The sequence below is a fragment of the Cryptomeria japonica genome, chromosome 8 (assembly GCF_030272615.1).
Source record: "Cryptomeria japonica chromosome 8, Sugi_1.0, whole genome shotgun sequence".
NCBI classification, from domain to species: Eukaryota; Viridiplantae; Streptophyta; class Pinopsida; order Cupressales; family Cupressaceae; genus Cryptomeria; species Cryptomeria japonica.
The window spans coordinates 580362968-580507146 of NC_081412.1; the positions used below are offsets into that span (position 1 = coordinate 580362968).

Below are 144179 nucleotides of genomic sequence, written 5' to 3' on the forward strand. Positions count from 1 at the left end.
TGTGAATTTTGGATTTAAATAAATCTTAATTTATTTACATGAGAAAAAGGAAGATAAAGCATTAAATGCTTGAAGACTTTGAGGGAAACCATTAAAGGCTTATGAAGACTCTAGAAAGAAGCCATTAAGTTTGAAGACTTTAAGGGAAACCATTAAAGGCTTGAAAAGACTCTAGAAGGAAGGCATTAAGTTTGAAGACTTTAAGGGAAACCATTAAAGGTTTCAAGTGGGTGAGGATAACTAGGATTTTAAATAAATAATTTTTTTATTTAAAATAGTTGTGCAACTTGCATTTGTAGGAAAATACAAGTGGGTGGAGGATAAAGGATTAATTAAAATAAATTGATTTATTTCAATTTGGTTGCAAGTTGGAGATTTAAATAAATTAGATTTATTTAGTTGGGGTAAACTATTTAATTAAATGTAAATTTAAGTAAAAGTAGAGAGAAGGGGTTTAATTAAATAAAATGATTTATTCAATTAAATGATATAAATGGCTATAAATCGAATAATTTATTTAATTAAATAGAAGAATGTGGTGATTTAATTAAATTAGATTTAACTAAAATAGAGGAATGAGAATAAAATGAACATTAAATATTCATTTAGGAATATGGTCATTTTTATACATCTACATTATATATTTAGGATGCATGTTATATTTAGGTTAAGCTCACTTAGGGCTTCTTTGGGCTAAATTTACTTCCCTAATTATAGATTAGTTTTTTGTTTTTTTTGTTCTGTAAATAAATATCCACCAAGAACTTTTGAATCAAATACATGTACCTATTAATGCATTTTATATTTAGGAGACATGTTATATTTAGGTTAAGCTCACTTAGGGCTTCTTTGTGCTAAATTTATTCCTTGATTATAGACTAAGTTTTCTTTTACTTTTTGTTTTTTATAAATCAATCCTTATTGATTTTTTCATTTAGTTTGTACTCCTTTCCTTTGAGGAACATAGCAAATCTTTCTTGCTACTCTTGTTTATAGAAGGTGTTTTATCCGCTCTTTGATTTTACAAGTGCTTGTGTTAAAAAGTTTAGCATGGCATCCTGACATATCTTAGGTGCCTTTAACTTTTTGCCTTATATATGTATTCATACCTAAACATGACACATCAAGGTGTAGGTATGCTTGTAGGATTATCTAGTGTTGATATTGACACTATGTGTTTTGTATTGTACATTAACTATCCCCACATTATTTGGACTCATCTTTAGGAGATCTATGAAGACCCTTATATCTCTCCATTTCTAGAGGATATTCCAATAGATTGTCTCATTATCGTTGCACACATAGAGTGTATACCCTACGATGATGGTACTTTCAATATACTTGAGTATAACACAAGTCTTTCATGTTCTAATGAATCATAGGCTTGTTTCTTAGTTCACACTACTCACATTAAAACCTAATCTTCTTCGTTTTTTGTTCCTAATTACCTTGTCATCACCATAGTCATGGCTTCCATTTGTTTAGTGCAACAAGATATTCATCATCTTCCAAACATAGCTACTTGGAATTCATATCTTGCAAACATATCATCCTTGTTTATGGAGTCTCAAATTGTAGATTTGGAGGATTATTTTGAGGAAATTCATCTCCTCTTTGTTGATAGCTAGATCATTGATTTTATTCCACCATCTTCATCACTTCTAGATATAGCCACTTGGGATTCATATCTTGAAAACGTATTGTAGACGTATAAATCTGACCATCTAGTTAAATAAATATTTATTATATATTTAATTCATTTAAGTCACATTCCTCTATTAATTAAATCATACTTAATTAATTCACACACATTCCTCTATTTCGTTAAATAAATTATTCAATTTATTTAATTTAATTTCATCAGACCAAATCCAACCCATTAATTAAATAAATCACTTTTATTTAATTAAATTCACATTTAATTAAAAATCCCTTTCCAATTTAAATAAATCAATTTTATTTAAATATCTTCCAAATTGCAATTGTCATCCCCTTTTTGAAATAATTACTTTATTTCAAAATTAAAATCCAAAAATATCTCCCACTTGCATTCTTCTAATTTCATGACTAAACCTCTTCTAGAGCCTTCTAGATTCTTCTAATCACCTTAATTAGCCTAATCGACCCCTTAATCATTTGCACATTCCTTAAGAGAAGTCACTTCTAAAAAATATGAAAAAGTTTTTGAAATGCATTAAAGGCTTTATACCTTCAACAAGTTAACCCTCAAAGTCTTTCAAACCACTAATGGTTAATCCAACTTCAACCCATGGTTAGAGACTTTCTCTCTAATTTAACCCCTATCCAACCCAAGGGTCTCATCAAGCACTCATTTCTTTGACCGTATTTATCCTATTAACCCTTGCACAAGAGTTTACCCATTGGTTAAAAGCTTTATCCACTAATCTAACCCTAACCTTACTTCCTGGGGGTAACCATTAAGTATTCCCAAGCATTTAATGCACCCTTATCCCTCATCTCAAGCTTCCTCATGTTTACACATGTCAACATAGGATTGGGTTGAAAACCCTACATGGATTGAATAACTTTCAATCCTGACCCTTGTTAAGATTTCTCAATCTTAACCATTCATTTGACCATTTCTTCTATAAATAGAGCTCCATTTCATCAATCCAAGCCTTCATGCATCTAATCTATAGTCTTATTGCAAGCATTTTAAGCCTCTCTTTGAGATCATTGTAGTAAGAATCATAGCATATATTTCATATCATGTTTTTTCATATCATGTCTTAGTATATCATGTTAGTTCATATCATGTTAGTTCCATATCATCTTCATATCATTCTTATGCTAGCTTAATCTCACACCAAATCTCTCATTTTGGTAATATATCTAGTTTTTCATATCCATAGCATATCACTAAGATCTTAATTGCATCCATTTAGATCTTAGATCATACAATATCTCTTGTTCTTTGAGTAGTCATCCCAAGATCAAGTGCTCTTCCAAGCTGAGAGCCACTTTGAATCTAAAGGGATCCTTGGAGATAGAGAACAATGAGACAGTTTTTAGCTGATTAACATGACTTTTTTATTAATCTCTAATGCAATGTCCCATTGGTGTGTTTGTGTTGTTTGTGTCTCTTTTATAGGTACCACAATTTGAGCATACACATATCATCCTTGTTTGTGGAGTCTCATATTGCAGATTTGGAGGATTATTTTGAGGATATTGATATCCTCTTTGTTGATAGACTCATCAATGCTATAAGTCCATCTTCATCATCTTCATCATGTTTGGATCTTGTTTTACATCATCTTTCATAAATTTTAGGATCAACACATTATCTCATTCTGACATGAGGACATTTGGGAAATTTTTAAGAGGCACACATCATTTGGATTTGGATTCCCAATTATTCCAATTTATGGGTGTAATGGGTGGAAATAGGATTCACAAGTTTATGCATGCAAAGTAGGAATTAAGCCTATATTCAATAGTTTACTTTTGTAAATAGAATGAACTCAATTGGCTCAACCTCTAATTTGATGGGAAAGGGGATGAGCAGAAGGTTAAATTTGTACTCCTTGGGTTGAGTTGAAAATGATCTATGGAAAAGATGTGAATTGAATGCAACTAGGGTTGATAATATAAAATTGATAAATATTGGCATATATAGACAATTTCAAAATGGATATGAACACATGAAGCATAGATCTAGAAATGGGAAGCAAAGAAGAACCTATGGCTAAAATCTAGGACAGTGATGCTAGGCATCCTTGTCCAAAATTGTCAGATTTAGACAAATGAAATACTTTTTAGAATTAGGATGTCACTCTAAGTATCTCCTTGAAAAATTTGTCAAAAAAGTGTTGAACACTATTCATTGATTGTCAGTGTCCAGGGTTATTTGGTTCTTCAAAATTAGGTCCTATGTGCCTCTATTTTCTCTTCTTAGATCTATAATTATTATCTTTAGATCTTGTCACTTGCAAACACAAGAGGGAAAAATGTTATTATGTTGATAGGGGTTTGCCTAGGTGAAACCCCAGGTCTAGAATTAACCCTATGATGAATTTAAATGAAATTGAAAGCATGCCTTGAAAGGGCAAGGGCTAGATCTAAAATTGAAATATTGAATTGGAAATGTTATACCTTTATGAATCTTTCTTTGAATTCTTCATAAACAGTTGATGTTGTCTATAGGAATTCATGGATGTCTTCATACAACTTGATCATGAATGTCATCTTGAATGCTTGCAATATGAATACTTGACTTCTCCTTTATTACTCTAATGATGCTTGATTACTTCCTCACTTGAATTTTCTTGATAGGAATTGAATTTGAAATTGAAAGATGTTTCAAATGAGGGGGTGAGACTTTCTTTCATAAGTCACCCCATGAAACATGTTTGAAATTATGAACAAGGTTGACACAAAATATATTCCCACCCAAAATTTTTTTATTGTCAAAGGGTTTGAACTTGGGTCATTTTGTCCTAGATAAGGGCACTAGGCATCCTTGTCCAGGAGGACAAGGGCAATAGGCACCCTTGTCCAGTCCATCTAGGTTGAAAAAGGTCTAAAGAGAAAAGTAGAAAATTAGGATTGAAAATATGATGTTGGTGTAAGTTGTAATGCCACCAATAAACCCAAGGAAAATTTACAAGTTTCCTAAAAGAGTGGAATACTTTTTTTTTGTTTACTAATGTGGTCTGCATTTGATTGGTTAATGCATTGATTCAGAGAATTGGTTCAATAGTTTTGACTTAAGTTAATAACTTACTTAGAAATTGGCATACTATGCTCTTGACACAAGTGGATTAGTGTTTACAAGTTACCATTGTCTCCCCAGGGCATTGGTTCCACTACTAATCTTAATATCAAATATGTTACGATTATCACTTTATAATTTCCACTATGAAGTAATGACCTATCAAGCACCTCTATGCAACTAGATGATTGACCTCACCATGTCCATAGCCATCAAGCACATATGCAACTATTCAATGCAATAACTTCATATGAAACATTCTATCACTACTTCCCTCTAACCCTTTTAGTGCATACAACTAACTATGATACTTAAAACACCACTACTCCACATGAGACACACTATGCAACTAGAGCACCCTTCCATTAGCCATTGCATTATTAAAATCATCTGTACAACTACATGCATAATGCACTCTATATGCTGAAAACTTCCTTAAAGTACAATGCTTCCTAACCCATCTCCCACATGAAAATGAATATGGCATATATGTGAGAATTGTACTTATGAACAATTTCCTCCATCTCAAATATTAATGTCAAAACTAGACTTTTGTGCATCCAATCGTGATCTAAAACATAACACATGCACCCTAGAACTTTATGCCATACATTAGCATGATAAAATATGAGCTAATATAAATAAAATACAACCTCTATGCTGCTTCCTGCTCATTAATACAACACTAACGAGTTATCCTACCACACTAATTAATTATTACATGCATGTAATCATACTAATGCAACTACATAATCAAGGACAACCACTAAACATTATTAATTTTATTGCAGTAGCTATATTACCATGTGCATTCTCATTTAAAACACTAAATATGCCAAGCTAATTCATTTAATTTCATATTTCAGCCTTAGGTTGATTTGGTTTCCATGGAACTATGGACTTCATTATCATGGGTACACTCTTATGGTCCAATTTTGGTGATTTCAGCAAGGTCTTAGTTTTATGCCATTAATCAAGTAATAGTGTCACATAAGGTATGCATGTTCTTAGTTGAATTGTATACATGTAATGCATCCATTTGTTTAGCTTTAGTTTCATTCATGCATCAAGTGTATCATAATGTAATCAGTTAAGCATTTCCATTCATTGCCATAGTCACATTTTGTGTCATTTAATTTAACATAGTAGCTTACATATGAATGAGGTGCTGAAATTCAACTAAACATAGTCATAGAATAATGAAATATTAAACAACAATTCAACTACCCATAAATGAACATATTGGATTCAACAAGTTACATGTACTATATCAATGACTTCTATGCTTCAAATACTAATTATCATTACAAGTGTCTTTAACTATTTATTTCAACATACATGATATAGGATTACAACACTTCAGTGGGAAGTCCAAACTAATACATAAACTCATGATTACAATAACGTTGCTGTTACAATAAGTACAAATGTGAGAACTTCTCACTTTTACAATATTCCTAGTCTACCTCATCATGACAGGGTCTCAACCATGAGATGATATGATACAAAAGTCATCTCCAAAGGTTCAAGTCTGCACAAGAAGAAAGCCCCAAGACCACACATGAAGAAAAACACCAACAAGAGGGAAAAACCCCAATGACAAAAAGCTCCAACCACTCGACCAAATGTGGAACCTACAAGGAACCACCCCCTGAGCTAGGAGATGTCACTAGGTCCCAAACCACACATGAAGTCAAGTTGATGCTTGACCCAAGGACTAACTCCAACACATCACATAGTCAACATGCTTCCAAACAACACAAAGAACATTAAACTCTAGAGGTCGGTAACATAAAGAAAATCATGAAAATAGCACAAGGGACTCACATGCTCAAGGGAGTGTCATTGCATGCCGGAAATAAATATGGGCACAAGCCTATGGGCATGCGAAGCCATCTCGGCCTTGGGAGAGAGACTAAGGGAGATTGACTTACCGTCTCCACGGTCTTCTTGTGCTCAGCCTAAAACATCCTCCCTAGGTCTGAGTCATGAGGCACTGATAAGTTATTATCTTTTTAGATTATCTAACTACCCATACCCATTCATTTTCTAGTTATCACTTAATTATAAAACAAAAAAACTCCCTTATGCCCATGAGGTCTGGATTTCATGCATCCTTACAAGGAACTTCATGATAGCCCATCTCTCATGACCACTGGTAACATAAAGGAGCCTAATCCCTTGACATGGACCCATAACAAAAATGCAAGATGCTCTACAAAGATAAAGCAAACTGACATAAATGGCATGCCATACATAACCACTCACAATCACATATTTAAGCAATTTGACATTACAAGTATGCAACGAGCCTCTTGACCAAAGAGTGCAAATCCAAGTATAAGACTACTACAACAAAACTACACAATGCAGTGGTGTCTCCACACTTGTTGTCCAAGAAGTAGTAGTGAGCAAAAACAACCTCATGGCATGAACCATCATGAGGGCATGCAAGAAAAAAAATCCACACAACCATAAAAGAACCAATTAAAAAGCAATTGAATCAAATTATGACAACAATTTAAATGACCTCTGGAATTAAAATAACCAACTCTTGACATGTGACTAACTCTGAAATAAATAACGATATGGGGCAGCGAGTACATCGCTGAAACTCACGGGCTGGACTCTATTTGACTCAATACAAGTATTCTAATATCCAGCTGAGACAAAAAAATAAAAATAAATAAATAAATAAATTTAAACAATCATTTCAAGCTGAAAACTCATCTACATGCATGATAAAATATGTTGAATACAACATAAATCAAAAGAAAACCAAATGCTATACCTTGCAAGCAAAGTTCGTACAATTCTTTGGTGTGGTTTCGCTACCCAACCATCTAATATGGGGCAACAAAGCTCATTATTGATTCCAGAAAGGTTTATCTCTCTCTCGTGCTAACTATGGTAAACTAAAACTAATTACACTATGTTACAAGTCGAAAGAGGACTTGGTTAAAATCCGGGTGAGTTTTTCCTAATTTTCACTGGAAAGACAATAGTTTCGCTATAAGGTGGGATCATCATAAAATGCTAGTTCACAAGTTGCTGGGTTTTATTTTTACAAAACTATGTTTATACGAATGAACACAAACTTGTTGCAGATTAAAAATCGTCAATTATATATATATATATATATATCTGCCTGTAGCAGATTGAAGTGCCATAAATTGTGCTCAACACTACCCCCATAACGTGGGTTATTATAATAACAACAATTTTTTTTATATATTTCTTTATTAAAAAAAAACAGAATAAATAACATTCAAACTTAATCAAATTTCCCACGTAGACAATAAAATGATAAAGCAATCCAACATCCTGACAAGGGTGCACACAATACATTTTCCATGTAAATTAAAAGGGGAGTAAACATATTTGTTTACTATACTAATTAGATTCAGATTCAAAGAAGGAAATACAATCCACAGTTGCATCCCACAACCAACAAGAAGTTGGGATTTTTACAACAATAGATAAAAAGAAAACCCTCAATTTTTAGATTCTTCTCTTAAACCAAAAACCCCATTATCCAAAGCAAAATCAAACAACAAATTTCCTTTTACCCAAACAATGAAATGATAACACATAAATGAAATTGAACAAGGGAAATAGAAGAGACCTACCTTAATCCTGTGTGATGGAGGAAAGATTTGAAACAATCTTTTTTTTCCTCACCTCCAGCACAAACACAACCAATCTTCTCCAACTCAAATCTTCCAACCAATTCCAATCCATAAAACCCAAAAATCTTCTATGGCAAGCAAGAAAATTCAAGGGAAAATGCAGAGAATTTTTCACCACGTTGAGGAAGGAGGAATCCTCCCACAATGCATTTACGGGAACACTATTAGTTTTCCCAAAATAAGATGCCCTAACTTTATTAATGAAATATTCCTCTTCTCTTATTTTATAAGTATTCTCATTACTTAATTTTTAAACGTATATCAGCTTATTTTTTCATTATTTCAAATTGGAGACGTAATATAACATGCAACCATTAAATAATAATATAAAAGCGAATATAGGAGTAGATATAAAAATAAATTTAAGAACAAATATAAAAGAGGGAATTATCCACTATTCACCCTTATTACTTTATTATTTAAAATATATTAATCATCGCCAAAATCAAGTACGTACTTGGGCGAAATAATTCAAATAGTTATTAGTTACCACAATAAAAAATCGCTAAATCGCAAAAATTCAAAATAACATTAAATTAAACTCAAAGCACAAATAACAAGGTAATCAAGGATTATACAAATATCGAATATTAGTAACTAAAAATACCCGTTATTAAATAAATCAAGGTAGACATTATTAAATAACTTAAAATAACATTATTAAATAATTTAAAGCGACATTATTAAGGAAATCCGAGTAAACATAATTGAACGCACGACTCACTATACAACATACTCATATCGAGACAACATGAAAAAATGGCGAAAATCGCTAAGGCCGAGGACAATGCTAGCCACTAACCAGACCTAGTTTGTGAGTAGGGGCTAATGAGATCTCTGACCACATATTTCCATTGGGAAGAGGCACGCTCACACCTGTCAAGCCAGGGGAGCTTGCACCTGGTTGCCCAGGAGTAATAAATGCCTTAGTACTTGCAAACTTGCAACCACAAATGATACATGTGCATATATATACATATACATATATCCATACATAGCAGACAAGTGGAAGGATTTCACAACAACACATCCTACTCGCAATGAGTGATGTGACATTTATTTCCCCCACGCAAATAGTCAAACAATATCCATATAGAAGACACACACACAACTCATGAAGCATCACATGATAAGTAAATCAAATTGGGGTTAGTAAATCTATTTCATAATAAAGCATAATCCATAAATTCTATCAAGTACATGATAACAAGATACTGTCGCTAACCATCTATGCATCGATCATATCATAATCCACATAGCAAATCAAAATCACATAAAATCATAACTACTCATGAGAAAATTCTAGAAAATCAAATATCACGAAATCATGTAATGTCTATCATCCACCATCATCATCTGAGCAATGTGAGAACCCATAATCAATCTAAACATCATACATGTCTAATCATACCCATCATACAAAAATAGAAATTCCGATCAAGTCTGTCAAAAATGGAACAATGGTCTTCTCAATGGGAAACTCTACACCATCATCCATGCAACCAATAGATAACGTGAGTCCCCATAATGTCTAACGTCCTAATAGAAATCCTGAATATCCTTCAAGAGCCTTGACAAATCTATCACGGGTACTACACCAACCAGGTCAGAGAGGGGCATTACATAAGTAGAATCAGACAAGATTAGAGCATAGAAGGTAGAAACACCAAAGTGAGTATGAAATTATATAAGGATATAATTTATGATGCTACATTTAGCCCCCACTTTAGTGGAAATATGAACCTACACATACTTTCAGTAAAGTACAAAATAGCATTGCAAAAAATTCATCAAGATATTAAAGAGGCAAGACACCCCAAGCCCCCAAGGACTTTAAGATATTATCAATCTAATATCAAGATAAAAGAAGCAACACATGAAGAGAATAGAGAAGAAATGATATGAATTCCTAGCCTAGAAAGGCTATGCTCACTATGAGTCACACTGGGAAAGAAAAAAAATTGAACTGTAAAATCAGTGCATGAAGATTACAAAGCAAAGCCTTAGTTTGTAAAGCATTTTGAAATAAAGAAAAACTACAAAATGGGTGGTTACAACATGCACCAAAAATGTCATGGTGTCTAATTAAGGTGCATAAACCAAATCTCACGGTGTATCCACAAAGTGTGGATTGTATGACCCCACATTAAAGTGCTTGCATATTCCTTATCGGGAGCAATTGTTTTAAGATAGCATGCATGAATACAAAAGACAAGGACATCACAATAGTTAAATACACCCAATCAATGGCAAACCAAAGATGATGGCTCACAAAAACACAAAAATATCACATAAGGGATCCACTAACTGGGGTATGTATACACATTAGATAGATCACATATATCAAGTTATAAATCTACAATTAATTGGCCTCATCCCCCAAAGGTAGTGGAACTATGAGCACAATAAAAGAAGAGCACATAAGATGAAAACCAAAAGTCTTTTGGGGTCAACATGGAAGAGACCAAAAAGAGAGATCTCAATGCTTTGCATTGTCCCCAATTAGATAACACAAAAGAATGTTTACAACAATAGCACATTTACGACATAATATGTGTATGACATATATAGGAATTGAGATACAAATAGAAGAATGTCACAAAAAATTTGGTCCCTTCATTACCTTGTTCCAACAACACAACAATAGTCATCCAAAGAGAACCTAACATAACACAAATACATATCAAGAATCACATCATGGGGGAATACATCACATGTAACAAAATACACAAATGAGTTCAATGTACAAGTGAAGCTAATATAGAAAATCACCCCCATCCCCTCTTGTTTAACATCATTTAGTGATGGTATACAAGATGCAAGAGGAGACACCAAAAGCATGGTAGATGAAGCTACTACAAGTTCCAAATTTAGGGACCATACTCTAATGATGAATCACTTTGTTTGTCAGTAGGAGCTAGGATTGATGCTTTTGAAAATATTAAAGATAAATAATGATTAATCTCATACATATCATCTAATTAATTAGTATCCACATTGTTAACATCAACATAATCATTGAAAATCATAATGAGATCTTTATTGCACAAAGGAGATGAAGAAAACCAATTTTTTGACATAGACAATTTTAATTTTTGACATGGTTGATTAAGATAAAGTTCCTCCCTAGCATCATGCAAATATTGAGAAAATGGGACCAAGTCACCACTTGAAAGATTAGGGGAGGAAATGGTTTGGGAAGCAAGTTCACAAGCCTTGGCACAACATCTTCATCAACGGTCTCTCACACTATGTGTAGTTCCCCTCCCTAATTCATCATTCCCTTTTGTGCATCGTTAGACTTTTTTGGCATAGCTTAGACTATTTTGTGATGTTTAGATTAGATGCTTATGGATTTGTCTTATGATTTATATTATTATGATGATGGATTTCTCTCTGATGATTTATTTGTACTTATGTTATACATGTGTTTCACATTTGCTTAAGTTGATTTGATGGCATTATATCACGTACTAACCCTATCTTATGATGAGGATGATTATGATATTGCTTGATGTTTGTGAGTGTCTTCTACTATGTTTTTGATAAGGAACGATGTCATATTACTCATTCATGAGGAGGATGTGATGTTGCGATTTCCTTTCACTTGTCTGCCATTTTATGAAATATTATTGTATATCTTGTTGTATATGTATTGGTGGTGACAGGTTTGTAGGTACCAGACATCGACTCCACCTGGCTTCACAGGTCTGAGCGTGTCTTATCCCAATGTCAAGTTGATTGGAGATGACATAAAAACCCACCCTATACTCTAGGTTTAATTTGATTCCCTTGTCAGTTTAGAGTCTTGGTGCGAGTTGTCGTGTAGCTTCTTGTGATTCCTTGGGTTATTTTTGTGATGCAGAGTTGTGTTTATTCTTTGGATTAATTATTATTAATTAATTGATTAACATAGTTTAATAGTGTTGAATTAATTAATGGATTAATATAGTTTATAATAATAATAAATTAAATAAATAGTTGATATAAATATTTAAATATTATTGTGTAATTATTATTATTTTAATTTGGTAATATATTTAGAATAATGATTTAATATTATTATAGTTGATCAATGATTAATTGATTAATTAATTAATTATGATATATTTGATTATTGAGGTTATTTAATTATATTCTCTTGATTATTTAATTTATGGGCTTTATTTAATTAATTGTGCCCATGTGTTTTTATATTGGATAATTATATTGTTTTAATAATTTATCCTCTTGGCTATTTAATTTTATAATTTATCCAACCTGTAGCGTCATAAAATTGTGACCCTTGCAATTTTCAACCACATTAGGGTCTTCACATTGGTGACTAAATCCCCAAGCCCGATCGGAGACCCGAGACATGCTCACACTGCCCGAAGACTGCATTTCCTTGCACCCTGCATTGCCTGTTCTTGCCCCTATCCTTGCCCTATTTTGAGCCCCCTCTAAACAATCCTTGCATCGGGCTTTCAAATTGTTGGGTGGGAAAAGTTTCCCTATGTTGGCCTATGACAAAAAATTAGTCAATTAACCCTAATTAGCAAGTATATAAGGATCATTTCCTCTCCTATTTGCAAAAAGTGAAAGTGAGGTGAATAAACAAGAAGCCTCCATTATTGTCATCAAGCATTCGAGAGTTCAAGAATTCAAGCATCCATTCAAGCATTGAGCATCTCATGTCTCCTTTCACTGCTAGGTGTTGCATTCCAGTCAAGGATTCAATCATTGAAGAGGAGATCTCTATCAACATTTAAGACACTCTACTTCACATATCCTTTCAAGCAAATTCATCTTCAATTTCATCCCCTTTTTGAGGTGGATTTTACTTTAGACATTTCCTTTCATTTACTTGCAAGTAATTTTCATCATTTGGTTAATTCTAAAACTGGGGTTTGACCTGAAGGCAAACCCCCAATCCCAACAACATTTCCTCTCTTTTATGTGTGCAGGTTGTAGGTGCACAACTGTATTTGCAGATTCAGACTCCATTTTCAGAGGCGGAAAAACCCTTTTCATTTCATGGATTTTTCGAATGACCGTGTGCACTTTCAACACGGTCCCGACAAATTTTGCCCAAATTTGCAGGGGAGCTTCGTCTCAACATTTTATCGTCATTTCCAGGTGCACAGCTTCATCCCATATTTCTATCTCAAGTTATAACCATTTCTTTGTCATATTTACACTTGATCTTAAATTGCATAATTCAACTTATCCATTCTAAAGGAGGGTTACTTTCACTTTCTAAATCTATTATCAAATCATTTAGTATTCAATCTCTTCCTACTGAGATTGGATCTAGTGAATTCTCCCCCCTCCTTTAAATGTAATGGGCGTGAAAGGTTGAAGAGAATCTTGTGTGAAACTTTCACTCCTTCTCTTGAGGAGAGAAAAGCTTTCCTCTTGATTTTGTCATCTCACCCTTCTCACACACCATTACACAAACTACCCTATTTTACCATTGGTTGGTATTTTGGTAAGTTAGATAAATATTATTTTGCATTATTTTTGCACAGATTTTTGGGAAGGTTGGTATATTGTATAGTTTTTGGGAATTTTTGATTGGCTAGATTTTCCCTATGGTTTGAGTTTGATTTTTATTTATTTGGTTTTTTGAGTTTGTTATCGGGTTAACTATTTGGTATAATTTTGGATTGGATTTTGATTGTTTTGAAGACTAATTTGAAGATTGGATTGAGGATTTGATTCTTGGTTGTGATTGTTGTGCTCTTGACCAAATTTTCTTTTGATTTGGAAAGCGAATTTCAGGTTGGAGCTTATGATATTCTTCTTTGCAATTTCAATTTTGAAAGCTTGTATGCTCCATGTTTGAATGAAATATTGTTTTGGGGATTTAGAATGGTTTTTAGAGATTGAAATTGTAACTGGAAATTATTTGGGAAGAAAGGGATTTTTTTGTTTGGAAGGAGAATTTTTAGATCTTTGTATTTGGCTTGAAACATTGATTTCCTGGAGTGCATTTTCTGTCTTCTCACTATGAATGGATATCATGTGATTATATGCATTGAATTTTCTATAATACTCCTTGTGTGATGTTCTCTTTGATTCTCCTTTGTCTTAGTGTTGATTCTAGGTGATTTTGGGCTCACTGTAGCTTGTCAGGAGCCATTTTTGGGTTGCAGTGATGTGCATTTTGCAAGGACATACATTGGGAAAGGTTTTGTGATTGTATTTGAACTTATTTTAGTTTGTTTGTGGTCTCCTTGAGGTTGTTGAGTCATCAGTGTTTCCCTCCTTCGATGTTTGTACTCTATGTGCTATTCTGAGCACTATGGGAGAATGATCTTTCTGCAATTTTCTTTCCTTGAGTCTATAACTTTGTATTTTTGTTATCCCTCTCTGATTTTTGAAGTTTCTAGACCTACTAGGTTCACTTTGAGGGCCGTTTTTGACCCCTTTGTAGATCTAGGCAAGTGCCCTATCCGAATGAGCTCTTTTTGCAGGATTTTTGGCTTCTTGACAAAAAATGCTATAAGAAATACTAGAAATGCAATCCTATGGACCAGGCGTGCTATTATATGTTCCAAGGGCACCATTATATAATCCAAGGGCACTGGGATGCATACCAAGGGCGTTGAAGTCCTAAAACTGAGTTTGTGAGCTTAAACACCTAGAATGCTACCAAATGAACCCAAAACACTACCAAATGAACCCAAAACACCACCATACTTACCAAAAACACCATGGTACATACCAAGGGAACCATTCTACATTCTAGGGGCACTGAGCTATGTTCTGGGAGCTCTAGATTGCTCTGAAGGTCCTAAAAAGCCAGTTTTCGGCCATGTGAGAGTCTTGTCAAGGTTTGTGCTTTATCCCAAGGCATGGGTGATTTTTTTGAGATTATTTGAGTTGTCTTTGATTTATTTTTATCTTTCATTAGGTCTTTTGTTCTTTGGTGAGAGGATTTGAGCCCCACCATTGAGGTGTTTCTTGTGCATTGAGTTGCTCCAACAAGAGGGAGAATTCCTTGCTATTGAGGGTTGATTTTATGACCCCAGTGGGATGTGCTATGCCTTGCTATTAAGGATTTGGATTCATCTTTGAGTTGTGTTCATGATTAGCTCTTTGATTGCTATGCATTGGTGAAGGCTATTGTCATGTATGAGGCCTTGTGTATCCTATTTCGTGTAGCATGTTCTTTATGGTGTTTTGAGTATTTCTATATCTCTTATGAGCCTTCTTATTATGGTTATGATGTTATTTTGACATATGTTTCACCCTAAGGTCTAGGTGCATGCTAGGGGAGTGGACTTCCAAGTGAGTGATTAGGATTGTAAGGGGGTAGACAGTCGGGTTACTCGAGATCTAGATCGCCAGATATCTTATTAGGAGTTTGACTATGTAATCAAGTGATAACATAATATAATAACTCTTGGGTTGGATAAAATAGTTCATCTAATAAGATAAGAAATGATTGGTGGCCCCTCTTCCTTGCCCAGTGGTAGTGATCCAGGATAGGATTGGGAAGGCCTTGGCAACCCAGGTAAGATAATCTCCCTTACCCCATTAAGGTTGAGATGGCTATGCATGTGCATCTAGTATGGCCAGGACACATTCCCAGGTTCCCATTTGTCACATGTGATGACACTCTTTCCCTACATGTAGGTCCTAGTGCCTTGAGCCTTGTTTTGATTGTGTCGCCCCTGGAGGTTTCTTGGTTGGAAGTTCCTTGTTTGAAGGTTTCATGTTTGGATGTCTTGAGAAAGGGTTATGTGTTTTGCATTCTTGCTTTTGTATATGTTGGTCTTTCCTTTGAATGTTATGTGTCATCCTAGATCTAGAGTATGAGTGGGATCTTGTGTCATCTCCTAGCATGGGGGTCGTTCATTATGGTTTCACATGGTTGGGTGTTTTGATGCCTTCTTCCAGTGGGATGTTCTTCATTGGATGCACTTGTGTGGATGTGGATATCTTGTCTTCTCAACTATGGATGTATACTTTAGCAGATTGATGTAAATGATACTTATGGCATATGTATGTAATTGGATTTATGATGTAATTGTAATGTAAAGAGAACTATGTTTCTTATTGGAAAAGGATATTGTATTCATGTAAAAAAGTAGTTAGCATTATAGGGGAATAATGATGTAATACGTGACATTGGTTCATTAATAGAAATGGATTTATAGATATGCATATAGTCTCTTATGATGTTGTGAATGTGATAGATTATCTTGAGAATGGTTAATGATGATGATAGAAATGAATATGAGATAGGGATTAGGAATATTCGGTATTGGTGTTTAAAATGAACTAAAAGGGGATGGTTAATGTATACTTAGTAGATGATTATAATCATGTTATAGCTTAGTGAATGATCATGAATGCATGGAAAGAACAAATCATGTTAGAGATAGCATGCAAGTGTGTTATCATGCATATATTGTGATATTGCTTATGGTTAGTTTAGGTAATGGCATTGAGATACCCTAGGGAATGCTTAAATGTAATGTGTTTATTTTCGCTTGCGATATGTGTTTAATGATTATGATAATATGGTTAAATGTTATTTTGTTAATGATTGATTGTTTCATATGATTATTTAATTGTAATGATGGTATTAGTGGATGATTTTATTTTTTTAATCTCATTCTGCATGTAGTTAGTGTATTTCTCTAGGGTATTTTGGCGCACATTACACTATGATTTCTCTTGGTTCAACTCAAAACTTGGGAAGGTTGGGGATCAATCAACATAGGCTTCTTCTATTCCTTTATAGAAGGAAGAACTAAAGAAACCTCACTAGGTTGAAAGATATAGGATGTTGGGTGCTTTGGTAACCAGACACAATAACCCAACCAAAATAACCCTAGACACAATAAACTGGTCACAATAACCCAATGACAAAATATCCTAGCGACATAATAACCCAAGACAAAAAAACCCATGGACAAAATATCCCCGAAAGAATATAGAGGAATTCTATCTTATAAATCTATCATAAATATTTATCCAAAACTAATATTATTAATCTATACATACAAATATATACCAAAAATGATCTTCACTTTTCCATAATGGGAAAGAAAATGTTACTTTCCACTTTGTAATTCCCTATCTCCCAATGTTATAGTGTTGATGAAGTCTTTGCATTTGAGATTAACAAACTTGCTGCATTAGCTTTCATGCCTAAGATAGATGTAATTGATGCATTTGAATCACTTATACAATCTCCTTACTATACATAACATGAGGAGAATTTGTGAGCCATAATTGATTATTTTGAAGACACTTGGATTGGTAGACTAACCAGAAGAGGCAATATATGAACACCCAAGTTTCCAATCACAATGTGGAATTGCTATTAGAATATTGAAGATGGTCTTCCCAAAATCAATAATAATATTGAGGGATGGCATAAAGGATTTATTGAATTGCTTCAATCATCACATAACTCAATATAGAAATTCATTGAAGCAATGAAAAAAGAACAGGGTCTTCAAGAGAATAAAATAGAGAAATATATGGTTGGATGCACTAGGCAGCTAAGAAAGAAAAAATACTGTGAACTCAAAGAAAGACTAAAAAGATTTGTTGATGGTGTAATGTCCGCCAAAATACCCTAGAGAAATAAAGCTAACTAACATGCTAATAGATATATTGAAAAAAAAAAATTCATCATCTACTACAACACAGATATATATATTTACTCATATGCATCTAACATCCATTAACATGGTATACACATATCCATCATAAACACAAAAGAGTAAAAGCATAATCATATGTAATCTCATAGCGCAAGCGGAAATATACACAACTCAATATCTAGCTATCTTCCCTAGGGTATCTCAACATCATTACTTACAACATCACCATAAATAATATCATCATGATCACCACTATAACCCAATGTAATTTAACACAATTACCATCTACTTTTTCCCATGCATAAACACATGATCTTTTCCTAATCCACCTATCATGAATACAAATCACTAATGCTACAAATACCATTAGCCCTTTTAAGGTTCATTTTAAAACACCAATCCAAATGTTCCTAACCCCAAATTACTTAATCATCATCTAACATAATTACTCTTTTCCCATATGATCTATCACATCACTAACTCATCTCTTTTAACACAACAAACATCCATATGATACCAAGTTCATATCAATAGAACCAATCACATTATTTCCATAAACTAATAAATATCCAAGATACAACATGATACATCTATATGTCCTAATACAAGAGTCCTATCCATATTTTAATACTTCAAGTACTGTTACATATACTCATCTATTTTACATCAAGGAGCATAACTGTCAACTATAGATACAATGATCTCATGAAATCTAAAAATAAATATGCCATAAGAATCATGTACATCCATCTGCTACAATAACCATCCATAATATGAAGAGATGAGAATCCACATCCACGCATGCAAGCATCCTATGAAGAACATCCCAATGGAAGAAGGCATCAAATCACCCGGCCATGTGGAACCCAAAGGAACCACCCCCTGTGCTAGGAGATGACACAAGGTCTCACACACACTTTAGACCTAGGATGACACCTAACAATCAAAGAGACTACAACAACTCAAGAATCCATAATAAGGAAATAACACATAATCAATAAGCCCAATCACGTCACAAGGCTAATCATAGACATAAAACTCTCAAAGGCATACCAACAATCATGGCATAAGGAACAAGGACACATGTAGGAGTGGAGTGTCATCACATTCTATCCTCACACAAAGGGGAAAATCCACACCTTGATAGACATGTTGCTAAATGCTATCCTCACAAAGAAGGGGAATATCAACCCTGATAGACATGTGGAACCGTCTCAAGCTATGAGAGATCAAGGGAGTTCGGTTTTCCATCAAAATGGACTTCCCAAGATTATCCTAAAACATCCTCCCTAGGACTAAGTCTTGGGGTTCACATCAAACCAAATTATTATCTTATTTGGATGAATCCTAATTACCCAACCCATCTAATTAATTATTAATATTATCACTTATTTAAACAAGGAAAACTTCCAATGTGCCCTCGTGGTCTAGACTCTAAGCATCCTTATTAGGAACCTCTTAGTGGCCTAACTCTCATGATCCCCAATCATCACATGAAAGCCTACTCCCCCTAACCATGTTTCAAGGCCTTAGGGTAGCATAAATAGTAACAAGGAGGCTCAAAACAACATCATAAAAGAATCTGCATCTCCATACAATGAAAGAGTTCATTGATTGGGAAAGAATGATTAGTGATTGTAGCATCGTAAATTGTCACAAGGCCAATTTAGACCTCATATTTATGTGGCCCCTACTTTACCATGTCTTATCCTCATCACCTATCTAGGTCCGTTTTGTACCTATTATCCATCTCTAAGGCACAACACCCCCCAAATGGGACACAAAAAAGGCACAACAACACACGAAAATTGCACACTAGCCCATCACAGAACATAGAAATTCCTTGCCGACAAAAAGAACACACAAGGCTCAGGGGTTGAGGGGAAGTAGACCAGACCAAGAACATGCCACCACAACCATAGAACTCTTCCTGCACACGTAGCGAGAGATAAACCTATGAGACAAGCACCAATACAAAGCAAGGAAGGGGATCCAAAAGAAAAACCAACTCACAGACAATCCATGACAAGCACCCAACAAAGACTCCATAAGGAGATGACCTAGAGAAAGGATCAAAACCAACAATGAAATGGTACCCATATCACAAAGGGCAACAAACCAACAGAATCACTTAAGCAGCGAACAATAAAAAGAAAACACAAAGCTCTGTGGGCCAACCCCAAAACAAAAGGCAGAGACCGAGGAAGAAAGAGGCCCAGCCTAGGCAAAGGCAAAGAAACAGAGGCAACTTAAACTAGCTAGAAACACACAAAGAAGCCCTTGTTGAAGAAAAACTTGCATCGACAACAGGAAAGGATAACACAACACCCACAAGTGGGAAGAAAAAGGAAGAGTTCAACTAGAAATGGAGCTTCTAGCAGATTCAACCTCCAAAACCCCCAAAAGAAGGGCCAAGAATAGTCATAGACCCAACCCTGACCACCCACCAGACCCAAGCCCATTTGGTTCATCTTCTCCATCATCACCCTCCTCAGTAGCACTCATAGAAACCCTACCACAACACCCACCTCCACTCATTATCTCTAACCTAGGTTACTCCCATTGTCCCCAATCTACATTCCTATTGATACAAATTAAGGATGGGGATTTTGTTACAAACAACCCATCCCATCGAAGCAAAAAAATCAATGCATACAACCTATCTTACTACAAAATGCAAGCTATTTAGATTACTTTTAAAGAAATAGATTCAAATTTTTAACACGTCTGTGACTTAACAAAAAATGCAAGAAAAAAATATCTCATTTAAACATAAATTTTATTTCAATTCATTTTACCAATACAAATCAAATTTATTATTCAAATGAGCAACACACCGCTTGTGCAATATCTCTCAATCCTTTACCACTTGCATCTTCGACTTTGAATTCTTTTTTTGCAATGCCTTCCTCAACCTTCAACTCTAGCTCCTCTTGTAGTTGCTTTACCCAATCTATTCTTGGTGTTGCATTTTACTATGCTTGGCTACAAATAAAATATACCAATTAGCCGCAAAATAAGGGTTTTGAATCCGATTACATGCATAAATAAATTAAATTAAATCAAATTTGTGTACCTCTCATTCAAATTGATGCCTACAACTCCTCTTATAACCTCTTATTATTAACTTGGCACCCCAAATTATCTTAGCTACACATGGGAAATGTATTTTATGCCTAATAATAAATTATATTATCTCAATCTTGAGACATTGGATTACTTTAATTTTTAATATTTTATCTTTTTAGCATTAAAATTGTACTTTAAAATTCATAGGTTCACAAAAGTAGGGGGAAAATGCATAGGAAAGAGAACCCTAAGGAATGAAACTTCTGTGACGATGCATTACGAAAACGAAAGAAAAGGCCACAAAATTACTCTTTGTAAAGAGTAAAAATCATTTTGTCAATGAATTAAACAATTATTTTCCTAGCTGTGTAGAGATCGTGCACCTTCCATCCTAGCAGCAAAGGGGAGATAAAAAAAAGTAGGTGTGAGGAAATTTAGGAATACCATGTGGATAAAAAAGTTCCACAAAGTTAGGGAGGAAAAATGTGTGTTATATTAAATAATTCAAACCTATTTGGGAGCATGATGAAAAAGTTTATTTAAGATCTATGATCAATGGAAACACCAAAATTCTAATTGCACATGTGAGTCCCTTCCAACTTAGTAGACTTCTTACAAGCTACTTCTTTTTATTAATCTATTATTTAGGAATTGCCTTTCATATTTACATTTCATAATCATTAAGGATAAATGAATATATTTGTTATTTATGATATTTTACAATTGCCATTTAGAAGGTTTATATCATTGATTTTTTTGGTTGTTTGTGCTGCTAATATTTTTTAGTATTATCCACTATCGTTTTAATATTTATTTTGTATTTATTTTCATGTAATATCACATGATTAAATATGTCAAAAGAATTTAGTGTTCATACAATGAATAATGATAATGGTTGACTACTCATGTATATTCCCCTTCATTTTAAAATGGTAACAAATCTAATATTATCCATATTTATATTAAGTTTCTATATTATTGATATCTATATGTACTTTGTCAACAAAAAATTTGAAGGGGGAGAAATATGAGTTATATTTGAAATTGACCCCGAAGGCCACATCCTTGCAAAGGTGGGTTAATAAGAAACATTTCACAATATACAAACATTGTATGCAACTTTGTATGTTTGCATCTGCATGCCTTCTAAATCTTCATTGTGCATAGATTGAAGCAACATCTATTAGAGAAGAATTAAGATGTTGCCCATGCTTCCCTTCCAAAGCAGAGTGATTCATTCATGGGGGTTAATTCTTAGAGTGTAGAGATGCAATTTTATATTATCTCCCTAGGTAGAAAGATGATCCATGAAAATGCCATGCACATTGTACATGCAATGTAAAGGTTAGTTTAATTTTTTCCACTCATGATCAATTTCATAGTTAATGTCAATTCAAAGTTTGAATTAGATAGTTATGCTTACAATTAAAGAACTCTTATTAATGCTAATAGAATGGAAATAAGAATAAATAATCATAGCTAGCTATAAGAGCAAAATAGATGGAAGATAATGTTACAAATCCTACATAATTTACATCTTAAAAATGGATGAGTTAATTGAAAACTGCCAAAATATGTGTCTTGGCTTACAACAAAGTTTTTAAATATTTTAAAGTGATTATATATTAATTACTATTCTTTGTAAGTGATCCAAATAACTAACTAATACATGAATATCATTAGTTTCATAAGAAAAAATGGTTTCAAATACAATAACATTTCCATATGGCATCAAGGCCCTTTCTGGCCATTTTCATTGTAGAGGTTACAAATTGGGGATGTATTCTAATCCTAGTTATGGAAAGCAGGAATCTATCTTTTTAAATTGGGCAAGCTAGAATAGATTAAATTTTGTAGGAGAGGCAACAACATAATAAAGATTGGTTGATGGAAAATTCATTCTTAAAGTTTCTCCTCTATTTATTTTTAAAATTGCATTCTTATTTCTCTTAGTTTTCAAGCTATTTATGATGAGATTTCATTCATACAAATAATCTATCTTATTTTGTGTCTACCATTTAATAAGGCCAAAGAGTTGCTAGGCTTTAAATTCAATATAGAGAAGGATGGAGTGTGAGAATTTGTATTTGGGCCTCTAGAAATTACCCTAACACACCCACAAATGAAAGATAGGAAGATGTGGTTTGAAACTATTGCACAATGTGGTGATCTACAAGAAAACTTACTGTTATAAGTTGAACGAATTAAAAATCACTTGCACATTTTAGAATATTTGATTAAGCTATTCAAATACAAAAGAGGATGAAACTTTTAGATAAGAAAAGAAACAAATAGACACCCCAAAATAGCTCATCTTTTCCCATCAATCTCTAAGCATTCAAAAGCCTAATTTTCTGGTTGTAGAAATATATTTTCTTATACATGTAGATAAACTAACACAAAAGATTGATGACATAATTACCAAAAGAAACACTACTTTTATTGTATTTGTAGGGAGATTTGGCAGTGAGTTTCCATCATAGCAACAAATTCTATTGCTGCAGTCATAAATGAATTTTTTATTTCTAAAAAATACATTAATAGCCAATGGAGAAAAAATATTTTATCTAATTCCATCAATCTGATTTTGAAGCAGATTTTATCCTTTGAAAAGATAGTCTCTGGTATAGTTGGAGACAAAATGTTTTTCTTTTATTTATTCTAATATAGGACATGAAATTGTAAATGAATATTCCAATTATGTTTAGTTTTTTTATGCCATATCAAATTGTCAATGCATTATGGCATATGTATATAACTATCTTTACATGCAAGGTCTAGTCCTTATTATTCTTAGCTTTAGTTTTTCTAAATTTATTTATTTTCTAATTTTAATCTCAATTCTATCACCTAACAATTAAGATCAAGGTGTTGATACTTCCCTTCAATTTTTCTACCATACCTAATTTTAAAACAACAAACTATAATTAGTTCATAACAACATCATTATTATTAGTATGCATCAATAGTCTTAAACAATTTGAATTATTGCTAGTCATTTTTTTCAAAAGCAATGAGGCATGATTAGACAATAGTACATCTTTATAATAATAGTGGATAATTTGAATTATTACTAATCAGTTTTTACAAAATTGAAGCTACAAAATTAAAGAGTTAATATAATTGTCAAATACACAAATTGAAATTTGCAAACATATAGGTTTTTTTTCACGATGACAACTTGAATAATTAATCAAATTTCTCTATAAGAAACACCAAATGAAATCATACCATATAGTTACAAAATATCAATTTCATCCATATTACTTCTCTAAACTTAATGCAACACATTTAGATCAAATATCCATATGTAAAAGGCGCGAACTATATTAACATTACAAAATCTAGTATTCAAGAAAAAATCATTTTCATAATATACTTGTAACATTTAAATTATTGTATACAGTATCGGTTCTATACTAATTTTTGCAAGCCTTATTCGAAACAATAGCTTTCTTGAGAAATGTAGATTTTAAAAGCTTTGAAATTGTTTAATTGTGTAGCATTTACGATTCCCACGAAAGGATGCAGTTGTTTTACACTGCCTGAATATCTCTCTTTGTCTTTGCTTTCTTCTCTGATCTTGTTCAGAGCCATTTACATAACACTGCAACATGTTAGCATGGTAATTCTCATTTGCATGTGTAAGATTCTCCAACCTTGTAAAACTCCACTGCTCTATAAGATTCTCCACTAATTCTAAGTTCAACCTTGTAAAACTCTCCAACATTCCAAAGAAGTCTGGCATCAATCTCAACCTTGAATAACCCTCCAGCATTCCAAATAAGTCTGGCAACAATCTCAACATTCCAAATGAGTCTGGTCAGATTCCAAATTTTATATTAACATACATTAAGAATAAAATAAATATTATACACTATTTTATCAACTCTTATTAATTATGAATGTAAATTATTTATTTAATATCATTTAACCTATATTATTACCTAAAATTAATATAAGTATTTTGAAATAAAAATTATAAGTATAAAAAAATATATATTACAATATGAAATATTAAATAATATTTTAAAATATATTTTTATTAATATATCTTATGTATATAAACATAATTTTATTTTATGAGATATACAAGGAACCATAACATATGGCAATAATGGTGCAATCATAGTTTTTTGAAAATGGTTTCTCCCGCTCTGCTCAACGGCTCCTCCCTTGCGGTTCTTGCTCTTCCCAACGGCTCCTCCCTTGCGGTTGCTGCTCTACGCTCCTCTACAGAGTTGTGCCTCGGTCTACTGTTGGTTGGGTCAGTGGAGGTTCTCACAATGATGGTGAGTTTCCCCCACTCGTGGTTGCTACTTTCAGTGTTGGTGTTGTGGCTTATCTGTCTGCTACATTGGGTGATTTTGCTACTGCAGAAGGTGCTCCTACGGTTTTGGGTACTAATGTCGGGGGTTTGGGTGTCAAGATCCTTGTTGGTGATTTTGTTCCTCCCAAACCTGGTGTCTCTGATCCAGTTCTGGATTTGGATACCTTTGCGGCTGTTGCTGATGCTATCGACGACCTTCCTGCAGGTGATAATGCTATGCCCAGACCCTTTGCTGGGAAGCGTAGCTTTGCTCGTGTGGCTAAATTTGTTTCCTAGCCTTCTAGGGGGGTTTGTCCTCTTCCTTGTGCCAAGACCTCTCCTGTTGTGGTATGTGGCCGTGAGGTTATCAATAATTTTGACTTCTATCAACGCAGCACTCTAGTCTGCAAATTTAGTGGGTTTTGGCCTTCCCTCCTGAACCTTCATCGCTGGGTGAGTGATTCTTGGAAGCCCCATATTTCTTATGGCATTGAGCTTTTCCCTTGTGCTAAGGGGTTTTTTGTTGCTTCCTTTGCCTCTACTCATGATCAAGATTTTATTTTGGGTAAGCTATGGTCTTGGGAGGATCACTCTCTCTCCCTTAAGCCCTGGACTCCTTCCTTCAACCCCCTTACGAAATCTCTCTCTGTTCGTCCGGTTTGGGTCCGCCTCCCCAATCTCCCCCTCCATTTCTGGGAACCTTCTTGTTTTGAGGCCATCGGTAACTCCATTGGTAGCTTCTTGAAGGTTGATGATGCAACGTTCTCCATGGATCATTCTACATTTGCTCGCCTATTAATTGATGTTGACATATCGTTGGCCCTCCCTAGGGATGTGGTTCTTATGGTTGGGGATAAGCCTTGGACTCAACTGCTGGATTATGAGAGCCTCCCGTTTCATTGTCGAAGGAGTTTCTCAATGGGTCACCTTGCTTCTGACTGTTCTCTCTCTCGCCGCAAAGTTGCTGCTACTTGGTGGAAGGATGCTATGGAAGACCACTTGACGATTAATGCTTCAGATTCTGTTTCGGTTGATTCATCTTAAGATGAGGTGCCCCTTACTGTTGATGAAGCCCTAGTTGATGTTACTGTTGTTGTGGTCCCTTCCGCCCCCTTGGTTCCTTCTCCTGTTGCTCCTGCTTCTCACCTTCACTTTGCTCCTGGCGATTCTTCTCTTGCTGCTGCAACAGCTGTCTGGCAATGACTCTGTAGGGTCTTCCCCGCTTGTTTCTTCTTCAAAAGTTCCTAATGATAGTGTTGCCTGGATGGTTGTTTTTCATAGGCGGAAAGGAAAATCTAACCACCTTTCCCAAGCCCTCCTTTGCCAAGATTCGGGGTTTTCTCCCCCCTCTTGATTTGGGTTGGGTTGTTGATGGTTTGACAAGTTGGTTTGGCATGTCTGACTTTCTCCTTTTGGGGTTTGCACCCCTGCTTGGTCTTTTAATTTTGATAGCCTTTGGCTTTGTAAAGGGTCAGTGTCGTTCTTAACGCTGCTTTTTTAATAAAAATAATAATTTTATTTTTTCTTGTATTTTAATATTAAATTTTCAAGTAATAATAGCTTTTTTACTTTTATAAATTATAAGCATTCGTGATCATAACTTTATCATATGAAGATATCTTTTATTGTTGAATTTCATAAATAGAATGGATAGAAAACAAATATATTATACGATTTATGTAGTGTTCCATAGTAATATTTTTATTTTATTTTTTATAAGATTATTATAATTACAATTAAAATTAAATTGATAAATTTTTTAAATTTTTAAATAATAAAAATAATTTCATATTATATATTTGTTTAAATTAAATTCATCTATTTATTATAATTTTGAAAGAAAATTATTAAGTTATTATTTTTAATTTAAAAGAAAATATTATAATAACAAATAAATAAAATCTTAGTCTTTTAATTTTTTATGATACTCTAGACTTATATAATTATTATAATAATTAAACAATATAAAGAAATTAAAAATTACTTTAAAATAAATAATATCATTATTTTGATCAAAAAATATATTTAATCTAATAATATAGTTTAAATATGATATTCTTTTAAAAAATTTCAACACCTGCAAAAAAGGAGGCACCACTAGAGCAAGGAGATTGGGCATAGCGAGCGGAGATTAAAAAAAGACCAACAAACAGGTCAATTTTGTGATAGCATTGTATCTTCCGTGGCAAATAAGGATGTGAAGGTCATTCAATACACAACTATTATTGGAAGAGTGATCGAGGATAGTCAAAGAAGAATGAAGATCAAAAAGCGGATTAGCGAAAATTAGAAGCATGCCACTATTTCAAACTTCCTCCTAAACGTTTTTTATTTTAATGAATAGGCATGCACTATATTAAAAATATAAAATAGGATACATATTCACAAAAAAAAGGTGGGTGGTAGAGAAGCACACCCCGAAAGTCCACACGGGCCTAGCCCAAAAACAAACTCAAAAAAGTCTAATGGGCCTAGCCCAAAATAACAACATCAGATAACAAAACTCAAAGAAAAGGCCCTTAGGCCACCAGAGCAAAGCCCATAGAGGGCGGAGGATCACGGTCATTTAAAGGACCCCACCTAGAACCAAGGGTGGGGGTGACGTCAGGAGGAGTCCAACCACTGTGCTCTTTATCAGGATCTTTCTCTTTGTCTTCTTCTTCATTTCTGTAGGGAGAAATGGCCAAGGCCAGTTGTGGGAGAGTCTTGTCAGAGGGCCATCCAGAGTCAGCAAAAGGGTTGGCACTCAGCCACCCAAAAGAACTGGCAGGCCACCCAGAAGCACCACCACTAGGAGTCGCTGCTCCTCTCGAAGGCCACCCTTCGTCAGCCCGAGGAGGAGGGAAGTGAGAATGCCTACGAGGATGAGAACTCTGCAGAGAACCCTGCGAACCCCACCTAGAGGCATTAGAGTGGATGCGTCGCTGGCCCCGAGATGGCGACCGGGCGTGGGAGGAAGTGGGCGATGGCAGAACACGAGCCACAGTGTAAGAAGCATTGGCCCAGTGGTCGAGGAGCTTCTGCAGGTGAGCAAATTCTAGTGCAACTTTGTTAGCTTGCACTTGTATCTACATAAGCACATTAGAGCATATAGTAGCTTTAGAATATAATGAAACATATTTATCCATCTATATATGAGAAAAAGTGCACGAATTTCTATCTTTCCAAATATGAAAAAGAATCTCCACCCTAAAAATGTGTCAAAGCTGGGAAAATTTGGAGGACAAACCAGGAGAGTCCCCCAAAAGAACCATATGCCATGAAAAGGGTTCGGTCCGAAAAGGTCGAAATAAATCATGAATCTACTACCAAAATTGTTGGGCTCTGAAATAGAACCAAAAGAGATTTTTCAAAGACTCAGGTTGCCCACAGAATGGGCAGCGAGGGTCAACAACCCCAAGATGAAGAAGTCGCGACCCCACAAGTAAGCCTTGGAACAAAATACACCAAGCAAAGTTGGCAAGCTTCAGCTCTATTCTGGCAGATCAAATGACTGAAAAACGTTTCTTCCAGACATGGAGAGGGGAAAACAAATGCCATATGAGGTTCAAAGAATCCACTATCAGAATTTGAGGTGAAAGCCAAGAATAACCCAGCTGAGGCTTATAACCCCAATTAGGGGTATCTGAGTACCACTTCCAATCCTTCCACCAGGGTCTGGTACCACGAATGCCAACCTTGTGAAGCATATAAGAGGGGATGACACTCACCAAGGTCTCAACAGTCGCTTGGTCTTGATTAGAAAGCCCAAACAAAGGGCAAAAAGTCTCCCAAGAGAAGACCCACATAGTGGGTATGTGGAAGAAATGTTGCACAGTCTGGATGCCTTTTTTGTGAAACCGGAGAGCCTTAATCCCAGGAATTCCAACCAAAGGTCTGCCATTTAAGGAAAACAGAGGAGACCACCAAACATTATGGAGATTAAGGGAAATCCCATCCCGAAAGCCATCTCCAACCCACTGAAGCTAGGGTTTAACTGCCTCCCAATCTCTCCAGATTCTCTTAGCAACGAAGGTTCCCATAATTTGAACAGGCTCCCTCATAACCAGAAGGGTTGCAGGCCAATACCTTTCCACGCAAGTCTATGAAACGGAAACCCAAACTGAATGCAATGGCTAGCGAGGAATTTTTAAGCTCCAGAACCAGAAAGAGATCTATCTAATCACCCATTTGACACACAAGGCTATGTCCTATCTCCAGGTAGAAAGCAAACCAAGGCTGCCTGAATTGCGAGAAAGGCAACAGAATTCCCAAGCGACCCTATGGAAACCTCTATGAGTATCTGATGAGGACCAAAGGAAGTCGTGAAGGAGTTTTTCCAACTTCTGATAAGAAGCTTTAGAAGGAGCTCGGTCTTCACGATGGCGGCACAACGTTGAACCTGAATGGAGACCCCGAAACCTATTTACGACACCAAAAACTGCATTTTTCTGCACCCTGGCCTGATCCCTCCTTGCACCCTGCTGTCCCGGGAGGTGGGACCATGGCGCCCAGTGCCCTGGTCCTTCAGGACTAGGGCGCCCAGCGCCCTGGTCCCCTAGGACCATGGCGCCCAGCGCCCTGGTCCCTGGCCCTATTTTGGGCCCGGTCTCCTTTTGGGCATCGGGTCTTTAAGTTTGCAAATTGGGAAATAATGTTTCCTGGTCAGCCCAAGGTCGGAAAAATCAGTCTATCAGCCCTAATTGACAAGTATATAAACTACATTTCCCCTCTCAAAAAAAGAGGAGGATATATGTGTGCAAAGACGCAGAAGCGATATTCAAACATCCAAACCTTCAAGCATTCAAGCATTCCTTCAAGCAATTGAGCATTCAAAGTCTCCATTCAAGGCTAGGTGTTGCATTCAAGACAAGGATTCAACCATTGAAGAGGAGATCACATACAACATACAACATACTACATACATTACACCTTCGCATGTAAGAATACAAACATTCTTACAACAAGGTTGCAGGTACGCGGTTGTAATTGAAGATCTGGAATCCTTCTGCAGAGACGAACAGATCCCCCTTCGTTTCGCGGATTTTTCGGAGGACCGTGTGCACGCCGGGCGCCATCGTCCCGTAAACTTTCGCTCAAATTTGCAGAACAGCACCGTCTCGACATTTTACTGCTAATTCCAGGTCCGCAGCTTCATCCTGTATCCCTATCTCTGTTTATAAGCGAATCTTTCCTACTTTACATACATTCTTAGTCCAATCATCCTATCTACATTTCTTTACAAAAGAGGGTATCCTTGATGTCTTAACCCTTGAAACTCATTTAGAATCCAATCCTGCATTGTGTGGGATTGGATCTTGTGGGTTTCAACCCCTCTTTTGAATGTAAGGTTCCTCCTAAGTGAAAACCATTAACCCTAGTGACCTCCCTTCTCTCTCCTCGGAGTTGGGGAGGGGAGAACGACTAGGGTTCGATTTTTTCGCTTTACATTTTGGTGAACCCGACGTGAACATCCTCATTCTGATTATTTATGGTTAGATCTGAAAAATTTGCTTCCTTAATTACATTTCCATGTTTGATCTTTTGCAAATTTTAGAGGTTGATTGCATAAAAAACCCTAAAATTTTCTTTTTAGTAATTGAGTTTGTGAAATGTTTAATTGTTAATGCTTGTTTCAGATTTATCCTTCTATTGCAGATTGTCAATTCATATTTGTGCTTTAATTCTGAAAATTAAGTGGTTAAGTGTCAGAGCCCTAATTTTTAAAACCCTCTTGATTCAACCTTTGACTGATAATTTCACTGATCAAAACACCTCCAAATCGGCTGTAACTTTGGATTCTGCAACAAAATCACAATATCTTTCATCTCTGAAAATTTGGAAAAAAGTTGCGAGGACCGTGTGCACCCCGAGCACCATTGTCCCCGACATTTTTTTCCGAAATTTCGGGAGCTAGATCTTACTGTATTTTTCTGCTAAAATCTAGAATTTTGGCTGATTTTATCAATTTTAACACTTTCAAAATTAAAGTCAAACTTGGTCTAGTGATTGCTTGGATTGAGGCTTCTAATCATTCAAAAATCATTGAAATTAAAATTCATATCAAAATTGTGTTTCTTACAGTCCTAAATCTGAAAAGTGTGTTGGCATTCATTCGAAATTTCAGTGTTTTATTCAAATTTTTGCAGTTTGTGACTTTTGAAATTAAGTGTTTAATTGCAACAACTTTGATTTCCACTTTCAAATTCGAATTTTGCATGAAATTGAGTCAACTTTTAAATTTCAAAGCTTGCATTGCTTTCAGTATTCCCTCTAAAATCATAAAATTCAAATTTTCAGTTTCCCTCTCTTATTCAAAATTCAAATTTTGCATTTTTCAACAATCTTGGTAGGGTTCAATTTTGAGATTGCAACTTTAATTTGGCCTATCTACAGATCGTAAAATCACTCAATTTTTTCAGATTAGCTTTAAAATCATCATAACTTTCATCCCTGAAAATTTCGAAAAAAGTTGCGAGGACCGTGTGCACTCCGTTCGCCACGGTCCCTGACATTTTTTCCGAAATTTCGGGAGATTGTCCTGATTGTATTTAACAGCTTAAATCTAGGAGATTGGCTGATTTTATTGAAGTTTGCTACCTCTAAAAATTCAAAATCTTCTCTCTCTCTTTAGTGCATGAGTTTTACAACAATAAGCCCTACTTACACTATTCCCATTAGATGAAGCCTTAGAATTAAGTCTTCCCAAGGTTTAATTACTGAGGAGATGGAACCTAATTTGAATGGCCTTTTTAACGAGGACATGGGTAATTCCTCTAATCCTCTTAATGATGAAGAAGCTCTCCATGAGGTTTCTGTAGAACAACTTTCGAAATTGGATAACCAATTTGATGATTTTCGACAATGGATGTCTCAAGAATACCCTGATAGTCAAGCTCTTTCATTAATTGAGGGTCTAAAACATATGGTTCAAAATGATAAGAATGGAATTGATATTTTGCATGGTATTGCACACATTGTGGATTTGAATGTGATGCCGATGAAAAGTTGTGCCGAAACCTTAGGTTATACACAACCTCCTACTCAAGTTAATCATTCTATTCCTTTGACAACTCCTATTGCTAGTATACCTACTTTTACATCAAACATAATGACTACTTCAATACAAGACATTCCTCCTATGATCACCAGTCATGGGGGCAATCCCTCTTCTTCAATCAACCCTCTGCCTTCATTCAATCCAACTTCTTCATTCATTCCTTCAATGAGTGTTCCTATTATATCACCACAAATAAACACCACGCAAGGGGGCAATTCGTTTAATCATTCCATTCCTCCTTGTAGTGTTCCTCCTTTCCAATCATCTCCTATGACTAACTATCATAGTGTTCCACCACCTTACTCTCTACCTTCTTTCAATAACATAACACCTCCATCACAATCTAACACGTCTAATATGAACTCTTCGACTAAAGCGACCATCAACAATCTTGCACAAACTGTCTCTTCTTTGCAGCAACAAATTGCCTCTATGAATCAATATAAGTTTAGTGCGCCCACATTTGATGTTGCGAGCCCACTTTCTCTTGACATTGTTCGAGCTATCCCCCCTAAACATGTTGAAATTCCACATTTGGAGCTTTATAATGGTAAGGGTGATCCTCTAACACATGTTAAGACCTTTCAAACAATATGTACCGATTTTGCTTATGACCAAAGGTTGCTTGCAAAACTTTTTACTAGAACATTAAGAGATAAAGCCCTACAATGGTATTGCTCGTTGCCTTCTTGTTCTATTAATTCTTTCGAACAACTTGCAAATGCTTTTATTCAACAATTTCAAAACAATATAAGTCCTAAGGTTACTTTGATTGATTTAATGCATTGTAAACAAGGTGTTAAAAAAAGAGTGACTGATTTCATTGGTAGATATAAGCATTTGTATGCTCAAATTTCTTTTCCAGTGCCTGACAATGATATTCAAAGAATCTTTATTTCTAATTTACAAAAAGATATTAGAGAAAAACTCCTGTTTTTTGAGTTTACTTCTTTCCAACAGTTGTGCGCAACTCTTCACAATTATCAACTGACTGTGAGTCAAATGGAACAAGCAAATCCTATGGCTCCGAGTGATAAGGGTGATAGTAGTCAACAACCATTTGGGAAGTTTAAACCGAACAGAGAGTCCATTAAATTCAATGAAAACATCATCAACAACAATGTGAATGCAGCATCAGGTGTGCCTCCTATTTCTAAGTTTTTTAAGAAAGAAAGAAAGTTTACTCCTTTGAATGAATCATTGCATAGTATTATGAATAAGTTATTGGAACAAAATGTGCTTACTCTCCCTCCTATAAGGCAAATAGATCCTGCAAAAATTAATTCACCCTATTTTGATAACAAATCTTTTTGTCAATTTCATCGTCATCCTGGGCATGATACTGAAAAATGTTTTGCTTTAAAGGGTAAAATTCAAGATTTGATTGATAATAATACTATCTCTGTTTCTGGTGTGAATGATTAAGGCAACACATCTGTAGCTCCTCCTAACCAAAATCTTAAGATTTTTACCAATCCATTACCTTCTCATACCTTTAATGCAATTGATACTAATGATTCCTCTGTCTCACCTGATGATCTTGTGTCTATGACTCCGAATGTGATTAACTTTGTAGAGCAGCAGAAAATCCCTAAAGAACCTTCCATCACATTTGATTCCAGTGAAACTATCAGGGCACCTGATGGTCCTTTATATATAGTTGCAAAAGTCAAGAACACACGTTGCCGTGGAGTGCTTGTTGATCCTTCTTGTATGGTTAATGTCATTACTGAAGAATTTCTTTTTACTTTGCAATTGAATCAAGTGATCTATGACGAAACAAATGTGGTTGTGAAATTATTTGATGCATTTTCTTCTCCTGCAATTGGTTCTATTACATTACCTATTGAGGTCCATAACAAATCCCTTGATGTGGACTTTGCTATTATTCCATCATCCGAACAATTTCGTGTGAAGCTAGGCTATCCTTGGCTATCTTCCATGAAAGCTATTGCTTCTCCTATTCACAAGTGTTTGAAATTTCCCCATAATGGTGAAGTTGTTACTGTCAATCATAGTCTCTTTAAACCAGCTGAAAGAACTTCTAGCATTCCTATTGATTACTTTTGGCCTAAACAATTCCAATCTCTTCCTCTGCGAAGTGATCATCTTTTCAAATCTTATCAAAAGTGGAAAAAAGATATGATCCTATCTCTAAGTGAACCTAGAACACCCAAACTTGACATTCCTATCATTCTTGAGAAGGAGGTTCTTCCTTTGAAAGATAAAACTAATGTCTTTCCTCAAGAAGATTCCCAACCCATCCCTATGGATGTGTCTATGTCTAATAAACTTTCTAAAGGTAGACCTATACCTCCTCGTCATGATGGACTTGGTCTCCTTCCTAAACCAAATATTCCTCCTTTATATGGAGCAGTTCCTCCTCCTTCCTCTTATGGAGAGAAGAGACCTTCCTCTTCTCCTATTGTTCAACCTAAGAGACCACAACCTAAACACCCAAGTGATAAGGATGAGAACATTCCTCCTCCTCAATCTTCTCAACTTCCTGCTAAGACTAGACGAAATCGTTCTGCACGTGAACGCCGACGAAAGCGTCGTCTTAGAGCTCAAGCAGCTGCTTCTCAAACTTTGCAATCCCCAAAAACACCTTCAACTAGTATTATTCCATTTTCTCCTCAGCCGACGATTGAGCCGAAATCTCCTAAACATAAGATGCATGATGGTCTTGATCCTGTGCGAGTTAAAGATCCTATTTTTATAAATCTTGATGATGATATAGATGAAAATGTTTTTCATGATGAAAATGTTACTCCTCTTCATTCTGATAGTGAATATGAAAATGTTGATGTTGATAACAATTTATCTAACGAATTTTCTAAAGCACTTATCCTAGCTCCTAGACAAGAACAACGTGGCTCGGAACATGAACATAGCCCTTGTTTGGATCTTGTGATAGCTCCATCTGCTGTGTTGGATGTTCCTCCTCTAGCGTGTTTCCTACCTTCCCGAAATATTGATCAGCAAGATCGGGGGGTAGATGACGTGCTAGACTAGTTTCATTAGCATAGCAGACTCTCTCCTCCTCTCTTGATCTCTTTTGTTACTACTTCTATGTGTTACTCTCATTCTTCTATTTGTTGTCCTTAGTGTTGTCTACTTGAGGACGATGCAAAGCATTGAGATCTCTTTTGGTCTCTCTCATGTTGACTCAAAAGACACATGTGTTCCCTTCTTCTAGGTGACCTTCCTTGATTGGGGAATGAAGAACAATTATGCATACATACATATGATATACATGAATTATCATACAGCATACTGACCCCGAGGAAAGCGAAGTCACCTTGTGCTTTGTGTTTTGTGTCTATTATCCTTGGGCTTATCTCACACTTGGGGGCTAAATCCTTGTGATAACATGCTCCTTTCCTTTCTCATTTCTTATATGTATCACTACCTTAAAGCAATCACCCCCGATGAGGCGTGTGCGATCGCTTTAACGTAGGGGGGCATACAAACCGTCCATATCTCTTCAAGATACTTGAAAGTTTCTTGGCGAACTTAGCTTTGCCTTGAAAAATTTTGGTATTTTTCTTACATGACTCATAATGAGGGAACCTTACTACTGACAGTCATGGTTCTCCCTCGTGATCTTCCCTTTTACTTTGTCAATCGAAGTCATAAGATCCTTAGTCCACTGGGGGCTTGGTGTATCTTGCCTCCTTGACGTGGTGAAAGTCTTTCAATGTTGTTTCCTTGTACTTTACCGGAAGTATGAGCATACGCTTATACTCCCGCTAAAGTGGGGGCTAAATGTAGCGTCCTAAAATTGCGACACATGCAATTTCGACTGCATTTGGGTCTTCACGATGGCGGCGCAACGTTGAACCTGAATGGAGACCCCGAAACCTGTTTACGACACCAAAAACTGCATTTTTCTGCACCCTGGCCTGATCCCTCCTTACACCCTGTTGTCCCGGGAGGTGGGACCATGGCGCCCAGCGCCCTGGTCCTTCAGGACTAGGGCGCCCAATGCCCTGGTCCCTGGCCCTATTTTGGGCCCGGTCTCCTTTTGGGCATTGGGTCTTTAAGTTTGCAAATTGGGAAATAATGTTTCCTGGTCGGCCCAAGGTCGGAAAAATCAGTCTATCAGCCCTAATTGACAAGTATATAAACTACATTTCCCCTCTCAAAAAAAGAGGAGGATATATGTGTGCAAAGACGCGGAAGCGATATTCAAACATTCAAACCTTCAAGCATTCAAGCATTCCTTCAAGCAATTGAGCATTCTAAGTCTCCATTCAAGGCTACGTGTTGCATTCAAGACAAGGATTCAACCATTGAAGAGGAGATCACATACAACATACAACATACTACATACATTACACCTTCGCATGTAAGAATACAAACATTCTTACAACAAGGTTGCAGGTACGCAGCTATAATTGAAGATCTAGAATCCTTGTGCAGAGACGAACAGATCCCCCTTCGTTTCGCGGATTTTTCGGAGGACCGTGTGCACGCCGGGCGCCATCGTCCCGTCAACTTTCGCTCAAATTTGCAGAACAGCACCGTCTCGACATTTTACTACTAATTCCAGGTCCGCAGCTTCATCCTGTATCCCTATCTCTGTTTATAAGCGAATATTTCCTACTTTACATGCATTCTTAGTCCAATCATCCTATCTACATTTCTTTACAAAAGAGAGTATCCTTGATGTCTTAACCCTTGAAACTCATTTAGAATCCAATCTTGCATTGTGTGGGATTGGATCTTGTGGGTTTCAACCCCTCTTTTGAATGTAAAGTTCCTCCTAAGTGAAAACCATCAACCCTAGTGACCTCCCTTCTCTCTCCTCGGAGTTGGGGAGGGGAGAACGACTAGGGTTCGATTTTTCCGCTTTACAAGTAGGAAGAATAATAAACATGGATAGAAGCCAAAACCTTAGAGCATAGTTGGAACTATCCTGCAAGAGAGAGAGGCTTGGTAATCCAGTAGGCCAACTTTTTTTCAATTTGAAGTAGCATAGCAGACCAGAGCTCAACAGGGGAAGATTCAAAGGCAAAAGGAATGCCCAAAAAGCGAAAAATGTCCCTTGGAGAAATCCACTTCCAGCCATATTGAGAAAGCTAGTCTGGCGAAGGCAGAGCAAACTGTTTGTAATAAAGCGTCTTATGTCACTGAATGGCCGAACCAAAGGCAAGGAAAAAGGTCTCCAAGTAGGCCAAGGCAGCTTTAATATTATCTTCATCCTCCAGAAGAGTGAGGAAGGAATCATCAACAAAATGATCATTGATTAGCTGAGACAGGGAATCAGGCAGAGATATCCCTCGAACTAGCCCTTGTGAAGAAGAATGGGTAAACAAGTAGCCAAATCCTTCAGCAACAATAACATACAAGGAAGGAGCTAAAGGAAACCTTGATGAATGGAGTGAGAAAGCCCAAAAGTCTGAGACTTGCAGCCATTGCTGGTGATACAAGCAGAAGCCTCGGCAAAAAGCATCTCCACAGCTTGAATGAATTTGGGACCAAACCCCAATGTGGCTAGCATGGCCAAAATTAAAGGCCATTCACTGTGGTCATAAGCCTTGGCAAACTCAATCTTAATGAAGATGGCCTTCTACTTCGAACGTCGAGCCCATTGCATACCTTCCCAGATGGCAATGATGTTATCTAGAATGAACCTGGACTTAATGAAACCGATTTGTTCAGGATGGATGACAAGAGGCAACATGTGACGGATTTTTGAAGATAAGGCTTTGGCAATAATCTTGTAAGAAACATTGAAGAGCGTTATTGGCCGCTACTTGCAGATATCATCTGGATCGTCCGCTTTATGTATGAATTTAATACTTCCTTGATTGATAAGACTACCAAGAGATTTATTTTGAAGAGCCTCAAGATAAACCTTATGCAGGTCTGGCCCCACCAAATCCCACAAGGATTTGTAAAATTCGTAAGGAAAGCCATCAATGTCAAGTGCCTTGTCATCGGCCATCGAGAACACTGCCTCCTTGAGGTCCTCGATGGTGAGAAGGATGTCACATAAATTCCCCTAGGTCAGAGTTAGCCTAGTTGGCACGACAGCCAAGCATTCTTGAAGGGCCATCTGTCGTTCAGGAGTGTGGTCCTGAGCAGGGAAAACTTGCTCATAATGACAAACAAAGGGCTGGACAATGTCAAGAAGCTCATAAATAAATTGAGAGCCTTCCTTGCTCCTTTGAATGCTTGGAGACGAGTGTCTAGCCCGAAGGGAAAGAAAAAACTCCTTGGAGGCACGATCACCAATATTAAGCTAGTGAAACGAAGCCTTGATTTGAGCTCCTCTGGCGGCGTAGCTATCAACAATTTGTTTTCGGTGGCGCAACTCTACAACCCTAACCTGGAGGGTTGGGGAAAAAGGATTGGAAGCCAAAGCCTTCGTGGCAGCACGAAGATCAGACGTGGTCGCCTGATAAGACTGCTTGCGAAAAATGGCCAGTTAACGACCATAAATGCAAAGAAATCTCGCAGTGCGCGAAATGGCAGCACACCACCAATCAATCTAGCTAGAATGAGTTGGCAGTCTGCACTCCATGTTCCAAATTGTCACGATATGTGCCAGGGTGGGTTTATGTTGGAACAACGACGTGTTAAGAAAAAATTGCGTCTTGCTGCCACATGCTTACCTAGCTTCCCATTCAATGCAAAAATGAATGGGGAAATAATCAAACAGAGTGACATCCACTAACGGCACCACTGGGAAAGTTGTAGAGCCAGAAAAACGGAAAAAAGATTGAGCCGAAATCATGGCACAATCAAGACGTTTAAAGACTTATCAGAGCCCGCATAGAAGTTGCTCGAAGTGTGCCATAGAGAATGATTTTGGCAACGTCCCATATTTGGGTCGAAAAGACCTAATTTATTACGCAAGTAGTATCGTGCCTCCCGTTCACCAGCTGTCCATCGAAAGGGCAAAACCTCTTCCTTGTCCTCAGCCAACTCAACCATGTTGAAATCCCCATAGTCAAGCCAAGTGGCAATAGGGAGTGAGTCAGCAATCCATCTCCACAACAAATATCTTTCGACAATGTCATTAGAAGCATAGATATTGACAATACCAAAGGAATGATTGTCAATATTTAGTTTAGTGCCCAAACAAGTCATTGCGTCGGATCAGTTCCATGATGGACAACACAGGCATGCAAGCGTGGGGAAAGGAATAACACCGCGCCTCCCTGACCAACCTCATGACTAGTACAAAAGAAATTACTAGTAGGCCAAATGGAACGACAAGCAACAACAAGCAAAACCATTTAACTTATTGAGAGTATTCCGAATGGAATACATCTAGGAGAAGTATGAACGACCCCACACATTCCATGAAAGAAAATTCATGGAAAAACCACATCCATATTGTCAAAATTCGACCCGTCCAGGTGAGCATAGTTGTTCTTCAATAAATCTGGCGATATAGTGCTTATCTGAAGGGGAGGCAAAAATTTGTGCTTCTCCTAGCCCTGCAACTCCTCGTCAAGTGAGCGAGAAGGGCTACGAGACCGATGAGGGCACCTCATCGCAGGAGTAGAACTTGAACATCAAGAAACCATTACAGAGGCTTCTTGTGGCGTAGCCGAAGGTCATGGTGAAGTCGTAGGCACAAATTGTGGTGGCAGGACAACATTCCCCTAATTACCAGGGTTTGAAAGGTCCTTGGCGGACTCCAAGGTTCTAAACCCAGAACCAGAAGCCGAGGTTCTATTTTTCTGGCTAACCACAGTGATCTATTTCTCATTCGACTTCGACTCATTTTTATCCCCTTGGCGGGAAGGCTCACCCCGAGGCTGAGGTTGAGGCTGAGGGTGTGGAGTAACCAAGGGACAATCCCTAATCTTATGTTCAGCAGATTGGCAACGGTAACAAGTATTGGGAAGGTTAAAATAGGTAACCTTCTGGGTATGTCGTAAAGACCCTATTTGGATGTCAATTGACTCTTTGAGGTCTTGTGACAAATCAACTTCTTCGCAAACCCGCTTTTTAGGACGAGACTGGAAGAACCTGTCAAGTTCGATACATAAAATTTTACCGATAGAGGAGGCAATATTCTGAAGAAAAGGCAGACAAGGCAAAGGAAATCCAAGAAATTCAATCCAAACTGGGACCCGAAGCATAGCATCATCAGAGACGATAAAGTCACAAGTCTAGGGCTGGAAAACAAGTAGAGAATACCTGACATACCAAGGTGTGTGCTGCAAAATCTCATAAACATATTGGGTATTCTCAAAATGAAAAAGAAAGAAACCTCTAGTCAGGTTTTGAATCATGGCTCATCGGACCCCATAATGGGCCCAGGCTTTGGAAACCCAGTCTTTGAGCACACTTTCAGGGGGAGTTCTCCCTAAAAAGTAACCAACAAGAGTATGTTGTTCTAACCATTGACATGCAAGGTCGAAATCCGGGGTGGGGAAAACCACATCAGCCGGAGGAACAATGGACTTACCTCGTGAAACACCTTCGAAACAAATTTTTGAGGTCGCTTGTTCTGATGGAGAGAAATTTTGCAAAGTCGTGCGGCCAACTCCAGCTGAAACAACTAGGCTAGGGTCGGATGAGGACATTATAAAGGCTCAAAAAGCCCACAGTAAATGCAACTGTACGACAGACAACGAAAAATCTTGCACCAAGGCCGCAGTATGCCAAGGGGATCGCCAAAGTTTTGCAGCAAAAGCTCTAAACCTTAGCAGAGTCGATTTTCGTATGTCTGATTCTCCTAAACGATTTTGATTCAGAATAGGATAGGGAATGGATTTTGCTAAGACCATGGTTTTAGGTAACTAGTTTTTCCTCCATATTTTACAGGCTATTGTTCTCCATGCTTTATGGATGATTATCACTGCTTTCTATTTTATTATTATGAGTGGAATAAAACTATTGTCGCTTAGTTTTAAAGACATGTAAGGGTAGGTCCCCATGCAGCTATTTAGCTTATTTTGGCTAGCAACTGCTGCTCAACTTTTTGTACAACAATTTGTGGAGCTAGTGACCCCATGGATAATCAAATTTGCTGCTTATTTTAAAACAATCATCTTAAATGATATTTTAAAATAAATTTTTAATAATATTTCTTGCAAATAAAATTTGGAGGCAAAATTGAAGGCAAATAAATAAGAGAGAAAAAAATAGAAAGAAGCCACGTGTCATTTTTTCCAATAAGCATTGTTTCTAACTTTCAACTGTTAAACAACAGATGCTCCACAAAAGTAAGGTTTTCCTTTCCCCGTAATTAAAAAATTACATGGGACACTTTCACTCCTTAAAAATAAGCATAAAAGAGACTTAATCAGTCTCATGGGGACATAGGGTAGGAAATATCTCTATGTTTTCAGTCTTATTCCTGCTTTTCCTCAATTTTATGCTTTGGTAGAGGTTTTATATATTGTAAATACTTTCATTTGCAATCAATGAAACAATTTATCATTCTTATTCTTGCTCTAAATTTTTTTCTTTCATCTGCAAGTTTTGTTCTTTTCTTTTCAACTACATCCATATTGTGATTTGCATATTTAATTATTGTACATCTATAGCCTAGCTATCACTGTACAACTATCACCATGGATATTATATGGTACTTTATTTATCTTATCAGCATTTGTCACACTCGTGTCACACTTAAGCATTGTCTTAGAGACATTTGAGTAGCATCGGGAGGGGTCATCTTTGTCTTTGGACTAAAAATTTGCATTGGTCTTCATCACATCCTAGATTGTCATCTTTACTAGTGTGGCTTAGAACACTTGATTTGATTATGATAACTTTCAGCATCAATATGGAGACTATTGAGCAATTCTTAGTGACATCATCATACATTTGGATTCCACTTCCAACCAATTCTTATCCAAAATGGAAAGAATTCATGCATTTGTACTTGGTTTTATTTCTTCCTAAGGGGAGGACTGTTATTCGACGATTATGGACCATCTTCTACATTTAGTTTCAAGCATCTACCATTGACTACGTATTATAGAGGGATACATCGTCTCATTCTTTTCACTTTCTGCAAGATCTTCAAATACTGCAACATAGTAGTTGTCATTTCCTTTTCACTTTTTGCAAGTTCTTTGGATGTTGCAGCATAGTAGCTACCATGCACAGTTACTGTAACTCTTGAAGGGGGGTTTTGTTCCCATTGGGCTTTCCCTCTTTCCTTTTTCCTTCCTTAGATTTTTGTCTCCTCAGTTAGACTTAAGGGGGTGTTACTATAACCAATTTTCCCTCCATGTTTTATGAATTGTTTTTATCCATACTTTATGGATGATTATCATTGTTTTCTATTTTATTCCCATGACTCGAATAAAAAATTTGTTGCTTAGTTTTTAAGATAACTAAGGAATATCTCTATTTTTTCATTTTCATTCATGTTTTTTCTCTATTTTATGGTTTGAAAGGGATTTTATATATCGTAAATTCTTCCATTTATAATCAATCAAATAATTTTTCATTCGTATTCTTCCTCTAATTTTTTTCTCTCATTTACAAGTTTTGTTCTATTATTTTCAACTAGATCCATATTATGATTTTGATTTGGAGATTTAATTAAAATTTTACAAATAGATGATTAAAGATAACTATGCATATGTCCAAATATGAATCCCAAACTTTTACCCAAAATCTTCTTGTCCTCTAGATACTCCTAACTGGATTTCCCTATATAATTTACCCTTCAACTATTGGCTAGGGAATTGTTTAAATCAAATTGGAGATTAGTTGGGCAACTCTGTAGAGGCGAATATGGGGAAACATAATTCATAGAATGTTTGATAGCATGAAGCTAATCACAACTATTAAAATCCCTACTACGATGGGGAACATTTTGTTACATTTTGTTATAATTGAGATTTGGTCCAAGTGATAGAAGCTAGAGAAAATGCACATTTGGATTTTAGTCACCATCATAACATGGGTGAAGATCGAAGATGTAATTTATAATGTACCTCATTTTAGAGAAATCAATATTGATTTATAATATATTTATAAGATAATAATGATTTTGGTATGTTAATAGACATGGCCAGGTGCATCTGAATTCTAGTCTTTCAAAGGAGGTTGCATGGTTCAAACCGATCGAAGGATGGTTTAAAATCAATTTTTATGGAGCATCTAAGGGCAATCCGGACCCCTCGGGTGCGAGATTTGTGGTCAAGGATTGTCAAGGGAATATCATTGCTTTGGGAGAAAAACGGCTAGATGACGAGACGAACAATGTTGCATAAGCTAAGGTATCTATTCTTGTTGTCAAATTTGGTAGACATTTGGGCCTCCCAAAGATTCATTTGGAGGGTGACTCTTTGATCATTGTTAATGCAATCAAATCAGGTGAGGTGCAAGCCTAGCATTTAACAAAGTACATTTATGTCATTAAACAAGAATTGGCAACCTTTGATTGTCACCAAATCTCACATGTATAGCGTGCGGATAATAAGGTGGTGGACGTCCTTTCAAAGTGGGTGTTAACCTTCAATGATGAAGGTGATATGAGACTTGAAGATTTTTGCAATCTTGCATGCAATCTTTGACATTCTCAGTCTGTTGCCACACGAAGGAAGCATTTATGAGGGATTAAGGGAGGATGATTGATGGGACAGGGGTTTATGGGTGGCTTTAAAGGTGGCAGAAGGTGGGTTTTTTCTACAATAATAAGTGACAAGTGTTTTGTTGGCAAAGGAAGATGGAGGCAACATTTATGTTGTTCAACACAAGGTAGCAGACAACTTTTTTGGGGCTAGTCTTTGCGAAGAGGTTCAAACGCCTCTTCAAGTTTAGGATGCAATGTTTCTACAAATAATGGAAACGTTGTTGGGGGATTTTTTTTAGTACACCAAGCATCGATACATAACCAACATGGACATTGTCGCCATGGTATTTGTGTGGGGATTAGAACTACGAGAGAAGCTCGAGACAATTGAATGGGTCATGAAGGCAAGTGTTGATGAGGATTGGATTCATGTGTTGAATTCAGTGATGGAATGGGCTATCCCTGGGGTGGGTTCTGATGTTAGAGAAGGAATTGATCATTTGGACGTAGATGAAGTGTATAAACTAATTCCATTCATACGTTGGCCACTGGGGTGCAACAAAAAGGAAAGAAGGGCAGAAGCTTCAATTGGGTAGGATGCACTAAAGACATTTCTTTAGCAGAAAGAGGTAGATCTAAACTCTGGTATTGTGGCCATTGAAATGGGTGCCAAGGAGAAGAGAAATGAACGTTGAGGAAGAAGGAGGTGGCAGGGTCCAACAAGATGAGAGTCGAAGTGGATAGAGCTGGTAACTAATGAACGGTGTCCCCTGTTTGTTGTCCCTGGTGATTTGGAAGCCCTTTCTGTAAATTATATTAAAATGTATGTATGTTGAGTTTGTGGGGTGGTTTGGGTAGTCACTAAATGGGAATTATTTTTTGTGTACTCTTGGAATAGTGGTACTGGTTGTATGTGTGGTTGTTATTGGTTGTATATTACCATTCACAGTTTATTGGATCAATTGTGGAGGGATGTTTTGCAATATGTTTTGGTTCACTCTTTCTCCTAGAGTGGATCAATCTAAGTATTTCAGGTCCAGGTGGCTTATTTTGTGTGATATTGCTTATTCTATTTTGATTGACCCTTAATTAGGTTTTCAATGTTGTATCTCATATTTAAGATTTGAGGATGGATGAAATGTACTATGGATGAGAAGTGAATTGTTTGAGAAGTGTATGCAAATAATTTGAAATGTTTGCCATGATGTTGGTTACTTGATCTAAGTGTTCAAGGAAATTTTCATGCTTGAGAGAATCCTTCTCAATTTCAATTCAACTATTTCATTTGTTGCTAACAGTTAGTAAGTCCTTCGGCCGTAGTTTGTATCTTGCCCTAAAGAAGTGATCTTCAGTTGAGCAAGTCGTGTTTGTATCTTGCCTAAGGTTGTGCATCTTAGTTCTACAAGTGCTTCAGGTGTTGGTGCTCCTTGGAAGTAAGCCTAAAATGTTGTAAACATTGTTATTCATATTGTGAGTTAGATTCTCACTGTGGTTTTTTCCTATTTGGGATTTCCATGTAAATCTAGTGTTCTTGTGTTGATGGTTGATGCTCATGTGCTGATGATTAATGTGTTATTACTAAGTAAGTTAATGTTGTTTATTGATAATTAATTCTGAAGTTCTAGACTAATTCAACACCCCCTCTCAATTCGTTCAAGTGTTCAACAGATTCAAGGATAATTTCATGATCAGGAGATGCTACTCATTTTAGTTTCAACTATTCCTCCCGTCTGTCAGTGAGTCTATTGGTAGACTTATATATCTTGCCCTAAGATAGTACGTCTCAGTTCTGCTATTATCTTTGTTTCTTGCCCTAAAGTGGTATGACTTAGCATTGCAAGTCCATCGGGTGTATATTGTTTTTTGGAAATGAGCCTACAACCTTGTAATTAGTTATACTGTGAGTATGATTCTTACCATAGTTTTATCTTTATAGGGTTTTCTACATAAATATGGTGTTCATCTGTTGAATGTGCATTAAGCTTTCATGTTTTGCAAATGTAGTATAAGATTAACTATTTTATAGATCTAAAAATAATTGATTCAAATTAATTCACTCCCCTCTCAGTCTTGCGATGTGTTCAACATTTCTCCCTTTTCCCATAGTCTTCATTGCCTTCTTGCACATAGCTAATAGATTCACAAGCATAGTTAGACCATAATAATGTCATATTATTTTCTATCAATTTTTCATCGTTCACTAGGTAATACCAAGCATATTGCCTTAAAATCATCTCATGTATAATCCTCCAACATATCTAACCATCTAGTGAAGAAAATATTGTAATAGTTTAGGGTTGCATTAGCTATATGTAAGGCAAGGCGCAGTTACATAAGACAATATATTTAGAGATTTGTCATGACTTTAATTCTTTAATAGGAATAGAAGTAAATATATCGAGGAGGTATTAGATTAAAATCTAGTAAATAGGGACCCGTGGGGTGTAGACCAGTTGGTTGAGCCATTGAAAGACATAGAAAACTAACGCAGGTTAAAACCTCGTCTCGATTGAAAGAGTCGATTTATCTAGCCGCGCCCAGGTGGGGTCTGTGAGTTTAGGACGAGAACCAAAGGATTTAGTCTTGCCTTGCTTGGACTAACTCGGTAACAGGGTCGCAAGTGAGTCCCAGGGACACCTCTGAGATATGAAAAAAATAATCTACTAAATAGGAAAGAAAAACTACTTATGATAAGGGAAATCATAGGATGGTGTACATATAATGGACTGATGTATGAAGAGGTCAAGGAATAGATCATATAGGAATGAAAGTAAGTGCTTTTTCCACTTCCCATTAGACCATTTTGTACTTTTGTCACAAATACTAGATCTAAAAGAGTATAAATTAATTAAGTAAATATGGTTGTTAAAACCATAGATTTTTACATGAAATAAAATATTCTATTTCTCTTAGATGTGGAAATGTGTAGATTATATTGCATGGTCTCCCAAAAGTAAATATATTGAGGTCGTAAATTAGATTCAAATCTAGTAAATAGGGAAGAATATGTGTTTTAGTTCTGGTTTTTAATATAGTAGAAATGTGTAGATTAGATTCTATGGTCTCCCTTTGTAATTTTAGAGTGAATTCTATTTAAATCAAATAGATCATTTAGGAAGGTGCTATTTGAAAGAGGAAATCATATATGCTTTTTTTTTAATGTCAGATAATCCCTATTTTCAAATAACCTCTATTTGTTTTTTAATCTTAATTAAAAATCTTAATTTTTCTATATTTCTCTCTCAATAAAGCTAGGCTCATTTGAGAAGGTTGTATTTGAGAGTGGAAAACATATAATTTAATTTTTATTGTGGCCTTAGTACATAATATTATGTATAGTTTTGTCTTGCATATTTTACATATAGTAATATGCATGTTGCCACCTATAATGATTCGCTTATATGGTGCCTCATTCTAATGTTGCACATATGTTTATCCCTTCTTTTTTTTCAGTTTTACGTTTAATTTATTTGTCTCCTCCTAAAATGTAATGTCTTCTATATATTTTTTGTTTGTCATTTCATTGTTGTATAGTTCTCTTATATTTTTTTGGTTCACACTTTGAAGACTTGTTCATTTTGAATATAATTTTGTATCTTGATCCATATCCCCTGTTATTCTTTAATATTAAATTTGGTGTCCATAGAATGTTTCAAATTTTATGGCCTTACAGATATAATTTTAACAAGCTCTAATTATGCACATTTTTATGTTTATGTATGCCCTTACATGTATTTGAGATTAAAATATTTGTTCATTGTAGCCATTTTTTTAAGTCCAAATTCCTTTACTCTCCCCTACGAATATTTCTAATTAGTAATTATCTGTGTTATTTGATTCATTAAAGTCCACTTGGACTAATATCATGCACATAGAAATGATGTGAAACACCAATTCACAAGTCCATCTAGATCATGATAGGTGTTGTATGAAAGTATTGTATTTATTTTATGATTATTTTAAAATTTAATTGGGTCTGATATTTGGTTTTATTCAAAACTACCAACAAAAAAGACAAAAATGCAAGGATGTGGGCATTTTTTATGGATTGATGTGAAATGAATATAGAATACTATCAGTGGTCTTATGGCTGGTTTTTAGGAAAAAAAAAATGAAGAATTTTTAGGAAAAATATATGAAGAGGAACATTACTCTACAATATAAATTTTACATATTTACATCTATAGTTGAATTAGTAAAAGGATTGGATATATTTTTTGAGCTGGTTGGGAATGCATAAGCCAATGACAATGTTACTATTCATTTGAAGATTTATATCCATTTCTTTCGTACACACGACATATAAATGAATAAACAAACCATTATGAAGAAATGGTTCTAGTCATCTTTCATCTAGCGTACCTACACATGTTTCATAATGGTTTTTTCCTTTGTCTAGGGCTTCATATTATTTTTTTATGATAATTAAAATTCTATATTAGAATTTTAACTAGATGAAGCAAGGAGATGGAATGATAAATGTGGATCTCTATTATTATGAGAATTTACATAAGATCCTTACTCTCTCAAACATCTAAATTTTCTATTTTTGGGATCTAGATAGTGTTCTCTTCCCTATTTCAAGAATGCATACTATTTCTATGCTTCGAAAATTTGGCTGCTTGTACGTATGAACACGAAGTTGAAAAGATAAATGGTTTGTATTGTTGACTATTTATTCTAATTATTATTTTTTTTGTTAATCTAAGGTATAAAGATTCACAAATTAAGTTTTCAATTTTAACACACAAAATAATCCTTTTGGGGGGGTTTTATTTTGTATGTCTTATGTTTGAAAAAAATATATATATCTATAAATTTTGTGTAGATCTTTGGGAATCCATCACATATCTCTAATTACTCTCTAGTTTGTGTACAATCCTTTCCCAAGAATTTTTATTATCATGATATAAGAAATGTGATTGCTCATGAATATTTCAATTTTGTTTTGTTTTTGATGCCATATCAAATTGTCAATGCATTATGGCATATCTATATAACTAAGTTTGCATGCATATGAATTCAAGGCCTAGTCCTTATTATTCTTGGCTTTAGTTTCTTAATGAACATTAAGAAACTAGATGTATTTATTTTCTAATTTTAATCTCAACCCTATCACCCAATTAAGATCAAGGTGTTGATACTTTCCTCTAATTTTTCTACCACACCTAATTTAAAAACAACAAACTATGAGTAGTTCATAACATTCTTGTTATTATTATTATACTTAATTTTAAAACAACAAACTATGATTAATTCATAAAAATTATTGTTGTTGTTATTAATCATAGATAATTTGAATTATTGTTAGTCATTTTGTATAAAAGGAAAGAGGCATGATTAGATAATAGTACATCCATGTAGTAAAGGAGTCATCGATAATGGATAAGTTGAATTATTACTAATTATTTTGGTACAGATTTGATAAAGCAAAATTAGATAGACTATATAAATGTCAAATATATGAATCAAAATTTACAAACATATAATCATTTTAGAAACGATAGCTTAGTTTAGAAATGTAGATTAAAGAGCTTTAAACTTGTTTGATTGTGTAGCATTTAGGCTTCCCGCGAAAGGGTGCAGCTGATTTACACTGCCTGAGTATCTCTCTTTGTCTCTGCTTTCTTCTCTGATCTTGTTCAGAGTCATTTGCATGTGTAAGATTCTCCAACCTTGTAAACTCCCTATCCAACAACCTTGTAAACTCCCCTGCTCCGAAAACAATTGATCAAATAAATGAAATCTTTCAATTTTTTATCATCCTCTAGACTTATATAGTTATTATAATAATTAGACAATATAAAGAAATTAAAAATTATTTTAAAATAAATGATATCATTATTTTGATTAAAAAATATATTTCATCTAATAATATAGTTTAAATATGATATTCTTTTAAAAATTGTCAACACCTTGTAGCGCAGAAAAGGAGGCACCACTAGACCAACAGAAAGGTCCATTTTGTGATATCATTGTATGTGAAGGCCCTTCAACACACAACTAATTTTGAAAGAATGATCGAGAACAGTCAAAGAAGAATGAAGATCAAAAAGTGGATTAGCAAAAATTGGAAGGTTGTCACTAATACAAATTTCCTCCCAAAGGATTTTGATTCAGAGTAGGATAGTTTTTCCTCCATGTTTGACGGGCTATTTTTATCCATGCTTATGGATGATTGTCACTACTTTCTATTTTCTATTTTATCTTGTGAGTGGAATAAAACTGTTGTTGTTTTCGTTAAGGGCAGGTCCTTGTGAAGTTGTTTATTTACAATTTGTGGAGCTAGTGACGTCATGGATAATCACATTTGCTACTTATTTTTAAGCAGTCGTCTTAAATGATGTTTTAAAATAACTTCTAATAATATTTCTTGCAAATAAAATAAAATTTGGAGGCAAAATTGAAAGCAAATAAGTTGGAGAGAGAAAAAATAGAAAGAAACCATGTGTCATTTTTTCCAATAAGCATTGCTGCTTACTTTCAATTGTTAAACAACAAATGCTACACAAAAGCAGGGTTTTCCTTTCACCGTAATTAAAAAATTACATGGGACACTTTCACTGCTTAAAAATAAACATAAAATAGACTTAATCAGTCTCATGGGAATAGGGTAAGAAATATCTCCATTTTTCAGTTTTATTCCTGCTTTTCCTCTATTTTATACTTTGACAGAGCTTTTATATATGTAAATTCTTTCATTTCTAATCAATGAAGAAATTTATCATTCTTATTCTTCCTCCAAATTTCTCTTTCATCTGCAAGTTTTGTTCTTTTCTTTTAAACTAGATCCATATTCTGATTTGTATAATTAATTATTATACATCTATGGTCTAGCGTACATCTATCAACATGAATCTTCTATGGTACTTGATCTTATCAGCATTTGTCACACATTGGCATTGCCTTCGAGACATTTGAGTAAGCATCAGGAGGGGTCATCTTAGTCATTGGACTAAAAATCTGCATTGGTCTTTCATCACATCTTAGATTGTCATATTCAGCAGTGTGGCTTAGAACGCTTGATTTGATTATGATAACTTTCACCATCAATATGGAGACTACTGAGCAATTCTCAGTGACATCATCATATATTTGGATTCCACTTCCAACCAATTCTTATCCAGAATGGAAAGCATTCACGCATGTGTACATGGTTTTATTTCTTCCTTAGGGGACGGGAGGAATGTTATTCGACGATTATGTACCATCTTCTACATTCAGTTTCAAGCATCTATCATTGACTACGTATTGTAGAGGGATACATTGTCTCTTCCTTTTCACTTTCTGCGAGATCTTCAAACACTGCAACATAGTAGCTGCCATTTCCTTTTCACATTCTGCAAGATCTTCGGACACTACAGCATAGTAGGTAGCCTTAAGGCGGGGGGGGGATTTGTTCTCACTGGGTTTTCCCTCTTTCCTTAGATTTTTGTCTCTTCGAGTAGACTTAAGCGGGGTGTTACCATAACCAGTTTTCCCTCCGTGTTTTACGAGCTATTTTTATCCATGCTTTATGGATGATTATCGTTGCTTTCTATTTTATTCATGACTCGAATAAAACTTTTGTTGCTTAGTTTTTAAAATAACTAAAGAATATCTCTTTTTTTTTTCAGTTTTATTAAAGCTTTTTCTCTGTTTTATGCTTTGAAAGAGATTTTATATATTATAAATTCTTCCATTTTTAAATCAACCAAATAATTTTTCATTCTTATTCTTGCTCTAATTGTTTTCTCTCAGCTACAAGTTTTGTTCTATTACTTTCAAATATGATTCTGATTTGGAGATTTAATTAAAATTTTACCCATGGATGATTAAAGATAACTATGCATATGTCCAAATATGAATCCCAAACTTTTACCCTAATATCTTCTTGCCCTAGACGCTCCCAACTGGATTTGCCTTTACAATTTACCTTTCAACTATTGGCTAAGGAATTGTTTAAATCAAATTGGGGATTAGTTGGGCAACTCTCTAGAGGCGGACATCGGAAAACATGTATCACTAATGTTTGATAGCATGAAGCTAATCACAACTGACAAAATCCCTACTACAATTGGGAACATTTTGATGCAGTGGCTTCAAATAGTTGAGATTTCTATCCAAGTGATAGAAGCTAGAGAAAAAACACATTTGGATTCTAGTCGCCATCATAACATGGGTGAAGATGGAAGATGTAAGGATCAGATTGCTCCATAGAGAGATGATCACATGAATCATAAAAGTAGTGAACCAGCATGTGAGAGGATGAAAATGGAAACTAAAATGCATGGACCAAATAAGAAGGTAAGTTCAGAATCAAAAGTAATGGCTTCTAGAATTACAAGCCCGTTGAGAAGGGCATAAACGCAAATGTAGGGATTATAGAGGTTAGTGATGACAAAACCAATACCAATCCAGATAGTTCGGATAAACGTGCATAATAAGAGGACTAATCAAATTGGATTAAGTTGGAATAGCAGACCCAAGGTGCATTAGCTAGTCCAAATAAAAGGCTTTGGGAAACAGTCTAAAAGTACGGAAGGAGGGGGGAAGAAAGACCAATAATGAAAAGAGGGAAGAAGAGGCTACAAAAAGAGCATTGTCTACTATCAAAAAATGCATGCTAACATCTAAGGGAGGAAACCCCTTCTTTGAAAGGAAATAGAAGATCATCACTTGGAATTTTAGGGACTTAAATGCCCCTAACAATCTGATGGTTCAGTTGGAGGTATAGGTATGCTATGGAGAGCGGATAACATAGAAATTAGAGAAGTCGAGAAAAAAATAGAATTGAATCAAATGTGAGATAAAAGAATATGCATCCAACTTAGATTTTACAATATTTAATGTTTATGGTCCAATCGAAACAAAAGATAAGAAGTTCCTCTAGACTTCTCTCTTACATGAGATCCCCAAATCACGAGAAAGAAAAACTATACTTGTCAACCACTTCAATACCATTGTGAATCAAAATGAGAAGAGTGGAGTACTTCAGGAGGTAGTAAAGCGATGACATAAAAGAATATGCATCCAACTTAGATTATAAAATATTTAATGTTTATGGTCCAATCGAAACAAAAGATGAGAAGTTCCTCTAGACTTCTCTCTTATATGAGATCCCCAAATCACGAGAAAGAAAAACTATACTTGTCAATTACTTCAATAGCATTGTGAATCAAAATGAGAAGAATGGAGTAATTCAGGGGGTAGTAAAGTGATGAACATTAGCAACTTCATTGAAGATGCTTCTCTTTGATATCTATCTAAAAAATGGATCTCGCACATGAACTAACAGACATGCAAGGTTCATTAATATATAACGGAGCATTTGAATCAATTTCTCTTCCCGTAAAATTGGATGAATGATTGTGATGTCCCAGCCTAAATGCTGCAGTGGTGCGGATTTTCGTTGGGTGTGTACAAAGGACTGGGACCCACCCACGATCAGGCAGCCATGTGTCCACGAGGGGGGCTGGCCTGCACTGGCACTCTGGTGGGACAAAAACACCTCTCTTAACGCCACTAGGCGCCATTCACCACTAGTCCAAGCTTTTCGCGTAGTGGTGGCCTTGCTTGGTACCAGAGCCGAGGTCGCAAGGTCAAGCCCCGCAGAGCGTGGTGGGTTGTGATGTCCCAACCTAAATGCTGCAGTGGTGTGGATTCCCACAAGGCATGTACCTAGGGCTACGACCCACCCACGTGTCCATGGGGGGCCTGGCCTGCGCTAGCACTCTGGTGGGACGGAAACCCCACTCTTAACGCCATTGGACACCATTCACCACCAATCTGAGCTTTTGGTGTAGTGGTGGCCTTGCTTGGTATTAGAGTCGAGGTCGAGCCCTGCAGAGCATATGGGGTTGTGATGTCCCAACCATAATCCTGCAGTGGTGCGGATTCCTGCTCGACGTGCCCAAGGCTGGAACCTACCCACGTGTCCACGACAGGGGCTAGCCTACGCTGGCACTCTGGTGAGACAGAAACCCCACTCTTAACGCTACTGGGCACCATTCACAACCAGTACAGGCCTTTGGCATAGTGGTGGCCTTGCTTAGTATTAGAGTCGATGTCTCGAGGTCAAGCCCCCCAGAGCGTGGTGGGATGTGATGTCCCAACCTAAATGTTGCAGTGGTGCGGATTCTCGTTGGGTGTGTACCCTAGGGCTGGGGCCCACCCACAATCGGGCAGCCACATGTCCATGATTTTAATGTTATGCTCCAATTGATTTTAATGGGTTGCACATAAGGTATGTTTGCTCATGTGCTCCTTTCCTTCCTTGGGTTTTAGTGGGTGATTTTAATTCAATGTTATGCCTGGAGGAGAAAAGGGGTGTGTTGGCTCCTTCCACTGAGCTATTCTGTGAGAATGTGGACCTCTTAAATTTAAATGATATCAAGCCGGCTAATGGGATCTTTACTTGGAATAATAGAAGGGGTGGAGTTGATGCTATCTCTGAACAGCTTGATAGATTTTTGGTTTCTTGTTTTTGGGTTGGAGATAGGCTGAGTACTACTTCCGAAATTCTCGATTGGATGAGCTTAGATCATTGGCCTATTAAATTTTCAGCTACTTCTATTGCAGTTCCTAAAAATTCTCCTTTTAAGTTCCTGCTGATGTGGCTTCGTGACTCTTCCCTTCATGATTTTAAGTTAGATCTCTAAAAAAATTTACTTTCAGCCTGCTAAAAGGTAAAGTCTTTCAAGGGTTTGGTCAAGAAATGGATGAAAATTAGGTAAATAAGACAAAATGGTGAGGAAATTCAGTCAAATTGAGTTTTTGAATCCTCTTTATGACTGAAATTTACCTCTGATTCAGAAAATCTGCCTTAAAATCTGACAAAAGTGCTTAATTTCTTGACTTTTAACACTTGGAAGAATCTTCTTCTACACAATTCTTCTTCAAAAATCCAAAATTTATAAAATTTGAGAGAAAACTTCTCCTCAATGCTCTCCAAAATTTTCAACCTGCATAATGAATTGTGAAAGTGAATTGGTTGAAAATATATAGAGTTTACCGTTCTCAAATTTAAAAGTTTTTGATTTGTTTTATTGTTGTTTTTTAAATATTTTTTATTGTTTTTTGTGTTTTTTTGTTTTAATCTTTCCAAAATGTAAAGTTTTATTTCCTCTCTCAAAAATTTGATCTTAACCAGGAATCTTCTAGAACTTTCTAGAAATTTTGAGTTTTGAAAATTCTCTAAGTGTTGAGAATTTTTTTGAATTTTGGAAAATAATCAAAAATATTTCATGAAACAAATTTATTTTCCATCATATTGGTCTGATTTTATGTGACTTGTGATCATAATTTCATCTTTCTGGCATGGCAAATTTGTTCTCAATTTTAAGTCTCTGCCTAGGTATCTTCACATACTCCATTTATGCCTGGATGAATCAATGTGTCAATGTATGATTAACTTGCAAGGGTTTGGGCAATTTCTTCATGCCTTAGGGTTTGTGATTTTGGAAGGAATTTACTTCAATTTTCACATCCTATGTCTTGGACAATCACCTTCCTTAAACTTTCTTGAACTTGAATCTTGTTTGTCCTACCAATTCATGTCTTGGATCGGATCTTGGAAGGACTTTTGGACAATTGTCGTTTTGGTGAATCTTCATGCTTATACTTTTAAACCCTAGACAAGGGTTTGACAGACTCATACCACCTTTATTAACTACAAATCGGAGTCTAGCAGGGTTTGGACATCATTTCCCATGTCTTGGTGAATTTGAAAAGAATGTGAACAGTCATGTGTCCTCTTATCATGAGTAAATTCAGGAATATGATCAGACCATCTGATCTCGTTTGGACAAAATTTGAATTGTCCTTTTTGTTTTTGATATTCTACTTGTTGTCCATGGAGAATTGATGCGATGATTAAACAATTTGTCTTTCTTTCTGTCATATTAATGTTTATTTCATCTTCATGTGATGCTTTATTTCTCCAATCCTTTGCGGACTTGGATCATGTCATGCTACATTTTGTAAGACAAATTTCAACTTTGAATGTTCTCTTTCTTGGCAGAATTTATAAGCTTTGAAAAGGTTTGTATCATACTTGGAAGATCATAACGTGTGTATGAAATTTGAACAATCTTTCTCTTCTAAGGTGGGTTTGGATATGTTTAAGAACTTAGGATACTTAGCAAACCCTTAGTTTGTTATCTTCAACCTTACTGATCATGATTGCAGCAGTTGGACAATTTTGTTTGGCTTCCAATTCCTTGGACATGTGAATTTAGATTACTTTCTTCTTGACAGGGCAGGGTTTACACAAGTTCGCTTTATACTTGAAATGTCATCAAGAAGTCTGTCAAAGTATTTCTTAGAATATGATACGATATGATCGCTTTATCTGTAGCAAACCTTCAATTTGTTGTGTATGATGATCTTGGATGAGTCTTGGGTATGTATCATCCTCCAAATTTGTCATGCTTTCTTATCAAGGATGGATTTGATAGTCTTCTGGACAAGCTGAAGTGCAGATTTGAAAGATTACTAAGGAGACTGTGCAGATTTAGATTCTCTCTCCCAAGCCAGATTCAAGGATGATCAATGGTGAATTCAGAATTTTATAGCAAACCTTCAATCTGCTGTTAATGGCGAACTTGAACTTCTTGATTGTCCCTTTCAAACCCTTGAACCTGCTTTATTTTTCCTTCTGGAGATGATCAAGGCAGAACCTACACCTTTAAACTGCTACCAATGGCGAATTTAAGGAATATATCGAACTTATTTCCTTCAAACCCTTGAATCTGCTTCACTTCTTCAAGGCGAATCTGATAATATGATCAGGTTTTTGAGCTGCTTACTCTGATCACCCTTAGCGATTTTTGGAGATAGACTTATGCTTCCTGAATTTGGCAAAGAGAAGTGTTAATAAAATCTTGTCTTTATAGCTTCTTAGACGGCTTCTAGAAGCTTTACCATAACCTCATACTTGGCACACAAGATAGTATTTTTTTAGGAAAGATTTAATGCTTTATTCCACCTTTAAGGAGTTCTAACTCCTTTGCTTTCTTCTAGAAGGAAGATGATTGCAAAATTAGAAAGTTTTATTGTTTTCTTCTTTCTCTAGGAAGTTCGAACTTCTTCTTTGGAAGCTTCCATCACTTCTTAGAAAGTTTTATTTGTTTTAATTTCCTTTTAGAAATCGAACTTCTAGAAATCTGAAAGTTTTAGGTCTTTGACACGTCACATGTTTTATTGCTTTAAGTGCTTTTGGATGCCAAGTCATCACACTTGCTATCTTCAACCCCTTTGAAATGCCATGTCATCATTCTATTGCCAACTAGGAAGGCCTCTTTGTCTAGGCGAACTTTGTCAACCTTAAGCGAACCTTAAAGAATGCTTGACATGCCTTTTTGAGCGAACCTTAAAGAATGCTTGACATGTCTTTTTTAGCGAACTTTACAGCCCTTGTGCCATGCTTCGTCAAGGCGAACTTTGTCCATCCTAGGACAAGGCGAACTTTAGAGGGTGTTGGACATGATGAAAGTTGCATACACTTAGCAATTTTCACGCCTTGGCTTCTCATTTGTTTAACCTTGAGTAGGAGTTTGTTAACTTTCGCCATGAGTTAGTTGACCCTTGGTAGGAGTTTGCCATCTGTCGGACAATTTCAACTTGGACATGAGGTGCACTTAGAAGATTGTCAGACATTATTGTGTATGAATAAGCTTAAACCCTAGGCAAGAGTTTGAGTAACTCTTGCCATGGATTAGTTAATCCTCGGTAGGAGTTTAACATTTGTTGGACTCTTTCGCAAACATTGATCCTGCTTGAACATCTTCCATGCTTGACATTTTTGAACAATTTTGATTTATCTGCCATTCCACTTGCCTAGCCTTCAGCCTTGTAGAACTTATCTAAGCATCTACCATTTTTACTTCTTCAACTTAGGCGATATTTTCAATGTGCCATTTCCAATCCCTTCCTTAAGACTTGATCAATAGTATCTGTGCCATGTTCATACCTTCCTGGTTCATTTGGAACAGAAACCTTAATCGGGGTTCCCACTCTCCTTTTTGCACTTAAAAACCTCATTTTTGAAATTTGAGAACATGGACGCTGATAATATGGCTGATCTTCAGGAACAAAACCCTAATTAGGGTTTGCATTTTCCTCTTTACCCTTAACAACATAATTTTCAAAATCTGAAAACATGGGTAGGAATAATTTGGCATGAGGATTGAAACCCTAATCTTGAAAAAAAGCAAAAAAAATTCAAACTCTTTCTTTTTACACTTAGAAGCAAAAAATTTCAAATCTAAAGACATGGGCAGGATCAAAATGACCTAAAGAACAAAACCCTATTCTCAAAAAAAAGCAAAAACTTCGAAGCTCTGCATTTTATACCTAGAGGAAAGACTTTCAAATTCTGATAAAATGGCTAGTAATGAAATTGCTTGAAGAACAAAACCCATATGCCACTTTCAAAAAAGCAAAACAAGCAAAAAAAGCAATTTTTTTTAAAAATAGCAAGTTGTCAAAAATGGCCCAAAGCAATTGTGATTTTCGTCCTTCGGACCTTCTGAACACTTTGACAACACTTAAATGCAATTATCTACAAGATTTCTCAATTTGACTCAAGATGACCTCAAAACTCTTCTTAAACTCTCAAAATGAAGATTTATGAATATGCAGAGCTACGACAAAAAGCAAAAAAAGCAAAAAAAGGGTGTCCCCATCTGCTATGGGGCAATGTGTGAATTAGGTCACAATAGGACTAAAAAGAATTTAATCTCTATCGAAGTTGTAAAAGATTAAACTTGACAACAAAACATCACCCACAACCATATTCTATGGGTTGGGTTAGTCAAGCAAATAGTGTTGCTTATCCTATTCCATCAAACCAATTAAAGATGAGGTCGTTTGTGATGTAGCACCCTTGAACGTATGTGATGTGTTGTTAAGGCAGCCATTTATGTATCAATGTCATGGTGTGTATGAATCAAGTCCATGTAGTGTTATTGTCGAGGTGGGTGAAAGAAAGTATTGAATTCCTAAGGTAAGTCCTACAAAATTTACTTCTTTAATTAGTACAAAGCAATGTAGACATTTGACTGCCCATACTAGACTTTTTGTATTGCTGATGATATGAGTAGAATAGGAAAAGAGAGTCATTGGTAACAATAACACTATGACAACAACAACCTCTTCTCAACAAAAACAGATCTATTCAATGTTGAAAAAATATCAAAATATCTTCACTTCACTAGTAGTAGTCCCAGTAAATTGTCAAGTCGAACATTAAATTGATATCATTCCAAGCATAGCCTTAACAAATAGGACATTGTACAGTATATCAGTTTTCGAAAATGACAAGATCAAATGGAAGATTGAAGAACTGATTCAAAAGGGACATATCCGGCCAAATGCATCTTGTTGTGGTAGTCCAATTATTTTGGACTGAAAGAAAGATGGAACATGGAGACTATCTATTGATTATCGTTCCTTGTACAAGATCACTATAAAGAATAAATATCTAATTCCTCAAAATGAAGATCTTCTAGACTAGTTGCATGGTGTTAAGTTATTTGCTAAAATTGATTTGAAGTATGCATACCACCAAGTGCCAATTGATCTTGCAGATGTTTGGAAAACTACCTTCAAGTCCAAAGAAGGATTATTTGAGTAATTGGTGATGACTTTTGGGCTAACAAGTGCCCCTGCTACTTTCATGAGGATGATGAATTACATTCTCAAACCTTTCACTAACTCTTTTCTTGCGATTACCTTAGATGACATACTCAGCTTTATTAAGACATGGGATGAACATCTAAAACATGTTGAGCATGTACTCTCAAGATTGCAACAACATAAACTCTCTGCCATAGAGAAAAATGTTCTTTTAGATTGGGGAGCATTCAATATTTGGTCTACATTGTGGACATAACAGGTGCTCATGTTGACCTTATCAAGATTTATGTCATCAAGGATTGGCTTTCTCCTATGAATATCAAATAATTTTTAGCTTCCCGGGACTGGAAAATTACTACTAGAGATTTGTACTTGGATTCTCTCATTTGGCATGGCCTATGAATCAAGTATTCCAAGAGGATCTAAGGAAAAAATTGTTCGGACAGAAGTGCAACAATGGTCTTTAGAGGTATTGAAGAGGAAAATTTGTTCAGCACTAGTCTTTGCACTTCCAAATCTGCAACAACCTTTTGAGGTTAAAACAAATGCATCAAATTATACCTGGGAGTAGTTCTCATGTAGCATGGTCATCCAATGGCCTATCATAGTGAAACAGTTTCTGATATAGTTTGTTAGTATCCTACATATGACAAAGAGATGTATGCAATTGTGCAAGCCTACAAACAATGGAAGCACTACAATCTAGGCAAAGAGACTATCATCCATACAGATCATAAACCCTTACAATTTTGCAAAAACAAGGGAAGTTGTAGAATGTTAGACATCAAAAATGGTTTGCATTCTTGTAACAATTTAACATCAATATTGGTCACAAAAAGGGTAGTAGTAACAAGGTTGTAGATTGCTTGAGTAGACCTCCAATTGCAACATTACTTATGGTACTAGACTCTTGTTAGCATGAAACAACAAATTGGCCTGATATGTATGCCACATATCTTGATTTCTTTGAAGCCTACACTCACCTAATACAAGGTAAGCAAGATCTTGAATATTATCAACAAAATTGCATCCTTTGTTATATGGGTCATATATGTGTTCCTGTAAAAGAGAGGGCAAAGATAATATGGGAGACACATTATAGTGTAATTGCAGGAGATTTTGGCATTGGAAAAACTCTTGTTGTGGTTCAAAGGTATTTCTTTTGGCCCAAGATGCAACATGATGTTACTTCTTATATTCAATCATGTGCAGAATGTGTCATTGCAAAGCCTATAAATTAAAAAAAGGGTTGTATATGCCCCTTTCTAGTCCTGATAGACTTTGGCAATCTATGTCCATTGATTTCATGTCTAGTTTACCCACTACCAAACATGGTCATGATTGTATTTATGTAGTGGTGGGTATGTTTTAAAAAAATGGTCATTATGGTAGCTAGCAAGAAAGGAGCTTTAGCATAAGACACCACCAAGTTTCTCTTTACCCATGTCTGGGTTCATTTCGGGAACTACCATAGAGCATTATTTATGATAGAAATAGTAGATTTGTTGGAAAATTTTGGTCAGCACTTTGGTCAATAATGAATACCAAACTCACAAAGTCCATGACATTCCATCCATAGACAGATGGGCCAACTGAGGTAGTCATCACATGATTGTCCGCATCCTTTATATGTATCATTCCCATCATCCTTACACATAGGATGAGACTCTTCCATACATGCAATATAGCTACAATTGTTCCATCCATGGTAAAACTAGATATAGTCCTTTTCAGGTGTGTTTTTGATGTCAACCTTTAGCTCCTGAAGATGTGTCTCTTCTAGCCATAGAAAATGAGTCATCATCTTATGCAGAAAGGGAGGTAGATAGAGCTTCCAATTTTATTGATAAAATCCATCATCTTCAAAAAAAAAGTCCATGAAATCTAGTGCAGCTAGAAAACCAGAAATACAAGGAGTGTCATGATTAACATTGCACACCACAACACTTTCAGGTGCGCAACAAAGTTTGGCTTCATCCTCAAAAAAAAAGACTTCAAGGGCCACACAAGAAACACTGCCCTTTGTGATATAGACCATACACTATTCTCAAGAAGGTTTGAGAGAATGCTTTTGAATTGAATATTCCACCATTTTTGGGTATTTGTCCTATTTTTAATATTGGCTTACTTCGTCCATATTTTCCACCTCTGTTGGATACTTCAAGTGTCAAGTTGACACAATTCATGCTAAAGATCATTTGAATTCGGAGACCATCATTGCATCAGTAAATGACTAGATTGGTGATGTTCATGTGAAGAATTTGTGAGGCACACAAATTTCCTTGTACCATATTATCCAAGCAAGCTAGCAACTGGATCAACATGACTAGATTGGTGATGTTCATGTGAAGAATTTGTGAGGCACACAAATTTCCTTGTACCATATTATCCAAGCAAGCTAGCAATTGGATCAACATGACTAGATTGGTGATGTTCATGTGAAGAATTTGTGAGGCACACAATTTCCTTGTACCATATTATCGGTAAATGACTAGATTGGTGATGTTCATGTGAAGAATTTGTGAGGCACACAAATTTCCTTGTACCATATTATCCTCAGACATTTCTTGTGTGAAAACGCACCTTTTCACACGTTCCTGTAGTCATTTTTTAATCTAGTATACTCCTTTGCGCTCTATTTTCGGTAAAATTCCAAAGTATAAGGAGATGTCTTCAGACTTTCTTAAGTCTGAAAATGATTAATTTTATGAGCTTTCATGAGGGTCTTGCACCCTAATTTTTTGCATTTACGTTCTATTTTCAGAATGCGTTTTAAACATGGATAAAATTCTTGATTTCCATTCCCAAATTTGTCTACACTTTAAGAAATCAGAACTTTCCTAATTCTGAAAATAACTTATTAAGAGGATTGATTTTCCAAAGTTCTAACTTCTAGCTTCGTACAGGTATGATGTCGAAGTCCGGACTCCAGGAAAGGAGAGAACAATAGAGGATAGTTGAGACGGGATTCTATCCAGAATCCAAGATGTCATCTAGATAGAAGGAGATTACAAACACGGACATGCATTTCCTAAACATGAGCCAGATGCGACAACGTATGTTCGGAATCGGAAGCCAGATTCCTTCCCCAACTTATGTGAATATTATGAAGAGTGGCATTTATCAAGCCGCTAGATTTCCGGAATCCATGCAGTGTAGTGAGCTAATCCTGGAGTGTGAACAATGTTATGATCCTCGCTCCCGAATGATCAAGACTCCTAAGGGTGCCATCATTGCCTACCTTGCTAAGGATGCGATTGCTGAGGTGTTTGGAATTCGACATGGAACAGACATGAAGGATATAACTGAGGATGAATATAAAGAAAGATATAAGAAGAAGATGTATTCGTGCAAGACCATAGTGAACAAGGAGTGGATGATCGATCCTAGGCCTCATCATTCCAAGGTTCCCAAGACCCTCATGTGCACAAACTTCAAAGATGAATATAGTGATTTAGTATTCCTGCTTAATCAAGTGATGGGGATGCCACAAGGTGCTATATACGATGGATGGATGTTCTATTTAATCCAATATTGTCTAAAAGGAACGTTGATTAATTGGTCTAAAATCATAAATGACAATCTGGATTTTCAGCTGAGGAATGTGGAGTGATCCAGGGCATTCTCCATGAGTTCCTATTTGGTGTACCTGCTTGCACGATTTGTTACATACATGGGATTGGTATGCAAAGGTGAAGTTGGGAATGGACAAGGACAATTCAGGAGTTATGAGTGCTATCCACAACTGAACATGTTTCGAATTGAAGATTACAAGAGAATGAATGATGTATTCACTATGTACATCATGCGAATGTTGCAAGGTGGAATTCACAAGAGGTTGTCCAAAGAGACAACAGAGCTGATAGAGAAATATGGATCGTGGTAAATACAGTTTCCCACTTTCACATACCTAAGGATTCACGGATTCTAATCCGAACCTTACAGGCTTCCAAGGTATCCTTCTGACAAAATGATTTTGTTAGAAGTGGTGAGACAGCTTCTGGAGTTTGATTCTATCCAAAAAGAGAAGCACAGAACGAGCATGTCATTTCCTATTTCAGTGGGGAAGACATTGGAGGTTTGTCAATCCGCCTTTGCAGCTAGCATAGCAGTTAAGGAACTTGCATTCTATCAATTTGCAACATACAAGAAAAGAAAAAAATTTGATCCAGATAAGAAAGTTGGAAAGATCAGGGGAGATAGGTTCACCCACAAGGTAGACATAGAGGATTATTGGGCCAACTTGATGGACGAGCAGGCGGTAAAGAGAAGAATGTGGTCCAGAATGTCAGTGGATTTCATGAGGAGGTGTGAACTTTTCCTCATTCCTGATCAACTATTACATGATAAGGATCATATGCATCCACAATATGAGAGTGAAATGAAGAAGGCGATTTTATTACCTAATTGGTCAGAACCAAAAGAAATAGATTTGAATGTGTTGATGAGAGAGGTCTTGAGTTTCTCCTAAGCATGGGTGGATATTCAGATGAACAGTTTAGTTGATATGGGTGTTGCCTTTGCTTATGAAAAGATGAAACAGGAAGAATCCACTTCCAAGGATGATCAGAGGACTATCAATGATACCAGGATTCATGCAGATGAGGAGAGTCAAGCTCCCAAACGAAGGAAGAACACACCAGGAGAAGTCAAGGCTAGAGGGAAGAAGATTGAGGAGGTCAACAAGAAGAAACAAAAGACTATCATTCCTTCACCACCCCTCAACATCTCATCAATCAAGGAAGTTGAAACGCCAAAACAGAAGAGGGAGTTTGAGCAATGTTCCAACACAGTGATTTTTTTTACCAAAAAATATTCCAGATTTACATGCCACGGTGACATCTGCTCCACCTAATGAGGATGATGATCCACTGGGATCCCCGACTGTCCTTTTGAAGGTTAGTTTGGGAAAGAATGTATATGATTTGACCAGGGATTATCCTAATAATGATGACGATGTTATCTCGGCATTGAGAGAGCTTGATCGAGAGATGTGATAAGGCGTGAGAATCCCACCCTTATTTCTCCTATTGCGATTAATCGTGGACTACATTCACATCATGAGGCAACAAGAGATACACTCTCGGAAATGGAGAAATGGATAGAGGATATGAAGAGACGGGCAGATGATTTCCTTACTCTTTTTGTCCAGGCTTTTCACAACACAACAAGGCTTATATTCAAGATACGGTATTTGGAGGAAATTTGGGAAGAATTCCGACCCATTCAAGAGAAGACTATTCCACGCCTCAGAGCTTTGAAAAAAGGTTTCTATGGTCCAAGGGGTTGAGCTTAGTTGGTTAAAGCATTGAGTTCTCAATGTGGAGACCCAAGTTCAACTCCCATAAGGGACACCTTTGTGTAGAATTTTAAGTTGTGACTCTTGGTCTTCCTAAAGTGGATTTCTAAGTTGTAACCCTTGGTCTTCCAATTGTTGTTTCTAGTTTGGTGCTCAAAAGGAGCTAGTATTGTAATAAGTTTGTAACGTGGATGCTCGAATGAGATGATATGTAATGATTATATGATATCTAATCCAAAAAAAAAAAAAGGTTTCTACGTCCACGTTGATTAGGGAGACTGTTGTGCACAACGGAGATAGATGCGATTTCCATGGTTGGTATTGTTCATTAGCCATGAAGAAATCAACTTATGAGAGCGCACAAAGGAGCTGTGCAGAGATGGAAGGATCTATTCACGATATTCAACTGAAGATCCTTGCCTCAATTAAGGAATTATTGGGGGTTGATGTCAGTGAAGCCAATGGGTTACACTTTGTAGAATTAAGAGACAAAATGAAATTCATGTATTTCAATCAGTTGGACTCTTTGAAGAAGAGTCAGATAGATGATTTCGTCTCTTTGTTGATTCATGTTCATGATTCGTAGAAGCTTATGCCAGATTGGGAGAACACTTTGGATGCTTGCTTGGATGCGTTGGATGTGATTGATTTATAGCAAGATATCTTACCCAACATTTCCATAGAGGAATTAGATTTTGTATTGGTTAGATTCTTGGAGTATGCTAGAAGAGAGAAAGATGCAAGACAGAATCTTCCCTATTTGATGACTAGATATCTTTCTATTGGGCCATACGTTGGTGGCACCATTTTTTATGTAAACCCTAATTAGGGAAACTCTAGGGGTTTGTTGGCATGATCTTGGCCCTTGATTTAGTTTTAATCTTGGCCATCCATTTTGTATGAGACTCTATATATACCTCATTGCCTCTCATTTGTAAGAGAGATATTTTGTAGAATTGTCAGTATATGTTGCAGCTTTTTGAATATAAATCATTGTTCGACTTGATGGTGATTTTCTTTTTCAAGTGTTGTCTTGCACCCAAGGTTCTCAATTCCTCCAAGTTAGATTAGAATTTGCTTTCAATGTTTGTTAGATTGAATGAAAGAATTGTTAAGTATATTTGTGTGGAATCTATTAATCCATACCACTAGCCTCTCGCTGATTGTAAGTGTATCGTGAGTGGTCAACTGGAAATTTAGACAAGCTTAACTTCGATTACTATACGTCCATTGTTATGCATCAACTTGGATGGTTTCAATGCTTGATGGTATTGATTTGAATATCTATGAGATACTCCTTAGATGATTGCACTAAGCTCGTGTCAAAATCTGTTCAACTTGATGGTAAGACCTTGCCTAGTTTAATTCCACTAAATCCGTTCATCATTTCCTTCATTCTTAGGCTTAGAATAGATTTCCTGAACCCTATTCCCTTTTGTCATTTTTTAGTCTTGTTAGAATTAAGTTCAAAACTAAATTGCCAAAACCTAAGTTATCAACCCGCCCATTCCATATTCATGATAAGCAAAGTTGATTTGAACAATTGTGTAAGTCCCTAAGCGAAAACAACAATTCACATTTACCATTGAGTTACCCACTCATCAAGACCTGACTGTAGAAACCTTAGAATCATTTTAGTTGATCTTACCCTTAGCATCTGAGGTGATTTTGTTCAAGAGAGGGTAAAGTAGTTTGGTATTTTATTATGAAAGTTATGTGCATAAAACACACATCAACAGGACCCCACTCGAGGGCTTTTGGTCCAGATTAAAATAATACAACCTACGTATACGACCCTGGTGCAGGGGGCATTTTTCCTTTTAGCAATAGCCCTAGAGATGATTCAATTAGGGAAGACAAAACCTAGTAAGGAAAATTCATTCTTACCCCATGATGCAAATGATTCAGCATAGGGAGGATTTGCAGATGGAATCTCCTTTTCCTGCCATTGAGAGTGAAATATTTCATGAAGAGTACAGCAGCCTCCTTCCAAATACCAAAGAGATCCTCACGATTGTATCCACTTTGCAATTAGGTGACTCCTTCACCAAATTGAAAAAACCAATCAAAATCCTCGTAATTTCCTTTCGGTTATTTAGGGAAGGCAACGTCGTGCAGAGCCAGCCCAATGACATTAGCAATGGTTTCCTCATAAACCACCAATGTCACACACCCTAGTTTAATAGTGCCATTGTTCCACGCTTAAGCAAAGTCAACCAAAATTTTTGGTTCATGACCAATCATGCCCTCCACATATGAGTCCAGGTTTCCTTCGACAACCTTGTTCCACAACTCGCCATTATTTTTTAACTCAAAATACTCGTCTAGTTCAATCTAATTCAAATCTCCTCCCATCTTCATAGACCCAGAGGCCACAATGTGAGAGCAACAGGTCTGCAAACAACAATGCTTAGTACTAGCAGAAAGAAGGTCACACCGCCAAACCCAGCTTAGAAAGGTCATGGCAAGAATAGAAAAAACTAAAAAAGGCCGCCTTGGGATTACGCATTATTAATTGGCATGTCATTCGAAATCATGGCACGAGCATCCAGGGGTACTTCATGCAAATGGAGCCAAATTTTCAAATTATTAACTGATGTTTCGAGGCCAACAAAATTATCCGCCACCCTATTTCCCTCACGTTGCACATGGCAAAACTTGACTTCATCCAGAGTGAGGCAAATGTTGCAACACTTGTTGATGAGAGAAGCAACTTTCCAGTCCAGCCTAGCCTTTCCGTTCAGCATCATAATTGTATTATGTGAGTTACCTTCCACTATGAGTTTAGATATGCCCTTCTCACTTGCCACTTTAAGACCCTAGAACACGACAGCCACTTCCACCATGCTAGAAGTTTGGATACGCAAGTTAGCAATATACGCAAGGATCAGCCAACCACGTGGATCCCTCATCACACCACCCCCTCCCGCTCGACCCGGATTACCACAGGATGACCTATCAAAGTTCAATTTGAGCCAGCCAGTGTCAGGGGGGTCCATTTAATAGCATTTCTGAAGCCAACTGGAGGGGCCAGGAATTCAGAGAGTAGATTTCATTTCCCATGAACTAGCAATCATCCAATCCAGAGGACTCAAGGGGTGAGAATGAGTCCATTTCACAAAGCAACTCAAGTTCTCTTTAGCATTTGAAATAATCCTGTTGGGTAGGTCCTCCCATCTACAACTCATTTCCTCTAAAAATTCGGTTGTTCCTCTCCTTCCACAAACCTCAACCTGTATGAAAGAATGATTGTCTCCAAAGCTCGACAGATAGGGTGTGCTTGGATGGCAGGGCTCCCAAGAGATTATTCTTGGCCACAGAGTCCCAAACCCAAGCTCGCCCAGAAGTAAGGCAATTCGCTAGCCCATCTCCAAGGGAGGGACCCATACTTAACGAACGAGGGAGATTATGCCCCGATTATCTGGATTTCTTCATTTCGTCCACAATTGGATCGAGCTCATTAGAACCCATCAAGCTCATGTAGTAGAACACACGATGAGAAAATGAAAGCATGCTCAGGTAGGCTCCTCATTTACTTCTAGTTGAACAACTAGAATATCTCGATCCCCATACCTTTCTATCTTTGGGCCCTAACTTCCTACCGGAGGTGCAGGATGGAACACGAACTTGCTTAACTGTCCTTCTTGAACTCCCTAACTTCCAGTTGGTTGAATTGTTCACTCAATAATTGTTGTTGTTACTTCTTTCTCGTTCCCCACTCCCGGTTAGCATTATCTTAGGGTGGTATCACAGTCTCACCCCCGGTTAGGAAGGGTACTCCCGAGTGTTTAATTCCTATTACCCACCAGGGATGTAAGGATAGGCATCAATGGTTGAACGAACAAACTATAATAGTCGGTTGAACTAGTTCAAAAGCTCCTTGCCCTCACCCCCTCAGCTTAACTTCCTTCCTCAACCATGTTCCTTCTTTTTCGTTAACTCATTCTAGCTATTATTTTGGGCACTCAAGCCTACCTACCTTCATTAACGATATAGAGGGGGGGAGGGGCCATGCGACCTTGCGGTGATGGTCAGTTTGCTGAGTGAACTTTCCATCCAGCCATCAAAGAGTCCTCGTCTTCAAGGAGGGAGGGTCCTATCCAATTACAACCGAGGGTTTAGGAATCTACAGGTAGCCTAACCGGGGGTGAGTAAGTTATATTGGTTCATTACATCAAAGTTTGTCTACCCCGATGGGATTACCTGAACCCCTGATGGATGAAAACAAATAGGAGTTGGGTTAGGCAACTGGACCGAGAGAAAAACATTCCTTCCGAATGAAAGCATGCTCGAACCGGCTTAACCTAAACCGAGCTTGTTAACTTTGAACCGGACACCTTCCTTCTTTCTGGCAGTGTAACTGAACTGTTAACTCATGGGTAATGGAAGGAATCAAATTCTATGGGCATTGACTGCCTACACCCCCCAGTTCAAGATAGTTAATTAACGAGTTGAGTATAGTCCTTGCCCTCACCCACGGTATCAAGTTAGTTTCTCCTTGCCCTCACGGGAGAAAGTGAGGATGGTCCAACTGAAGATCTTGCTTGGGGGTGAAGTCTGGCCAACCCCACTGAAGGCTGGCCCACGGTCCAATAACAGTCAATTTCTAACCGATGGAAATTCCCACACCAGGGGTGTAGGGTAGGATCAACAATGGATATAGAGAATCAAAGAGAATGAAGCTCATCCGTTAGGAGCCTCACTAATTGAGCCCTCTAGTCGTTGGCCAAAGTCCCAAACCCAGTCCAAAGAAAACATACCAATGTGCTTCTGTCTGACATTCCAAGAGTAGGAACAATGAAACAAAAGATAATCAATGCTTTCAGCTTCATTTCCACAAAGCACACAGCAATTCGCTAAGTGAAATCCCCTCCTCATGATATTATCCAAGGTAAAGATTCTTCCATGGCAAGCAATCCACCAGAAAAAGCAAATCTTAGGTAGAGTAGTTGTCCTCCAAATAAAGTCTCATTTGAAAGTTGGCACCAAGGAAGGACAGGTGAGCTAGAAGTCAGATTTCACCGAGAAGTTACAATCCTTCGAGGGAGCCCAAACCAAGAAGTCATCTTCCTCTCTTCTCAAGAACCTGACAACGGTAAGGATTTTGAGAAGCTCAACCACAGCAGGTTTAAGTGGATAAGGGCATTCAGTAGCTTTAAATTTCCATTCCACAGGGTGTGAATATGGCACCCAGTAATCACAAAGGTGGGTCCCAAATTTATCAAAAAGCTCTACTTCAACCATAGAGTAAATAGGGTGGGACTCAAGAGGGGGGGAGAGACTCAAGGATCTTTCCAGGAGCTAATAATCCGCCCATTACCCAAAAGCCAAATCAAACCTTTAAAGAGTAATTCCCGAGTCTTGAGGAGATTATTCCAAATATGAGACCCTCTTACCATGACATTCAAATCCAAGAAAGAAAGTACTTGACATTCAAATACTTTCTCATCATAATCAGGAGTCCACTTGGTAGAATCAAATAGAAGTCTCCAGCCAATCTTGGCCAAAAGTGTCTCATTACGTGGTCTCGAGCCCATAATGCTCAGATCAGCAGCATGTTTAGAATAACAGACTTTCTCCCATTCAATCAATGACATTTTATTACATTGTTCCACACCAGCCCAAAGAAAACATCTTTGAATTTGGTCAAGCTTCTTAGCCCAACAAGCCAATTTGCAGGATGGTTTGTGTAGTCGCTAAATGGGAATTATTTTTTTGTGTACCCCTAGAATAGTGGTATTGGTTTGTTCACTCGGGCATGGTAGGGTGTAGTCTGGCATATTGCCATATGAGGCAATATTTTATTTAATAGCTTTAATAGCTCAAATGTTACAAATTTGTAAAGGGTGGTTTGGGAAGATTTGGGTTGATAGTTTTTGATATAGAAATATCAATGTAAATTCTATTTTCAGACTTCATAAAATTATCTATTACCGACCAAAAAAAAAAAGATTATTTTATTTAATAGCTTTAATAGCTCAAATGTTACAAATTTGTAAAGGGTGGTTTGGGAAGATTTGGGTTGATAGTTTTTGATATAGAAATATCAATGTAAATTCTATTTTCAGACTTCATAATATTATCAATTACAGACCAAAAAAAAAAAGATAAATGATTTTTTCTCATTAAAATCAAATTGTATGTTTTCAATTCTCCCATTTCATCCATTCCTACAAATTGTCTTTGATTTTAGGGAGATGAACCTAATGAATATCTACATTAGACTTGTATCCCAGTTTTTTTAATACAAATTTGCTTCGTTGTTTGAATTTAAAATGTTGGATCTCATTATGGAAATGGCTCTATCGTATCGTCCAAATCTATTACATTGTTAGTTAAGATTCTTATAATGTTGTGAGGATGTTGTTATTCATATGCCTATAGAAAATGCACGGGTTAAAACTTTATAGGGAAAACACATTTCCCTTTGTGATCTTGGTATTAAATCTTTCAATTATAGAAATGTACTATTGAAATTAACACAAAGCAAAAACCAGATATTTGACTTCCATACCAAAACATTAAATTTACAATTTAATTTTCAATTTCACATTTGAAAATGTGTGCACGAAAAAACATGCAACTGCTTTATAATCCTGTTAACTAATATGATCATTGTCTTAAATTAAAAGACAAAATCAAGTAAAAGTTAAATAAAATATTGATTATAAAATATAAATTTTTAAAAATTAATTACTAATTATACATGAAGTTTAAGCTTTGAAGAAACATATGCTTTAAATTATATTAATATTTTGTCATGTCTGTTCTCTCATCCTCCTTTTTCTAAGGATGTGTGTGGAGAAAGGAAAGCATTAGGTTGATTTTTTTTATTTTTAATTATTTAAATAAAAACAATTATTCAATACATAAAATAGATAAGTAATTAACTTTAAAAAGTATTCTGATATAATAATTTAATGGTTATTAAAAATATATAAATTTAGTTGTATTACTATTTTAAAAATATTTGTTAATATATATGAAATTGTTTTTATATTTATTAGAAGGATTTTGTCAATTAATCAAATCAGATATTGATTCTATAAAACAATTGGTCTTTTAGATTTTGTAGATTTTATGCAATTATTAGCAATCACGAATGTTTGTTCCACTCATTTGAGTCACTTTACTATTGCCGGGAATAATCATTATGTTATGTTGTCATATTATGTTTATGTTGTCGTCGGTAATAATGAGTTACGGCGGTCAATTAGTTAGCCGACGGGTAGGTAGTTGGAGTCGCGATAGTTGTGTCGCACCCCTTCGGCTGTTATATATTGCACTACCTTTCCTTCTTAGGAAACCGTCATCATGTTAGTCGTATCTGTATGTTGTAAGCATTGTACATGGACTGTTGAATTAATACAGAGACTGGTTATTTAATATATTTCCATTGTGTTCTGTGCATTTACTTTCTGCATTTAATTGTCACCCGAGAGGGTAAACATTTGGCGTCGTTGCCTAGACGTACTCAGGAACAGAAGACAAGGATGGCGCACGGACACGATGGGCCTACCCGTCGGTGAGATTAACCCAGAGGCCGACGACGCGCAAAGGGAACAATCGTCGTGGGATGCAGAGTGTGATGGCAAGAGGCGAAGGGGAAATCAAACCCTGTAATACTCCCGACACACTGTTGATATAAATCATGGCCGAAAGGCAAAATAAAAATAAAAATAATAAAAGTTTTTTGTGTACATGGCGTGTGTTTGTTGTTTACGGAAGTGACTTATGCCCAATATACTAAATAAGGACAAAAAATTAAAAAGTACAAAGTGACGAATGGGAAGTGGCAACAGATAGAACGAAGGCGTAGGCTACGGCAACTTGTTGAGGGACGATCGGCCGAGGGGTTGCCCGAAGGGAACCCAGGAGGTGTCATGGAGGTTGCGGAGGCAGAGATAGACGGAGAGAACTACACTCTCTACACTGTTGTAGGGTTGCCAGAAGGAGTCACGGAGGGTGCCAAAGGAGAACTCTACAGTTCGCCAGAATACCACCGTAGGGTAAGAAGTCGGGAAGAGTTGGTGGAACAAACAAGGCGAAGTCTAAACCTGATCGACGCTACCAAAGACTTGCTAAAGAATTTGTCCATTTCGGAGGACAACCGGAGGGAGACAGCGGAAGGTGACGGTATGACCAAAGGTGCCAGGGGAGCACAAGGGTACCGTACGGGAGGCAATTTGTTCGGTTCGGTGTTAGCAACTTTTTTCGGAGGACCCACGAGTGGAGGTTCAGTTGCAGGAGGCGGAGGATCGCCAGGTACAAGCACACAAGGAATTAGAGGAGCGAAACCCAGCGGTGGGATGGCGAGTAAACAGAAATTGCCAAAATTCTCAGGGGATGGCAGCGATGACCCCGTACGGCACTGCCGAAAGTGTGAAACAATATGGTCAGCCAACGAGGTAGTTGACAAAGCTGATTGGGTGGTACAGTTCCCTGCCACCCTGAGAGGAGTAGCCATCGATTGGTACTCCGATGTGGATAAAACAAAGGTGGAAACATGGGACAACCTGCAGAAAGCTTTCGAGACGGAGTTTCGACTCCTTCAAGATGATAATGAGATCGTGGCGGAGATATTGAGCACAAAGCAGGGAAAGCACGAGACAGTGCGAACATATAGCCGACGGTTAAAAGAGTTACTCGGGAAGATGGAGGACCAGCCGGTAGACGAACTAAAGAAGAGATCGTTCGTGGAAGGGTTGTGGTCATCCCTACGGAGAAAAATGAAAATTGTACCGCCCACCTCATACGATGATGCCTACAACCGCGCGATGGATTTGGAAAGTGAAGACAAAACATCGCGGAAGAAAAAGGCAAAGCCCTTTGGAGAAGAGGAGTCCTCGGGAGAAAGTAGCAGTGATGAATCGTCAAATAAGAAGGTGCAAGCTCTTCAAAAGGATATGCACCGTATGATGAAGGAATTTAAGAATATGAGAGGGAGCACGAGTAAAAACGAAGACTTGTGGTGCACGGATTGTAGGGAAGAAGGCCACACAAAAGGCACCTGCCCGAAAAAGGCATTCTGTGAAATTTGTCAAATGTTGGGACACACCGTCAAAGAGTGTCCCTACATCATGAAAACGAAAGGGAACCAAGTATTCTTCGTGCAAGAGCAACCCTCGCTATCCGCAGCAGCAGGCCCCGCCCAGACGCAAACCGACGCCACTGCATCATCTGGTGGTTATCAAGGAAACCGAAGAGGAGGGAGAGACGACAACAACAACAATAACAATCGGAGCAGAGTACAGTATGATACTAAGGGGCGGCCAATGATCCAGTGTAGGGCCTGCAACCAGTGGGGACACTTTGCTCGCGGTTGCACAAAGGAAGCCACCCCTCAACACCTTTGCCAATGGTGTGGGCCCGGAGACCACGATGATCGAACTTGCCCAAAGTCTGGAATGAACCTGCTCAACATTGACAGGACGGAGGAACGGGTATTGGCAATCACACGGGCACAGGTAAAGAAGGCAACATACCCGGACCCTCGCACGGAGAAGCAACGGGCGCTGGAGGCGAAGGCTGAAGTGGCGAGGGAAATGTTGGCACAAGGGAACACTCAAGAAGCGGCAAGTACTTCCCGCTCTGAGACTGAGGAAAATATCTTACAGCAAATATTGCAGATGGAGGTACCCGTGAGAATTCAAGACCTCTTGGAGACCATGCCGCAGTTAAAAACGGCTATCTTAAACTCTGTACCCTCACAGGTGAAAATGAGGGAGGTCGTGAGCCCCACAGCCGACCCTCCATTAAGGGAGGTGCAAAGCCCCATGATCGACCCAATGTTGTTGGTAGTCAACAGCGGACGCAACCGACGGTGGTAGAAATGGGCATACTGGGGACTACCTTGACAGACACTATTGTGGACGAAGGGTCGGGAGTAAATGTGCTCCCAGAAGCGACATGGAAAAAACTGGGAAAGCCTACGTTGTGGCCCCCCACGTTCAACCTACTAGGGGCGGATCAGCATGGGATTAAACCCCTTGGTACCCTCATGGGCCAACAGGTGATGATTGGCACGTAGCCATTTGTGTTGGATTTTGTAGTAATTCCCCTGAAGCAGAAAGGGTATGACGCCATTCTTGGGCGTGGGTGGCTCATTACAGCAAAAGTGAACCATAACTGGAAGCAGAATACTCTTTCCTTGGAAAAAGTGGGGAGGAAGTACGTGATCGACCTCCGTACGCAGATGGTCAGTGAGGAGTTGGCATCCTCCTCCGACTCGGAATCTAAGGGAGACCAGTTGGGGGAGGGCGGAGACGGACGCCACATGGAGCCTAGTAACGAAGGGGTGTTAGAACTGGAGGCATGCTCAGGGGACGACGGGGACTCCTTGAATGGTCTCTTCCACTAGCAGATGGAGGATTACGAAATGTTCCAAAGCTACAGGCTCGAAGTAGAGGAACCAGAGCAACCAACAGAGGTGTACCTGCCGGAATACAGAGAATATTGGAAGGGAGACGCCCCAAACGCTGGCAACATAGATAATCCGAAGAGTGTCGGCAACGATTGGAACCCTGTGTGGAAAGCCGCAGCCTTCAAAATCTTTATTATTCTTCTTCTTCTTATGTACGGGAAGGAGACCGTGGTCCCTGTAGAATTTGTGGTTCCAGGCCTTCGGATGGCCATTGAAAATAGACTTTCCACCACTGGATCCAAATTGAAACCCTACCACGCGAAGTGCGCAGGGGACCCGAGAGGCCAGAAGGACACCCGAGAGGATGGAAGGGGACTTGAGAGGCCGGGCAGGCGACTCGAGAGGCACGAGACAAAAGCAGGAGACTTTTGGGCGAGAAAAACCGAGAAGGATGAAGGGCGATCCCAGAGACAGGGGACCCAAGCCAAAGACTCTCTAGACAACTAAATATAAAAAATATAAAAAAAAAAATTTTAAAAAAATCGTACGGTCATACGGGTCCGTACAGTAGTTGACTGTATGGCTGGGGAAAAAAATGTTTTTTTAAAAAAAAAAAAAAACGTATGGTCGTACGGGTCCATACAACAGTGACCGTACGGTCGAAATTTAAACAAAAAGAAAAAAAAAGCCACGGTTGGTGGCAACACCGACGGTGGACACCATCGTGCGGTGGATACACTGCCCACGCAAAGACTACGACACGCAGCCGCACAAACACACGCAGCCGCACCGTCGTCAGTAGTCCGCCGTACGGTGGAGGGGTGTTGACCGCACAGGAAGGTGGCCGCACAATTGGAGGTGCCAGTGCTGTTGTTGACCGTACGGGGAGGTTGTAGGGCAGGGGTGCCATTGGGGACATTACAGTGGAGCCCAACACAACAATAAAACAAAAAAACCAAAAAAAAAACGACGACTTAAAATGATTTGCTGGAGTTGAAGCCAGGACACTGGAAATTCAGAGTGGAGAAGAAGGGTTTTTGGCATCTTAAAATATCATAGAAATGCTGTGCGCCATGGACTTTCGTATGGTTCTGAGGGTTGTATATTGGTGCTGCCCCTCAACCCCGCGAGGGCGTTGCCCCTCGACCCCGCTGGGGCGCTACCCCAGACCCCCAGTTTATTTTTGAGTTACAGTACACTTGTTGGAGTTGGGCGAAGGGCATTAGAGATGTCACGGGAAGTGTTCTGGTTGTCCGTACAGTGCGAAGGAAACTTGAAGCTAAGCATTTGGCGAGGAAGCCATAGACCGAAGAGGGAGACGGATTTGGAGGTTGCGAACAAACAGAGTTGCAGGAAGGCATTGCAGGTCCGCGCAGTCGTACGACAACAGGGAGTTATTCAATTCAGTTATCAGCCTTTGGGGAGTGTGATGGGGGATTTGAAGTGTTTCCTAGCCTTTGTGCCAGAGGGTTGTGGCCACTTCCAAGCATGACTAGTACGCTTTGAGGAACTCGGAGTATGTCTCGGTTGGACGTGAGGTTGCCTTGGTGGATGCACAGAGGGCTCGGGAGGAGCTGACCACCAGGTTGGAGGCAGTAGTCGCGTGAGACTTAGTTCAGCGTACCCAGGAGTTGGATGCCGGGAGAGCAGCACGGGTGGCTGTCGAGGACAAATTAGCTACGGAGATGGTATCAATTGAGTAGCAGTTGGTGGAGGCTAAGACTGAAAAGTGTGTTTTGTAGACAAGTTTGGATTAGGCACAGGAGGACTGTGATGTCAGAGGACGCAATAATGGTGACATCCGCACTTGAGCATCGGATGGTAGCAGAAAAGGATTTTCAGGCGAGGACACAGCAGGTGTATGAGTTCCACGCTCGACTGGCGTTAGCAGTTCCTACAGTTTTCTACCTTGGTTCTGTTTAATTTTTGTATTAAGTCGTCCGGAGTCGACTTCTTTTCTTGGGGGGGATGATGTTGCCGGGAATAATCATTATGTTATGTTGTCATATTATGTTTATGTTGTCGTCGGTAATAATGAGTTACGACGATCAGTTAGTTAGCCGACGGGTAGGTAGTTGGAGTCGCGACAGTTGTGTCGCACCCCTTCGGCTAGTATATATTGCACTACCTTTCCTTCTTAGGAAACCATCATCATGTTAGTCGTATCTGTATGTTGTAAGCATTGTACATGGACTATTGAATTAATACAGAGACTGGTTATTTAATATATTTCCATTATGTTCTGTGCATTTACTTTCTGCATTTAATCGTCACCCGAGAGGGTAAACATTTACATCATGAATGCTTAAGATTTAGATGCTAAACAAGTTGACAAATTTAATTTTCTTCTACTATTTTTCATGAGATCTTTCATTGTGATCTAGATAATGGCATCCTTTAGTGGTGACAAATAGAAATGGCTTAATCAAAATGTTAAAGGAAACGTTAGGAGTAGAACCCTTGGGTGAGAGGAGAGGATATTTCTCGAATTTCATGGAGAAGGGACTATCAAACCCAAAGTTATGAATTTGGTTGAATAGAATATATGCTCTTGCTAAACATTTGGATGGGAGTCTCCCAATTATCATCCAAGATGGCTAATCTAATCTCCTCCTCAATCCCTGTGAATCTATGGAAGGAAAAGAAATTTAATGTGGCCATAGTTTTTGGCTTATTTATAATGTTCTCCATTGAAATCATTACCTATCTCCTACATGACACAATTGATAAGACTAAAAGCTAGGATAATCCACTCTTCAACTATAGGTTGGGGAAGTTCTTAAGGTTTTTTGAGAGCTTACAAAGGATTCACTAAGCATTGAAAGAGAATTTTTTCTTTTGAAGAAAGTAAAATATCTATAAATGGTTGTTGTGAAATTGATTTAAAAAATAAATTAGTTGAGATTCTACTCCATAAATCAATGAACAATATGAAAATGTAATTTTTTTATTAATTAAGAAGGGAAAGGGCCATGATCCCAAGACATAATAGAAAAGTAGAAAAGTGGAAAAAAGTGAGCCAAACAAACCTCGCAACCAATTCTCAACTGGAGAACTAAATTCTAAGAATGAACCATCAAACAACCAATAAACAAAGTGAAATATTTTTGAGAAACATAAGGTTCATAGGATAACAATAAAAAAACATTTTTAAAAATAATATAAAAGACAAAACAACAAACCTAGACATCAACGCACAAGAGCAACTTCGTTTGATGAGGTTTCAATTAGCCGATAGGGAGTCCAAAGAGTCCCCCAAGGCCCCTCTCTCATTTGTTGCATGATCCTCTTCCTTACCTTCAACATCCTCAATGCCATATTTTTTTTTCTATTTTTTATATTCAAGCTCCCTGGAACTACCTCATTACCACTTTATTCATAATAAAATTGGTAATCTCAATGATTGTGTTGACGTCATGTTCAAGTTTGCTGAAATTTTCATTTTTTTCTACTTCATTTTTTCTTTGAGCTCATTCACTTGATTTTTAAGAGTGAGAACCATGGTGTTCTCCTTATTGTCTTCCTTTCTAGTTAAGCGATAACTAGTGTCCTAATTTTCCATCTTCTCCCTATCCTCATTCATAACTCTATTATCATCTTTCTCCTGCTCTTCCTCTTCTCTTTCTTCTTCACTACTATCTTCTTCTTCTTCACTCACAATGTCTTCCTTCTCACTAGGATTCTCTTCCAAATCCTCCTCTCTTAGTCTACTTCTCTTCTTGATAATCCTCACTATTTTTAATCTCCACCTTATCACGGTGTTTTTTACCATTAGTCACTTTTGCCATTCTTGTCGAACTTCTACCACCTTGATTGCCAAGATTACTTAAAAAATTTACCCTTATTAGGCTACTCTTCTTCATTCTCTATAATGTCCACTATAATTTGAGGTTTGATGTTTTTCAGATCATTTTTCAATCTCTTGGGATGAGAAGCAACACTAGGCAATTGGATTTTCCTTTTGTCAAGGTAATTTATGAAAATGACTACTGTTTTCCAATCCATGAGGATAATGACTACCTATAAGTTGAGGTAATGTATGGGTCTATTGTAATACATTTCCATAATTTGATCTTTTTAGAAAATATGTAATGGCTGAGGTAGAGGATGTAATGGTTGTTATAACAATACTCATGGCAACAAGAATCAGATCCATAAAATTATCAAATGTTTCAAAAGTTTCAAGTACAAATTACCTAAAGATGGTGCACTTCTAGCTAGAGAAACTAGACGCTATTTGGAATGTTGAGAGAATGTGTTTTAGAAGTGTTTCAAGATGGCAACTTTAAAGAATATTAGTAAATCCCCTAATTTAGTAAAAGATATAATCAAATTATTTTATACTAACATTTTGAAGATTTTATTGGATAATCAATATGTGCTAGTTGGAGGACTCAAAAAGTGCATATATTACCATCTGAAAAGCATGCTATTTGCAAAATCAATATCCAAAGTTTGGTGCAATTCATGATGTTATATGATGTCATTTGTTTCGCTCATATGTGCTATTACTATTCCAAATCAGATCCTAAGTTGCATCAAGCATATTCCCAATAGAGGCCAAGTTTAAAGCAATTTGTGATGTATCCTATCAGGACTGTCTCCACAACTACAAAGGTAAAGGAGGTAATTGATTCTATGTTTGGTATCCACTATTATAAAGGATGTATTTTTTGTGGTAATTATTATGTAGGATGCATAGATTAGAACAATAACTTTGAGAAAGATTGCATAAGCTTCTAGACTAGTTTTTCCGGTGATAAGTGTATATACACTGTTTAGAATAGAATTGAAAAGAGGAAGTTGTTGATTGAAAAATATGGAAGGTGTGCTTCAAGAACTCATGTGATATGGAGTAATAGGTTTCACAAGGAATATCATATTTTCAATATTACAAAGAATATGTATACCTTACAAGGAATATTCAAGATGTTTAGGAGGAAGATGCAACAAAACATAGGTATATGAATGCAATTTATTTTGCAGTTTGATATGATAGGATATTATGAGAACAAGAACTTAAATCCTCATGTTTGCAATTTATTGACGAAAAGAAACTTTGGGAGAGTGATGCAAGAGCATCCCTGGTCTATGAGCAATCTTGCATCAACCAAAAATATTTGTTTTAGTTTTGGTTATGTTCAATTCTATGTTGCAACTTTTGTGTTTCTTCCGACATTCTTCGGAAGTTGCTCATTTTCCGTTGCGGATCAGATTTTTGGCTTCCAGACTTGTTCTCATCCCTTATTCCAGATTTTCAATTCATTTGGATCTTTTTCCGGCAAGTTGTCACTTCCGAATTGTCTATTTCTTGGCACCCGAAGCAGTTTTGAGCTTAACGGCTAGTTGGAGATTTCTTCTCTTACGGAGAATTTCCTTGGCTTGCGGATCTAATTGGCACCACACACGATGTTCCCGGGCCCTTGGCCAACCCCTTTCTTTGTGGTCCGCACTTCATTTGCGTCTTTGGCGGAGGAGATCTTCATGCTTGGGTCCAACCTATTCTACATGTTTCATTTTTTTGTCTTGGAGAATGTAATCTTTTGTGGCCAACCCAAATGTGTTCCGAAATATATATATTGTTGTATTTGATCCTTTGGGATATAGCAAAGATGCATGGTGCTTTCAATTCATAATTTGTAATCAGAACACCTCTTGGAGGTCCGGATGGATTGTATTCTAGAATGCATTCTGTAATATGGCCTGTAAGCCTACATGTTGCTAGCTAGTTTATGATGAATCTATGATATTGCGGATGTCTAATCTTGCATTTTCTACATTCTATGTTATTGCTTCCATTGTGTTACTCTTACTGCATGTTCCGCATTGTTCTCTTTGAGGGCCCTCTTCACCATGGTTGCGTCAGATGGTATCAGCGCCGGTTGCGAACCTTGAGGCATTCTTTTGGGTGAACAGAGCACCAAATTGAGGGAGGCTACAAGTGTGTTCAATAGATCACTGACGAAGAGGCAATTGGAACTTTGTAGTCAGATAGTCGAGTTGGGAAAGTTGCACCAAATCAAAGGAGGAGATGCCACCAAGAAGGATGAACCCTAGAAGGGTAGAGCAGATGATGTAGGACCTTAGAAATGAAACGAGAAATGAGATCCGAAATGCGCTAGTTGGTTTGCAAAGGAATCCAGAATTAGAGGATGAGTATGACGAGGCAAGGGATGAGCTAGAGGCCGAAGAGGTTGAAGGACTAGCAAACGAAGGAGAAGATAGATTTCTTAGAGCAGTGGCACAAGTGAGTAAAATTCATAAAGTTGAGGTTTCTAACTTTTCAGGTACATTGAATCTGGAAAATTTGATAGACTGGACCGGAGAGTTGGAGGACTACTTCAAGTTTGAAGATATTAAAGACCCACAGAGGGTCCGGTTAGCACAAACTAAGTTGAAAGGGCATGCTGCTTTATGGTGGAAAGATTTGCAGAGGGATAGAGTGGAGAATGGTGAAATGAAAATCACCCAATGGAGGCAGATGGTTACAAGATTAAAGGCTAAATTCATTCTGGGAGACTATGAGTTGGAATTGTTCAAAAAGTTGCAAAACATGAAGCAGAAGGACATGAGTGTGAAAGAGTATACCGACGAATTCTACAAGGTAATGGTCAAATCCTGACATCGAGAGATGGATAGGGAGAAGGTGGTTGGATACATAAATGGACTTCGATTTAACATTCAGGATGAGATGAGTATGTTGAAGATTTCTACAGTTGAGGAGGCTTACCAATATGCTCTGAAGGCAGAAGATAAAGTGAAAAGGAGACAACAGAATAACCCTAGGGGAAGAGAGAGATATGCAGTGAAAAGAGGGCAGATGAGTGGCAGTATGGAGAAGCAGACTACTGAAGAATCAAAATCTAAATGGAGTAAAGAATTGGATCAGAAGACACAAAGAAAAGGAAATGGCAGTAGCAGTAGGGAGTTCTTGGGTAAATGTTTCAAGTGTGGGGAAATTGGGCATAGATCTTATGAGCATTCTCTGGGAACTAGTAAGGAAGGAATGGGAAGGAGTTTCCTAGCATGTGAGGACCAACGAACCGAAGCTACAGATGTGAGTGTGGTGAAACCAGAGCAAGGAGAATCCCTTATGTTTAGAAGAATCTTGCAGAGCAGAGAGGAGACCAAACCTTCTCAAAGGAAGAATCTTTTCTGAACTGTGTGCAAATCAGGGGGTTAAGTGTTGTAAGGTTATTGTGGATAGTGGAAATACTGATAATTTGGCATCTGAGGAGATGGTAGAGAAGCTTAGTTTGAAGAAGCTTGAGAATCCTTGTCCTTATAAGGTGAGTTGGTTGAAAGATGACCATGTGGAAGAAGTGAAAAAGCAGCATTGGGTAAATTTTAATATTGGACCTTACAAAGATGAAGTCTTGTGTGATATTGTGTCTATGAGTGCTTGTCATGTTTTGCTAAGTAGACCTTGGCAATTTGATAGAGGAGTTATCTATGATTGTAGAAGAAACTTGATCACTATTGAGAAGGATGCGCAAAAGTTTACCTTAGCAAGTTTGAAAGAGAAGGAGAAGGAAATGAAGAACTTGAGTCTTGTGAAGAATTGTTGTGCTGAGAAGCAGGATGCGAAGAATGGCTTGGATTAGAAGAAGGGCCTTGTAGATAGGCTTGATAGCAAGGTGGTACCGGATGGCAGTAAAGTTTAAGATGGCAAATAAGAAGAATTCTGGTGGAAGAGATCAATCAGATTTGCAGAAGGAGAGTGGTGGTAAGAGACAGTGTAGGTATGAAGCAAGGAAAAAAAGGAGAAAGAGGAAGAAATTGGAGAATCTAGCAGAGATACCGAAAGAGGTAAGGAGAAAACAATTTGCAGACAAAGAAGACATTAGGATCAAAAATGAGTATGAGGTCTATATCCCGAATCCTTTTCGATGTTCATGAGTTTCCTCTCATGGAACATCTTTTTCTACCTTAGGTGTCTGATGCAGGAGCATCCTAGGTCAATGAGCAATCTTACATGAATCAAAAACATTTGTTTTAGTTTTGTTTCTGTTCAATTTTGTGTTGCAGCTTTTGTGTTTCTTCCGGCATTCTCCAAAAGTTACTCATTTTTCGTTGCAAATTAGATTTTTGGCTTCCAATCTTGTTCTCATTCCTTATTCCAGATTTCCAATTCATTTGGATCTTTTTCCGACAAGTTGTCACTTCCAAATTGTCTATTTCTTGGTTCTCGGAGCAGTTTTGAGCTTAACCGCTAGTTGGAGATTTCTTCTCTTGCGGAGCATTTCCTTGGCTTGCAGATCTAATTGGCACCACACACGATGTTCATGGGCCCTTGGCCGACCTTTCTTTGTGGTCCGCACTTCATTTGCGTCTTTGGCGGAGGAGATCTTCACAGTTGGGTCCGACCTATTCAACACATTTCATTTTCTTGTCTTGTAGAATGTAGTCTTTTGTGGCCGACCCAGAGATGTGTTTCGGATGCTATATATATTGTTGTATTTAATCCTTCGGGATATAGCGAAGATACATGGTGATTTCAATTCATAATTAGTAATCGAAACACCTCTTGGAGGTCCAGATGGATTGTATTCTGGAATGTATTTTGTAATATGGGATGTAAGCCTGCATGTTTGCCTGCATGTTGTCGGCTAGTTTGTGATGAATCTATGATATTGTGGATGTCTAATCTTGCATTTTCTACATTTTGTGTTGTTGCTTCTGTTGTGTTACTCTTGCTGCATGTTCCGGATTATTCTCTTTGAGGGCCCTCCGAACCATGGCTGAGTCAGAATGTTCAGCAAAAATGAACTGGTTAAAAAGTCTTAGTTTATTACTGAAGAACAAATTACAATTATAGGAGTTACAAAATGACTCTAGATAGTAATTATGATACCTACTTCTATCTACCTAACAGATTACTGTAGACACATTAAAAATAGCATTGACCATTAACAATAAGGAATATTATTCTAACGCAATAGGCATGACTTGTCATTTCCCATTTTCTAAACTTTCTTAAGATAGAATTTACTAAAATATAGTAAGTTTAATTGTCCCAAAATGAAAAATTAAGTCTGGAATTGACAGTTCGGAAAATTAAATCAAGTTTGGTGACTTGGTTATCTATAATATTATTTTATCACCAAAGATATTAATATTAAATCTTTTTATAATATTGAGCACTAGAAATCAGGAAGCAATAAATAGTTTATTATTTGACATCTTGAAGCTAAGACAAGTTTTGACAAATGGCAAATTGCATGTGTAACATCTCACTATTTTTGAATTATTAAAATAATGCAATGGTAAATATTTTCCTTAATTAATTTAAATTATTAATGAGTATTTGATTTGAGATAGTCATGCATTGCTTACAAGATTTGATAATGAACATGTATTGTAATCATGAAAACACGCACATGTATACTTATAAAAATATACAAAAAAGTTGTCATGTGAATGTTTATGTTTTATTTAATTGAAAATGAGTTACTGCAATATCGTATACATATATATATGGATATGTATGATGAACATACATATACGCATATGTATAGGATAGTAAACAAAGAAAGTAAAGGAGGAAAAAAGTCTAAAACTAGCTAAAGGAAGAATGAAACCAAAAAAAAAAATAGAATGACCACCACCTTGAAACGAAGAAGAATCCACGTCCTAATTAAGTATCTTGTATAAATCTTTAAAATATTGATATTGCTAATACTCCCATGATCACCTTTGAAATTGTAAAAATTTAAATCAAATTTTAAATTGGAAAGCTAATGTGATACCATATTCTTGCTTGTTTTAGTATATTCAACCTACAAAAATTGAGGTTTGAAATAAGCAACCTCAATTAAAATAAAAAATTGAACCTATCAATTAGAGACCTACCAAAATCCATTACCTTTATCAAGATTTGAGAATCCCTTTCAACAAAAAGTTCTTGAAGCTTAGAACTGATGCCAAGAATTACACCCCATCGGTCACTTTTTCTTTTATGATTGAACTCAATTATTATTTTACTATTCAATATATATTTTAGTGTACAATGATTTTAAATTAAGGTATATTTTTTAGCTTCTTTAAAATTAAAAAAATGTAGTAAAACAGTGCTGAAACAAAAACATATAAATGACATAGAGATTGATGTATAAAAACTATTTTATAAAAACCTTCAAGGATTGACAATCTAGATTTTGACACATATTAGTCCCTACGTTTCTTCAATATAAAAACCATTAACCAATTAACTGCAACTCCTACCTTGAACATTTTCCCATCAAATAACGTATAAGAAGGGTCCAAGAAAAAAAGATCTACTTTCCCATTACACTTATACAGCTGTAAAGGGAATGGAAGAACAAATATTTTTCATAAAAACTAGTTGCTACGTACCGTTGATATCAGCATTACTGCCTTCCTTTCCATCGATTAAGCCCTTCTCTTCCATTGCTGGCGATACTCCACCTGCAGAGCCAAACAAAGCCAGTTTCTTCAAACCCTTATAACCATATAAAATAATACTAAAAAAAACATATACTAAATGAAATATTAAAAACAGTGCTTAAAAAAGGTATATTCAATGATTCATGTTGAACAATCTGTATATAGATCTACAGATGGTTTATAGTAATATAAGATTTTTATGTACTTTTGTCAGGTAACTCAACTACAAATGAAGTATATATATCTTACGTCTTGTATAATTAAATGAAGTATATATATCTTACGTCTTGTATAATTTAAATTTGTGATCTCATAATCTCATCATAACACAATAATATATAAAAGCTATTTCTTAAATAGCTTTAAAGATCTAGGCAGATCATTTCTTCAGCTAAGTGACCAATAACCAATTAACTGCTACTCGTATGTTGAACATTTTTCCATCAGATAAAGTTTAATGAGAGCCTCAGAAAAATTGATCTACTTTCCTCATCACCGTTATACAGCTGTACAGGGTATGGAAGAACACAAATTTCGCATAAAACCTAGTTGTTACGTACCTTTGGTATCAGCATTACTGCCCTCCATTTGATCGATTAAGCCCTGCTCTTTCATTGCTGGTGATTCTCCGCCTGTAGAGCTAACCAGAGCTATTTTCTTCAGAAAAAAAGAGGGGTTTTTGCCCTGGAAAAAAGGGTAAAGCAGGCCGTTTATCAGAAAAAAGAGGGGTTTCTGCCCTGGAAAAAAGAGTAAAGCAGAGCTATTTTCTTCAGAAAAAAGAGTAAAGCAGAGCCCTGGAAAAAAGGGTAAAGCAGCAAAAACCAATTTAGACAACTCTCGCAAATTCAAGGAAACTTCCGCGACGATTTAGAAACGTTTCACAATTGCCGAAAGTAACGCAAAGCCACGATTCACGCACATTTGTACTCCAATGGCCGGTCAGAATTTCCGTAAGTAGCTGTTATAGTTAATTTTGCTATTCATAGATCATAAACTAGCAATTGTATCTTGGTATGGAATATGTGTGGAAGGTCAATTAGGGAAAAAATTGCTATATTTTTCCAAAACATTTGTGTAGTACACAAGATCATCTAATAGGACATTTAGAAAATGACTTTGTTTGTGTAACAAAGGTCTAAATGGGGAAGTGATTGCAAATCAACTATGAATCCACTTACAAATATACAAACATGAATGAAACAAAAAAATCTAAATAAAAAAGATAATAGATGCTTCATTATCAAAAGACTCATATTATGTTTGCAATAAGGAGTGAGCAAGAAAGAGGGAGAGATAGAAGGGGGAAGAGCATGAGAGACGGGTAAGGATATAGAGATAGAGTGGAAGATAGAGATAGAAATGGAAGAGATACGTATATAGAGAGGGAAAGATAAGAAGTGATATATAGCGAAAGAGGTTGAGAGAGGGAGAGATATAGGGATAGAGAGAGATGAAGCGATGACAAGATTGAGATACAGGGAGTGATGAAAGAAGAAATGTGGAGAGTTAGAGATAGAGATGAAAAGAAATATATAGAGGTATAAGAAGATGGAAAGAGAAACATAAAGAGGGAGAAAGATGGGTGGATAAAGAGAGGGAAAGATATCTAGAGATAATGGGGGAAATGGGAAGATAAAACTAGATGTAATGATAGAGTGAGAGAGGAAGAGGGAGACAAATATATTAAGAGATAGTGAGAGCTAAAGGGAGAGAGAAATATTGATATACATAGGAAGATAGAGAGGGAGAAATAGAGAGAAAGAGAAAGATATATATATTGACATAGAGATAGAGATAAAAGGAAATATAGAGAGTGGGAGAGTGGGATATAGATGGAGAGATAAATGGGGAGATAGGAAGGAGTGGGGGGTGGAGAGATGGTGATAGATAAAGAGAGAGGGAAAGAAATGGAGAGAATATTTGAAGATATCTTTTATTCGTTAAGACATGTTGCACAAACAACATGATTATAAATATGGATGGATAGAGAGAATGAAACATGTCTAGAAATAGAGGGGAGAGAGAAAAATAGAGGTAGAGATGAAGATAGATTAATATTAGAGAGGAAGAGAGAGAGAAATAGATAGAGAGAGAGAGATGGTGATAAGAGAGAGAAATATAAAGAGATACCAAATGTAAAGGACATTTTAAAAGTATTTTGCCCAATTCATTTTTTCGTATAAAGTATTTTTGAAGTGGTTTTAAAGCCTTCCCTTCTTAAGCGAACTCTATCATGATGTCATGTATACAAACTTAAGGTTGAATTTCTTCAATAATTATCAGTCCATCCGTTAGCTTTGAAAGCTTTTGGCCGATGCTACTTCAATATTGATAAAGTCCAAAAAAATAGAGCATTTTCCACATACAAAACCTAAAGCTTAACTTCAATAGCAACACTTCAGGAGGTTCAAGGCATTTTGCATCGATTGCCTCAAACCCTAAGTTGTACAACCTAAAATGCACCTTTCAAAAATATTTTGAGTGACATTCATATTTTCATCAGCAAACCCTGAGCCTTTGAATTGCCTATATTGAGGACCTTACAAACCCTGACCCTTCAAAGCAGTCCAAAATGATGGCAGCATAATCATTGCAGACTATTGCTTACACGTGACATGCCCTCCTTCCACGCAACTAAGATGTTGACACCTTGCTCAATTAGATCCGACATAAGAACGTTTGGATATAAACCACTTTAACTCGAGGAAGAAAATGTATCCACAATGGGAGCAATTGCTTTTACCACCACTGTCAACCCACACCTTGTTGTGCAATGGGTACGTCGAAAAAGTTCAATTGATTTTCTTTTGGTCTTATTTTTTGCATACATTTGTGCAATACATGAAGTGATTTGCTTGATTCAATATAAGAAAATTACATGAGGTCAATTGGTAGTCCACATAGAAAATGATGTTGTTTGTGCAACAAAGGTCTCAATGGAGAAGTGATAGTTTTAAATCAATTATGCATCCACTTATGAGGATACAAACATAATTGAACTAAAACCTCTAAATCAAGAAGATATTTAGGCTCCATTATCAATAGGCTCGTGTTATGTTTGTAAGAGAGAGAGAGAGAGAGAGAGAGAGAGAGAGAGAGAGAGAGAGATAATGAGGGAGACAAAAATATAAATGGAGATGGAGAGGGACATGGAGAGAAGGAGATGGGTCTGAGGTAAAGAGAGGGCGGGGAGAGGGATATGTAGAGATGGAAGAGATAAATATATAGAGAGAGGGAGACATAGAAAGATAGAGATAGAAATAAAAAGTGATATATAGAGGTAGAGAGACGAAAAAATATAGGGGTAGAGAGAGACGAAGAAATAATGAGATATAAATAGATGGAGAGATGGAACAAGAAATAGAAGAAGAGGGAGACAAATAGATATCTAGAGATAAAGAGAGGTAGAGGAGGTGATAAAGATAGAGACAAAGAGGGAGAAATAGATAGAGAGATATAGAGGAAGAAGGAGATATAGAGAGATATATATGGTGAGATGGAGTAAAAGAGAGGGGTAGAGAAAGAGAGAAAGTGGAAGAGATGGAGATAAATGGGAAGAGAAAAATATAGATATAGCTATATCGAAGGAGAAAGGGAGAAAGATATAGAGATAGAAAGATCAAGATATGGGAGTGAGAGGAGAGATGGGGAAAGATGGAGAGAGGGGAGGAGAGAAAGGGAGAGAGATAGGTAGAGGAGGAAGAGAGAGAGTAGGTTGTAGAGATAGGGAGGGAAAGAGGGAGAGATATAGATAGAGGGCAAGAGATGGAGAGGGATAGGGAAAGAGATAGGGAGAGAGATATTAAAATAGAGGTAGAGAAAGATATGAAGAGGGACTGAGAGGTATAGAAATAGAGAGATAATGAGGGAAGGAGAAAGAGGGAGTTACAGGGGAGAGAGAAATAGAGACATAGAGATAAAGAGTAGGAGAGATGGAGTGAATAAGATAGAAGTAGAGATAATGAGACAAATAATTAAAAATTAGATTAATTCTAATTACTTTTAATTATTATTTATAATTCCATAAAAAGACATTAATAATTAATAATTAATTTCAAACTTAAATATAAATTAATGTCAAACCTATTAAAAAGATAAAAATTTGATTCCTAATTTTATGATTTATTTAATTCAACTTATATATTTCTAATTACTTTTAATTATTATTGATAATTTCATAAAAAATAACATAAATAATTAAAAAAATAAAACTTAAATCTAAACTAAAATGAAACCTATTAAAAAGATAAAAAATCAATTCATAATTTTATGATTGATTTAATTCAATTTATATAGGCATAATAATTATTATTAATATTATTAAAAATTTCATATAATATATATTAAAATTAACCACTTATATATTATATATTACAATATAACAAATATTAAAATAAATGATTTAAAAATATATATATTATTAAATCAACACAAAATATTGTCAATGGGTTTCCTTACATATTTCATTTACTCAATCATGGATAGTGTCTCGTTTGTGATTGTCAGATTGAAAAAAAGAGGCAATGCATGGCCATTGGATGGAGACACGATGGCCTCTACAGTGACGACCATTCATTGGTTTGTGTTACACACAATTCATAAAAATTTGTGTGCCATATTGTAAACATATTGTAGCAAGTTGTCAATGATGCGTTGAGGAACAAAATGAACATAGTTTAACAAAATATATTCCATTCAATGACTCACTCCTAATCATATGGAATAATGAATATAAAAAACTATTTACCATATAATATATTTTTTTAATAAATATTAAATCTATTATTTATATATTATAATATGTTTTTATTTAATTTCTTATTTGTTTGATAAAAAATATATAATTGTATTTTTAATATATTAAATTTGTTCGAGTTATCTTTTATTAGCTAATAATTATTTATTTAATTATTAGTCTATTATACTCTATGCTTAAGCTAAACTTAGGAACCTTATAATTCTTTAGGGTTTCGAGTATCTTCTTATAAGGATTCTCTCTTTGTATTTTCATAACAACTGTAATTATTGAATTGCATTCTTGTTGAACAATCAATATGACTCCTCTTTTCTGGATCTCTGAATTCTGGCCTCCGTAGCTTTTTTGCTTTTCTCTTTCTGTGACAAGTTTGCATGCAGGTGATCTTTAGGAGCTGTAGAGTTGATTTGTCTTGAACTCCGATATGGTATCAGAGCTCTAGATCTGCATGCTCTTGTTCTCTTCATGAGAGATTTGGAGCCTTGTTCTTCAGATCTGTGTATTCGGGAGTTTGTGCAATTGCTTTTTTCCATTTATGAGGGTAGCTGATTTTTTGGTACATTTTGGTGCCAAAAGGACTTACAGTTGGATTCAGAAGGCTGATTCCATGAATTTTGATATATAATTTGCCTATTTTCGGTGACAAAGGCATCTAGGGCATGATTTTTATTGGCACATTTTTTGAGGCACGAAAATCCATACGACTGGCCTACAAATGCGTCAGAAAAGTTTCGCAATAATATATATATATATATATATATATATATATATATATATATATACTCTTTATGCCCTAAAAGAGGGGTAAAAATATTGCTAAACATTTTCCAAGTGGTTGTATGCTTATGGTATGAGCAATTCATAAAGGCTTGTATACGGAGCAACAATCTAATCCGCCAGTGTCCTTTCTTCTGTGAATGTGTCACCATCATACATTATTTTTTAGGCAAATTTTGAATCCTAGCTCCTCTGTAAAGCAACGATCCTCACCATTATCGATCTTCACAAGAGAGAGAAACTCTCTGGCCATACTGCGCTCTATTCAGACTTGCCAAGTGTATTTTTATATTTTAAATACAGAATGGGTAACAAATGTTCCTATTGCTCAAATGCAATTAGGTTTGCTCAGATGGAAGATGTGAGGCATCTTGATGAAGCAGTCTCCTTCATAGAGATTTGTTTGGACATCATTCTCATTGACAAGGTATGTTCACCCACTTTCTTCCAGCTCTATGTCATGTAATGCTTCACCTCTCATAAATGATTTCGTTGCAACCAAAAGAGGGCACATCTGGAGCAGACATTACTACTATTTCAGCTGAAGTAACTTCTTCCATTGAGTATGGATCTGATTTCTTGGAGAATGTAGTGAGATGTGTCAAAAGACATAATTGCAAGGTATTAACGATCCTTTAGTTTTCAGTGCATTGATGCAACAAAACCGTCAAGAGTGATACTGAAAATTTCCATATTCGATGTTTGTAGATAGTGAAAAGTAACAACAAAATTTAGAAGGTAGTTATTGATATAATTTCTCAATTGAAAACCGACAACGATATTCAGGCAATGACATCATGGGAGGGATTGAGGCCGAGCTAAACAACCCATTGTTAGTGCTCCATCAGAGTGAGTCCAAAGCACGACCATGTCCAAGTCAAACTGCTTACATACACCTTTTGCTTGAAAAAAAAATCAACGAATAAATTTTTCCCAATCGTCTTGCATTGGTTATTATGAAATTTGAGCCATTGATTTCAAAAGTCAACTGGTGCATCTCATATAAGATACGCCTTCGATGTATTAAATCATTAGATTTTGAAGATTTTTTTTCTTGTCCTATTGTTTTGGCTTCTAGGTTGTAACAATGTACATTATAGGATCTTCGTGCGTGCAAGGGTTAAAAAATCACATTTTAAAGTGTCGTCTAATACTTATGCACAAATGGGTCAACTATGATCCAAAAATGCTAAAAAATGAGTGGCTATTTGTATATGTGAAAATTTTTAATGGGATTTTAGTTTTTTTTTTTTGTTTTTTTGTTTTTAAGTTAGTAATTGGGGGTTGGGTTTGCAAGGAATGAATGGTTATTGGAACATGAACGGTAATCGGCGCTCTTCTCCTACCTTTCACTGCTTGCTCACCCTACCTTTCAATTACCGGCCAAAGCTATTATGGCTCCAAAATAGACCTTTCGTATAGCATGATAGCGACGTGTTAGTCAATTGCAACCGTGTATTGCAAAATCGACAGTGTAAAACGCGCAACTAACACGCGTGTTAGTCAATCCGTACTGTCATTTTGGAGCCAGAATAGACACGTCCTCAATTACTAACTTTAAAGAAAACAAATAATGTAATTAAACGCTCATCAGAGATCCAAATCCAATCTAGAAGTCAAGAAGTCAAGGATCAAGAACTCACTCTTGATATCAATTTCATTTTGTTAGCTCAAGGTGATGTCTCTTCTAACTTGCTTCATGAATTTAAACTCATTTCTTGGAATGTCAAAGGGATTTCCATATAGTTGATATTGGAATTTTTGAAGAGATAAAGGTCAAGGGGCTAAAATCATATCCAGTTATGCAAATTTGACAACTACAAAGGTCAAGGGGCTAAAATCATATCCAAATTGCATTGGATAAAAAAAGGAAACAAAGACACTAAATATTTTTCAATTATCTTAATTATAAACACAAAAAAAGAAAGAATATATGCTATAAAGGATGAATTTGCCACCATTCTTACTGATCCTACTAAAATTTGCAACACATTCAAACAAATAAATGTAATTAAATGCTCATCAGAGATCCAAATCCAATCTAGAAGTCAAGAAGTCAAGGATCAAGAACTCACTCTTGATATCAATTTTAGTTTGTTAGCTCAAGGTGACGTCTCTTCTAACTTGCTTCATGAATTTAAACTCATTTCTTGGAATGTCAGAGGGATTTCCCTCCCTCGTCGAAAATATAAAGTTAAAGAGATGGTTATGAAATGGAAACCTGATGTTAAATTAGTGACATTGGACTTCAAGTTGTCTTGCACAATGTCTAGAAACATGCCACTTTTCTACATAGCTCCTATTTGGATGGAAAAGGTGGTGTTGTTCTTGGAATATCAACTTGGGTTTCAAAATTTATCATTGACAAAGGAGAAGATCCTTCACATAGTTGTATATGGGTTCTTACAATTATCAATGGTCAGCTCATTGGATTTTCCTCTATTTAAGCTCCCAATGTCTCTAAAGGGCGAATTCAACTTTGGGATTGGATGGCCAATAACTTACCCAATGTTGATTGGATCTTAGATGGTGACTTAACATGGTAGAACAACTACAAGATCGTAGTTGGAATAAACTATCAAATCTTAGCAGTGATTAATTTGACAGTTGATTATTTTGTCATAACTCATTGGGTGTAATTGACCCTATTCATGATAAATTTGCTAGTCATCCTAAAAATTGGTACACATGGTCCACTTGCAGAATGGGAGAAAATAGAAAACTAAGCAAGTTGGACAGATTTTATGTTTCTTCTATCTTCTCCATGGTTTATGATCCAATGGATTTGTATGTTCAAGTGGATCATTCCTATACCCTTTCAGATCACTTTCCCATTGTGTGCAACATTGGCCTTTCCCAAAACTCACCCATTGAGAATTCTCTCCCTTTTAAGATGAATGTTTCTCACCTGCATTATATGCTACTTGTCTGGCAGCTCTTGAAGGGGTTTGGAATTCTCCACCCAAGCCTTGTGAAAGTGATTCTTGGATTGATTGGTGGCAAGTTGCCATTTCTCAATGCACTAAATTCATTTCCTCGTTTGGCAAAAAAATGTCCTAGCAATGAAATCGCAAGAAAAAAACTCTTTAAGGAAAACTTGTCAATTCTAGGAAACTTCTTAGTACTAATCCTGGCAATATTAACCTTGAAACTTCTATTGCTACTGCTGAAAACCAGCTATGCAAACTTGACAACTACAAAGGTCAAGGGGCTAAAATCATATCCAAATTGCATTGGATAAAAGAAGGAAACAAAGGCACTAAATATTTTTCAATTATCTTAATTATAAACACAAAGAAAGAAAGAATATATGCTATAAAGGATGAATTTGGCGCCTTTCTTATTGATCTTACTAAAATTTGCAACACATTCAAACAATTTTATGAATATCTCTTCAAAAATGATCAATGGCAAGATATTCAAGAGGTTCTTGAAGATATTGTTAAGTTCACATTCCTAACCAAATAGATTTCGAATAAAGTAGATATCTAGACAAGATTATTTCTTTAGATGAGCTTGAGAATGCTCTCTTTTCTATGGCCCCTCATAAAAGTCGAGGCAGTGATGGACTCCCTGTGAAGTTCTAATGATAAATGTGGCCCCACATTAAGGAGGATTTTTATTGTTTATATTTGGAGGCCTTTGAAAAAGGATCTTTAGGTCCTATCATTAATGGTGTATTAATTAAACTTTTGCCCAAAGGAAAAAAGGAAGATACTATCTTTGATTAACATCCTATCATGCTGCTCAACACTTCCTATAAAATCATTGCAAAAGCCCTAGAAAATAGGATTAAGCCTGTGGTGCAAGGGATTGTTCGAGCGAAACAAACTGGTTTTAATGTTGCAAGATATATCCTTGACAATCTAGTTTTGGCTTGGGAAACTTATGAATGGGCACAACAAACTTATCAGAATGCTATCCTTATCAAGCTTGATTTTGATAAGGCTTATGACAAGATCTAGTGGAATTTTATTATAAACATGCTCCAATAGCTCATGTTTGCATATTATTTCAAGCTCTGATGGAATTTTATTATAAAGATTCGAGCTCATGTTTGCATATTGTTTCAAGATGTTAATTCTCGAATCATTATCAACAATATGATGAGTGATCCCTTTCCTTTACAGAGATCCATGGGTATGTGCAAGATCATGGTGTGCCAAAACAGGCCCTTAAGTGGCAATGAAATTTCAGAAAATTAGAGTTATGCAACTTGACAGGAAAATTTGAGTAAGTTATGAACATTATTTTAAAAATATGTAAGAAGAGAATCTGTAGCAAATTGAATGTAGTTTCTAAACTACTAGTTGTTTTTTGGAAAAAAAAACTATATATTTGATGAAAATTTGAAATTTCAATACAGTGGTATTAAAATTTTAGGAAAAAAACAAGAAGTAGGTGTATGTCTGACCACCCTAATCATGATCAAATTTATAATATAAGTAGTAGACTCATGTCCGGATGTGACACATGTTTTTTTGTAATTTTTATGAAATAATTAATTAATTATGAATTTTTTACTACAATTTTTCAAAATTTCAAAATCAAAGAATAACCAAAAACACATTTTTTCTGTTGACTTTTCAGGCTCATCATTTCCAAGCCAAATCCCAAAGCATTCCTGAGCCAAATTTCAAAATTTGAAATTTATGTCATAAAAATCGGATATCTAATTTTAGCAGTTATGATATTAATAATATTCATAATATTAATATATTAATAGAATATTAAAATATTGTATTAACATATTAATAAATTGTATATCAATATATTAATATTCAATATGTTAATATACAATATATTAATATATTGAATATTATTATATTTATAACAAGAGACGCAAAGCGTCATGTTCCTGTCGAGAGTTAAAAATGAGGATGGTTAAGGAGAAAAAGAAATGTATGAATGGTAGAGAGAAGTTAAAAAAGGTTTATGTTGATGCTAGATATATGAGATTGTTTGAGTGAAACAAAAGGTAATGGATAATAGTGTTGAAAACCTGTCCAAGGGGTTGAGCTTAACTGGTTAAAACACTGGGTTCTCACTGTGGAGACCCAAGTTCAATTCCCAATAGGGACATCTGGAGTGGAATTCTAAGTTGTGACTCTTGGCCTTCCATAGGATGGGGAAGGTCTTGGGGTCAATCTAATCAAACATAATAATAATAATAATTCAAAGATATGTAATGGGGATGGGGCCCCCTATTGTGTCCCCACTGGTTCATAGCTCCAGTCAAAAGTTATTCAGGCTTCGGCCAATTACGATAAAAAAAAAAAAAATCAATTTAGTGATAACGAAAGTAATAATGATAATTGTAATGATCATGGAAGGTTTTGATAATTTTGTATAATATTGACACATACACAGATAAAATTCCCATTTGTATTTTCTTTATGATGTAAAGAAATGTAATAGAAGAGAGGACAAAACTTTGATGGAGTCAATTTGAATGGGCGATAGGACATGTAGGTTGTGTAACTTATTTCAAGCCAATTGACTTCAATTTAGCAGCAGATCGGAGTAGAATTTTTTGTCAAGTCTGAAATGATTGGTGAATTTTCTATTTAAAATGAAAAACACATGAATTGTATTCATAGGTCAATACCATAATACTAATTTTACTAAAAGTTTATGTAATCTTTATAGAAAATTTGTCTAATGTTTTCTTCGACATATGGATTACTGAGAGTAAAACCCCTGCAAGAATAAGGCGACGCATAATATTTGTGTACATCACAAGGTGCATAAGGTACAATATGTGTATGGGTACATTTAAACATGAAATTTGTTTACCAATGCTACGAATTTCCTTCAAATATAAACCGCATCCATTACATGCAAGCATATTATTTCTATGGAAAATACCATGCAGTGGATATTAGTGGTGGACAACCAGTAGATGAGGCACTAGCAAATAATATTGGCATTGATGTTATCAAGTGTACAATTGTACATGACGTTGATCTATTCATCTATATTATATACCTAATAAAACATCAATACTATCTAAGGTTTTTGTAAATATGAAGAATTACGACTGCTAAAAGACAAGGGATCCAAAGATTTCTATAAAATTGAATTTGATAGAAAACGTAATATAATAGAGACAATTATTCAATTTCTGCATTTTTTATATGGAATTAAACATTGTTAGTATTTAAGAAATTTACAATATGTGCATATTTAAGCATAAAGAATGGACGAAATGCAAACCAAATTCTCCGAGCACAATAACATTTGCAAAAACCGTTGTATTTATGTATATCACATGCTCAATTAAAGGACATCATCATCAAAGATTCATCTTATTGACGCAATCGAAGGCTGTACAGTTTACAGATACTTCTGCAGATATAAATGCATCAGAAACAAATAGGGGTCACGTTAACAGTCTTTGTTGCTTATAAAGTGCGTACATATAGTCCTCATTCGCTTGTCGCCATTTTGTAACTATATTCATGTGTGTTGTGCATGTGTTGGGTGTATGTCAGAATCATAGAAGACTTGTGTGGTGGTTGGGTGCTATAGACGCCAAGATGCATAGGTATCTGGCTATAGGATTAGGGCATGCAACCCTTCCCAGCTATAAAAGAGGAGTTCATTTGGGTAATCAACACTCAAATTCAACATCAAATAGAATTAACATTTTTTAATATGTTTGGCAAATGACAAATTAGTGGGAAATGCAACAAACAGGAGTCAAAATGTATGTTTTTTAATATGTTAGCATTGGGAATGTGGCCTGAAAGCATGCAAGCTGCAAGGTGGAGGCGTTGGAGATTATGGAGATGAGAAAGGGGTCCTTCAATCACTTTCTTGACATATTCAGCACTACTCCACTGAAAGACAAATATTCTAATTTTCACAGCTTTTTTGTCCACGCTAAACTAGGACTCTGCATTTCCTCAAAATAAACATAACTTTCAAATTCATACTTAAACATATGTCCCACAGATGGGTCCAAAATTCCAACTGAGAAAGAGTCCCCAATTGTTGTGGAATTGTACCATCGAACCTAGCGTTGGACAGGTTGAGATAAACTAAGTTGTGCAAAGAGGCAAAATTTTCTGGTATTTCACCTTCAAAAAAGTTGAACCTCAAATCTAGATGTCTCAATTCTTGTAGGGCAAATAGACCTACAGGTTAAACAAAAGAATAAAAACTATTCAAATTCTTGTAATGAAAAGCTTAAATCAAAAAACATGAAATATTGCTTCAAAAAAGGTACCTTTGGGCAGAACGCCAATCAAATAATTGAAGCTTAAATCTAAATGCTGCAACTGTTTTAGTTGGAACAAATCTTTAGCAAGTCTGCCATTTCTCTCGCTAGACCAGAAATCATATACATTTTGCGTGTGGTTGGCAATATGAAGTTTGATTACATTTGAGGTGTAGGAGTTACCTTCCACTTCACTCCATTCAGAGCAATTAAAGCCCTGCCATGAATGCAGTAGAAATGGAGGATGCAATTTATGCTTGAAAGCAATCCAGAAGCTATTAATGAGATTTACATGGATTGTAGAAATCTGATAGCATTGATTAATCTTATGTATTGAAAAATTATAATTGCATTGACCATTGCTTGATAAAATCTTTAATGAAATGACAAAAGGTCACAATAATGTTTTGTTCTTAAATTAAAAATGCTTCTCTTCACTATCAAAAGAGTACTACTGATATCACAAAGTACAATACCGAAAGATTTAAATTATTTTTGCAAATATATTGAAACTAATATTAGCCAAGCTACTTGACAATATATTAACAATGTCATGTATACCCACTCTTTGATATAGAAAGGAAAACAACCTATTGTATCTTTGAACTCTTTAAGATACAATGCCATGGCTAAGATTAAAGGAACATTTAGAAGGTGATTTGTAGTCATCTATTTGAATTGTTGATGGTTCAAATTTAACCAAGGTCTATGTTCATCAATTAATGCATGATAATGACAAGCTCACATGCAATTTCTAGATTAGAGTAACCTGTTGGGTGGGCCAAGTTTGCTCTAACGCTAGCGAAAGATGCATTTTGATGATGAAAGAGAAAAAGTAAAGCAACTAAAATAATAAAAAGGAGTGAGGTACAAGTATAGTGTGATGAATTAAGCAACAATAATTTAAATCAATTAACAGAAAGCTAATTGCAAGCATAGCTGATTAATAGGAACGAATTAAGAGATGGAAAAGAAAAGGAATGGCACATTGAGAGCATTGGACAACACATAGGTGGGAACGTGGCATACAAGGATTAGTTGATTTCCACATGTGGCATTTATTTTTGTATATTGTAGACACTCATGGTTACAAACAAAGAGGTCAATCTTGCCCAAATTTTTGAAGCTTAGACAACAAGCATATGAACTAAGACAAGGGATTTCAAATCTTTTAGGTTTTGAACAAAGATAGAGGAGATTTGACTAGTAAGTGCAAGAAGAGGGAAATTATTGCGTTTGAAAGGAATTAACACCAGCTATGTGCAATTGAAAGCAGATAGAACAATATTAATAAGAGCCCCGTAATCATTGAGAGGATAGAAGTTACAGAGTAGTGTAAATAAGGTAAGCATGAAAAACTCCTGCATGCACTTCTGGTACTCAATTTTTCTTACCATCCATATGTTTAGGAATAAGTGTACATTTCTCAAAGCTCAACTTAATTAAATAAGTACATAAGTGGATGAACATATAAATTGTTGGTACCCATTTTTCTTCTTTCATGTTAAAAGTACATTTGCTTCTGCATGGTGTATCCAGTGTGTGGGGATTTTTAAATGTAGTAATCTTGAATTGAACTTTTTGTATGATTAAACAAGACTTGTTATTTATTAGAGCATTATTGTTAGCTAACAAAAGATAACATGCTTGGAATTTTGCCCTATGCTTTTTCATATGATAATACAACACATGATATGAGGAGGAAATAGATGTTATGTTGTGGGTAGTACTCTAAGAGTTGTTGAAGTTAGCTGCATAAAGTGAATAGTTTGGGCCCTATTCTGAAGAAGTATATTCATCACATGAACTTTAGGGTCTCTCAATTTGGATTTAATCTTTTTATTATCCTAGATGCTTGGTATTTGTTTACTGGGTGCATAAGCATGACAATGTTCTTTTAGGAGTATAACGGACTTCGATTTCTCAGTATCAAACTCTAGGTATGTGTGTTGCTTGTGTGACTGCAAACAAGAGGTGATTCTTTTGCCTGATGTCTCAGTAACTGTCCTCACACTAGAGTTTCATGTGATAACTCCTTTTATATGTAAGATTGTAGGAAGGAAACCTCGGGATGCCCTTAATCGCGCAAGAGCATCTGTTGGTGTTGAAGCTCAATAATTTTTTTCCTAATTTGAAAATTAAAAGCAATTTCAGCAATATTCCTTGGGTTTTGGTTTTATTTAGAACCCTCTTTTTATATTTCAGATTTTTCACTTAATTCATTTTTCTTTATTGCAACATGCCCTACAAAGTTTTTTTTTGGAAGGCACTAAGCATTACATAGCATACAACGGCCGAGCCTAACACCCAACACAACTTGACGCCTCTGCTCTAAATTGAAGAAACAGATTTAGGAAAAGAGCAATAAACCTAAAAAAATAGCTACAAAATAGAAGATTTAGTCCTCACTAAATTTCTTTGCACCGTTTTTGCAGAAACAAGGGTTTTCTAAACATACCTATTTGCTATTGAAATAAAAGCATCAGCTTCTCTTGGCTACCTTCATTAAGCCGTTGCTAAGCTTTTATGTCTAGATATATTTGCACAAGATTTGTAGAACAGTTCCTCAGATCAGTAGATTTTAAAAATAGCGAAGCTACGAAGAGAACTAAATGTTGCACGTAGATATGCATTAATGCATTGACTGATATACAAATGCTTTATATAAATACAATAAATACAATTACCTGGATATTTGTACCAAGCGATAAATATTTGAGGACAGATTGATTAGTCTTTAAATTTGATAATTTTGGGAGATTTGAACCACATGAACCAATCATGTTCACTATAAATAATTTCTTATTAATTATTATACATTTTATTTATATATTTAAACATTTGTAAAAGTCTAAAACCACAAAAAATTCTTCATGTTGATTGGACGGGCACAAAAAATCAAATGCATTCAACGATTGCGTTAGTTTCTGTCTATCGGCAAGAAATAAAAATAATGACTTTGCATGCAAAGAAGAAATCTAGGGATACAGTGATGATAAACTATTTAAAAATGACCTATTACTAACCCTAATATTTTCTAACATATTCACAAAAAACCTAATTTTTTTCACGTCCACTGCAGGCATGTAGGGTTTCTTGGTTCTCTTCGCCGCATACATCCATCCTCCATCCTTCGAAGTTGTTGTCGTTGCTGAGAGCCTAGTGTCACCATGAAACTGGACATGGCAAGAAGGTTGACAAACATAACAACTGCATGGTATGAGATAGATTCATACATTTCAGTCTATAAGGGCATGGTCTTGATTCTTTAATCTCCCTGCATTGTTTTGGTTTTTTAGTTTTTTATTCTGACTGCATTCTATATAAAGCGTTTGGCTATTGATTCCAAATAGCTTTTAATTAACAGTGATTTTTGCTTACCAGGAAGGTTCATAGGAGTTGAGTTGCAGTGTTAGCCTTTACCCAAATGAAAGCAAATCATTTGTTGTAGTGTTAGCATTTACCTAGGAAATCGTTTGTTGTTAACAGAAATGCAATGAAGAAATCTGGGGATACAGTGACGATAAGAGAAAACAAGAAACTTACCCGTCCGCCATGATTGGAACTCCAAAGGGTTTAGCAGCAAGGCCGCATCAAACTATAACTAGAAGATTTTAAGATTTTAAGATTTTAAGCTTTGAAACCGAGCTTCTATGAGGTGGACAAGAATTAGGGAAAAAATTGAGTAATAATAATTATTAATGGAAGATGGGGTGGAGCAGGCGATGGATAAGTTGAGAAGTTTCCTGAAGCTTAAATCAAATTAAATTTTATTATTTATTACAAAATTTAATGGTAGGAACCAATGAAAACAAGAGACACATAGCGTCAAGTTCCTGCCCAAAGTTTAAGGTCAAAGTTTAATGTTTTTGTTGATGGTGAAAGAGCAAGTTTAATAGTTGTAGGGAAATCATCTATCAAATTAATTAGTCTAGAACGGTCTTAATGAATTTGTTAAGTATTGAAATTGTCCAGATTTCTTTTGGTGAATGAATGCAAGGACTGTATGCTTTACTAACTAGATCTAAGAACTCTGCATGACTTATATTACATGAATTTATGGACTTCCTAAGATGATATTGTAAAGAATATCTAGCTCAATGACATATTACTAGTTTTATCATACGATATATTATATTTCAAGTGGTAGATGTCTTGTTCCAACTAGCAAACAACTCTTACAAGCTAAGACATGGACATATTTCTGGTTAGTGAAATTTGTTTTGTATTTTTTCAAAAACAGTTTTTGATTATGTACAGTGAGGCTATAAATCTCCAAATCTGTGGTGAGCAAATGTGCCATTCGAATAGAGTGGTTGTTATTGAACAATTAAAATAGAAATAAATAAATGGAGAAATGGAGGAAGGTGCAATGGGTTTTACACTATTGAAATTGATGCTACAAGCATCATAAAGGACAAGCAAGATATTAAAAATTCAAATAAATAAATTTTTGAAAATAGTAATATTGATTGTCCAAATTATTGCCAAATGCTAGTTTTGAGGGTCAGTAATCTACTAAAGAAAAAAAAAATGTATGTAAAGATCAACTCAAGATGATAAAAAGGTTTCATCCCCAATGCAATAGACATTTTCTGAAAAATAAAATAGGTGAGGTCAAAAATAAATCAGGAACAAACAATTTGGAGAAGAAAGCAAAAGATGGCATGAGATATTTTCAAGTATTGACACAACCAACAACTGAGAAAAAAAAATCTAGATAAGCTTCCAAAGTTTTTTAGTATGTAAAAACATTGAATAAATGTTACTTTTGGACAACAATATCTAATGTGGGACAGTGAGAGGGAAGACAAAATAAGTTTGACAACAAATGAATTATTATAATCGTTTAACGTAATGACATTGAATTGACAGGATAACAAGTAAGAGAGAATAATCAAAATCTGATAAAAATATTTGATTTTGGAGCTAAGATAGAACCAGAAACATATTTGACACATCTATTTGGAGAGAGCAAAAAGATTTTAATCCAAATGAATCTGTGTCAAGATAGATGTGGTTTTGAAAGTGAAGGCTAAAGCTATTTGAAGATCAGCTGAGGTAAAATAAAAAGATTGGGATCCTATGTTAGCTTTTTTCTTAAATAAAAAATGCTTTTGTCAAAGGAAAAATAAAGAAAGTGCATTTAATGATTCAGTATGCATGATGGCATATAATTTTACCAGGGTGACAATAAATAGATTAATACAAGAAAAATGTTGGACAACATAAGATCTATGTGTAAAGGAAGAGTTATTGAAAAGGACACAAGGCAATAGGTACAATAAATCAGAAGAAGTATTTTGAGGACCTTACGATGGAGCTTAGCAAGGGTTAATGCAAAAAATATAAACAAGCAGAGTGTATTATGCACAAACTTGCAGAGCATTAATTTCTAAAAAACTTACTAATACATCTTGTAGACTAATTTCCAATACAAATAGGACGTGTCTAAGCCTGAAATGCTTTGCATTTATGTTAACCACATGGGGAAAAAATCACTTTTCTTGGGTTTTAGAGAAAAGGGATGCATTCCTGAAAAAAGAGCGAATAACCTTAACATGGATAAACTCAACCTCAAAATCCCTGCAACTTTTGGTTCTGTGGAAATTTTATCATTAGGTCTGAGAACTATTACCTATGCATGTTTTCATAAAAATAGATAAACGCATTCATTAAATTGATGTTTTGAAAGTTGATTTTTATGTATCACTAATTTGTTAGGAATATTTTGAAAGACATGCCAATAATAACAAATATATTATAGAATTTTTTTTCCACAAAAACTAGAACACAAGGAAATCAAAGGTACTGATATCCATTTATAAGAAACAAAAAATCTTATTTAATAAAAGTATAATTAGTTGTCATAAACTAGAAGTGCAAAAGAAAAATACAGGTATCAGTAGTAGCAGTGTTTGAAACATAATACTTTAAAGTAGTTAGGCATATATGTTTGTTGCATCGACATCGACAAAAAAAGAGATGAGTTTTGATTGTTATTTTGTAGAATACGATTCAAAAATATAATTTTGGAAATGAAAGTCTGCACATTGTATGGCTGGAGTGGGTGGGATGCGTCGTTATTTTTCGGATCATGTTGTGCCTGCAAATTTTGTGTTAGTATTGTTGAAAAAGGATTAGTATTGTAATAAACGTGATAATGTATAGAAATATTTGTTCACTAGAAAAAGTGTTTGGAAAAGTATTGTATTTACCTTTTTGTAGCATTTGTTGATTATTCGTCAAGACGTGCAGCATGGGTGATTGTATTGTTTTGGTTCAATGTGAAATAGCCCATGACTGTAAAGTCTTGAAGCAAATATATTATTCCTAGTTTGTGTTTGATGTAGTCTTCATAGGTCGTGTTGTGGAGAGTGGACAAAAGTTGTTGTATGATGGGCTCTTCAGCAAAAACAATGTATTGGTTGTTTGTCATCAGTTGTGATAGTTGCGTTGAGATAGAGAGAGTATTTGTCATTTGTACTAAAGTAATAATAATTTTTAGAAAATACCTGCAAATGAGAAGAAGGGTTCGATTATATCATTAGAACTCTTATTGGAGCTTTTACAACACCTACAAACACCCAGGATTCATTAATGAGGCTATAAGTTTTTTATTCCCAACCATCTTGTCATTGCTCTATTTCAGTTATCTTGGTCTTGTGCAAATATTGGTTTCACAAAAGGAGTAGATTCATTTAATAAACAAGGAAAATACAGAAATACAACAAGTAGATGACCATAACTTAGTTTATACTACCTTATTAATCATACATACCAATGTAATGCTAGTTACTATTACAAGCGCTACAAAACTCAATAATTGTTGCCACAAAATGGATTTACAATAAGCTAATGACATCATTGTCAAATTAACACATATAATGATTCAATTTTGTAGTGATATTCAAAGTCATTTGTACTAAAGTCATAATGATAAAAATTAAAATTATAGTGTTTTAGAAAGTACCTGTAGATGGGAGGAAGGCTTGGATTGTATCTTTAGAACTTTTATTACAACTTTTACAACACCAACAAACACCCAGGATTCATTAATGAGAGTATGCTTTTTTGCTTCCCAACCATCGTGAAACATAAAATGGAGAGTAGAATAATATGATGTTAATAAACAATTATTATAGGAGAAGTGTGACAAATGAGAACAAAAATATTTGTTCAACAGAAGAAGGTTATAAAAATAAAAATATAGGACGTAAGCATATCATTATAAGAAATAGAAAATCAGACATCTCGAGGAAATGGTAGCTTGGAAAACTTTACTATAGAATATTAAAAACTTTCAAAATCTATTTATGCATAGGGTTTTCAATATACAAAACAATAATATTCCGACAATTCATATAAAAAGGAAACTCCAAAATCGAAAGTAAAAATGAATATGAATTCTTGAAAAGGAATTCCAACATTTACACTCAGCCTCTTCAACAGATGGAGTCATATTCCTCAAGCTCATAGATACAGAAAACTTCAAAACCAGAAAAGAATGGATTTCTTCATAATAAATTCTTAGGAATGCTCACAGAAAGAATACTGAAGACCGAGCATATATCGATTAAGAATACACATTGAAATTGAATTGGCCGCCAAGGATTAAAAGTTCACCATAAATTGAAGAAAATTGTACTTACTGAGAACAAAATTGTAATTAAACATGTAAAGTCGATAGAAAAATAATTAAATATTTCAAGATAACAGTTCCTGGGCACAACTGAAAGTAATCACATTCATCTGTATTATTTATTAAAAAAATGTATGAAATCACATCCAAAACTTTACTTTTTAAAATAGATGTATTTAAGATATCAATCGCATGGAGAAACTAGTTTGAACATAGAAAATAGAGTACGGAAAACATTATTTGTTTTAATTTTGCAAACCTATTGTTTCATACTGAAGAGTAGCCTTGAAGAGGACAATTTTGTAGTTGGATAAATAGTTTCTTCCTAAGTTTATAGTGACAAATTTAACATTTAATTAAAGGATCTATTTAATATGTGTAACAAATAAAAAAACATAAACTACGACACATAGGCCCCGGTTATCCTGTCAAAAGGAAGAAACCAAATTGAAATGGTAAATATCAATCCTAATTGAAATCAAAACCTTCATATCAACAAACATAATTTTAAAAACGCTAATATGCTTAACCATGGCCTATATTTTCACAAAGAGCTCCAAATGATCTAAATCATAAGTACCACCTCAAAATCGCATGTGGAGAAAGTTAAATTTTGATAAGGCCATTACATTGGTGTAAACAGACATTGTGATTGCCTTGGTATTCACAGAACATGATGACTTCACTCAAACAAGAAGTCTGGAACAATAATACTATGTGGCAAATTCACTTATCTGGTTTTTTGAAAGCTTCAGACTAATAGATCCAGACAAAAATATTCTAAAGACATTGAGTACTGCATTCCATGTCTGAAATGAAATTTTAAATGGCTGCATTGATTCAATGAATTACTGATAGAGCCAGGGTCATACATTTCTAGCACCTCGAAATGTTAACATGCAATCAATATATTGGAAAGAAAGTTGTTTTAAACTCTAACTCCCTTAAGCAGTATACAGTAACATATATTTTATTATATTATAGCTAAAATTACCATTCATGTATATGGACATAAACTACATATGCTTTTATTACATTTTTTGCTTCACCAATATAAACACACACAAATATAAATGTTATTTTTAATAGCCATCAGGATTCATACACATGTTTCAATAATGATGATTTTCCATATCACAGTACTCAAAGAATTGCTGAATATAATGCAATTTATATGGGAACTTAACATCTAGAGCAAGGCTTGGCCAAGAAGAATCAATTGAAACGACATCAACTATCTTAAAGTAGCTAACATAGGACAAGGGGATTCAGAAGGGAACAACAATGTTTGTCTTGGCAGCGTTGATTTACAATCCAAAAAAATTGGTTATTCTAAAGAATGGTCTGCCAAACATTTTTGTTCTTGCCTAAATTTGAGGTTTTTTTTTCGTATGTGTTTTGTTCCATTGGTAGGGGAAGAATTGGCTAAGAAGAAAAGTAAGAAGGTTCATTTTGCTGTAGAATTGGTGGAAGGTTTTGGAGAAAATCAAGAACACCACAGAGAGTTGACATAAAGATGCTAGCAACAGTCCAGGAGATCATATTTTGCAATTGACATACAACCAGTTCAACAAAATCAAGCAGAGCATAACATTCCGGCCAACAGACTCTCTTTAACAACAATTTGTTGTTTGATTTATAGTTTTTTGTGTGTTTTTGGTTTCTTTCTTTGTTGGCATTTTTCCATGGTTCGAACAAGGCATGAACATCCATCAAATACAAATTTGGTCATGTGGAAGCACGACATCTGAACTGTTTGATAGAAATGTCTGAAAGAAACGTTATCTCATAGAATGAAATGAATGTTGGGTATGTACGTAATAGAAAGTGCTGAAATTGTTTGGAGATACAAATGGTGAGCATAAATCTTAACTCCACAAAATTTGTCAACGTTTTCCCAGCCTGTGTCAAAATGGGAGCTTTGAAACAGAGTTTGGGCATCCATTCGAGTGTAACGATTAAGGGAAATTTATCAAATGTTGTATTTGTGACTACCCTGGTGCCCATATCTACAATTTATGGTAGCATGGATGTGGTATGTTAAGTGTTTGACAGAATGCCTCATCATTTGGAGGATACAAATGTGATTTATTGTTTAAAAGATGAAATTCTTGACTTTTTTAAAGAATATCTCAAGTAACACAACAACTAAATCTCCACATTGAACACCCAAATTATAGATTTACAGGATACTGCATATGAAGAAGCTTAAATCTATAAGGTTGTAAGGTTGTCTTAGTTCAACAAGTCTAGTAGTTTCGATAGTAACAATTCTAAGACAGGAAGCCTTTGCAATAAACTGATGATGAAAAATCTAAGTCTGAAAGAATATATGGAAATCCAAAACCCTAATTTTGAGTGGACAAAAATGCCATTTTCATACAAAGATTGGCATTTGTGAGATTCTTAAACATAATAGAACAGGTTAACGACAAAGGATTCAAGAGATTTATAGTGAAAGTTCAATAAAAATGAGAAGATCCATAAATTTTGAAGTAAAAGCTCAAAAAATGAGGTATTTTTTGTAAACCCCAAACACAATGAGAAATTAAAGGATTTTAAATAGAAGCCCCCAAAAAATGAGATATATCAGACAAAACTGGTAATAGGAATTGAACAACAAGATGCAATAATAATACCATATTAAGATTAGCAGATAAATAAAGCAAAAGATTAAAAATAAAAAAAACTTTGGAGATAGATATAAAAACAATTAACCTGGCCCATTTTGTTATGGATCTGGAAATACCATGACCTCTGTTAGTGATAAAGACAAAATCCCAATTTTATCTTGTACAGGAGAATCAGAGAGACTAAACGACAATGAAAATAAGACATTGAAAGCTAAAAGAGAAATTGTAACCATTTAATAAGCATTTCAATTCGCAAAAAAAATGCTCGCACAAATTTGTGTACATTGGCAGATATCATTTATTTATTCTATATGTATTGTCATTATTACATTTCATATATAGTTGTATTGTCAACCATCGGACACTAAAAAAATAATTAAATGTTTAAAATAAAAGAAAAAACAAGTAAAGTGGGGGGAGAGGTAAAAAACTACTAAGAATTTACATTGCGAATCCAAAAGATTTCTTTGCCAAATTTTTATGATGAGGTTACCGTGCGCCATGGATGATAACTATAAAAGTTTTTTTAATAATGCCACTTGATTAGGTCTCTTTGGCTATAATTTCAAGTTGAACAAAGTAGTACAAGTAGCAGTTTTCTTTGTATATGTCATTTATTAAATGTATAAAAAATAAGAATTTTTTGTTTTGAAAATTGAATTTTCTACCTACTATTTTCAATATTGTCCAATAAGAGTAAAGAAAAATGATATTTTTATAATTACATAAAATATAAAATAAATATGAACTATAGACTTGTTTAAAATTCTTAAATTTGATTGGTCAGCTAAAAAAATAAAATGACCAAGGTGAATGCATAAGTATTGCCTAGGGCAGGAACTAATAAGAATAAATATTTTTATTTCAATTATGAAATATTTTAAATATCAAAACATTTGAAAAAAAATAAAAAGTTAAAAAAATACTAGAAAGTGATTGGTCAACTAAATATAATAAATGCATCTAATCGATGCATTAGTATCCTCCCGACACGACAGGAACTAATAATATTCAATATATTAATATATAATTAAAATATTATATATTAATACTATAATACATAAATGTATATATTAAAATTTATATTATAAATATTTTGGTTAGTGGTACCATATGGTATTCTGAGGGTTGACATGTTGTCGTTAGGTGTCATATGGGTTCGTAAGGGGTAACACATGTGTTAGAATATCATATGACCCCTTAGGACACCATATGGACATCAGTTGGTTCTAAAGGGTCATGTTGTGCACTAGGATGTTAAAAGAGGTCATATGGTTTCCTAAGGGGTCATAAGACACCATACGATGCCTTAGGACACCATCTGGCACCTAAGGACACCATATGGTGTCCTAAGGGGTTATATGTTGTCCTAAGGCGTCATAGAACACCATATGACCCCTTAGAACACAATATGACCCTTAACGACACCATATGGTGTCCTAAGGGGTCATATGGTATCCTAAGGAGTCATAGAACACCATATGACCCCTTACGACACTATATGGTGTGCTAAGGGGTCATATGGTGTTCTAAGGGGTCATAAGACACCATATGACTCCTTAGGACATCATACAACCCCTTACGACACCATATGGTGTCCTAAGGGGTCATATGGTGTCCTAAGGGGTCATAGAACACCATATGACCCCTTAGGACACCATACGACCCATAATGACACCATATGGTGTCTTAAGGGGTCATCGGACACCATGTGACCCCTTAGGACACCATATGACCCCTAATGACACATTAGGGGTCATATGATGTCGTATGACCCCTTAGAACACAATATGACCCCTGAGGACACCATACGACCCCTAACAACATCATATGGTGTCCTAAGGGCTCATACAGTGTCCTAAGGGGTAATAGGACACCATATGACCCCTTAAGACATAATGTGGCCCCTAACGACACCTAAGGGGTCATATGATGTTGTTAGATGGTGTCATTAGGGGTCTTATGGCGTCTTGAGGGGTCATGGGACACCATATGACCACTTAAGAAACCATACAAACCCTAATGACACCATATGGTGTCCTAAGGGCTCATATGGTGTCCTAAGGGGTCATAGGACACCATATGACCTCTTAGGACACCATATGGTGTCCTAAGGGCTCATATGGTGTCCTAAGGTGTCATAGGACACCATATGATCCTTTAGGATACAATATGACCCTTAATGACACTTAAGGGGTCATACGGTGTCGTTAGGGGTCTTATGGTATTCTAAGGGGTCATAATACACCATATGACCCCTTATGACACCATACGACCCCTAACAACACCTAAGGTGTCATGTGGTGTCGTTAGGACTCATATAGTGTCCCAAGGGGTCATAGGACACCATATGACCCCTTATGACACCATATGACCCCTAACGACACCTAAGGTATCATATGGCATTGTTAGGGGTCGTATGGTGTCCTAAGGGGTCATAGGACACCATATGACCCCTTACGACACCATACGACCCCTAATGACACCATATGGTGTCCTAAGGGCTCATATGGTGTCCTAAGGGGTCATGGGACACCATATGACCCCTTAGGACACCATATGACCCCTAAGGACACCTAAAGTGTCATATGGTATTGTTAGGGGTTGTACCATATGACCCCTTAGGACACCATACGACCCTTAACGACACCATATGGTGTCCTAAGGGGTCATAGAACACCATATGACCCCTTCAAATACAATATGACCCCTAACAACACCAGTGTCGTAAGGGGTCATAGGACACCATATGACCCATTAGGACACCATACGACCTCTAATGACACCATATGGTGTCCTAAGGGATCATATGGTGTTCTAAGGGGTCATAGGACACCATATGACCCCTTAGGATACAATGTGACCCCTAACGACACCTAAGGGGACACCTAAGGGGTCATGTGGTGTTGTTAGGGGTCGTATGGTATCCTAAGGGGTCATCGGACACCATATGACCCCTTAGGACAACATACAACCCTTGACAACACCATACGACCCCTAATGACACCTAAAGTGTCATATCATGTCATTAGGGGTCGTATGGTGTTCTAAAGGGTCATAGGACACCATATGACCCCTAACGACACCTAAGGTGTCATATGGTGTCGTTAGGGGTCATATTGTGTCCTAAGGTGGGAAGATGAACCATTATTACAATATTAAAAGCAATGCCAATACTGCTTACAAAAATAAGTTCAGATCACCTCCTAAGAGTGAGCATGAGGTTCAAGGATGAAAATAATAAACCAGTATATGCTCCCCTTCTCTCCCTCCCTCAGCCCTTTCCTGTCCCCCCCTCTCTCTCTCTCGCTCTCTCTGTCTCTCTCCCCCTCCCCATTACTCTATCGCTCACTCACTCTCACTCTCTCTCTTCCTCTCTCCCCTTCTCTCTCCCCCTCTCCCCCTCTCCTCTCCTCTCTCTCTCTCTCTCTCTCTCTCTCTCTCTCACACACACACACACACACACACACACACACACACACACACACACACACACACACACACACATACACACACACACACTATTCCTCTCTCCATCTCCCTCAAGTATCTCTCTCACTTCGCTTACATGTTAAGAAATCAGATATCAGATCCGATATCCTAATTGTATACATTAAGGTGCCAAAGTTCAAAAAATGGGCACCAACTGGAATTTTTTGTAGGGCTAGGGAAAAATATGTATAAAAATCAGATATCCAGTTTTTGCACCATATAAAAATAGGCTTGTGTGTCGTTTTGTGCATTCCAACGGCCCACACATTCATTTTGTAGGTGACATTCACGGGTTTTCAGACATAAAGCGACATAATGCAACTTTTGAGGGATTCTTGTGGACAAGTTTGATATTGTCAATCATTTAGGAGCATCTTTTTGTAGGTATAATGGGGAGCAACAATCATCAAAAGCATAAACGTAAAAGAAAGCTTTCAAATAATCAAATAGAAGTATATAGACAAAGAGATAGAGAAGTTCATAGAAGGAGAAGACAAGTTATTTCAAATATTGGTGAAGAATTTGCAAATGTTACTTCAAGTGAAGAAGAAATTGAATTTGAAAATGTTGAGCAAGTTATTGAAAATGAAAATGAAAATGTAGATTTTGATATTGAAAATGTTGAACATGATATTCAAAGTGGGAATGACAATGTTGAAATAGATATTGAAAATGATCAACGTGATATTGAATTTACGAATGAAAATGTGGAAATTGAAAGTGTAAATGTGGTAATTGACAATGAAGGTGAAAATGTGGGTGTTGACATTGAAGGTGAAAATTTGGGAATTGACATTGGAGGTGACCATTTGGGAAATTTTGACATTGAAGGTAGAATTGTTCAACCAAGTGGGTCATATGTAACACCAAATTACATGAGAAATGAAGACCCTCTCATGGATGAAAGACAAATTCCAAATTCAAGACCTTCAAGGACCCCATAATGGTTACTTGAAATTGATGAGAACATTTTTGCCAGTCTTGAAGGCAAGAGGTCAATAAGAACTGTTTGAGTGTGGCTACACAAATTTTTAACCAATATTTTAGGAATAAGACATTGACTGAGCAATGCCAATTTTTAGTTCAATTGCTAAAGATGCAAAAGATGAGACCATTGCTAGCCAAATTGAAGATTCATATGAACAAGAAGATGGAGAAAAATTCTATTATTGTAAAATATCTTTTTGATACTCTCAATTATATTAGAAATAATAGCAAGGAAAAAGATAAGAGAGTCCCTCGAAGAGTGATTAAAATCTCCTTAGTAATCCATCAATTGAGGAAGGCTCGTTTTATGAGACAAACTTGTGTTGATTTGAACATAAACCGTAACACTATGAATAGAGCACTTGCAGGAAGACAAAGACTCGATGATCCCCTTCAACATGATACATGGGCTTTTGGTGGGAGGCTTCCATGTATTGATAGAAAGTTGGCCGACAATGTGAAGGAGGAAATTCAACAATTTTGGCACTCTAATTCTAGAGTATCACCCAATGTAAAGGATGTTTTGAAATTAAGAATTGACAACTGAGACCACACACCACATCCCAAACATTTCTTGGAATCAAGCCAAACAATGTTGTACAATTTTTTTTGTGAAGAACATCCAACTTTTCAATTATCGCAAAGGGCCTTTTAATATTTGAAGCCATTTTATTGTGTACCCATTAAGATTCGTAATACTTGTTGTTGCAAATAACATGTGGAATTTTCAATGTACCATGAACTTTTATGTCATAGTCGTTCTACGATGCATACTAATGATATATTGTAGGAGTGTGGTGCAATGCAATTTCCGAGATCATCAAGAGACTTGCTAGATCTATTTTTGTGTTGTAGAGATGATGGATGCTTTTTCTATAGAAATGATTGTTTGAATGAGAAGTGCTCACAATGTGGTGGGTTGTCAGAGTTTGTTTCCTGTTTTCATGAGGGCAGCGAACACAAACTTGGAAAGAATATCATTGAGAAAAATATATATGAGACAGTGAAATACACTTTGAAGAGTGGAGGTGAAGGTTCTAGATGCGAGTTGGTCTCTAAAGAAGTTAGTGTTGCTGATTTTATTTTGGATTTTAAGGAAAATATTTTCTACAGGTATGCAAGGCACACCCATAGGTCTCAGTGGTTGGATCAACAGTTCAGGATGTGTAAGAACTCTTTCCCGATTAGCACTATTATATCGGTGGTTGATTTTGCAGAAAACTATGCATTGCAACCACAAAATGAGGTACAGTCTCAGTATTACAATTCAATTCCAAGTTGCTATTTTTGTTCACATAACATATAGACATGCCCGTGATAGTACAAAAGAGGAAAAGAAGATAATAAGGGAGTATCATTTTTATATGAGTTATGATAGATCACACTCCTCCGAGTATGTGCAACATTGTTTCAAGAATTTTTTTGAGTTCTTGCAGGAGAAAGGTATTGCAATTGATCGTCATCTCATATGGTCAGATAACTGCACGGGTCAATTCAAGAATGCTCGTATGTTTTATTGGTTGAGTAGAATGCATGTAGAGAGGTGTATACCTCATATTTGGAGTTTTTTTGAAGTAGGGCATGGGAAGGGGGAACATGATGGAGCAGGTGCATGTTTGGAGAGAGCTCTAGTTAAGGAGAAATTGAGGATTTCAGGTGCAACATTCCCTGATGCACATTCTATTGTTGATTGGTGTACTTCAACATTGTCACAAGGAGGGACACTTGATTTAGCAGTGCACAAATTCTTTTGGTTGGTTGAGGAGGGCACAATGGGAGACAGATTGGATTGTCAAACAATTAAATATTCTTCAAAGATGCATTCATTTCGCAACTCAGATGCAAGTACATGAACAATTTGGACATGAGAGTTGGCTTATTTTTGTTAGAGTTGTGTTCAGTGTGATTGGGATTAGTGCAAGTCAGGTGAGTGGGTTGATACATGGGTTCCACAATATCTAACTCCTTTATCTCAAACATTATCCATCTCAAATGATGATATGGAAAGTTCAGTTGAGTATGGCCGTCTTTCAAATCTTCTAAAGCGAGGACATGTTTTTGTAGTGGTTGCACTTCAGGGGAATGAGGAGAGATCAGACTATTGGTTGGCACTGTGTGTACAGGGAAAGTAGAAGCTAACACAGTTGGTGACAGATGATGATGGGCTCACATATCCTACAGGTTCAGTTCTTGTTGCAAGAACTTGGTTGCAAACATACATGACTAGAAAGAATGGCATACCTACATTTGAAGACTACGAGAGACACAAAACCATTCTCATGTATTTGCACCTTATCATAGCTACAAATGTCAAGTTGTTGAAGCATCAAGCAAGATCAAAGACCAAAGAGCTATGGATAGTGAGTAGTGTTAATCACAAAGCAATGCTGGATACTCTTAAGCAAAGAGATGACCCTTCAGGCACACTTGAGTAGTAGGTCTTTATTATCTCTTATTTTTTTATCATGCTTTTCGTCTCAAATAATGATCATAAAAACTTAATGTTCAAGTTTGTTACGTGCATATTAAGAATGTGTTAAAAATGCAAGTCTACTTTGATGAACATTACTATTGCATCACGATTTTTGCATGCACTTAGTGGGTACACTCGATATAGTTTGTATAATCCTACCTCTTTGTTTTTAAATCATTACAACACCATTGCAATATGATTTTTGCATCAACGTAGAGGGTACACTCGATATAATCCCATCTCTCCATTTATCATTATGTTTTTTACGTGTTTATTAACAACTCTTGAAAATGTAGGTCTTTTTTGATGTCCACGTTACTTATGTTGGTCTTCATTTATATGCAAGCATTGATCTATGTAAGCTTTGCTCTCAGGACATGAGGATGTATGATGCACATGAAGTGGGATGTTGTATTTGTATATGATTACATTGATGTAACTTTGTTATGATGATATACGATGTGTTTGTACATGATTACAAATATATATAGTGTATTTACACATGAGCACATTGGTGTAGTTGTATTGTTGATATATAATGTATTTGTACATGAGTAAACTGGTTTAGTTGTATTGATGATATACAATGTATTTGAACATGAAAACATTGTTGTAGTTGTATTATTTTGTTCACCTCGATTTGGAGGGCTATCCATTATCAATTGAGAAAATAAATTCCTTTGAATCTAAAAATTCTTTATTATATTCTGAGAATGGGATTGTTCTTCACCTCTCACTTAAACCCCAATTCAACCCACTCTTTGCATTCATCTTCTTTGTATATCCTCATCATGCTTAATTCAATGTGACAGACTGTGTTTCATCTGCTGCTTAAAGAATATGGGGCAACTAAAAAATGTGACAAACTATGTTTCATCTTCTTTGTATATCCTCATCATGCTTAATTCAATGTCATAGATTTTTTACCAACTGAAAAATCATTTTCCTAAAAATACCACTCTGAATCTTGTAAATCCAAGATAGGCTTTTGTAGGCATCCCTCCCGCGACCTTGTAGGTTCAAATGGATCATCCAAAGGTGCCACGGATTCTAAGATACGACCTGTCAAATTTTGATAGTTTTTTGCACTTAGGGCACTCAAGGGACGATGTCAGTAGGGTATGCCCTTGAGAGTTTGACCGAGTGTCGGGGGGGAGGGGTAAGACAAGAGCATGCCTAGGGTAAGAATGGATAACTAGACGTGGTGGGGCTAATGGTTCACACACACGACATGCAAAACAAGAAATTCTCCCAGTCGCAACATTTCATTGAATGAAACTAACGATTTTTTCGCCTATTGAAAAATCGTTGTCCTAAAAATATCACTCCAAATATTGTAAATTTGAGATAGGATTTTGTAGGCAGCCCTCACACGACCTTGTAGGTTCAAATGGATCATTCACAGGTGCCACGGATTTCAGGATACGACCTGTCAAATTTTGACAGTTTTTTGCACTTTGGGTGCTCAAGGGACGATGCCAATAGGGTATGGCCCTGAGCATTCCAATGGGTGGGAGGGGGGGGGTAAGACAGGAGCATGCCTAGGGTAAGAATGGCTAATTGGACATGCTGGGACTGGCGGTTCGCACCCATGACGTGTAGAACAAGAAATTCTCCTCGTGGCAACTTTTCATTGAATGAAACTGATGATTTTTTTCGCCAACTGAAAAATCATTGTCCTAAAAATATCACTTTGAATCTTGTAAATTTGAGACATAATTTTGTGTGCAACCCTCACGCTACCATGTAGGTTCAAATGGATCATTTGCAGGTGCCACGGATTCCTGGATACGACCTGTCAATTTTTGGCAGTTTTTCGCACTTAGGACGCTCAAGGGATGGTGTCGGTAGGGTATGGCCCTGAGCATTCAACCAAGTGGGGGGGTAAGATAGGAGCATGCCTAAGATAATAATGGCTAACTAGACGTGCTGGGACTGACGGTTCTCTCCCACGACATGCAGAATGAGAAATTCTCCCCGTGGCAACTTTTCATTGAATGAAACTGACGATTTTTTTGCCAACTGAAAAATCGTTGTCCTAAAAATACTGCTTTGAATCTTGTAAATCTGAGATAGGATTTTGTAGGCAACACTCACATGACTTTGTAGGTTCAAATAGATCATTCATAGCTGCCATAGATTCTGGGATACGACCTATCAAATTTTGATAATTTTTCGCACTTAGGACGCTCAAGGGACAACGTCGGTAGGGTATGGCCCCGAGCGTTCAACCGAGTGGGGGGTAAAATAGGAGAATGCCTAAGGTAATAATGCATAACTAGACATGCTAGGACTGATAGTTCGTGCCCATGACGTGCATAATGAGAAACTAGCCCCGTGGCAACTTTTCATTGAATGAAACTGGTGATATTTTTGCCAACTGAAAAATCATTGTCCTTAAAAAACCACTCTGAATCTTGTAAATCTAAGACAGGCTTTTGTAGGTAGCCCTCACGTGACCCTATAGGTTCAAATGGATCATTCATAAGTTCCACGGATTCTGGGATACAACCTGTCAAATTTTGACAATTTTTCACACTTAGGGCGCTCAAGGGACGATGTCGATAGGGTATGGCCTTGAGCGTTCGACCGAGTGGGGTGGGGGGGGGGTAAAATAGGAACACTCCTAGGGTAAGAAGGCTTAACCATATGTACTAGGACTGGCAGTTCACTCCCACTATGTGCAGAAAAAGAAATTCTCCTCGTGGCAACTTTTCATTGAATGAAGCTGATGATTTTTTCACCAATTGAAAAATCGTTGTCCTAAAAATACTACTCTAAATCTTGTAAATATGAGATATTATTTTATAGGAAACCCTCACGCGACCCTGTAGGTTGAAATGGATCATTCACAGGTGCCACAGATTTTGGGATACAACCTGTGAAGTTTTGATAATTTTTTGCACTTAGTGCACTCAAGGGACGACGCCAGTAGGGTATGGCCCTGAGTGTTCGACCAAGTGGGGTTGGGGGGGGGGGGGGTAAAACAGGATCATGCCTAGGATAATAATGCCTAATTAGATATATTAGAACTGATGGTTTATGGTCATGATGAGCAGAATGAGAAATTAGCCCCGTGGAAACTTTTCATTGAATGAAATTGACGATTTTTTTGCCAATTGACAGAACGCTGCCCTAAGAAGACCGCTTCGAATCTTGAAAATTCAAGAGAGGTTTTTGTAAGAAACTCTCACATGACCCTATAGGTTCAAATGGATCATTCGGAGGTGTCACAAATTTTGAGATACAACTTGTCAAAGTTTGACAATTTTTCACACTTAGGGTGCTCAAGGGACGATGTCGTTAGGGTATGGCCCTGAGTATTCAAACGAGTGGGGGCGGGGGGGGGTGGGGGGGTGGTAAAACAAGAGACATTGTATCTTTTAGTAGCTAAATGACAATAAAAAAAAGTTTATTTTTAGAGTTCATATATTCAGATCTTAAATTTAACGGGCAATGTGTGGAAATGGACCTCTTCACAGTATCTCCCTACTGAGACGAATTTAATGATGGCAAATTGTTGCTAAATGTAATTGATCGATTATGGAAAAATTGCATTTTGTTGTAGAAGATGCTTTGCTACTTTTTATTTATCATTGCTAAGTAAATCTATGTTATCATTATTACAAATACCAATATGGTCATTAAATTTGGTGAAGTTGCCAAAGGCAACCAAATTTAACACTTAGGATTTAGATGAAACAAATTATATACAATCTCAAGGTTATACAAACAACATTGTATTATTCCTTAATTAACCATTGTTAATTATTGGATTGAAGATTAAAGTTTAAAATAATGATTCCATGCACATGAGGGACAAGTTATATCAAATCTCAACTTCTACATATATCAAAATGTCAAATAATTACAAGTCTATGTCCATTTACAAAAATGGCATAAACGCCAACTCAAACAAAATATATGTCAATATATGTAAATGTATGTCCATATACAAAATATACATGCCAACTAGACATGTGAGTATCCCAAAATGATCTATAACATCCTAAACTACTGATGGATCATCAAAATCAATCCTCTTCTCTGCACTGCTCCTCTTTGAAGGATCCTGCACAAGAAAAATCAAACCACAATTAAGATTAGTTATATTATATAATTCACATTCGAAAAGTTAACATAAAAATCAATATACATTGAACTATAATTGAACTCTAAAATTTAATTCTTGTTTACCTCATCTGCATGTTTCCTCTTCATCTTTGGAGGAGTCTTGATATATTTCTTCGCTAGAGGAGGTATGTCATCAATATTTTCAAACACAACCTACATATGTTCACAAACATAACACTGATAAAAGTTAGCATATAATTGTCGCTAATAGGAATGAATTATATCTACCAAACAAAAAATAAAATAGACACATGTACCTCCTCCTCCTCCTCCTCCTCCTCCTCCTCCTTCTTCTTCTTCTAAGCTAACAATTTTATGTGAATAAAGATGACAAGTCCGTGAAACTATTAATCTATGTAGACATGCATAATCATTATAAGTTATTTTAACTCTTAATTCAATCATGTTTGCATTCAATTATCTTTCCCTTGTCTCCAACTGCACCAGAAAAGCTTGAATCACGCGACACCACACTCATGCTACTTGTGTCCTATAAGAGTAAAATAAGATAAACATGCAAGTTACTATATAATTTAATTAATTCCAATATAAATGACGAGCATGTATGTACAATAAACATGTAAATGACTAGGTACAATAATATATGTACTGTATAGCTATCAAGGCCAAATGAAATGGTTGTCAAGGTGCCATCATGGACCTGTGTCAAGTCCTCCTCTGTCATCAATCGTTAAATAGACCATGTATATAAACATTAGTACTTAATACTATCTAGATTATAAATATTCATTTAAAATAAAATGCACTGTGAAAATACAACTCTTACCACTACATCGTCAGTGTATGATGAAGGTACCTCCTCTCCTCTAGTATGCGAGGACTCTCGAGGTTATCCTGTAGTCCCTATCAGCACATCTGGTGCATCGTGCATTTCATGCACCTCATGAGCTACAATGTTTGTTAGAGGATCAACAGGCTCTCCAACTGGACCTAAGCATACATGCCCACACATAGCACAACTATGCGACACACAAATATGTGGACTCGAAGAGGACGTGTCAGCACCACCAGATCCACAGACACAATCACTAAAAGGTTGAGCTAGTTCCCTAGCCCAAGAAACTGAAAGGATACTCAAAGAGTGAATAAACGATATAGTTTGTGACGCTGCCTCAACAATGATATCTGAATGTTGCACTAGATGTGGGGAATCAACAATAGGAGGGGGACGTATTGGCCCTATACTACTCAAATTGCCCCATGTCTATATTGAGGCATACCTAAACCCACACCCTGGAAAGGCTTGATGTCAAAGTAGTTGACATGACACTAATACATTTGGCCTCAAATTTCGATGGAGGTTTTCGACAGACAAGGCATTTTGTGATCAAATTTATTTATTTATTTTTAAATGGCCCGATAACATCGAAATGATGACGATGTTTTCCGAAGAAGCTCGTGTTAGTCAGAATTTGGACGACCATAAGAATTATTAAAAAAAAGAAGAAAAGTGTGGGTTCATTTAAAAACTGCGCGCAATGGATTGAATTAACTCTCAACTTCCTCTGCCTCTGCCAATTCCTTTTTTTCTTTTTTCTCTTCCTCTGCCTCTACCTTTGCAAATCAGGTTCAACGCGTCCTTCTCCCTTTAACTCTTAACTTCCTAATTAACAACAATAGATTTATAGTCGATTGGTTTGTTATCTTTAAATCCTAGCAGGGATATCGAAGGATTCAATTTTAACTTGTTCTTGAACAAGACTATCACTTCAAGGGCATCTATATGAATTATCTTTTCCTAGTCTGGTTATCTTTTCCTGGTTTAAAATTGGGTAGTCTAGCAGGTGATATCGAAGGATTGAGTAGCTAGTTTGGAGGGTATCGAACTATTGGACATGGTGAAATTCCTGTAGATTTTTGCATGCCTGTAAATTCCTGTGGACTTGCAGGTTGTGTTTTTGAATCATGTAAAGTTGGTTGCAGACAAGTTCATTTCAGAGTGTGTGTCTCATAAATTTGAGCTTGTCATCCTACCGGTATGTTCTCATTTATTTGTTTTTCTTTACTTTCCTAATGTTGCAGTTCCTAGTTATTGAAAAGTCTTCCAATTATCGATTATCTTAGATAAAGACTAAAATTATTGTATAAAAATTAAAAAATAAGTAAACCCTATTTACTACACTAGAATCGGGACATAAGCAGCAGTGATGTCCATATATTTATCTAAGTGGTGTTACAAAATAGACTTGAACTTCCAAGTTTTGTCAAATCGACATAGAAAAATCTTTTAAAATCAAATAAAGTGATAAGCATTTGAATCTTCCATAGTTCAATTTGGCACTAGTTGTAGAGTGTGTTGGGATTCAATGTAACAGTTGAAATTTTTGCTTGAATGCCCCCTTGTGCATATAGCCTTATTTTGCCCATCATATATAACATATTTGAGAAATATTTAAATGGATCTCCCTCAATCAAATTTGTCTAGGTGTCGTTCCTCTTCATTCCACCCGTTATTATCATATGTTAAAAGTTGCAAAAGCCCAAAAAATTTCTCTGTCCAGGAAGGTTTTAGTCATTTTTCTCACTTTTTGTGGAGTTGAAGAATTTTTGTTGACTACTATCAGCCCCATGTGGAAGCTCTGCTAAGTATATTGGGTTTTTCTTCTCTTCATTTATTTTTATTTCCTCCTTTTGTGGGTTTTTAATGAACAACTAGAATTTTGTCTCTTTGTCCCAATATTCCATTCTCTTCTGCCCCTAATAACCTATTTGAGGTTGTAGAATGAAGAGTTATCTTTAATCCAAGATAGGTTTGAAGGTCAACCATGGATTATAAAGAAATTTCTAATAATTTTTGTCAAAACTATCATAAAACCCTTGTTGACAGGGTTGTAGCAAAAGAATTGATTATAACTCTTAATGTAACTGCTTAAGTTTCTTCATATTTTGGATTCTAATAGTCAATTCAATTCTCTTTCATATGAAGTTGGTTTCATGTTTATTGGTTGTATAAATTATAATAAATTTTATGCCCTAACAGGCTAAATATGGAATGAGCCTAAATGCCATTGACTCAAAACCACATTATGAATGGTAAAACCTTAAAATTATCAAATTAAAACCTTAATACATTACGAATGACTTGATTGACTTATTCGTAAATTCATCATTACTAAGTTGATTCTATTAGATGACACAATAAAAAGGTTTCTCTTTTTTTAAATCTCAAATAATTTTCATCAACTTGCCAAAATCAAGCTTCTTTTTTAGCCAAGAAAACTATCTAAATAAAATAGTCTTCATAATTGAAGAGAGTCTAAGTTAAAGTAACATTTCAACTTCTATATAACTAGTTCTAAGAAGACTTCCGTACTTGCGATATCCTTTTGCATAGTTTGTGAAGGTTATGCACCGAAGTTTCGATAGCCTGGTGTTTTTGTGTGTGAGGAAAGACCACACTAGAAAATATCAGTGAAGAACAAAATAAGGAGACAATTGCTAGATTGTGGTCTAACTTGAAAAGAAAAGGTGATGGAAAATGTTATTGTCCCTGCAAAATTTATAAGGGATTAAAGACTAGAAGACTTCTAATCAAAATAACTAAGAAATATTGTAGGCAGCATGATCACATTAAAGGGGGGCATGATTATCATCCATTGGTAAGTTGTTCATTATATCGTTTTAACAATTTATATACATAAGAAATCACTTCATGATGAGATCATGATTTATTTATGTTGATCATTTTTATATAGGTCGAGCTCCCCATGGCACATGATATGGACCAACACAACCCAAAGAATATGTTTTTCGAAGTGGAGGAACATGGAGGTGTGAATATCGAAGCTGAAGATAATGATCCCATGGAAGATGATGATCATGTGCCAGAAAACACAATTGAAGATGATGGTACAAATACATTGATCCATGACACATTTAGTACTGGTGTAGCCAATCATGATGATCAAGATGAATTTGACGTTGTTCATGATTTACCTGTACTTGAGAAGGCATACGAGCCCCTTTATGAAGGCTCCCAAACAAATCTTCTCTCCATTGTATTGTTGTTGGTGATCTTCAAGGATATGAATGGTTTATCCAACATAACAATCTCACATATGTTAAGGTATGTCATTATAGTTAATAAAGGGTGAATCATGTACCATTAATATTCTTTATATTAACAAATTAATATTCTTTATATCAACAAATTAATATTCTTTATATTAACAAATTAATATTTTATAGATTGATAGGTGATTTTTTGTTACCACCATCAAATATTCTACCTCGCTCATATCGAGAATTATCTTCCATTCTGAAAGATATTGGAATGGAGTATCAAGCAATAGATACTTGTCCCAATGATCATATTATATATCATAAACAACATGAATTTGCAATAGAATGCCCTGGATGTCATATCAGTAGATATCAAATAGATCAAATAACAAAAAATGCTCCTCGCAAGGTTCTTCTTTATATTCCCATTATTCAATGTATGCAACGATTATTTAGGTGCACTAGCTTGGTACAATTTATGGATTACCATGCATGCAATAGAAGTTGAAATGACATTATTTAAATGCCTACGAATGGTTCAACATTTATGAAAATAGAGGAAAAGTGGCCACACTTTAAAGAAGAACCTCGTAATCTCAATCTTTCATTGGCAGCGGACGATGTTAATCTATTTGGAGAGATGAGATCTGTTTACTCGGTGTGGCTAGTTTTTGTTATCAACAATAAAATTCCTCCATGGATGTCAATAAAGAGGGAACACATAATGTTGGTGATGATTGTTCCAGGTATTTTATCATTTAATAGTCATCTACATTTAATTATAAATATTGCAGTAAAATGGTCATAATAATTATGTAATATTTTTGTTCATTCAACTAGGTAAGTACTAAGCTAAAGATATGAATGTATATATTGAGCCTCTTATCGACGAGTTTCTGGAGTTATGGAATGGTGTCACTATGTATGACGTCTCTAGACCAATAGGCCAAAGACAATTTCAATTCCATGCAATGCTTGTATGGACAATACATGATGCCCCAGGGCTAACACATTTTTGTGGTATGTTACAATGTTCAAGTTGCACATTATAATTATAATTATAAAAATTAACATATTTAATCCAATTATACATTATCTTGTAGGTCTTCAAACAAAGGAAAAATTTGCATGTCTATTTTGTTGTCCAAAGATGAAATCCCGCCATTCAAAAAGTTTAGGAAAGCAGGTGTTTGATTAGTATAGGCACTTCCTCCATAGAAATCATAAGTATCGAAATACTAAAAACCATATTTTCAATGGGAAAGAAGAGACTACATCAAAGCCACGAAGAATGACACCTTGCCTATGGAAGTTAGAATATAATAGAATTAATCGTCAAGATAATGTCATTCCATCTAATGATTTATGTTTGGAATTTGTATTTTTTTATTGTGTTTTGTTTACTGATGATGTAATTGATGATCGTGAAGGTCATCAAGGCATTAATGACCACCTTCCAAAGGGACTAAAAAGTTATTCGAGATAATTTAGTAGGTTTCCCTAGTACGAACAACTACAAATTATGCATTTGTTTGATACTATGCATATTGGAAAGAATATAACAGAGACATTATGGAAAATATTGGAGGGAAGGTGTGACAAATAAATAATTGTCAAAATTTGTAGTGACATTCAGGAATCCAATCATGCAATGAAAAATGTCATTCAATCAAATAGCAATGGAGACCAGATTAATATAAGTGCCCTTCCTTGGTTATTAATGGACTAGCAAAGCAATGCTATAAAAGAAGTCATACGAAAAATTCGATTTCCCACAGGATTTGCTGCAAACATAAACAATCTCATATCAAAGAAAAGTGAATTTGGGCTAGGGATGAAAACACATGATTGACATACCTTCATTAAGGTAATTCATGTTCTTGTGTCTTTACTAAATATTTGTATACTACACATGTACTTTTCATTGTATTATGTTAGAAAACAATGAAAAGATCATTTGATAATTGTTGCAGTACGTTCTACCTCTATCTCTCCCAGACAAATTTGACAATAATGTCAAGCAAGTCATATATGATCTTGGAAAATACATGAGGTAAGTAGTGATCTTTGTTCAATTTGTTGTATAGATAATATATTTGTGATTTGTTTTACTTGTTATGTAATATATTGTATATTATTTTGTTAAGTCTCGTTTATATATTTTTGTGTCTTGAATATCTTCTAGGTGGTTGTCATCTAAAGAAATCCATAAAGAAGATATAAAATATTGGAAGAGAAAAATTCCTCATTTAATGTGTGAAATGCAAAAGTGTCTACCTTCAACTTTTATCAATGCACAAGAACACTACCATACACCAAGTCGAGGAGATTGAATTGTGTGGACCTGTACACACTAGGTCAATGTGGATGGTTGAGAGGCACTTGAAATTTTTGAAGGCTTTGGTTTGATAAAGAGCACATCATAAGGGTTCTATGGTGGAGGTATATATGGTATACCAGACTATGGTGTACATTGCTGAATATCTTCCTAAGTTTGCAGCAGAGATCCACATAGATCGCATTTGGGATCCCAACCCCATTAACAAATTCGAAGGGGAGTACTTGATGGGGAAAGGTAGATTGAGGAAAGTGAGAGGTAATTATAAGATATTATTGTATTTAATTAATTTTTAATCTTCTAAATAAATCGGTTGTAAGTCGTCTATTAATTATTTGTACAGTTGGTCGAGAGTGGGATGTGCTACATTTGTATATTGCAAACAATCTTGATTGGATGATGGTGTGGATTGAACGATGTCAACATTCTAGTCACACATTAACATGGGAAGGTGTGTCTTCATTGGTTAAAGAGGCTCATCATAATGGAGATTCTAATGTTACGCAAAGGGAAATTGATTTAGCATATGGTTTAAGAGATAAAAAGGTACGTATAATTTTATTAATCACCCGTATGTTTATCAACTCACGATGCAATAATTTTAACATGTTAGTTGTAGGTCAAACACCACAAGGCTATGTACTGCAATGGTCATAAATTGAGGTGACCAATATTTCATCTAGAAACGACATACATCCTTAAGAGTCTCAAAATCGATATTATGGCATTTTGGATGATATACTTGAGTGTAACTTTAATTCCTTCAAATTAGTTCCGTTCGTCGTCAAATGGTATAGGCTACAACTGAATAAAAATGATCCTGATAGAACTGTTATTGAACATGATAATGGATTTACAATGGTTAATACAAGGTCATTTGAGCTAGTTGGGATGAGCCCTATGTTCTTCCAAGCCAATGTGAGCAGGTATTTTACTCAGAGGTTCCACATAAACCGGGTTGGTCATTTGTTGTTAGACATGATCCAAGAGGAAGACCGATAAAGTATAATGAGATGGAAGAAGAAGATACCGAAGAAGTAGAAGATGATGTAGATGATGATGATGATGATGTTGTTGTTGCTGTTGCTGATGATGATGATGGTGATGGTGATGGTGATGGTGATGGTGATGGTGATGGTGATGGTGATGGTGATGGTGATGGTGATGGTGATGGTGATGGTGATGATGGTGATGAGGATGAGGATGAGGATGAGGATGAGGATGAGGATGAGGATGAGGATGAGGATGAGGATGAGGATGAGGATGAGGATGAGGATGAGGATGAGGATGAGGATGACAATAACGACGATGACGATGATGACGACGATGACGATGACGATGAGGATGAGGATGAGGATGAGGATGAGGATGAGGATGAGGATGAGGATGACGATGATGATGACGATGACGATGACGATGACGATGACGATGACGATGACGATGACGATGACGATGACGATGACGATGACGATGACGATGACGATGACGATGACGATGACGATGACGATGACGATGACGATGACGATGACGATGACGATGACGATGACGATGACGATGACGATGACGATGACGATGACGATGACGATGACGATGACGATGATGATGACGATGATGATGATGATGATGATGATGATCATCATCATCATCATCATCATCATCATGAGTTGGATGAAGAAGAAGATTAATGACATGAATGAAATGTATGACATTTTTTGAACTTTGTGTTTATTTATGGAATTTGGATTATTTATTAGCCATGTGATGGATTACATGTTTATGATGATATGTTTGACATTTTTTGAACTTTGTGTTTATTTATGGAATGTGGACTGCCTATTAGCTATGTGATGGATGGTGATTTATAATACATATGTGATAGATTACATGTTTATGATGATACATATGTGATGCCTATGGTGCTCAATTACATATATGATGATACATATGTGATGCTTATGATGCTCATGATAAATATGTATTTATTGTTTATCAAATTACAAATGTAATGCTTATGATTCTCAATTGTTGGTGTTGATTTCATGTATATATTTTGTGTGATGCTGCCACCCTTGGTGTAAACAGGTAATTGACTATAGACATCATCAACCCTTTAATTGAGGATCCTGCACAGTCTACATAAAGTAAAGGTAATAAAAAAATATACAATGATTATGATGATTGCATATTTTTCATGTTGTGTACAATGTAGTTTTTAGTATACGTATCATATAATTTTTAGCTAACATAAGATAATTGAATTACATATGCAGGAACCTAAACCCCTTTGACGAGGATCCTACACAGTCTCATGGATCGATAAGTATGAGTCAATACACCCTATAGAAATAGTTTATTTTTAAAAAATTACTAGGAAAACAATTCTTCTCAATTTGTTGCAGTTCTTCTCAATTTGTTGTAGTTCTTCTTCCATGGCAGCCATCCATTCTTGTCTTTTGCTGGCCTCATTGAATATTTTAGGTTCTACTTCAATCATGAGGTAGAAGTTGACTTGTTCATAATTTTGAGCAAGTCTTCTTCTTGTCTGCACACCATCACTCTTATTTCCTAGAATTTTCTCTTCCGGGTGATTCAACTGCACATACCGATTGGGAGCCTTCTTGGATGCATCTTCTGGTTCATTCTCTGACTGAGCTTCCTCACCTTCATCATCAGAATCATCATACCAGTTTACCTATGGTTGACTTCCTTTGTGCATATCCTCATCAACTTTTACATGCACATTCTCAATGACTCTTCTTAGTATTTTATTATAGCATTTGTAGGCCTTGTTGTTAGATGAGTAACCAAGGAATATTCTTTCATCAATCCTAGAGTCAAAACTTCCTAGACCATCCATATCTCTCTTGACAAAGCACTTGCTTCCAAATACTTTGAAGTATTTGATTGATGGCTTTCGGTCATACCACAACTCATAAGGTGTCATTTTGCTGTTTGTTCTTAATTGAACCCAGTTCAAAGTATATGTAGCAGTATGAACAACTTCCTTACAATATGTGTCTGGCAGACTGACCTCATTTAACATGGTTCTGGCCATCTCCTTGACTGTCTTGTTCTTTCTTTCTACCACACCATTTTGCTATGGTATCCTAGGGGTTGAGTATTGCCTTCTAATTCCATGTTTTTCACAATAATCTTCAAATTCATTTGATGTGAGCTCTCCACCCTGGTTTGATCTTAGACATTTTAGCTTGCACCCGCTTTATTTCTCCACTATCTTCCTAAAGATCTTGAATCTGTCAAATGTTTGTGACTTATCTTGCAGGAAGGTGACCCATGCCATTCTTGAGTAATCATCAACAAAGAGCATAAAATATCTTTCACCAACAAGAGCTCTTGTCCTAGTTGGACCACACAGATCTTTATGCACAATTTCAAGTGGTCTAGAGGTGTTGTGCTCTTTTGTCCCAAAACTCGCCTTAGTTTTCTTTCCTTTCACACATTCATCACAAAATGTGCTTACCGGTTTGATGATGGGTGGAATATTCCTCACACACCCCTTTTGCTCACTGCAACTAAGTTATCAAAGTTTATGTTGCCTAATCTTCGGTGCCACAACCAACTTTCATCAATCTGTCCTATCATGCATTGAGTCTCATAGCATTCCTTCAAGTTGTAAACATTGCCATATGTTCTTTTTCCTTCTACCACAACCTGACCGGTATTGTCTTTCTTTATCTGGCAACTGGTTGAGTTAAAGGTGAATTTATAACCTTTGTCACACATCTGACTCGCACTCAGCAAATTGTGCTTTAGGCCTTCCACATAATATACATCACGTGCCTTCAATTTTCCATCAATACTTAGAGTACCTTTTCCCTTTATTTTGATGGATGAGTTGTCTTCAAATCTTATTGAACCACCATTCTAGTCTTCAAGTTTGATAAATTTCTTTTTATCACCAGTCATGTGGTTGGAACAATCACTATCTACAACCCATAGATTTTTCCTTTCAACATGTAAGGCAGTCTGCACTATCAGACTTGATTCTTCCTTTTCTTTCTCTTTCTCAACCCATACCGGTTTGGTTTCCTTCCTCTTGTTAGCTGCTATTTTGTGCTCTAGTTCAACTACCGGTTCTTGATTAGGATTTGTCTTCTACTTGATCTTCCTATTTTTACAAAAAATTTCTATATGTCCATACTCTTGACAGTTATAGCATTTCATATTTTCATTTAAAGATAAATCCTTAAAATTATTGTAGGGCACTGGTTTATTCTTCCTACATTCAAAACTCCTATGACTATATCCATTGCATAGATAAAAAACAACATTCATATCCCAGAGTGCATTAAAAGGATTTCTAGTTTCATAACTCATAGAGGGCTTATTGGTTAATCTACAGTCAGCTATTCTATGCCCAAATTTGTTACACTGGTAACAGTAACCATGAAAGTTTCAAACATACTGGTTGGGATGCCTTGGTCTTGCAAAGGACTACCTCATCGAGGGTCTTCCCTTCATGATGTTGAATATGGTGAATCCTTCATGTTCAAATCTTGCATTTCTCCTTGGATATGCATGTCGGTACAGTGAGTGTGGCCTTCGGTTCATTGCTTGTGTATATTGGTTTGTGTGGCGATTCCCAACAACATCTGCATATGTCTTTTTACCAGTATCCTTGCTTACAGTGAATGTCTTCTTCTCTTCACCTTCATTTAAAGTGGTGAACTATATCTCCTTACCAGATGTGTCTTTTCTATTTGAAATTTGACCTTTTTCAAAACCCAAGCCACCAATATCTTTGGATTGCTTCTGTTTGCTCAACATCTTGTCTAAGGCTTCGGTGTTGCCTTCATATTTTTTTCTTGCTTTTATTTCTTCCTTATTTTCTTCAAGTTCCTTTCCGAGCTTCACTACTTCTGCTTCTAGATCTTGATGCTCCTTTTCCTTCTTCATTAGATCAGAGGATGTAACTTTACATATCCTCTTGGTTTCTTCTAACTACAATTTCAAGTCAGATATAACTTGATTGGACTCATCTAGGGATTGATTCAAAAGGTCTTGTTCATCTACTGCAGCAAGCTTGACCTTCTTGAGCTCTCTTCTTGTTTTACTTAGTTCCTCAAGAGCACTTATAAGCTCACCTTCTAGATCCACTTCAACCTTAATATCTTCTTCTTCCTCATCTTCACCAACCGGTTCATCAAATGTCATAAAGAGATTAACTTTTCTGTCATTGTCATGATAGTCATCTTCTGATGTACTTTCTTCATCTATGGTATCATCCTCAATAGTATATAGGTTATTATTCTTCCGGTAGCCTCTTCTTCCTTGTCGGTAGACATTTATTTCTTTATCTTTGCCAACAGATCTGCTAAACCCTCTTGACTCATCTCCACTGGTTTCATTATAAGGATATTTTGCAGCAAAGTGTCCAACCTTACCACAGTTGAAACATTTGAGTGGTAGCTTTCCTTTATACTTGTTGGATCCTCTTCTAATATTTCTCACAAAGTTTGCTACCTCTACATCAGAGTCTTCACTGGATCCTTTATTGACAACTACTTTGCCCTTCTGGGTGGTGTTGAACGCTGCTTCTTTCCTTAAGGAGGTATCACCGGTTGTTCTCATCTCATAGACTGTTAGTGAGCCAAACCGATCATCCATTGTAAAGATCTTTAGATCCTTGGCTTCTTCTATGGCATAAACCTTTGTATCATACTTAGGTGCAAGGGACCTAAGTACCTTCTTGACAAGGATCTCATTTGCAATTTCTTCCCCAAGTCCTTTGATGGTATTCACAGTCTCATCAAATCTGTGAAGATAGTCTGCAATCTTTTCATCATCCTTCATCTTGATGCCTTCAAGTTTTCCCCTTAGTGCTTGCAGCTTGGCCTCTTTGACTTTTACATCTCCTTCAAATAACCTTTACATTTTATCCCAAGTCTCCTTGGCAATGCACAGTGCATGACCTTGACAAACTCATTATTAGACAATTCGCTCAAGATAGCATGTTTGGCCTTTGCATTATTCTCATACTCCTTATTGGCATTTGGATAAGTGGGAGGAACACTAGGGACAACATACCCATTTTTGACAGACATCCACACATCAAAACCAAGGGAGGAAATATAGGTCTCCATTATTATGCTCCAGAGGCATAGTTGGATCCATCAAACATGGGGGTTTTTGAGGAAGTAGACTCATTTCTTGCCATTGTGTTCTAAGTCCAAAATCTACCCAAGGTTTGAAGATAACCGAGAACCTTTCTTTGATACCAATTGTTGAACAAAAAGTACCACTGAGAGTGGGGTGAATTAGTGGTTCCTAAACTCTTTTCACCTTTTTAAGCAACTTCATAATACCCGTTATTATCTTAATCACTAAATAATCAAACCAATAAAGAAAATGAGGAAACCAAATAAGACAATCACGTAAATGCAACCCACAACACTAGATGTACGAAGAGAATCCAACATGGGAAAAACCTCGGTGAGAAATGCTACTGGAAACTCCAATCCAACCTCACAAATGAAACACTAAATTACAAATATTTAGGGCACCAACCCAAGGAGCATCAACCCCTGCACCAAGCTCCAACTTGGTGATGTATATTGAAATACAATTTAGATACAGTTATAGCTTCTTGTTGCAAATGAATTCTGCAACTCTTGATCAAATAGGTCTCACACTATCGGTTAACTGATAGCACTCTCTGATTCTCTCTCTCTCTCTCTCTCTCTCTCTCTCTCTCTCTCACCACACTATGTCACACTTGGATGCCTTCTTGATCAATCACACCTCACTGGTTAGCTCAATTGTTAGACTTTCTATAGTTATATCGGTACTCTATCACTGCCGGTTAAACCCTCTTACCAGTTTGCTTGTTAACTCACTCTGCAACTTTTGTAGGATAAATTCTAAGGGAGATGATCCTTCTCTTTTCTTCAAACTCTCTTCACTCTTCTTCTTTTCTCAAGCATCATACTTTTTTGTTTCGAACTCATATATTTATAATCATAGATTCTCGCCAAGAATGCATTCAAACACTATTGTGTTAGGTTTTCCTTCTCCAACTCGATCCGAATATGATTTGATTTGATCTACTTTTTCAGGGATAGGATCTTCATGACATCGATCAATCACCTGCAGAGCTGATAAATCCAATGTTTGTTTTCTAAATCGGGAGGTCTGCACCACACTTTCCTCCTTTTCTCTATCATTCGCCATTATTGGCTTTGTTGTTTCCTTCACCAAATGGGTACGAAGATCAAATATTCTTGTAGGATCTGTTCAATTGCTTTTCCAGCTTGTCTTCCTCGAGCCGCAATCCTATGGCATCCTCCATGGCTTGCGGGTTCTTCTTATATGCTGACCTGCTTGCAGATTTGTTACATCGATGCACACTCCACCGACCTGTGCATTACCTCCACCTTTGCTTGGATTCTTATGTCGGTTTGACATGCTTTGTCGACCAAGGTTGACTACCGGTTTAGTTTATGTTATAGGTATGATCATCAAACATCCTCTCTATTTTGTTCACCAATTGTTGTTCCTTCATAACACACAAACAACCTTCACCCCGGTTTATACAACCTTCATCCTAATTTATGCCTTAGCGGTAAGCCCTTTTTACAAATAGATGACACAAGTCACATTTACCGGTAGCCTTCATTCTGTCTGCACACTTTCATGTGTATTGCCATCATACCGGTCACCACTTCTTACTTACTGTTGACCTTGCCAAACTAGTTGACATCAATGACAACTTAATGCCAAATTGCCAACAGTTTCACACTTTTCTTTTCTAGTCGACTTGGAGAAGGGTTATTGAAGGTTTCTAAAAATATATATTGAATATCATTTCTTGGATACAAGTGTAGATGCGAGCATTCAAGATGGATTATCAATGGTATGCTGGAGACAGTGAGCCAAAAGCTGCAATACTTGTAGAAGTGACTTTAGACTACTAGAGGTAATGAGCCAAAAGCTACAATACTCCTAGAAGTGACTTCAAACTACAAGTGGAAATGAGCCAAACGTAGTTGATATGATCGAGTAGTGATGCTATGGTGGGAGTAAATCAATTATTCATGATATTTTGAGGTTATATCCTCTTCAGTGAATGTTGTGATTTTCAAGGAGTAGCGAACTTCCTTTTATTGTAGCTATACAATAATGTATCAAGGAGTTGTAGCCCTAGGAAAAAGTTGTAATTGTAATTCTTATCTTTGTGAGGCTAGATTTGGATAGTAGCTCCAAGCATCTTTTCTCACTGTTGTTTTTCCCAATGTGGGTTTTTTCACATACATTCGTTGTTCACTTGTGCACTTTGTTGATTGCCTTATCTTCATTGGTGTCGATTCATTTAAAGTTTTGAATCAAAATATGGTGCAAAAAATAGTTTTAAAGGGATAATGATTCACCCCCTCACTTAGTATCCGATGTGTTCAATAAATGATTAATTTAATTTTTGCGAAGAGGGCACAATTATCTATACCCATCTCCAACCCAAGCACTAAACCCAATTTTGACCCAAATAATTTCAAGCAATCCCTACTCTATTATTCTAGGGATAGATCAAAGGAAACTTGTAGCCTCATAAGGAGAATTTCCACATAACCCAACTGAGAAATCAAAGGAAATAAATACTTATAATCCATATTAAAAGAATAGACAACATACCCATCAAATTTGACACAAGATATACCTTGGGAAAACCCTCATGGCGGGAAAACCCAAGAACCAAAAGCATCCATCCCACATGTATTAATCAATAATGTAACACTACAATACATCCATGCAAACCTTTAAACCACAAGCCACCATCAAGAAATCCATGTAAACAAGCATATAACAACAAATATCATGCCATGCTTCCAACCTCAACAAATGCTAACCTAGATAACCTACTAAGTTAAACAACTACTTTATGGTTGCTTTTATAGAGTCAAGCTCCCACAAAACCATTAATTTTTATTACATCAAAACTATGTGCTAAAACCATGAGATACCTAACCATTGAACTCACATTTAATATTAGGTACTATTTTTTCTCTATCTAAATATCATTCCCCAATATTAAATAATTACAATATAATTATCCTAATGTTACAATACAAATCATCAAGTGGCCTTGAGAAAATTCTAAAGAAATCTCTACATGTTACACATCCATATACAACTCACGTAGTAAATAAAATATTACAATTATAAATATTTTTTATGCAAGGTTTATAACACTTATTTTATTGAAATTCTCCCACTTGTTGTAGACATTGCATAAGGGGCAATAAGTAACCACTAACATGAACAATGGAATAATCCCTCTAGCCACATATGCCATGAAGAAATCGAAGTGCTCTATCAACATACCTACAAAAATAAACAAATTGACCACCATCTCATACATGAATGCTCTGACCCTCCATCATGCCACTTCCACTACACATAGATAAGAGGCCATCGAAAGAGAAAGCCACATAATCTATCACAATGAAGCATAAGTCCTCCCTCAACTAATATCCTATACACAAACACTCAATCCAAAGGTATCAATATGCATCGGTATCAACTATCAAGAACCAATAACCATAGTTGAAATAGCACCCATAAGAAGTCCTAACACATCCAAATATCCAATCCTCCAAGGTATAAAAAATATATCAATTAAATCTCATATCAATAATATATACAACCCAAAAATGAAACCATAAGCTTCAAGTGTAATACCTATCACATACACACCTAGGAACTCCCACTGCATATGTAATGTCAAATATGAAATGAATCAACTAAAAACATCATATAGAAAGTGTAATCACAACCATGTAGTAAAAAAAACATCCACAACAATATGAATAACCTGTAAACCAATAACTTGCATGTAAACTCTCACCACAAGTCTCCAATGCTCTCCCATGTTCACCATGCTTTCCACACTCAACAAAAGAAAAGAAATAAAGTAGCCTCGGTGTAATCCTTTGCATGACAACACATGGACACAAAATAGTGAGCACATAGCTCCAATACAGTCTCAAATTCAATAGAATGTGAAACCAAATATCTAGGAAGATAGCCAAGACCAAAGAGAGAAACACTACAAATCACAACTTGTAGCATGTCCTTCTACATACACCTCTAATGGAAACTATGTCATATATGATTTCTTGCATTAAAAACCAAATGAAAAAAACATAACAAACCCAAACTCATTCAGTATTTTATACCACAACAAACATATCTATAGATCATGTAATCAACATGGATGTAAGCCTCCCATAACCAAGAAGATCAAAACAATACTATTCTCAATCCCAGGGAATGAGACCAACAAATCATCTCCTAGACTTAATCATTAATGAATACCATCATAAATGAGCCACAATGTACAAGGGGATAACCAATTCCAAACATCTCTCAAAGTGAATCCTCCCACATTAACCATCTATCCATAAATCAAGATTCATATCTATGAAAGATAAGTATTAACATAATGCACCTGGAAGGAGGATTGAGAAATATCTCTCAAGTAGTAAACTGCTAAGTAGACTAAGAGTGGGAAATGAGAATGCCCATCAATCTATCCACGTAATCATGACTCACACTAAGAACAATATCATCTCAAGTCTATACCAGGTGAATGCTCCTTAGTCTTCTTGCTGAAACTATCAATAATTTCAACATGTGTTTCTAATCGCAAGAGAAAACCAACATCACCTATGTTTCCATGCATCTATGAGTACCTGTAACCAATAAATCCATGCCAAACTCCAAATACAAGACAACACTATCGTGAAATAATCAAGCAAATGAACACATGTACTAAGTACAAAGAGAACTGCCACGATTAATGTCAAAGATCCAACCATGGAACTAGGAACATAAACACGACAATTTTATCTAACCATCCCCTCCCAAGAGATAACATGCTCCATATGAACATACCAAATAACCAAAATATGCCAAAACTCTAAACTAGTATCAAGAGTGTACCATGACTTTTTAAAAACCATCATATAAAAAAAGGATAGCACGTTAAATGAAAGCATAAACTGCACCTCAAATAAGGACTCCATGAATCCTCCAAGGTGTCAACATCCTCAAATATCATTAAGATCATCATCTGCTACAAGTGAAGATTAAAATATGAGAGAACCTTCTACAACAACAATATATAAGGACTCCTCTAACATCTGCACACTAAGAATATCATCCACCAACCAATGGTGAATACACATCACTACCACAAGCTCCCATTGAACCATGATAGAAATATCTCCATAGCATTGTGATAACCATCTCCTAAATGAAGGTCATTCAAATCTACACAAATACAATTGAAAGTGTCAATAACATCAAGTAAACCAAGAAGATACAAAACTGCCAAGCAAACCACCAATCAAAATCAATCCTACACCCTCACACCATCACTCTCAAAAAATCCCACTAAAAAGTGTAATCGGGATATCTGTGACAACATGATAAATCTTCTTTTATATTAGAATCAACCAAGACCCTCACACAATCAAAGAACTCAAAGTTTACATCATGAGCTCCCAAAAAGCCAAATTAAAGTCATAAATCTCAAATAAGAAGATACAACTACCATCACGAATCAAGAATCCAATCAAAAGATCACTAATCAAAGATCATGCAAATCCAATCACGTCACGCTAAAATACCTAAACATAAGGAACATCCATGACACCATGATCACCTCCAACGAACAAGCATCTAACTCCCAAAGTGTTTAACCTATAAGGATAACATGTAGTCAACAACATGGGTCCTTCATTATGACTATGCCTAGTAACAACATCTCTCCTCCTCAACATGAGAACAAAATCAACAAACCAAGTAACTAAACAAAGCCACAAATTTAAATATGCATAAAAAATGAAAGGTCTATGAGCATAGATAACCTATATCCAAATCATATAAGCAACATGTAAGTATAGACCACCTACAACACTGCAAAACCTATAAGTATATGAGTCACCTTTCCAACAACTATAAGAAGTTGAAAATATGACATCATACATACAATTTATGCTCCATGGATTTTTTTTTCCTATTAGGCTACATTTGGAAATAATGTATCCCACAAAATGCCAATATGCCATATAAATATTTTTTTAATTTTTCTCCAATATGCCTTATTTTCTACTTTTCAATTTTTAAAAAAATCTCTGGATCTATCTAGAAAATAAAATCTAGCATATAAAAATAAACTAGATGACATTTATATTAAACAAACGTAAAATTAATTTAATATTTACAAAGTTTATTAAAAACTTTATAAAAATAGATTTTAATTTTTTTATTAACTTGGGATTTTTTATTTTATTTGTTTTAAAACCCATTGTAGTAGGGTGGTGGGATGGGGAAGGGGGTAGGCTTGGTCCACACCCATCGGGGTAATTAGTCCCCACAATACTAATGGTACCAGGGGTTGGGTCCTACAATTCCACCAATGTTGTGGGTATCGATCAAGCCTACGAGCCAACAAGACCTGTACCTATTGGTACTTGTAGGTATCCATGAGGTCAGGGTGTGTGATTTGCAGGCTCCCTCTCCTCGGGTATTTAATAATTTTTTTATTTTTTCAAGTAAAAATTACAAAAATGTCAACCAAGAAAATTGCAGGAATTTTTTAAATTTTTTTCTAAGGACAACTTACAGGTTGTACGATCGTATGACCTAAGAAATTTTGCAACTCGACTTACTATCATCGAAGGGGGGAAAATTTAATCAAATTGCATCTCTTAGGCCTCCCGATTCCAACTGCAGGGTCTGTTTTTTTCCCATGACATGAAATGTAAAACCTCACCCCTAAAACCCCCATAATAAACATCCAAGAACCCCATTTTCAAACAAATTTTTTATAAAGCTAGATCTAAAAAAATTCCCACAAATCTACAAATCCACAATGTGCACAAAACCCTCATATCTTTCTATATATTTCCTTTTTTCATGCATTTCATAGATTCAAATCCTAGGGTTATAACACCACAACCATTGCTCTAATTCCAAATGAAGGGAAAATTGCAACCTTACAAAGATAATTTCCACTTAACCCAATTGATAAATCAAAGTAAATAAACACTTATAATCCATATACAAAGAATAAATAACATGCCTATCAAATTTGACACAAGATATTCCTTGGGAAAACCCTCATGAGGTAAAAACCCAGTGCCCAAAATAATCCATCCATCATATATTAATCAACAATTCAACATTACAATACATCTATGAATTTCTTTGAACCACAAGACACCATCAAGCAATCCATGTGAACGAGCATGTAACCACACATCCCATGCCATGCTTCTAACCTCCACAAATGCTAACTTGACTAACCTAATAACCTTAAACAACTATCTTGTGGTTTCTTTTATAGAATCAAGCTCCTAAAAAACCACCAAGTGGTATTATATCAAAACCATGTGCTAAATCTATGGGATACATAACCATTGACCCCACATTTAATATTGGATACTTAATTTTCTCTTTTTAATTTTTTCCTAATATTATAATTACAATTTAATATATCCCAATGGTACAATTCAACTCATCGAGTGTCCCAAAGAATATTCCAAAAGAATCTCTAAATGTTACACGTGCATGCGCAACTCACACAATAAACAAAATATTACAATTACAAACATTATTAGACGAGATATACAACACCTATTTTCTCAACAATAGATTGTAATGCCTTATTTGAATTGTTTTGTCTCAAGAGGTCTTTGCCCTAGGGTCGAATGTTTGCTCCCATTATACAAAAATAGGATTTTTCCTTCAAAGTGCCATGGAGTGGCTTCCAACACTTCATCTCATTCCTCTTTATTTGCAAACTCAAGATAGATAAACTAATTGGGAAAGAAATTAACTTTGATTTCCTTTTTCTAGTTTTAGTTGTACACAATCTATACCTTGTCCTTGACAGTTTTCCTCCTATGATTTTTGCAATTAGTATCATTTTCTCTGGTCTCTCCTCTTCTTTATCTACAAGCTAGTGGGTGTTGTAGTTCAGAGGGTTTTGTAGCCATGTCTATGCGCTTGAATTTCCCAGCCCTATTAAAAAAAAAGGATCCTTCCCTCCGAAAGGGATTCAATTAGCACCTATGGAAAAATAAGGAATGCCAGCTTGCTCTACCCATGAAAACCTTGCACTGTCCCGCGCTCTATTGCCATGGGCCATATTTTTCAATCTAGGTTGAATATTAGAATTGCTTATTATTATTTTATATATTTTACTTTTATTATTATGATTAGAAAAAAATAATTTAGAGCAAGAATGTATTTACCATAAAAAAGCTATTTTATCTTATATAATGGAACAATTTAGTTAATGCATATTCTTGAATAAAATAATTTAAAATTTATTTTTTAAGTTTTAAATTTAGAAAAAATAAATAATTACATTTTCTTCAAATAAGATTTATTTATGGCTAAATCAAAATTATCTTGTTATAAATATATTGAAATACTTTTAAAATAATGATAAAAATAAAAATAAACATGATTTTATAAATCTTTTATTTAATTCATGATAGAAAATAACAAAATATTTGATTTTGTATAAGAAAAGAAAGAGTCTCATCTTAATTCATTTAACAACATTTGAAGATCAAAGATGACAAAAAGGTCCATTCATGTCAATAAACTCAACCAATGTAAACAATCACAAATCCATGCAAAGTAGAGACACTTCTCAAGTTTCAATTAATTGATTACTCAGTTTTCAAAAAAAAAAAATTACCACCAAGAGAATGTTTCATCAATTGTGGCTAGTCTATCCCATGTCTCCCTCTTTTTATCCCCATCTCTCCTCTCTTTCTCTCTCCCTATCACTTCATCTTTCTATATCTCACTTCTCTCTCCTATCTCTATTTCTTTTTGTCCCTCCCCTCCCTATGTGTGTGTGTATGTGCATGTATGTGTATGTGTACGTGTATACACACACACACACACACATACATATATAACTCTCTCCCCCCCTCTCACTCCCCCTTTATGCATATATTTGTCTCTTCCATCTATATAGATCCCCCTCTCCACTCTTTCTTTATCTCTTGCTCTCCTCTTCTCCATATCCCTCTCCTCATTCTCTATCTCCATCTCCATTTCCATCTCCTCAAAACCCTTTATCTCATTGTCTTTATATCTTATCTCTTTGAAGCCTCTACTTTCTTGAAAGCCAAAGATACAAATCCCAATCTCAAAATTTTACCCTTACATACTTTATGATTCCACCTAAGGCTCTTAAGCAAATTATGGCAGACAACAAAAAGTGGAAAAGGATTGAAAAATCCGAGGAAAGATTGGTGAAATTTTAAAAAATGTTTTAAGAAGCTAATTAGAATATTTGAATTAAATTTATTTTAGTTTAATAAATTATTTTGGAGTTTTGATTAAAAATATTTTTAGACTGGTAGATATTAAGGACAATCAATAAAACTTGGTTGTGATTTAGAAATGAAAGTATATTAAATGTCTTTTAAATACCAATATATCAATGTTAGTTCATGGTATCAAAGAAATGGGCACAAAATCAATGGAATATATCTTTGAAAATTTAAAGTTTTAAGGTAAATTTTATGTGGTGTGTAGTCAATCTCACACTTGAGATTGACCCAAGTCAATGAAACGTTGAGATTTAGGTGGAAAATGAATGTTTAGTCATGAAAACTATAAAAAATGTCAAGTATGTGAGATTACATATAGAAACAAATCAAAAAGGTCTATTGTTTGAGAATATTTGTAAATAAGGATAGGTGAAAAATTAAGTAACTAGCCCAACCTTACATAAAATCGTACCATTTATTGATATATAATTGTATTAAGCTATTCTATCAAAATAGCATGAAATCATATGGAAATTAACACACCACCCCCCCCCTACACACACATATGCACATTTCACCATTACAAAATACTATCACTGAATTAAGTCTCACAACCATAGAGGATATCGAAAAATAAACTTAAAAGTAAATAACTAAAATTAAATTATATTTAAATTTAATTTTTAATTTTAATAATGTAGCTAAATTTATATTTATAATTTTAATAACTTTATTAAAATATTATCATTTAAATACAACATCTTACAAAATTGATTTAGTGGTCTTTGAGGAAGAAGAGGTATCCGAGGACTCTGATTCTTCCTCGTCTACTAGTTCGAATTGGTCTTTGACTAATTATACAAAAAAATCCCCTTCATGCCCACCTTAGGACCCCCTCCCCTAGTCCATGGTGATTCCATTTTTAAGCTTGATTACCCTCTCTGGTAGATAAAATTAATGGTTTGTGTGAGGCCTTCAAAAAAATAAGATGTTGTCATTCACCAGTTGGACTATGGAAGAAAAATATCAACAGATTGGAAGCCGTTGCTAAGGTGGAAGCTCGTGGCACCAGTTGGACTATGGAAGAAAAAAGATGAGACGATTTGGATGGAAACCAATGACATGGTGGAGAAACATGAAAATTAGGAAGTTGCGGATGAAAAACTCAAGGAGGCCAATGTAAAGATCAAACTACAAGATGAGAGGAAGGATATAGAATAACTAAAGGAAAACTATGTGCCCTGAAACGAAAGTTGGAGGAGATGACTACCCTTAGCAAAGATATGGCAATGAATAACTCTGCCTTGCTACATGCCTTTCCAGAAGAGATTGAAAGGAGAAAAGATAAGAGGAAGAAACATCTGGAGTCTCCATTAATTACATTGGATCCCGCCATCTCCACAATTAAGGCTACTCTGGATTTCATTGCTATGTCCTCCAAGAAAGTCTCCAACAAAAAGTTGTCATTCTTTGATAAAGTTAAAGTGTTTTTTCATTAGTGGCAAGCTTAAATACCACCACTCAGTAGACTATTTCTTTGTGTCTGTGATGGGTGGTTGGTTATTTGGTTTTTTGCTGTCTAGTTGTGTAGTGGTTGTTTGTTGGTTTTTTGTGTGTTTTAGGTTTGATCTTTTGTTGGGCACAAGTTGTTTCTTTTTAGCAGTTATGTAAAAGGTTCAAGCCTATCCCGCTTTAATCAATAAAAACATATTACACAATTTATTCATATTAAAAAATTAAATTAACTCGAATCCTTTTCTTTTAAAAATAAAAAAATATAGCTAAGAAAAAGAGCAATAGGTTGGAAGTGGTTGCTAAGGCTCGTGGCACCAGTTCGACTATGGAAGAAAAAAGATGAGACGATTTGGATGGAAACCAATGACATGGTGGAGAAACATGAAAATTAGGAAGTTGCGGATGAAAAACTCAAGGAGACCAATGTAAAGATCAAACTACAAGATGAGAGGAAGGATATTGAATAACTAAAGGAAAACTATGTGCCCTGAAACGAAAGTTGGAGGAGATGACTACCCTTAGCAAAGATATGACAATGAATAAATTTTCCTTGCTGCATGCATTTCCAGAGGAGATTGAAAGGAGAAAGGATAAGAGGAAGCAACATCTAGAGTCTCCATCAATTGCGTTGGACCCCATCACCTCCACGATGAAGGCTACTCTGGATTTAGTTGCTATGTCCTCCAAGAAAGTCTCCAACAAAAAGTTGTCATTCATTGATAAAGTTAAAGTGTTTTGCCATCAGTGGCAAGCTTAAAATACTACCACTCAGTAGGCTGTTTATTTGTGTCTGTGGTGGGTGGTTGGTTATTTGGTTTTTTGCTGTTTAGTTGTGTAGTGGTTCTGTACTAGTTGTTTGCTGGTTTTTTGTATGTTTTAGGTTTGATCTTTTGTTGGGAACAAGTTGTTGCTTTTTAGTAGTTATGTATAAGGTTCGGGCCTATCTCGCTTTAATCAATCAAAACATATTACACAATTTATTCATATTAAAAAAATAAATTAACTTGAATCCTTTTCTTTTAAAAATAAAAAAATACAAAAGTATTAATAGCCTAGTACTTTCTCTTCTCCACATACATCATTTCGAAAGAGGATAGGGATTAAAGCAAGAAGTTAGGTGCATATATAGGAGAAGTGTTAGGTAAACAAAATATCCTAATGGGAATGGGTAATCATTTAGGTATGGCTTCTTGAATTGGAATTTATTCTTACAAAATGTGTACCCATT

The 144179-nt window shown here is 36.0% G+C and overlaps 1 protein-coding gene across 6 annotated transcripts; it reads right to left on the reverse strand.

Moving 5' to 3' along the window:
- Positions 1–24521: 24521 nt before the first annotated feature.
- Positions 24522–86623, reverse strand: LOC131047784 (uncharacterized). 6 transcript variants are annotated; one of them, XM_059209605.1, is made up of 4 exons: positions 86436–86623; positions 86203–86326; positions 85592–85663; positions 24522–24890 (listed from the first exon to the last, which is right to left on the reverse strand). In XM_059209605.1, exons 2-4 carry the CDS (start codon positions 86255–86257, stop codon positions 24574–24576), a joined length of 444 nt encoding a protein of 147 aa, XP_059065588.1. In that variant the 5' UTR covers positions 86258–86326; positions 86436–86623; the 3' UTR covers positions 24522–24573. The 6 variants fall into 6 exon arrangements, with proteins under 6 accessions (XP_059065588.1, XP_059065587.1, XP_059065586.1 ...); XM_059209604.1 differs by having other exon boundaries at positions 24523–24890; positions 86465–86621; XM_059209606.1 differs by lacking the exon at positions 24522–24890 and adding an exon at positions 49333–49667 and having other exon boundaries at positions 86465–86619.
- Positions 86624–144179: the final 57556 nt, after the last annotated feature.

Excerpts from the sequence above, each read along its gene's own strand:
- LOC131047784 (XM_059209605.1), bottom strand. The coding sequence starts at position 86,257 with ATGAAAGAGCAGGGCTTAATCGATCAAATGGAGGGCAGTAATGCTGAT. Across the intron at positions 85,664-86,202 it reads CAGTAATGCTGATACCAAAG|GTGGAGTATCGCCAGCAATG; the intron begins GTACGTAACAAC and ends TTGGCTCTGCAG. Across the intron at positions 24,891-85,591 it reads CAGTAATGCTGATATCAACG|ACTTATTTGGAATGCTGGAG; the intron begins GTACGTAGCAAC and ends GATTGTTGCCAG.